A 133,941-nucleotide genomic window follows, 5' to 3' on the forward strand; every position below is an offset into this window, starting at 1 on the left:
CCATGATTTCCCCCTTACTACAGTGAAAGGCAAGTGCTTCTCTAAGGCATCCTCACGATAATGCTCGCTGTTCCGTATGATTATTTTAATAATGAAATGATATAGTTGGGGATACAGATCAATGGGTAGAGCGATTGCCCAGTGTGGAGGTTTGAATGAGAATGGCTCTCATAGGCTCATATGTTTGAATGTTTGGTCCTCAGTTGTGGAAGGATCAGAAGGTGTGGCCATGTTGGAGGAGGTGTGGCCTTCTTGGAAGAGGTGTGTCACTGGGGATACACTTTGCACTTTCAAAAGTCCATGCCAGATTCAGTCTCCCTCTCTATGCCTCAAACTTGTGGGTCAGAATGTAAGCTCTTAGCCAGTCGTCTGACATCATGCTTGTCTGCCTGCTGGCTTATTCCCTGTCATGGTGATCATATACTCACCCTCTGAAACTAAGCAAGCCCTCAATTAAAAAATGTTTCCTTTTATAAATTGTCTTGGTCATGATGTCTCTTAACAGCACTAGAAAACTTACTAAGACACCTAGCATGTGATTCCTTAGCATTGCATAAACTGGGTCAGGTGATACACTCTCAGAATTCCAGCATTCAGGAGTGAGAGGTGAGGGACTCATTCAAGACCCTCCTCAAGCTACATAGTAAGTCAGAGGCCAGCCTAGGCTACATGAAACCCTGTCTCACAAAGGGGAAGAAAGAGTGGCCTGCTTATATCACCTACAAAGTGCCCTCGTGGCCCCTAGCTTTTAATAAACCAAGATATCTGGCCGTTTCACTTTAGTTGTAGTAGGCTAAATAACTCCCTCCCAACCCTCAAAGATGTCCATGTGCTTGGCCGCAGACTGCAAACACATTACTGCGTTCATTCCAGAGGTGTCATTCCAGAACACCCCAGATCGTGTGGCTCAAGCAATAGCAACTCATTTTATCACAGAGCCCAAGACTAGGAGTCCAAGGTCAGGGTGTTGGCAAGTTGTTGTTTTTTGTTTTCTAGAGCCTCTCCTTGGTGTGCAGGGAGTTACCCTCTCCCTCGCAACTCCACAAGGTCTGTATGTGTTCATGCCTTAATATCTCTTTCTGATAAGGACACTGGTTCTTCTGCATTATGACCCTCTTGTATGATGTCATGTGTCTTCGTTGCTCCTTCAAAGACCATATCAAGTCCTGAGATTTCCATGTAGGAGTTTTGGGCAGAACACAATCCAGTTGCCTTATATGATAAACGGAGTTTATAGGTGTCATTAAAGAGCTTGCAGCAGAGTTACTCTGGGTTTTCCAGGGGGCCTGAAGGAATACTGGGGTTCTCAGAAGAGAGAAAGAGAGAGGGAGAGGATATGGTTAGTGTGAGGAAGGAGAGGTGGGGGACAATGGGAGAGGCTAGAGTTGGCATTGTGAAGGTGGAGGAAGTCCCATGAACTCCTGAATGCAGGTGCCTGAGAGACACTGAAAAGGACAAGGCTCGGAGTCTTCCCTAGAACATTCTACATAGAAACTTCTGTGCCAGCACTGAGATTTCCATTCACACAGTGAGTCCCATTTCAGACCTCTATTATCCAGAAATATAAGGGGATACATTTGTCTTATATCAATATACCATATGCATTATTTAGCAAAAACAGAAAACTGACACCATTATAAATATTCAAATCTCTGGTTGGGTCATGTCATTTACCCCCTTTTTAATTTAAATTTTTAATTAAAAATTTTTTTTAATTAAAAATAAACTGAGAGCACTTGCCACCAAGCCTGACAGCCAGAGTGTGATTCCTGGAGCCTCATGACCAAAGAGAATGAACTCTTAGAAGTCCTGGCCACCCATGAACTCACCACTGCCTTTAACTCCAGTGAGAGGTGAGTCACCGCCCTCTGCTGGTCTCCATGGGCACCTGCATACGTGTGGTATACACAGATATAAAGAAAACCAAAAGGATATCTTTTTAAAAACATACATCATTGCTAAAGCTGGTATGCTTTAAAGTAACTGAGGATGAGGGAAGAATGTAAGTTCTCCTTCATCTTCATGTGGTCCATCTCCAGTGTGCTTCGTTTCCTCATGCAGAGCTGAGGCATTTCTAGCCAGGCAGGTCTGCTGCAAAAGAAAATTCCATCAACTTTTGTTAAAGAAAGTCTTTATTTCTGTTCGAATTTTAAAGAATAATTTCATAGGATGTAGAGTTTAAATTAATGTAGATTTTTTCTTCTCTCATAATCTCATACATTTCACCCAATTCCCTGCACGTTTTCTGAGAAAAAGTCAAATATGGTTCTTACGTCTGTTCTTCTGTATGTAAAGCAACAGACACCCTTCTACCCCTCGGTTCTTCCAAGTGGAGGTTCCATCCAGGTGTGTGCTGATCCCAGTGCTCTGCGAGGCAGCACACTGTGGCTGGAGCTCATGGCAGAATTTCTCATTGGCTTCTTCTCTGGGAGGATGTGTCTGGGCTCTCACTTGCCATTGACTTCCTAGGCTCTCCCACAAGGCCTCACCCACTTCCCATAGTGACACAGACTGAGAACCAAGATGTTAATGTAGTGTTTTGGGGTGGGGGGATGGGAGCCCCAGATCTAAACTCTAGAGATATCCATTTCCTGAATTGGGCTACGAGATGCATTCCTGTATTTGGTTTTGGTATTCTACTTTTCTGGCCCTGTGTCTTGGTGTCTGCTATTATCTTGAGGTGAGTGAGTGGTCAAGTCAGTTTTGTAAATGTAATTTGGGGAAGTGCTTTATGCCTTTTATGCTCCCCCTTGTTCCCAAATAAATGACATGGAGACCTTATGTTTATTAATAAGCTCCAAGCACTAAGCTGGACAGGTTGTGTGCTATTCTAATCCCGCTATGCTGGCCTGGACTACTTCTGAGCCACATGCCCCATTATTTGCCATCTGAATCTTGCTCTAGCTAGCTCTGGTCCATGTGTATTCTCATGGCTATTCTCTTATTGTGACATCATGGTGAATCCTCCTGGTTCTTCTCCTCTATCTCTCTCTGTCTCTTTGTTTCTCTCTTTGTCTCCATCTCTTTCTGTCTCTCTCTCTCTGCTTGGGACCCCTGATTCAGATCAGAAGTCCTGCCCTATTCTCTTCTCCTGACCAGCTTTTGACTGTCTCTGTCTCTCTGTCTCTCTGTCTCTTGTCTCTCTGTCTCTTTTGTCTCTTTCTCTGTCTCTCTGTCTCTGTTTCTCTGTCTCTGTCTCTCTATCTCTTTCTCTCTCTCTCTCTCTCTCTCTCTCTCTCTCTCTCTCTCTCTCTCTCTCTCTCTCTCTCTCTCTTATTTTCCCTGTCTCTCTGCTTGGGATCCCCTGACTGGGATTGGAAGCCCCACCCTATTCTCTTCTCCTTGCCCAGCTACTGGCTGACCAGCACTTTTATTAACCAATCATAGGTGATGGAAAACATTCTTTACACATCACCTAGACAGGAGATGCTCCAATAATCATGACAATGTCAACGTCTGGACTGCAACCAGGTCTCTAGGCACAGAAATCAGCATCTGAAATACATAGTGCTCAAAACCACCTCCCAGCACAGTTTCCCTTAAGTGTTGCTTCTGTCTGTCTGTCTGTCTGTCTGTCCCTTCTAGCTGTCTCCTCATATGCAGACTGCCCCCTTTCCCTAGTTGTATTACAGTTCTCAGCTTCTCTGCTCTCTTCCGTGTTTGTTCCTTGCTTTAGGAACATCTGTTTGTTCATCTTCAGGCTCAGGGCTTTCATCAGCTGTGGTGTCAAGTCTCTTCAAACACATTCTTCATTCTGATTGCAGTGATTTTGATTTCTAATAACTTGTTTTATCTCGTTCTTTTCCTTAGAGTTTCCATCTCTTTGTATCATCCGTCTGGTCTTTCACATTGCCTATTTTTCTTATTAAAGTCTTTGATATATTAATAACATGTCTAGCTTTAAAAGTCATGGATGTTGCACTCTGAATGCCTCACTCAAATTCAGGTCAAAATGTAATTATCATGTTGATGGTGTCTGTGATCAGGTCATATGAACCCTTGGTTCTTGAGTGGAATAAGACCACAGGTGTAGGAAAAAGTCACGTAGCATAGGAGTTGGTTGTTATGAGTGCTTTCTCTCTTTCATGGGCACCCTTGCCATGAGATGGCCACAGTGGCCATCTATCATTCTAAATGCACTGAGAGGACCCTCAAGCAGAGGCAGCCTCATAACTTTGGACTTCCCAGCTTCCAGAATTACGAGCCAAAGTAGATTCTATGACTTGTGCTTTATCCAGTCTAGAATACTCTGTTAGGTGTTAGGGAAACAGAAAATTAAAACACTCAGACACGAATGTGGCAATTCATACATTCCTGCCGGATTTCATTGTGGATTGGTGTTTGGTCTCTTCAATCTCTCTCTCTCTCTCTCTCTCTCTCTCTCTCTCTCTCTCTCTCTCTCTCTCTCTTTCTATGTGTCTTTGTGTCTGGGTGTGTGCGTGCACATGCATATGCATGTGCAGGTATGTGTGTCTTTCTGTGTGTGTCTGTATTTCTGTCTGTTTGTCTCTCTGTTATCTCTTGGTATACTTTATAAATTCTGTTGTGAGTGAGGCTTGAGTGTTGGTAGAGGTGAAGTGAGCTCACTGTGTGTATCCTGTTACAGGTCTACAGGAAGGCATTTAAACTGTGCCTGTGTCTATGGTGGGTCTCCAGGGAGGTTTTGACTCTCAGACTTGACTACTTCAAACCTCTAGAAATTTGCTAATTATACTTCAGGTTTTTCTACCTAAAAATGGTTTTTTATTTCTATCTGGTTAAGCTGCAATTCTCTGTATTTGTCTGTCTCTCCAATTTGGGAGACATCTATTTGTCCTGTATCCTCTTCTGATACAAATCTAAAGGGAGTTATTGGTTTGAGGTCTGGTTAGCTTTTCATCGTTTTTAAGGACAGGGTAGAATTTTCTAAGACACTCTACAAGGTGATTCCTAATTCCTCATATGATGGTATTTGGGAGACAAGATTAAACAAGGACATGAGGCTCGGACTGGCGTCCCTATAAGAAGTGGAACCAGGGCTTGCTCTTCACTGTGCAGAGCCATCCGTATGCTCTGAACTGAACGCTCACCAGGAACCAAATTAATGGCAGCATGATTTTGGACTTCCCAGAAAAACTAAATTTCTGTGGCTTAAGCCGCTCACTCTGTGGTAACTGGTTATAGCAGCCCAGACAGAATAAGATATTTCTGGTTCTTTCCTATTCCTAAGTCATTCTGTAAGCCCCTGGGATGCACTCCAACAAGAGATCATGTGCTACTTGGACTGGTGGCTGCTGCTGTTACCATAGCAACCACAGCTGGGGGCCCTTGACCACACCGAACCTCTTACAGTCTGTGCTTAGACTTAAAAGGTCAGTGGGCTCTTCTTGGTGTCTAGAAATTCCACATTCTCAAATTCTCCTCCCCTTTCTCAAGCATTTAATGTAACAAGCATGTTGGGAAAAATGAAGGAAGAAGGGAAGGGGAGGGGAGGGAAGACAAAATTAGTCTTGAAAACTCAGAATTAATCAATCTAGTCAGATTTAACTCTAGCTTCACCTTGAAGGGCTAGAACTGGATTCCTCCACAGAAAGGAATGTACCTCAGAGGAATTCTTACCTCAAGACATGACATTTCTCTTCCACACATTCTCTCTAGCCATCAATAGCCCATAACCACTAAAGAAATGACAGCCACTATTGTCAGATGTGTGTAGAACTATAAGATGCGTGATCAGAATACTATCTTTTATTGCAAACCCAGACATGAAAACAACACAGGACAGAGTCTGAGGACTTTTCCTCCAAACTTAAGGAAGACCTTGCTTGACATCTAAGCCAAGGAAGCCCTCACATGGATGGGAACCAACCAGCCAGCTCTTTCCCACAGGAGGGACCCAGGTGACAGAGGGACAACATGGTGCATGCCATGTTGTCAACAGACCAGGCCATACTGAGACATTCCAGGGATGGAACATAAGGAAATCATTAAACATTTGACCTCTGACCTCTGAGCAACTTTTCATCCCCAGATGTGAAATGACACAAGAGTTAACACTACGGAGCTGTGTGCATATTCCCAGGACCTCTACAGAAGGCTACAGTGCCATTCTTGATGTGGCTACTGATTCTGTGGGGAAAAATAAAAGAGTCACTTCTGGCAGGTGACTCCCACACACCTGCCTCTGGAGAGAAGCCAGATTTTTTTCGGTTGGAAGCCTTATGGTGGCACAATGACATTCTTGTGACAAGGGTTGTCACTGTTTGTCTTGCTCTGTGGTTTCCACTGAGGTCAGAGCCAAGAGAGAGTCCTAGCACTGACCACATTCCTCAGCCCCACCTCTGAGAACAGCTAAGGGGCTGGCTTGTTTAGTTAAAAAAAAAATACCTCACATCATTCTGAAGGACCGTGATCACATTAGCTCTTGCAAACATCCTTGGCCGAGGGTTCCTAGTCTATGACTCTCACTAGCTCAGTCCATCTTCCTGATGTCTCCATTGATGGCAGCAGCTGGTGAACCCACTTTCTCCACCAACTGTGTTGATATTTTAGCTTGCCGATGAATGCTTGCAGAAAAGCTACCCTTTAAGAAGGCCTGGGATACACTGCCATACATTTAGGTGTGCTCAGTGCTGGTACTGGCTCTTACTCTCTCAAGGCACAGACAAACTCACAATTATAGTTCACACCCACTTCAGCTTTCTCCAGTCCCAATGACGAGTGCTGAGCAAGGACTGCCCATTTCACACCTATGTGTATTTCACACCTATGTGTATTCACTGCTGTCTTCTCTAGAGGAACACGGAAGAAATGTGCAGTGAATTCAAAATTTACTGGGAAATTACAAAAATATGTAGACTCATAACTAAATTGTATGTAGCTTTTAGCCTATTTTGGGCACAAAAGAAACCACAGGTGCCCTGCAGAGATGTTTACGGATAATGTCTCTGGTGGGTCCAGAGTGTGGGAGGTTCCTGAGGCAGAGGGAGTGACTAGATTCAACTGTAAAGGCAGAAGAGAGTGTATGATTTATGAACATTGGTTAAACATGTATCTTTAGAATATCGTCATCCCTTCCAGACCAGCACCATCCCCCAACACCTTGTTTTAATTCCTCAGTCTTCAGTACAATGTGTCTGTGTCTGAAACAAATACTGTGAGAGAATACAAGCAGGGGACAAGACCAAAGCACATTCAGTTTGTGCCAGGTAGCTGTAATAAGAGCCATCTCTTTATAATGTCTCGACTTTTAGTTGTTTTCAGAAGGCTGGCACAAGCAACTCCATCTTTGAGACTAGGTCTCACCACAAAGCCTAAGCTGGTCTCAAACTCATAATTCTCCTGTTTCAGCTTCTTACGGATCACCAGCAAGCACTACTGTGCCAGCACGCCAAACTCGTAATGGTAGAATGGATGCCATCTCATGATTTTACACACACACACACACACACAGGCACACGCACACGCACACGCAAACGTGCATGCTCTCTTTCTCTCTCTGTCTCTCTGTCTCTTTGTCTCTGTCTCTATCTCTGTCTCTCTGTCTCTCTGTCTCTCTCTCTCTCTCTCTCTCTCTCTCTCTCTCTCTCACACACACACACACACACACACACACACACACACAGATAACTCACACCAAACCACAAATGGTGTCCCAAAAAGGCAGATTTGGGGTTGAACCCTATTCCCTTGGGGGGGAGGGGTCACTTGGCAATGCCTACTTTGAAGGATTTTTCATTCTGTAGCTGACTTATTAGACTAAGAAATTCAAAGGAAAGCAGTAGTGTGGGGTACTCCTGTAGGGACAGCGGTTGTTTGCAATGCATCTTACTCTTTAGCCACTGGACCACTTTTTATTAGTTAAAAATCATGTGCATGCAGAAGGCAGAGGAAGATGCCAGGTGTCCTGTTCCCTCACTCTCTGCCTTATTTCCTTGAGACAGCATCTCTCACTGAACCCAAAGCTCTAAAAGCATGTGTGGCCATACCTAGCCTTTTTTTTTTTTTTTTTAAATAGATAGGATCTAGGGATTCAAACTCAGGTTCCTATGGGCATTGATCAATCTCATCCACTGAGCTGTCTCCCTAGTCCACTAAATTTTATCCTTGGAGCAGTTCTACGTGTACAAAAACACAGGACACAAAATACAAAGTAACCTCTTCTTCCACCAAAGGTCTTTCTCTGTTATTAGCAGTTTGCACTATTGTGTCAGCGTTTGCTCCACCTGATGACCCAGGCTTCTGTGTGGTCAGTTACATCCCACTGCATGCGTGTGTGCAGTCTCATCCATTCTCTGGGGTTTAAGGAGCAAATGGCATTATGTACCACCTTGTCTGTATCATATGGGATAGTGTTGCTGCCCTAAAAGTCACCATGATGACTTAAAAAGAAAGACAACAGGCTTCTTGAGCCTGCTTGCTTTTAACGAGATGTTAATATCTATTGTACATTGGCTGGAAACCCTTGAAACATAGTTACTCCGTGAGCCTCCATCCCTAGCATCCTCCTCATGACATCAGTTCCTCATCTGAAGTTGGATACTTAGTGATACTCTATTCCAAACCAGACAATGAGAGAGCCATACTCGAAGGGGAAGACCTTTATTGCACAGTGGAGCTTATCAAAAGGAAAAAGACATGATTCTCCATGTCCTTCTTCATTTCAGCTTCTGCTTCTTTTTCTTTCATGGAATCTAGTCAAGAGAGAAGGAGGGGCAGGTTAGATCACCACAGTATGCATCAGCATTCTGAGGAGGAAGGGCAGGCTAGACCACCACAATGTGCATTAGCAACCCTGTGCTGAAGGGCCAGCCTGGAATTTCTGGGCACTGTTCAGAAAGTGATCTAAATGCTACAGGAGATTTGAACAGCTACACATAGCAGCCTGCATGGACCAAGGACAGGATGAGAGACACCACAGGAAGATGAGGCAGCCTGATCAGGGGCCAGAGACACAGCCTCAGAAAGGGAGCTCACGTCTCAAAACAGGGAAGACCAGAGAAACTCCTTGCAGAGGCTGTAGCTAGGCATCAGTCTGTGAATGGGAGACAGAGGGGCCAATCAAAGCAGTGCCTGGCCAGAGGCTGTGACAATCTGAGGAGATAGGGCTGGAGACTAAATGTTCAAAAATCTATCCACTCATCCATCCATCAGTTAATTTGTGCAGTAAGCAAGACTGCAGGGAACATTTATCGAGAATTGTAAAGATGAAAAAAGACACAATATTGACATCCCCAAATATTTAAAGTCATAAACCAGTGGAGAAGATGGATGTCGCCCTAGTACAGCAGGTAAATGAATTTCCAGATGCCCGAGTAGAGAGACATGAGGAAATGAGCTCCTGAAGACGGCAGTGCAGTGTGTGAGGTGCACTCAGGTGAATGGACAGGACCTGGGGACGAAGGTGAGAACCAGGGTCTAGAGAGGATTGCACACTGTGTGAGACATCCACATGAGGCAGGAGGCGGAGGAAGGCAGGATGTCCATAAAGGGTGCAGGCAGGGATTACACTAGTGGGAGCACTGCCCATATGCCATAGTCCTCAGGAGCTCAGACTGCACCCTTCGGGCTAGTAAAGCTCTTCAGAACTTATGTTAAGGGGACTCCATGCCTGAGCCTTCAAGGGCAACAAGAAAAACTGTCAGGAAGATTTGGGATACATTCAGCTATAAAGGAAGAGAAGCCAAGAACATGGAGAGGGGCAAGGAAGAAGGAGGCCTGAACTGATGTCTCTGGCATGCTAGTCACAGCCATGAGGGAGACGGGTGGGTCTCCAAGGAAGAACTTTGGTTTAAGCTTGGAGTGGAATAGTCAACGGAAGTTAGTGACATGCTGTTGCTTACTAAACTGAGAGTTCAACCTGGAGGGATGGATCGGATCGACCCTGGCCAGGCAAGCACATCAAAGCATAACCACTGCAAATCATGGGAACTCACGGTACCTGGTAGAGCCATTAATGGTGAGAGATGCAGAGCAGACAGGAATGAAAGCCAGGAGAAAGTGGAGAGTGGAGAGTGGCCAGGTTTTTGCCTCTGGGGCCCCAGTGGGTTTCCCTCCCCCCCCCCCTTTGTGGAGTCTGTCTTCTTCTGTGGGTGAGCAGGTTTTGGAGATCATAACAAGAAATTCTCACTAGTGAGTCTGAAACCTGAACAATGAAATCACTTCCCAGAGGCCAAGGTGCCTCAGGTATTAGGGAACAGTGCCCCCACCTGGTTGGTGGTGGTAAGTACACAGCTCACGCTGGCAGAGTTGCAGCTACGTAGCAAGTATATAGTGCCACTCAGCACATGACAAATGTATCTCAGACATTGAAGTTTCATGTGGAGATGTATCACAAGAAGAAAACAGGTGTAGGAAGCAGGCATAAGAAAAGAAGTCCAAATCCTAACACCACCTCTAAGAGCAGGGCCTCTCTGACCTCCTTTCCTCCTTCTCTAAGAAACAGAAGATATGATATGATATATGATATGATGTAGTGTGATATGATGTGATGTGGTATGGTATGACATAGTACTATATGATATGGTATGGTATAGAATGATATAACTTGGTATGGTATGATATGGTATAATATGATATGGTATGATATGGTATAATACGGTATGGTATGATATAATATGCTATGGTATGCTATGATATAATATGGTACGGTACAATACAATGTGATGTGATAAGGCAGTGGGTGCGAAGGCAACAAGCATACTTGTGATTCATGGTCTCCCTGGGTGCAGAGAGGACATTTGATCAACAGTGGCTGAAGGAATATGTGGAAAAATCTTGGCACTGAATCTTTTTGTCATTGGCTTATGGACCAAAACCACCATCAGACCTGCCCCGGCACTGCTCTTAGGCACAAGCTGACAATCCCGATGCCAGCCACAGGGCGGTGTAAAGAAAAACCTCCCAGCTCAGATTCTTCCGTCCACTCCACAGTTGCCAAGACAGAACTGTTCTGGCTACAGAGATTAAAAAAGTGAAGGATCTTAAGCAGATACTTTCTAACATGGAAATTGGGTACTGGTTTTCCAAACTACGTATCTTCGAATCCCACTAAAACCATCTTGGCTCTTTCACTAAGTACTCCATTTTACTCTTTAGTACTGGATCATTCCTGGCAACCTTAGAGAAGACTAGAACAGTATCTATTTGATTATAGACACACTTGCTCAGTTTCTATTATACTCCAGGGAGTAAGGCAGGCTCATGATAAAATGGAGAAAATGTGATTCACATTTTTAAAGTAACAGTCTCACTAGTGGTCAACCATCTACTCATCCTATCCTAATTATTTAACGAAATTAATGGGGATACTTTTATAAGCAATTTTAAATAGACATTCGGGATTTCTTCACTAGTCATCAAACTAGAACAATAAGGATAGCCAGGTAAGGCATCTGCAAAGAGTTCGTGGTCCGTTGGGAAGAAAAATAAACAAATAAAAACCAACTAAACAAACAAAAAAGATCCCACATAGCCTCTCAGGGCTGGATGCCTGTCAGAGGCAGTGGTGCAGGTTTAGAAAGAGACCAGCTGAGCTCAGCACACACTGGGGATGCCTCCTCAATAGAATCACAGTGTGGCCATTACTGGCTTTGTTTTATGACTCTAGGCAGCATGGTGGGCTGTTTCAAAACCTGCCCTGCTAAAGGTCACACGAGGCCAGAGATATTACTGGGACACTAGCGACAATCGATGAACAGGCCGAGACTGCTGCTCTTGGCCTCTAGTCTGTGCTGCTTTTGAAGACATGTGTTTTGGGTGATTCGTTTCTCTGCAGATGTTAGATGATCCCACTCTATTGCAACACATACATGCATGCACACTTGATGGAATCATATCATTAATAATCAAAGCACGCTCATCTGCTGAAAATTCTGTTCTCAAACCCCTCCCCTAACCAGATGCTGTACAGGGCAAAGGGCGAGTTTTTGCCTGTATGTAAAGAATACAACGAGTTTCTTTCTTCAAAATGGCGAATTTCTTGATCTCAGCAAGAAGTTGGTTTTTATTTTTAGATCAAAAAGAAGATCTGCCACTTGCATCTTTTATCCACAGTGGATTTTTTTCTCTCCATTTTAGTAAAATGTCATCTGACTTCTTTCAAATTGTAAGTTGTTAAAATTAATTATACCATGCTTAGCTGCCTTTCAGGGAAACGTCTCTCAAAAACCCAAAGTGAAAGATCCCAGCTCAAAAGAAATGCACTAAGCACGGGTGTGCCCTGCGTCAGGGGCTGAATGCAGGGCCCTTGAACGAAGGTATCAGGAAGCTCCCTGGATCCCATTCTCAACAAGCCTGTGAGTGTTTGATTGCATGTGTGTATGTATAACATGTGTGTGTCTGGTATGCTTGGAGGCCAGAAGAGGGTATTGAATCCCCTGGAACTGGAGTTACAGATGGCTATAAATTACCATTCAAGTGCTGGGAACTGAACCTGGGCATCATGGGAGCTCAGGGGAGGGCTGGGTATGGGACAGACAAAGCTAGAGGTGTGCACAGAGTTGAAGCAGTACGGTCACTGTGAGCTATCCTGGGGCGTTCAGATCGTGTCTGAAAGCATGTAGTGTTGTTTACACTATAAAGTGTACAGAGAGCTGTAAACATGGCTCAGCGGTTCAGATCACTTGCTACTTTTTCAGAAAACCAAGGTTCAGTTCCTAGCATGTGAGGGCCCCAGGCATACACAGGTCACCCATATATACACATAGACAAACACTCATACACATAAAATAAATATGTGTTTTCTTTAAAAATGTAAAGTGCGTGAATGCTGAGGCTTTATTGGTAATTTGTGTGTATGCTGCAAACATCGATGCCCTGAATCCACACTTGTAATTGCATTTTAAATATAATTTTAAAATTTTTAAGATTTATTTATTCTATTTATGAGTGTCTGCATGTATGTGTACCATATGTGTGCCTGGCGCTCACAGAGGTCAGAAGAGGGTGCTAGATCTCCTGGAACTGAAGTTACCCATGGTTGTGATCTACCATGTGGGTTCTGGCAGTCAAACTCAGGTCCTCTGAAAGAGCATCAAGTCATTTTAACTGCTGAGCTCCTGCAACTGTATGTTAAGTTTCTTCTTAACTGTCTCCTTCATGGAGCCTCTTTGGAGTTTTCAGAATACTTATTCTGCTTTCTCTCTTCCCTGGTGCCCGAGAATGTGTATAGTGGTGAGACTCCGCCTTACTGGGTGACAGCTTAGTGGATCAGAGCTCAGTCTACCATCCCCCAGAAGTACTGGGGGAAGAGTGTACAATCCATTATTCTGTTTTGCTCAGGGTCTGGATTTTGCACAGCTCTGATTTAGCCCACAAGTCAAGTCAACATCAGAGGGCACCAGTGGAGGATCAAGGTCTCCTCATCTTTCCAGGATAAACAAGGACAAGCAGACAAGGCAGGCAGTGTGAGGTGAGGCCAAGAGGCCAGAACGCATCCAGTTCATTAGTAACTAGGGAAGGAAATGGCTGGCTGATATTAGATAAATCTGTCAATACAACAAACAATCCTGCACCCCACAGATGCCAGGAGACAAGGAAGAAAACAGAAGGTTCATTGACGCTCTCCAGATCTGTAAGTCGAGAAAATGAGGTTGTAGCAATGGTATCAACCAAGAAAGGAAGGTAGCAGAACTTCCAGATCTCACAGTCGAGCCACAGCCAATGACCCTAGCAGGCAGTTGGCATAAGGACCCAGATCTTGAGGCAGTGTGACCCATTTGAAGATAGGCTACACATCAATGACAGTGATGCTCAAGGAAGAGGAAGCGATGACAGAGTAATCGATAGAGGGGAGAAAGAACTGGACTGAGGGAATATAATTGGCCACCAGTATTTAAATGACAAAGAAAGAAAAGTCAAAGAAGATTCCATGAAAAATGTTATGGAACCTCCTGGGAAGAATGGAGGGAGGGCAGCATTGGGGTAGAGAGACTGGGAAAAGCAGGGTGGTTTGGAAAGTGGAGAAACTTGGTCCTATCAGTACCAGCAGATGGCATAGGGGAAAGGTGGGTGACCACAAGACGTATGCACAGTGCCTGGGGGAGACAGGAGGCTCCCCCAATAGGCTCTTCCCAATAGGGAGATGGAGTGGGTATTGAAGAGCCTGGGAAGGATGCCATGGGACTTGCTCTAAGTCCCTTTTGCTTCTAAATAGTCCCTTACCTGCAGGATGTCACTCAAAGCCAGAATTTATTCTTGCTCTGCGATGGAGATTCAGGAACCTTCTATGGGCAGGAGGATGTCCCCTCCTCATGGTCTCTAAAGATGGAAGGGAGAAGCAGACTCTGTCAGGCATAAATTGATGAGACCAAGCCAAACACAACCTGAGCCCTCACTGCCCACAGGACACCCAAGGCACCGTCTCCTGTCTTCCCCAACAAGCCTCTGGCCCTCTCGAGTCACAGCGGCACCCAGAGCTGACTTCTCACTCCACAGCCCATGTCACACTCTCAACTGCAAGCCCTAGAGGGCAGAAACTGTCACGTTTCTCTTTCAGGCATCTGTGGAAACTGCCCCATGCTTGTCACACACATTTGTGGAACTAAATTAAATCATCATGTTCAGAGGCATCTCAGAGACAGCTGTACATCTGCATTAATGATGCTCCAAGTCCCCAGTGTGGTTAAGTGGTGGCTTAGAGATGCCTTCTGACACACCCAAGAGGGCTAATCACATGAATTTACATCAAAACTGTATTCTCTCTCCCTTCCTCTCTCCTTTTAACTATGTCTCTGTCTCTTTCCGTTTCTGTGCGTGGTTTTTTCCTTGTCTGTCTCTTTCTGTCTCTCCATGTGCACCTCCCCCCCCCCCCCGTGTGCTTGTGTGTGTTTATTTCTAACTATGTCTCTGTCTTTTTTTGACTCTGAGTCCCTTTGTCTCTGTCTCTTTCTGTCTCTGAGTCGCTGTCTCTCTCTTCCTGTCCCTCATCACTGGGGAAATCTGACATGTTTTAAGGACACTCACACATCCCTGTCAAGATACCCATGTAGTAAAAAACTAATTTTCAATACAAAGCCCATGGGGATCTGAACCCTTCCAACAACCAAGCCAGGAGCTTGAATACCAGTCCTCTGGCCCCAGTCAACATCAGCTGAAAGCACCAATTGACAGCCTTTCCACCACTTCATACGGTGGTACAGAGCTACCCAGCTCACCTGCTCCTGTGTTCTTTACACCAGAAACTACTAGATAGTCACAGTTTGCTGACGAAGATGCAGATTTGGGGGAATGTGTTGAGGCGTAGCAATTGGGAGTAAAGCCCCCATGTAGGTTATCAATCCAAACTGTTGATTTAATTCCTGTTTTTGAACATTTCCAGAATCAAAACCCAAGATATAACAGTTGCTACTGTGACAGACATTCAAGAACTAGGTCGTGATTTCTGAAGACAGTTCTGAAAGAATTGTCCCAAAGAACATGCCAGCCCCAGTGATGGCTATGCTAGCTGTGTGTTCTCCCAAAGAGACAGGCCTTGTGTGTGTGTGTGTGGGGGGGCAGGGTTAAAAACTTAAGTTTCAGGTTTAATTCCTGGCACACAGGATCAACTGGAGCATGAAGTTGAGACCCAGAACTCTCTAATGTGTGAGTATCTGTGTCATTATTACGGCAGGGCTCTGGACACAGGGTGGATTTCACAATGCCGGAAAGCAAAGTAGAGAATGCACAGGTGTAAAAGATAGGTCAAAGTTTGATCTCTGTCCTAGTCACATGGCTGGGGACAACAGGGGCCACCCTGACTACATAGATGGGATCGAGTCCTGACTATTCCAGGGGCACATCGCCACACACTGGACCCTATGACTCAGACAATGCTGGGGGAGTGAATGTGTGCAAGTACAGGGCCTTCTTAAGGGGAAAACTGACTTTTCCCTTGCCTGTCTGCAGAGATGTTAGGGGCATTGCATCTTTAGAAATAAAGAGAAATACCTTACAGAAGCCCGCAAGGAGTCAGGGAGAAGACAGTGCAACCACAGCCTGGAAGTGAGGGCCAAAGAAGGAAGCTTTGGTGGGCAGTGAGTGTGTGTATATACTCTGTATTTGCCAATTTATACCAAGTGTTTTCAATACTCAACTCTTCTAGGTAAAAGTGGAGAAAACAGGGTGTGCAGAACCACTCAGGAGACAGAATAAGGAAACTGACCATACAGAGAAGGGACTAAAGTCCCAGTCTCATCCATTTACTGAGAAGTCTGGTCAATTCTGGTAAAGGAGGGAGATAGTCAGAGGGAAAGTTGCCCAAAAAATGCCCTAGGTGGGACAAGAAGAAATGCCAAGTGGTGACTTCCTAGGCTGACTTAACATTTGATTTCTGGTAACTTCCATGAACAAGGGCCTCCAAGCAAGTGTATGCATTAACATTCTTGTTTGTTGAGATGGTTTCCAATCCAGGGTCTGTCCCCTGTACAATGGCTTCAGTGTGGACCCTGCTGCTCAGCAAAGTTTCTAGTGGCATCTTACAGAAGGAAACAGACCACTTACCAAGCGACCGGTCATGGAATTGTTCACTTTTGGATTCATCAGAAAGAAAACCTGTAACACATTAATAATCATCAGGCCAGACCCCTCCACCCACTTCAGAAGGACCCACAATTGTAGAACTGATGCTCTGGATATCCTCCTTAAACAGAGGAGCAGCATAGGATAGCAGAGAGTTTTGCTGACATTAACGACAATATGAAAACTCATCAGAAATATTTTTAAAAATGGTTTCTAAATGGTAGCCCATGGATGGTGTTTACAGTTAAACATTCTACAGGGAGGGGAAATGAAGATTCTTTTATCACCCAACAGAGACACCATGAGAGACTGTGATGTGAGTGCAAGTCACATGACTGGAGACCACTGAGTCTACCCTGATTAGGCCCATAGCCACACACTAGACACTGCAACTTGGATAGTGCATTAGACAAGCATGTTTAAGTATGAGGCTCTCTTAACACGCAAGCTGATTTTTTGTTTGTTTGTTTTTGATTTTGTCAACTTGACATAAGTCATCTGAGAAGAGAGAACCTTGGCTGACTAAATATCCCTAAACAAGTCTGTGGGACATTTTCTCAATTGATGATTGATGTGAGAGGGCTCAGACAACTGTGGGTGCTGCTACCCTTGGGCAGGTGGTCCTGGGTTGCCTTAGAAAGGAGGCTGAGCAAGCACTAGAGAGCAAGCCAGTAAGCAGCACTCCTCCATGGCCACCACTTCAGTTCCTGCCTCCAGGTTCCTGCCTTGAGTTCCTTCATGACATACTGAGGATGAGATCCATAAGCCAAACAAGCCCTTTCCTCTCATGCTACGTTTAGTCATGGTGTTCTATCCCAGCAATAGAGATAGACTAGAATGGGGAAACTGACTTTGACCCTCCTGATTTGCAGACATGTGAGACCATTGAATGTGATCTTATATGTAGAACTCTGTAGAAATATGTCACCAAATGGTTGCATCACTACCCAGTGAGATAAGACAAGGGTAAAAGTAAAGCCAGGTATTTGCTTTTCTGTAATGACTTTAATTGTTCAAAGGTTATCTGTAGAAAAACTAGGCATATCTTGCTTTGAGTGATTCCCAGAGAACTGTGTTAAACAAGTTGTATGAAGGAAAACCAAATAATATTAAGGTAACAGAGATCAACTTACCAAGTAGATAATCATTTCTTCGTCTGTGGGATCTCGCCATGTCCCCAAAAATCATCTAAAGAAGTTTAAGCATCAGGATGAAAGAGAAAGCTGTAAACGCGAGGGCTCAGATATATAATGCATTCAGAGAAATAAGGATAACTCTCAATGGTATCTAATATGTATATTCAAGAAAGCACAGTGGTTAAGAGCACTGCTTCTCCTCCAGAGGACCTAAGTTCAATTCCCAGCATCTTCATGGCATCTTAAAACCATCTGGAACTACAATCTGGCTTCCTCAGGCACCAGGTACACATGTTGTGCACAGACATACGTGCAGACAAAATACCAATTTATATAAATAAACAAATTGATTAATTAAAATAATCTAAAAGAATGACAACACATGGAAAACAGGTGTAGTGGTACATGCCAGAATCGGAGCAGTCTAGTGATAGAGATAGGGCAGTGGTGAGTTCAAGACAAGCCTGGGCTGTAAAATGAAGACTTTCCTTCCCCACAGAGAAAAGAAGGGACAGAAGCAAACAAGCAAGGAAAGAAGAAGAAAGGAAGGAAGGTGAGAGAAGGGAGGGGGCAGAAAATAACATGATTCAAGGCCAACTTGGGCTATACACTAAGGTCATCCTAGACTATATTAGCAAGATCCTGTCTCAAGAAAAAATAAAAGAAGGAGGAGGAGGAGGAGGAGGAGAAGGAGGAGGAGGAGGAGGAGAAGGAGGAGGAAGAAGAAGAAGAAGGAGGAGGAGGAGGAGGAGGAGGAGGAGGAGGAGGAGGAGGAGGAGGAGGAGAGAGAGAACTAGAGAAAGAGGGAGAGCCATTGATAATAGCCAATATGTATAAGCATCTCATATGTTGACCAGCTAGTGTACAGATAAACCACATATAGTATATCCACAAAATGGAAAGTTATTTCACAATAAAAGGGAATGAAGCACCTTCACACCCTTTTCCATATTACACACAAACATTGCATGAGCCTGCAAAACATCCAGCTAAGTGACATAAGCTAGTCACAAGTGGGCATATGTTATATGGGGCTATTTATGTGACGTGACCAGGATGGAAGACACCGTGGAGCAGATCTGTATTTGTTAGGGGTGGGAGAATGTAGTCTAGGGAAGGATTCATCTTAGGAGCCTCCTTTCCGTATGATGAATGGGTTCTGAATGTGGATACTGGTAGCACCTTGACCATCATCATACAAATATAACCCAACCCTATGCACTGTACATGTGTACAAGGCAGGTTGTATGGCATGGGAATTGTAGCTTAGTGGCATTGCTTAAAAATGAAAGAAAAAAATACGTTAGGGGCTAAGGGAAAGGGGCTAAGTTCAGAGGCAGAGCACATAGTTTGTTTAGGAAGCCCTGTATCCCATCCCCAGCACCACACAAAAATAATAATCATGGTATATATAGAAAATATATGTAAAAATAAAAGTTAGATAGTATCTATAGGAGAGGCACATGACCTTAATGGCCAAAGATTTCTCTAGCTTCAGCTAGAGATCAATATTCCTGTTGCCTCCTAACTATCAAGGATGTAAGTCTATAGTTTTGCTTCACAATAGGAAGAAGCTGGGGCTGGAACATAGCTTGGTAAGTATATAGGACAAGTAGGACACTTGGCCAGGAGACACGAAACTCTGTGTCCAATCCCTAGCATCAAATAGAACTGAGTGTGGTTGGCCCCAAACTCATAGGTTCCCTAATAGCCCCTATATAAACCAGAAAATCAGCAGTAACAAAATTACCTTGCATCTCATCCCTAGCACCACACAAATAATAATAATCACAGTGTACATAGAAAATATATGTAAAAAATAAATAGTAAAATGACTCTGTAGGAGAGGCACATAACCTTAGCCTCCTCTTGTCCTCATCATTTCTGAATTAGCTGGACCATATGTCACAGGTATGTCAGAGAGTTTAACTCAGACAGTCCAGTAAAGGGACCCTTGGTATTTAGCATCATAAAAAGAAAAAAAAAATTAAACTACAGCTCCTAGGAAAGCTTAGAAATTGCCTGGGAGGTTGGCCCGCGGACATTGGCAGTGTGACTGAGATCAGTCAACAATGTTTCTCTTCTCTGCACTGGCAAGATATCCCCATGTGACCCTGAGGTCTCTGGTCATTGGTCTCATGACTTTTCTAATTCTAAAATACACTTCATGATGAAACAGCCAAGGGGTGGGTGTGCCAGCTCCATAGACAGCACTAATGCTCAGGTGCAATCCTCGATGTTTGAGTTTTACACACTTTTAGTATAATGTTCATAATAGAGTTCTCTCTTGGAAAATTGAATGAAAGAATAGAAGACATGGAAATCGTTATTCTATACAGCTGCACAACACTGGAAAAGATGTAAACACCTGTCAAAAACCTCACCCCACTATAAATGAGCAAATGACGTAACTGTGATGCTAACCCCACCATCGGAATCTAGAAGGGTCCTTTGTGCTGTGTTTTAGACCATTTCCCCCCAGTTTTCTTGTGTTCTCTTAACGAGTATTTACTGAGCACCTACCTGGTATCAACTATAAATGAGAAGAATGAAAATGAATATTCCTCAGCCGTAGGAGATGAGGGCTAGTATGGAAAGCAGTCGAGGAAGAAAGGTGACACCAAGTCACAGATGAAGAGCATTGATTTCATAGTAATATTGCAGACCACTTTGTCATGGTCAATGTTGGTTGTTAATGGAATTAGGAATTACCTAGGAGACACACTTCCTGGGGAGTCTATGAAGAGGTTTAAGTAAGAGAAGACCTGCTCTAAATGCAAGTGGTATGGTCCCATGGTCTGGGGTCCTAGGCTGAATAAAAAAAGAAAAAGGAAAAAGCCAACTAAAACACACACCCCCTCCTTCTTGATTTCACACACTGTGTGACCAGCACCACATGCTCCTGCTGCCACACTAAAGCTGTCCTTGCTGCCATGATGAACTGTGCTTTCAAATTGTGAGCCTAAATGACTCCCCCCTTAAGTTGTTTTTGTCTCAGCAATCAATAAGGTAACTAATACATAGCTCTAAAGCAATCAGGGGCAAAAAGACTTCTGCTACTGACTCAGCATCTGTTATACATCAGACCCTGGAGCTGATACTTCACATCCATCCAAGCCTCATTTGGGCCTATAAGGTAACTAAAAGCAAGATGAAAGACTGACTCTAAGGCCCCTTTTCCCATCTGTCACTTGTGGAGCTGATACTTCACATCTATTCAAGCTTCATTTGGGCCTATAAAGCAAGAAGAAAGACTGAGTCTAAGGCCTCTTCTCCCGTCTGTCACTTGCTTGCACTATAGATTAGCATGCCAATCACCCCAGTTATCTGACCTTGCTCATTCTCCTTTAAGGCTGAAAACTCAAAGATGTATCAATATCCTAAACCTGAGGTCACTTTTGATTCCAAGAGGATCAAAACGTTGCAGGATCCCCAGCCCACCCAGACTCCTTAGGGCAATTATTCTGGAACAGAAGTCATCCTGTGTAGGAACTAGGTTGGTTCCTTTGGGCAAAGACAGTGATTAATAGATTATCAATTTATTAACTAGAATGTAGGACAGATTGGGGCTGAAATAATGATGGGGGACTCAAGGATAAGAATTATAAGAATTGTTTAGTAGTGCATACCTCTAACCTCCTGCCCCAATTTTTTCTTTAAATCTAAGACCCGTGTCTAGACTCAAAAGATGGACTTGGGGTGGAGGCGTGGTCTCTAGACCCTTTTGTCTATTGCTCTTCCCAGTGTGGCCCCATTAAATAAATCTCCTTCTGCTTTTCACTATTTCTTTAGCTGGCTTATTAGAGTGGGTTGCTTACATAGTCTGGTGGAACTGGAGCCCAGGCCTTTGCCCTAAAAATTCTGTTAATAGTGAGTATCTTCATTGTTCAGCATTTAACAGATGAAGAAGTTACAGATCAGGGAGGATAAATGAAGGTCAAGGATCCTGACCTAGAGTGCAGATCTAACAAATCGTTTTGAACAGTGGTCTAACAAAGACTTCCCCATACTCTCCACTGAGCTACTGACTTTGAAATTTGGTAACCGATGCTCTGAAATCAAGTCCCAAATCTCAGAGAAGGAAAGACACACACACACACAAAGAGAGGGGGGGAGGATGAGAGGATTAAGGGAAGGGAGGGAGAGAAAAAAGATAGAAAAACAGGGCAGACAGACAGACAGACAGACAGACAGACAGAGATTCTTTTAGTCCTGTTCTCCTAGAGCAGTGGTTCTCAACCTCCCTAATGCTACAACCCTTTAATACAGTTCTCCATGGTGTAGTGACCCCCAACCATAAAATTATTTTTGTTGCCACTTCATAACTATAATTTTGTTATTGTTATGAATCATAACATAAATATTTATGTTTTCTGATGGTCTTATGTGGCCCTTGTGACAGGGGTCATGCCCCAAAGGTTGAGAACCGCAGCACTAGTTAATCCTGACCAGAACTCTGACACACTGGTTAAAGTATGGTGACTGTGGAAAGCTACAAAGCCTCAGTCTTGGACCAACTTACCAGGCGTATCTTAGCCCCTGATAGTCCTTTACTGCCCACCCCTATGTATAACTGAACATCCCGTGGCTACCAAGTCAGATGCATTGGGAATGTACAAATCCCTAGCTCCCAACAACCCCAAAGCTAAGAACAACCTCAGACGTCTCTATGGCCTATAGCAGATTCCTCCTTTGTTGTTTCCCACCTACATGAAATTTCTGCAAACATATTTGAAAATGCCTTGATTTTTTTTTTACACTTTAATTGTTTTGTTCCCATGAAAACATGAAATTAATAGCAAACTATCACTTCTGGGGCACAGCATGTGGTATAATCAGAATCTATGCTCTCGGGCCACGGTCACTCAGAGTTAGCTCCAAAATGAACTATTTCTTATTCCGATTGATGTGAGAGCTCTGTTGCTGTGTTGTGTGTTTGCAGGGGTTGAGGAGGGGACGGGGAGAGGCAGGGGAAAGATGTAAAGATGCTAGAAAATGAGCCAGTAGCTGTTGGGGGGGAGTCCAGCTGTGTGAGCAGAATTCTGTCTATTGGTGTCTGAAAGGTGTTCAACTGTTATCAAACAGCTCAGCTTTCACAGACCACCCCCAGATGCAGCTGAAAGGAGACAGTTCCCCGTCATACCTCCTCACTGCTGTTGGACTCGGATGTGGACGCCCAGCGGCAGTGAGCCCACACATCCTTCACCTGTCCCTTGGACATCTGCACAGTGCTCCTGCAAGCAGCTGTTGGCTAGAAAAGACAGAGTCATGAGTTGCTTCTTCAGCCCCCTGTGGGAGAAGTTCACCTCTGGACAATAAACTGCAGGGCTTGCAAAACAAGGTGGAAGGAAGAGATTCACAAAGGTGGTTCAGCTTTTCAAAGTGAACACTCTTTAGAACTAAACAACAACAACAAAAGGGTATGTGTGAGTATCTCCATGAGCTTAATTCCAGTCCCCAAGAAAAGTCTGCCTTTCCTTGTGAGTTCAAAGGGCTGTCTGGAATCCATTTTTGCTTTAACAGAAACAAGTGGTAAAGATGCCATATATTTGACTATATAGCATATACATACATATACCTATATATACATACATATGTATGTGTATGTGTGTGTGTGTGTACATACACATATGCACACACATGCACATACACATATGTATGGATAAATTATTTGGCCCTAAGATTTGGTTAGAAGTATGTGCATGTGACATTCTCTGCAAAACAGAATCTTGTTGAAATTTCATGAGAGAAATAACAAAATTATTCCCTCTGTAATGGGACCTCAGAAAACCATTCATTTGCTGAAAACATACTGAGGGTTTCATTCTAATCAGAGAGAGTTCCGTCACACAACAGCTGACATATCATGTGACCTGAATGGAGAAGGGAGATACTGTGGGCAACACTTAATCCTGGATTGCATGCCAAGATTAACACTAGACTCACAGTTCACACTCATGTCCAAGAGAGTTTTATATGTGTTTGGGTTTTTCTTTGCTCTCAATCTCTTTGCACTTACTGTGCCTCATACAAACAAACCATCCAACCTCACAAGACTGATATACTACCCACTGGAACTTTTGTCTGGAATTTAAAGAATGGAACACTGGTGCTGTAAGGGTTAAAGAGCTGACCAATATCACTGAAGACTGCAGATTCCACAGCTCAAGATCTCACTCCCTCAGTCCCAGAGCTAAGCAATGTTGTGGTGATCCAGTGTGTGCCCAAGTGGCAGACAGGCAATGGCCAAGTTCCTTTGGTGACTCCTGATCTGCTCATGGTCATGAAAGTAGGGACATTCTCCTTTGCATTTCTTTCTGGGTCACTTACCACAGAGTAGCCCCTTTGGAAGGCACAGGTGGAGGAATCACCAGAATCTCTCAGGCATGTCGTTTCCTGAACACTGAACTCTAAGTTCATGACCAGTGTGTCTTCATCCAAGACGTTGACCTTCACAAAAGCAAAGCATGGATTTTCATTAGACACGTTTCTGAGCTTCATGGTAGTAGATATGATTTTTTTTCCCTGCCCAAAGAGAAACCATAGACAGGGTCACCTACTCACTGGCAAAGCTATGTGTCGTGTTGGCATCTGTGCAGTGGCATGCACTCAGACTGCAGCCCATAGAGAAAAGCCGTGCAACTCTGGACACTGTGGAACCAAAGAAGCTGAGTGTCGTGGGCACACCTCCAATCCCAGTACTCAGAAGGCTGAGCCGGGAGGTTCCTAGCTTGAGGCCAACCTGGCCTATAGAGAGAGATCTTGTCACAAACTAACAGTCAATAGAAGGGAGAGAGGAAGGAAGCAGGAAGGCCGAACAGAACATTTGCTTTCACACCAATGCCAATGTTGCTTTTAAAGATTTACGCTGACAATTCCTTCTTGGTACTGAGTTTGTACTTGTGAGCTCACCTAGGCACAGAATATTACTTGTAACTCCTAAACTAGTGATGACATTTTCTAAATGAAGGCACCATACATGTCTACCAGTTCCTAAAATAAGAAAATGAGACACAGGCCATCTCCTAGGAAACCTTTCAAACATCCTGAAAAAAAAAAAAAAAAAAAACCCGGGTGGTCTGAGGACAGGGGATGTTGTGCTATACCAAGCCCTTCCCTGTGCGCTGGGCACCTGAGACAGCAGAAAAGATATCAGGAAGCTGTGATTCCAAAGTGGGTACTTCCCTATGAATGCTTGTAAGAAAATTAAAGTTCACTCGGGTAGTTCATGCTGAAGACTGACAGTGAGCATGAGGTAATGGGAGAGAAGGGAGGAAGTAGCCTAAAAGACTCAGTGGGAAAAATGTAAACAGAGACCCAGAGGATGAGGGCTTATTGTATGAGGAAAAAGCAGAGCCCAGCGTCTCAGGACAACATCCGGCCCGTGTTGTTAGAGCAGTGTGAGGAGGGAGAGCCATTTACTGCAATGTTGGAGAGATGGGAAATCTCCGACAAATCATGGTCTTGTCTGTTGTGGTGTAATTCACCATTACAGAATGAAGTGCCAACCCACACTTCGTTCCACCCACAGTAATTTCTGTCACCTACAGCCACTGACCAAACCCTTAGCATTCACTCTCAGACTCACTTTTTAATTCTTCCCGCAATCAGGCTAGAGGGCTAGAGACCCAGAATCTTCTATTCTGCTTCCCTTCAGATTACAAACACTGTCTTTATGTTAATCATCTCTTCTCTCATTTGACTGCAAGTGGCCAAAAGAAGCCCTCCGCACTTTACTGCCATGCTGTTCCTTCTGTCAGATATCTTCGTTCCCTGGTGGGGTTGTAAGGGGTTGCAGAGACAAAAGACCGTCCCAAGTAGTGAGGGAGTCTGTCTCACACAGGGGAGGAACAGAATACTGGGACGCAGCGTAAAGGTCATCTCTGTCCCATGGGCTTGCAGTTGTGTGTCTCCTGTGACATTGTGGAATACAGAGCTCAAGGAAAGACCCTGGATGGAGACTGCAGCTTGAACAATAGACTCAAATGATGGGGAAGAGTGATGGCAGATCAGGAATAGCCAGGCATAGGTGCATGGGGGAAGGGAGGCAACACAGAGACAGTAAGCATCTGCTAGGATCATGTGGGTCATCTGTAAGTGGCTTATCTTCAGTTACATGTGCCTGAGGTCAGGCCCCCATGACTATACCAAGATGGCCACATGTCAGATTATGCTGTGTCGGCCATGTCTCACTGGTTACCTGTCCACAGTGTCCCAGGTTCCTGCTCTCTGGATCTGTCCCTGTGCCCTCTATTTAATAAGCTGTTTTGCTCTGCAGTGAGCAATAGCTAAATTGCAAATGGATTTAAACTGTTGGTCTGCAAGTTTGGCAAGAAGCTGTAGGTTCAACATTCTATGAAGACTGCATTCGGTACCAATGGAATGTGGCCTGGGTGCTAGCAAAACAGGGTGGGAGGAAAAGGCAGCTTCACTCTGATATGGCTTTCTTCCAGAAGCAGCTTGGCTGTTAGCTAGCAGCTGCCTACACCCACCTCCAAGGCCTCCCCACCAGTGTTCAGCATGAACCTTGACAGTCAAGTTGACAGTCAGCATGAACCAGACAGACTGGGTGTGGCTGGTGCCTCGCTATAGTTCAGCCTACACCTTCACAACCAGTTACCCAGCTAGCAAAAGCAACCGAAGCGATGGATTTGCTTTGCATTTGGGAAAAGGAAAACCCAGTTTTTTGTCACTGCCACTCCTTACAACCCCACCAGGGAACAAAGATATCTGACAGAAGGAACATCATGGCAGTAAAGTGCAGAGGGCTTCTTTTGGCCACTTGCAGTCAAATGAGAGGAGAGACGATTAGCATAAAGACAGTGTTTGTAATCTGAAGGGAAGCAGAATAGAAGATTCTGGGACTCTAGCCCTCTAGCCTGATTGCGGGAAGAATTAAAAGGGGACCAAAGGGACATGTTCCACGTGCAGGCAAGCTGGGAAAGTGAGGTCTGTATGCTCCCGAGGAGCAGAGGAGCAGCGGAGTGTAAGAGATGGTGGCCTAGAATAGGGTGGAGAAGGGAGTGGCCAGTAGGGGTGGCCATGTAGCCTCTGTGTGGAGGTAGTGGCTGCTGGCCACCTGACCACATGGCTCCACTCTTGCCCCCATGAGCTTATCTGTTCTATTTCTTTCTCATTTCTGTCCCTACCTTCCTGTGAGCCCCGTGAAGCCAATAAGAAGACAGCGAGACTTCTCAGGGAGCAGGAAGGAGAAAGGCTTCTCTGTGACCCTGCTCCATCCCCCTCACGATTGCCACAGTGAGTCTCGGCAAGCCCAAGATAATGTCGCTTTCCCGAGTTCTTTAGGTGAACAGCACCATAAAGTCCAGGAAAGCAGGAGGGTTTCTTTGACTCAGAAGCCAGCGTTTGTTTCCTATAAACACCGAGAGCCCGATGCTGCGTGGGAAGAGAGGTTCTTTCTCACTAGGCAGCACCTCCCAATCAAACAGCATCACGAGGACTTCTGGGATCTTTACCCCAAACCAGGACACACACAGAGAGAAGCCAAGGTCAGAGGGAAAACACAGGGGGAAGAATCAGATGTCCCAAGAAGCTTTGAGAGCCTCGGGACAGAAAAAAAAATGTAATGAAATCTCTTCTCAGTCCAAAAAGTCAGCATGGGAGAGGACGGGCTGTGACCTTTGTAAACAGAAAAATAAAATTAATCTACTCAACAAAGTAAGTGAAGACCAGACAGGGGTGGTTAAGGGAAGATAAAACAGGGGTGGTAAAAAAAAAAAAAAAAAAAAGAAAGAAAGAAAAAAAATTAAAAAGGCTCAGGAGGTGTCTCTATTCACTTACTCTCTTCAAGGAGCTCCGGGTCGCCCGAAACAGGTAAGGACTCAAGGACTGCGAGTTCACCTTTGCTACAGAGGCACTGAGAGCTTCCTGCAGAGAGGAAGGGTCGTAGTCGTACACCGGGAAACCTGGACAGCAAGCACACAGGCCACAGTGAGAGGAGATGAGGCACCGGGAAGGCTGTGATTCCCTAGAGCATGTGGCCAGCGCAGTGGCATGTGTCCTTTACCTGAGGCACACCAGTACTGCATGCCCAGCACCAACATAACCAGTGTCTTCAACATTGCCTGCTCCATCCTGAGGACTGCGACCCAGAGCCAGGGAGATGGCCTCTCTACCGGCTTCAGGATAAGAACTCTTTCCGAGGGCCGCTGTCTTATCCTTGTCACTTGCGACCTAGCTGCCTGGCTGGCTGGAGCAATCTGGAACCTCAGTAGAGATGATTGATTCTGGTGTCAATATTTACTGCTGACTTTTCCTGTGGAAAAATTCCAGGCCGAGGCCACTTTTGAAGTTTGGACCTCGCCAAGGGACTTTAGCCCACAGCAGGAGACATTCAGGGAGGCTTGGGTCTCCCTGTATGATCTTTATCTTCTCTCTTTGCATTTCGCTCTTTGGGGGAGGGGACATAATTGTGGACTCAACAACACCGTGTCTATTCCTTGCCCAGGTCCTCAAAATCCCACACCATCCATCTCTCAATGCCAGCTTCCTCCCTTCCTAGAGACGGCACACACATAGGGAGGTTTTGCCTGTCTGCTTAGCTCTGCCTGCCACCTCTACACTCTCCGTACCTCGCTGTACACTACAGAGGCCATGGTTCAGAAACCACAATGGCCGTGTTTGTGATACGGAGTGTATTGATGCATGCACTGAATGAGTGAGTGTATGAGCCCACTAGGTCTCACTCAACTGTATTTCAGGTCTTTCGTTCGAAGCTGGTGCTCTCTTCTGGTGTATAACAAGTACCCAGAGCGTAATACCATGAGACAATGACCACTGGAATTTTTTAATTCCATTATTTTTAACCTGGTTTGAACTCAATTCCATTAGAGTCTTCCAGATTGAACTAGCGTCACCATCTGGCTCCAAACACTCTGGTCTCATTAAATGAACTGCAGTAATAAAAGCAATTGCAGATGAGCGGAGGAGATGAAGGGAACAACAGCATCCTGTTGCCAGCACAGGGCTATTGATTTTGCTTGATGTTTGCTGGGGTGAGGGTGGGGGGAACCACTGCATTTCTCAGATTCTCTCGGCTATAATTAAGTGTTAGTACCAGGCATGCAGGGTGAACTCTGATGGAAGCTAGAAAGCAATGACTTTTAAAACGCCCCTGTAGAATCCCATCATGTCTTGTAAACCCAGAAGATTGAATAGAAACCATCCAGTCACGCTCATGCTATGGTGATTTCTTGTTCTTCCTCCAATCTGCCGAAGTGTGTGCCACAATCATCCCAGCAATTTTCTGCTATTCCAGCCCGGATACTCAAAGTATTAAGAATTAGGTGGCAGCAAGTGAAGCATTGTATAGTCTTTTGCACACAGTCCCTGGAAATTTATATAAAGTGTATCACGGACCATTTAGCAGGAGTACCTGGGAACACACTGAGTGAGAACCAGTGGGCGGTGGCTGCCTTGTAATGAAGATGCATTACTCTCCTTTTTCCCAAGGTCATTTCCTCTTTCTCATGCCCCCATCCTATTATTTGCACTGGGGTGGCATCACTAAATTTAGAACAAATGTAAAAATGGAATCTTCAGCTGATCCCAAACCACAAACTTTGCAGCTGCCTTCTGATTTCTTATAGCATCTTGATTTCTAAACTGAATTCTGTAACCAAGAGTCTGCTTGCTGTACTCATCTCAGTATTTCTGGCTTCTGGAAACGTCAGTGGTGCCATTGGAATGGTCATCATGCAGCGGCAAAGACCCCAGACAGCTTCAGCACCACCTAAGACTTGGCTGAAAATGTGTATCTTCCAGATCCAACCAGAAGGACCCAACAGAGACTCCAGAGAGAGGACCAGCCGCCTTTATTTGAAAGACCCCTCTCTGACCTCTCTCTCTCTCTCTCTCTCTCTCTCTCTCTCTCTCTCTCTCTCTCTCTCTCCATGTGATTCAGATCCACACTCATGCCTGAGATACAGAGATTCTTAGCCAGGGAACTTTGCCTGTGTGAGCATTCTGGCTTGAATATGAAATGTCACTCACCACCCCCCTACCCCGCTCCACTGCCACAGACCCTTGGTGATACTATTTGCTTTGGGAGGTAGGGCCTGTACAAAGGAAGTGTCTCAAAGATGGTGGACCCCCAAGAACACTTCCTTCTTCTTTAGATCCATCTGCTTCTGGCCCCCTTGACAGAGACAGCTTCATGCTTCCACAATGACCCTGCCTCTGTCCATATTCTGATGGACCATAGGCAATTTGGTTCTTAAGAAAATGAAGAATTTGAGAAAACTCCCTGCTGTTTGCTTACACAGAAACCACATCATTTTCCCTCCTTGTGAACACTGTTCAGAGGTTCTGGTGTCCACAAACCCTAGCCAGCACTTGCTATTTTCCCTGGATAATGGCCATCCTAACAAATGTCAAGGGAAACCACCTTGCCTTCAGTTTGCATTTTCCTCATGATAGGTGGTTGGGTATTGTACTTGCTGGTTTTATGTGTCAACCTGACACAAGAGTCATCAGAGAGGAAGGAAGGAGCCTCAGTTGAGGAAATGCCTCCATGAGATCCAGCTGTAAGGCATTTTCTCAATTAGTGATCAAGGGGGAGGGCCCATTGTAGGTGGTGCCATCCCTGGGCTGGTGGTCCTGGGTTCTATAAGAAAGCAAGCTGAGCAAGCCAGGGCAAGCAAGCCAGTAAGCAGAAGCACACACACACCCCATGGCCTCTGTATCAGCTCTTGCCTTCCGGTTCTTGCTTGCCTTGCTTGAGTTCCTGTCCTGAATTCCTCCAATGATGGACTGGAAGTATAAGTGGAATAAACTCTTTCTTCCCCAACTTGCTTTTTGGTCATGGTGTTTCATCTCGGTAATAGAAACCCCAACTAAGATAAGTTGGTACCAGTGTAGTGGGGTATTGCTGTGACAGACCTGGCCATGTTCTGGGGGAGGCTTATGGAAGGACTTTGGAATTCTGGGCTAGAAAAGCCTTTGGTTGTTGAGACATCAGTGGGATGCTCTGTAGGAGCTCAGAAGAAAAGAATGTTGGGAGCAGTGCAGAAGATGGAGGCCTGGCTTGTGACGTTTCAATGGGAAGATTAAAGACTCTATTAGGGCAATTGCTGTTTTGATTTAAGATTCTGTGGTTCTGGTTAGCTGGGGCCCCAAAATCAGATGTGATTAACAAGATACCATAACTACTGAAGTGAAACTTTTATGTTACTGGGACAATTAAGGCTCATTAGAGTGATTAAGGAAAGATCAGTATCACTGAGGTGAAATCTTCTACGAAGTGTTTTCTGAGAAAGCATAGAAGCTATGTTCCAGAAGTAATCAAGGTTGTACCTTGTGCTGGCAGCTGGACTTGGCCATGTGTAAGAGTCATCCAGGCGGTACTGGTTTTGAAGGCATGAAAGGGTCATGGTGAGCAGCTGAGGCTTGGCACTGTGAGAGTATAGGAGAGGCTATGGGGAAGATGTAGCCTCAGTGGCAGTTGAAGTCTCAGAATTTAAGGGTCCATGCAAAGAAGCTGAGGCTTGGTACCACGAAGACACCCTGTGAGAGACTATTGGTTAAAGTGCTGCCCAGTTACCACAGATGACTCCATTATTTTGGAGATGCCAGCACATAGGATGATTACCAAGAACAGCAGAAGCAGTGGAGTGGAGCCAGCCAGAGCCCAGAGGACAAGCTGTGTGTGCTGCAGAGGGCAGAGCTGGAGACATGACCCAGGCCTTTGGAGTGCTCAGAAGATCATGTGTGGATTCTAGACTTTGGACATTGAACTATTTATACTGTTGGGATTTAGTTTTGCTTAGTTCAGCTTGTGACTGTGCCCTGGTTCTTCCTACTTGAAGAAGGTATTTAATTTTATTTTGATTTTTTTTTACAAGCCTCCACAGCTAAAAGACCTTAAACTTTAAAAAAGAGTTTTTGGATTTTTTGAGAGATTGAATATTTTAAGGAGATTAAAACTTTAATGTGTTTGAATGTGTAAAGACTGTGGAACTTTTAAAATTATTTGTGTTTTTAATGTGAGTTCTTGGGGATGAATAAGAAAGGAAGGGTTGCGGCTTAATAGTGATGTGTCTGTGTGTCAAGATGGCAAGGGGTCAGTTTTACAGGCTTATTTTGTGTGTCAACTTGACACAAGTTAGAGTCATCAGAGAGAAAGGAGGCTCAGTTGAAGAAATGTCTCCACGAGATCCAGCTGTAAGGCATTTTCTCAATGATCATTGGGGGAGGGCCCAGCCCATTGTGGGTGGTGCCATCTTGGGCTGGTGGTTCTGGGTTCTTTAAGAAATCAGGCTGAGCAAGCCATGGGGAGCAAGCCAGTAAGCAGCACCCCTCCATGGTCTCTGCATCAGCTCTTGCCTTCAGGGTCCAGCGCTGCTTGAGTTCCTATTCTGACTTCCTCCAATGATGGACCAGGATTTGGAAATGTAAGCCAAATAACCACCCCCCCACCCCCAACTTGCTTTTTGGTCATGGTGTTTTGTCTCAGTAATAGAAACCCTGATGAAGGCACGTTTCATATCTCATATGTCATCTACATAGCTCCTGACTTGATTCATCTGAATCTTTTAGTTAGGCTAGCTAAAGGCTTGTCAATTGGATGTTTTCCAGTGTTAGCACACAGTGTGGCTACTTCTCTTCTAATGTTTTCCTATTTCCTATTTTTGTTTTGGTCTGCCCTGGCCTTTATCACTTCATTCCTTCAGCTGATTTGGGACATGCTTTTTTTTTCTTTCTGGTTTTTGAACTCTAAATTTAAGATTTTAGAGAAGGGCTGGTTACATCAGCACCCTAAAATAAGCAAACCCCCAAATATTCCCCCAGTCAATCACTCGAACACCACAGCTATGAACTTCCAGGTGGAAACTAGAAGCTGGGTTCTTCCATCTATTTGTTTGGTGCTGTGTAGAGGACTGGAGTCAGCAAGATGGTTTCCTACAGCTTCCCTGTTGACTTCTATGCAGCTGGCTTCATCCTCATGGAGGGGCCCTGTCACCAGCTCTTGCCATTCTTGTGAAAGGAACTCACTATGAATGAAAAATTGAAAAGCTGTGTCTGCAGAGACAATTGACTAATTAAAAGTTCAGTACTGCAGAGAAATTGGAATATCACGGGTCTAGAAGCTAATTAGCTTTTCCTGGGCTAGCTCTAGCTCCTGGGATGGCCATTCCTTGCCCACCTCTGTCTAATAAGTAGAAACCTTTTGAAATCTCTTGACTTAGCTTGAAGCTAAGAACAACAGCAGATAGCATCTCATGTCTAAACAAATGCTTTCCCCATCTTTCTGTAACCACTTCTCTGATGTATCCCCCTATGCATTTTAAACTTGCCTTGATTTGTGACTGTTTTGTTCTATAAAACCATAAAAACTTCATTAAACTGCTTCCACGTTGGAACGTGGAGTAACCCAAATCTGTGTTCCCTGGCCATGGTTACTCAAAATGGCTTCAGAATAAACTGTCTTCTGTTTGCTTCAAGAATGAAAGCCATGTGTTCTGTGATGATACTGCCCTGTGGTGTTAAGTTAGTGCCTACTTTGTGGGATGAAGACGCTGAGGCTTACTGTACTACTGTGTGGTATCACCCTCAATCACCTTGTGCTCAAAGGTAAGCAAGGATACACATAAAGAAACTCTCCTGCCTGCAGCTCATTGGCTCAGGCAGGCTACATGGCTCTGACTGACTCCAACTTTGAAGTCATCAGGAAAGCGTGTCCTGTCTTGTACTCTGAAGGTAGATGTGGTGGTTTGAATGAGAATGGCCTCCACAGGCTCACATATTTAAATGCTTGGTCATTAGGGAGTGGCACTGCTTAAGTGGGTTTAGGGGTTGTGGTCTCTTTGGAGTAGGTGTATCCTTGTTGGAGGAGTATGTCACTGAAGGTGGGCTTTGGGGCTTCAAAAGCCCAAGCATGTCCCAGTGTCTCTCTCTTCCTTCTGCCTGCACTTTTGGATGTAGAACTCGCAGCTGTTTCTCCAGTACCATGTCTGCCTGGGTACCACCATGCTCCCCGCCATGATAAAAATGGACTAAACCTCTAGAACTGTAAACAAGCCTTAATTAAATGCTTTCTGTTATAATATTTGCTATGGTCATCATGTCTCTTCCCAGCAATAGAACCCTAAATGTGAGTCACAGAGTCCTAGTGACAGCCACGAAAGAACATGTGCCATTCTGTGGACAGTGTAGTCAGGTTCACACACCACACGTCATGGCCATGGAACACTTGGGGAAGATGTCCTGGGAGGATGAAGAGGTGAAGAAATTTAGCTGTATGGAGGGAAGGTTGGGGATGGGACAGAAAAGAGCCAAGTTCTCCCTCTCTGCAACCAGGCAACAAAGACCTGAAGGGTCAAGAAATAGCAGGAGAAGCCCACCATTTTGAAATATAAAAATAGAGAGCAGAAGGAAAAACAAACAAAAAAAGTTAACTTTTTTTTTTTTCAAAAGTTGTGAGTGGTGACTTCAGCTCTCAGTTATCATGTGGTAGGCAAGAATTACTGTTTTTTAATATGCCCCATATTCTTGGTTTTCTAGAATAGGTTAGACATTATTTCTTTTATGAAACAAAGCTGAGGTGGGCTTAAATATAGAATTTATGCGTAAGTATTAAAGAGGAGAGACGTGTAAAAGAAAGGCAGTCATGCACATGTTATGAGAAGCGCCAGCTTCTCATGGGACTGCCTCAACTACAACTGCAAGAAAGAAAAATAAACTAAGCTTGATGTCTCAAGACTAGGAGAACTACTCCAGGTGTTTAACACAGATAATCTATTTCTCTTTAAAATGCCCAGAAGTACCACGTGTCATCCTGTAACTGCCACACTGAATCTGGTAGCTCTGCCTGTCATCACAAATGCTAACGAGCAGAAAAAGGAATTCAGTCTTTAAGCTGCGTTTTACATAGAGACCTGGCAATCTGAGACGTCAGTGGATTAACACCCTAAAAAAACCTCCTGCCTTCCCATTCACCAGCCAGCAGATTATACAGGGAGAATCAGGAGGCGGCAGGAACGGAGGTGGTTAAGCATCCTGGAGCTCAGTCTTGGCCCTCTGATCAAGAAATGTCTCTGGGACTTGTGATGTCTGTGTCTTGTGATCACCTCTTTGTGCTCTTCCCTCATTCTCTGGATGTGTGGGTGCAGACACTTCTCACATTGCCGAGTATAGTTAATATGTGCTAGCATCAACGTGTACTCCTCCAGGGGCATCTGGGATGGAGGAGGGTTAACTCTAAACAAGCCATTAATGGTGTCTGTGCTGAGCTAGTCACATGTGTGTGCTAACTCCAGCCTCCAATATGGAACTTAAAAGGGCCTCTGTTCATCCCTCCATCTGCTACCGCTACTTTTGGGAAGACAAGGAAAGGGTGTAGTGAGATAGTTTACCAACCCTTCCACCCCATGTCCTTTCATGATGGTGCAGGACAGAGGGCCTAAAGTAAGTCCTGTGTCTGGTGCTGTCTTCACAGTCAGCAAGCACATATGCACACTTGCAGGGTAAAGGAAGTTGAAGAACTGAATGACCCTCAGTGAAGAACCGAATGACCTCCACTGAAGAATTGAATAATCTCCACTGAAAAAATGAATGACCTCCATTGAAGAAATGAATGACCTCCACTGAAGAAACGAATGACCTCCATTGAAGAAATGAATGAGAATGACTTCCATTTGAAGATACTCTGCAGCCTTAACACTTTTGGTAACCACATCAATAACATGTCAACTCCTTGGTGCACCATAAGGCCACATGTCTTGATGGAGATCACAGCTCTTGGCTCAGAGGGAATAAGAGACAGTTTATTCTGGAGACAAATGCAAATGGCTATTTTCCAGGCACGCTGATTAGAGTTACCCAGGTACCACATTCTGATGTGGAAACCTTTTATAAAGTTTTTAATGCTTGCAGAACAAAAAGAAAGGCATAAGTTAAAGAATTTAAAATAATACCTTAGTGGCGATGTCAGGTTGACAAGGTTATAGTGAAAAAGAAGGATCTACTCTGAGCCTTGGATACTATCTGAAGAGATACTTAGCTCTGGGGTTGGTCTTCAGTTAACATTTTTAAATGGCATACCTGCTAGTCACAAAGACATTAGGTGGGACACAGAGGTAGGCAACCGATGATGATTAAGAGGCTAAAAATAGCCAAAGATACTATGGTTTTGATCTGCAACAATCCAACTCTCTGCAGTTATGGTATTCAGTCTCCAATAGCTGGAGTCTTGTAAGTTACTATTTTATTTTATTTTTATTTTTATTTTTTTTCAAATTCACATTGTTGAACCACTCCATCAGAGACCAAATGTAGAAGATGAGAGTCCAGAAAACTACATTTACAAAGTAAATTTTCTTAGCTTAAGTTGTTCTTTGCACATTTTTAATTACAATAGAATTACATCACTTTCCCCTTTCTCTTTCTACCTCCAGATCCTCTCATAGCCCCTCTACTCTCAAACTGATAGCCTATTTTCACTATTATTATTGATATACATTACACACACACACACACACACACACACACACACACACATACATATACATATACATATACATATACATATACATATACATATACATATACATATACATATGCACACAAAGATGTAAGTGCAACCTCCCGAGTCCAGTTTTCTTGTCTGGTTTCAGAGCTGGCCATTTTGTATCAAGGGACTCTTCCAGGAACTTCTTGTATATCCAACACTGGCCTCAGACTCACAATCCTCCTACCTCAGTTTCCCAAATACGGGGAATCTCTTAGTTACTGATAATCTCTTAGTAAATTCTCTTAGTCTAAATGCAGCCACATGGCCCCTATGGAAGAACAGTACTAAACACTCCCACCATAAGGCAGTCCTATTTGGTTTCCTGAGGCCAACAAAGAGGCTTCTCAGAGAGGGAGGTGCCTGGCCCTTCTTGTCAACTGTTACATTGTCTGACCCTAATGTGATTATTAGAGGTAGAGCCTCTCCCGTTCCAGATATGGGAGCCCTGAGCCCAGAAGCAGAGCCCATTGTATGTCCATTGTGTGGACAAAAGTGAGGGAAACCTCAGCTGGAGGCACAAAGAGCTTTCTCCTGTGTTCACAAAACCTCCCACCATGTAGTATTTGTGACAGGTCGCTGCCTCACAGCCTGCCATCTCACACTCCTCTCCCAAGCAGAGCTGGTCCAATCCTCTGCCTCCCCACAGGCCTGACATGGTCACAGGTAGGATCTGAATTTTGTCACCTTCCTCAGACAAAGTCCTTTGGAGGCAGCAAGGACATGATTTGTTACCAGTAATTAAGTAAATAAATTTTGAATGAACAACTAATTGAATTCAGATAATAAAACTGGAGTCTCCTGACCTGCTCAGTATCAGCCAAGATGCACTGACTGGGACACATCTAAACATTATGTCTCTTTTTCTACTATACTTTTTCTAAGCCTTGGAAGTATTTCCCCTTTAAAACTTGTCCCCTATAAAAGTCAGCTAACACCATGGGAGAAATTAGTACACTTAAGGCATCTTAAAGGGAGTAGAATATAAAGATGAAGAAAAGCGATAAAACTAGAAATGGAGAAAAAAGAAAACATACACAAATATATGGAGGGGAAAGAAAAAGAGAGGGAGGAAAGGAAGAGAAGGAAGAAGGAGGAGGAGGAGGAAGAGAAAAAGGAGAAGAAAGAGAGAGAGAGAGAGAGAGAGAGAGAGAGAGAGAGAGAGAGAGAGAGAGAGCTGATCACATTGGGGAAGTAGCTCTTTTGGTAAAGGGTTTGCTTGGCATGGGTTCAATCCTCAGAACCACATTAACCATCTATGATGGCATACTCCTGTGATCCCAAGATTCAGGAGATGGAGACAGAGCAGGATTCAAAGTCATATATAGCTACATAGTATATGTGAGGTGAACCTGACCTACACAAGATAAGGAGAGGAGGGGAAGAAAAAGGGGGACAAAGAGGGAGAAAGACCATTGCTTGCTTCAGATCATCACAAATAGGTGTTCCAGGAATGAGGCTTTTGTCTGGCATGAAGTACATCAGGGGCCTTCACTCAATGTACCCACATGGTGGTTAGCTTCTGTGTGCCTTGTACTGAACTCCAAACAATGCAGAAATGCCAAGAACTGAGAAAGGTTTGAGGCTTCCCACACCTTAAAAAAGTGTGCCTGTGGCAAGGATGCTGGCAGATACATACTCCAAGATGAAGGACAGACGATCCCTCATGGCTGGAGTTCCTGCAGGTTCTGCATTGAACACGAGTAACATGCAATGCTCCTGATTGTGTTACATGTCTGCAGCTCACTGCGTTACAGAACACTGACCTCACAGAGCCTAAAGCATTTAAATATTCAGCATGCTGGCTTTCTGTCTCCAAAAGGTGTTATCATTATTGAATGGGAAAACTAGTATACCATTCCTTTGATATTATTTCTGTCTTCTAAAGTTATATTCATTACACACACACACACACACACACACACACACACACACACACACACACCCTTGATTAGTTATAAACATTGCAGTCAGGGAGTCTCTTACATTAGGAACCAATGAATAACCGTCTCCCAGTGATTATCTGACTTCCTCATTGACTCAGGCACCAACGTCGTGCTGGAGTCATATGTGAGCAAGCCCCAACATGGTTCCTGACTCCTGACTTTAACAGGGAGAGTAAATATTAACCAGCAGATTTCATATGCAGGAAAAATAAGAGCAGTAATGAAGACCCTCCAAGGAATGATCAGTCACACTAGAGAGATGTTTCATAGAAGGTTCTAGAAAAGTATACCATAGGCAGATTTGAGATCATTAGGAAAGGCTCTTCTGAAAAAGCAAGTCTTAACAAATGGGATAAAGGATTATTCTAAATGGATGAAAGAAAAAAGTAGGGTAATAGTCTTAGACAAACAGACAGACTGAAGGAAGTTGGATCTCTGGGGCAGGAGCAAGGATGTCACCCCAGAGACAGTCACGAAGTTTGCCTCTATATTTCTCTAGAGCAATCGTTAATAGCATCCCGAGCCCTAGATAGAGTCACCCATTTTCCCTAAGGTAATTTCAGTGTATGTATGTTGCTCTAGAGCAGTGGTTTTCATCCTGTGGGTTGTGATCCCTTGGGGGTTGAACCATCCTTTCACAGGGATCACCTAAGACCATGAGAAAACACAGATGCTTACATTATGATACATAACAGTAGCAAAATTGCAGTTATAAAGTAGCAACAAACTAATTCATGGTTAACGGTTACCATAACATTGTATTAAAGGGTAGCAACATTAGGAAGGTTGAGGACCACTTCAGTTGAGAGTAATCATTAATAGCATTCTGAGCCCTAGATAGAGTCACACAGTTTGTCTAAGGCAATTGCCTAAGACATCCACCTTATGTCTGTTGCTCTGGAGTAATCATTAATAGCAGCCTGAGCCCTCTCAGCAGTGTCTCGTGATAAACTGAGAGACTCGGAGTTCAGGGTGAGGCACATAGCTGTGTATCAGATAAGGAAAGGGAGTGGGAACATGCCAAGCCAAGGTGGGGATTAGGCACCAGAGACATTTCAGAGTCTCCTACTTGAGACTCTGAGTTATTTTTGTTAACAAGGCAAACGTTAAGTGAGAGAGACTGGGAATCCTCCTCCTCCTACCTTTCCAGCTGCAGTCTGAGAGCAGAGATCCTGGTTCTGTTATTCAGCCATCTTTGGAGGTGGGGGATGAAGTCTATACTGCTCAGCTCAAGCCAAGATAACAATCCAAGACAGACAAGATTAGTGGCAGCGGACAAAAAAGAGAGGTGCTTTAGATTTTAAAAAAGCATGATCAGGTACAGCCTGGAGGGCATGGGGAGAGGAGAGGAGAGGAGAGAATAGAGAGGGAGAGAGAGAGAGAGAGAGAGAGAGAGAGAGAGAGAGAGAGAGAGAGAAGTGAAGATGTCTTCATGTAGCCAGTCAGTTGGTCAGGCTGGAGTTAAAGATCTGAGAATACACAAGCACACACTGAGTGGGGCTGAGTCTTTCCACGCCTCCTCCTCTCAACCCCCATATAGTCAACTCCAGATCCAGCCAGCTAGGCCTCTTTCCAGCTCTGTTCACATGGCCTCTAATGTCTATACATCCTCTCACCTTCCTGCCAGCAGCAACTTCATCCCCACCCTCAAAACTAGTCGAATAACACATGAAGGATCCCTGCTCTCAGACTACAGGGAAAAGGCGGATGAAGGGTTCCCAATCTCTCTCATCTGACTGCCTCATTTACAAAAATAACTCAGAAAAATTCAATGACCAAGAACAAAGAGCGTGTGGATGTTCTCACCAAAGGTTTCCTCCCTTCCCTCTGTCCAGAGATGAAACACCAATGTCCCAGAGAGGGGACAGCCTGGGTGATTATTTCATTCAAGGGCTCGTTTTTTCTAATGAGGCAGCTCAAACCCCAGGAGGTGCCCCCAGAAGGGACCTTGCATCTTAGAGACCGTGAAATATGGGGGAATTAATTTGGACCCATCTAAGCTCTGGGAACACAGTGGGTGCTGGATCAAACTGATGGTAATGAACTCACCTCCCTCTCCAAGTTCATGCCATGTGTGCTTCAGCTCTGGTAATGAAAGCAGCCTGGCTTCTAATAGGCTGAGGAACTGTGCCATTTAATTACAGAAGGATCAGAAGAGCAAGCGAGAAAGAGAGAGAGAGAGGGAGGGAGGGAGGGAGAGAGAGAGAGAGAGAGAGAGAGAGAGAGAGAGAGAGAGAGCGAGAGAGATAGAGAGAGAGAGAGAGAGAGAGAGAATATTCAGGATTTCAGAGCTGGAAGGCAGAATGCTCTCAGGAGCAAGAGAGAAATTGTTTCCTGACCTGGAAATGGCCCACACTTGGAGAGAGAGCTTTGAAATCCCCTGAGATACTAAAAAAAGCAAAGACCCTGAGCAGGAGTTGCGATGGGTTTTTAAGGACCTGGGAAGTGAAGAGCAGGGGGTTCTGCAGAGAAACAGGGGCTGTTGAGGTATACTGTTGCCCTGGGGTTCTCCCTGAGGGTAGGCTGCTGAGAGCACTGAAGTTCCCTTCCCCTCCTGCTCCTATACCACAAACTCCAGAGTCTCATCATTTCTGGGTAAGCAGAGGTGCTCAGCTCAGAACAGAGCATGTAGACGCTGCCTGATGCACCTGCAAACTGACAGCTGCCTGCTTAGGTTGTCTGTTTCCCATCTCCAGAAGGGTGCTAGAGAGCTCCAGTCTCAGAATGCAATAATTAATTAATGTTGTCCAGAGTAACAGAACATAGAGAGTGAATATATATATATATATATGTGAGTATATATGTATATATACATATATACATATATGTATATATATATATATGTATATATATATATAGAGAGAGAGAGAGAGAGGAGGGAAAGGGAGAGAGATGCATATATGCATATATGTATATTTATGTATAGTGTGTTATTATGCACACACATATATACATATAAAGGGGATTTACAAGAATGACTTAGTTGTTCAGGTCAAGAGGCTGAATGTCTCAGCTGGTCTTCAAAATACACCAGTGTCCTGAAGAAGGAAGCTCCAGCGTCAGTGCAGGGATGGATTTGCCAGCAAGACTGAGAGCAAGCAGGCAAAGAGAACAGGCTTCCTTCTTCCATGTCCAACAGTAGGAGTGGCCCAGATTAGAGGTAGGTTTTCCCACCTCAAAAAGACTTGGATTAAATAATATACTTTGGTATTAGATGATGTGAATCTTCTCACTTTAAATGATTAAACAAAAATCCCTCACAGGTGTGCTGCCCGCCATTACTGGGTTTTAGTTCACTCCAGATGTAGCGAAGCTGACAACCAGGAACAGCAGCATCACCCACAAGAAAGCTCCAGGAGGACTGCATTTGGCCGTGGTTTTGCCTCTATAAGGAGACATATCAGGGGCAAGAGCAGTGAGGCTCCCTCTGTGTCCATCTAGATGGATGCTGGCTCCTTTATTCTTCACTAATCTTGGAGAAAGAAATGAGGCAAACACAGGCATTCACCCGCCCACACTGAAGTAAAAGCAGGAGAGGAGGAAGATAGGGTGGATGCTGAGAAAGGGCCACAGCCAGTGGGGACAGAAGCATCTTGCTGTTGAGGGATGACAGATTGGGAAACATTGATGAATATTGGTGGTGGTGGTGGTGGTGGTGTTAGTAGCTGTAGTATAGTGATGGTGGTGGTGGTGGTGGTGGTGGTGGTGATGGTGATAGTAGTTTTTACTTGAAAGCAATAGGCCAAATGAGCATGTGAAATTTTACTTTTATTTACATAAATAGAATGTAGTACAACTCCTTGACCTCATTTGCTTTCATTTCCCCTGGAAAAAAACCACCCATGATGTGTGCAGGCTTGTTCCACAGGCTTACAACATGAAACACACGCCCAGAACACACAAAATGTAAAGTCTGTAAGCTCCAATAACCAACATAGGATAAGAGTGGACCACATAGCATTCCAAAGGTGGCACTGGGCCCAGGAGAGACAATGGGAGGTTGACTTCTCAACCACTGGCCACCCTGTGTTCTCTCTGCCTCAACCCTTCAGTGTCAGCAAATTCTATTCTGCCCACTGTGGGTTCCAGATGTCTCCCTGCCTTCTTCCTCAGAGCTAGTTGGGAGCCTCCTCTCTGCCCCCATGTCCCTCTTCCTAAAGCCTCATCATAGCACGAATCAATTAGAGCTATGGTAGACAGCTATTCACTATGGATTCAGGGCTGTAATCACTACAATAATGGGTGTACAACCTGTGTCAAGAGAAGTCAGTGGAAAGAGAGACCTGAGATGGTGATTTTTCTATTTCCAGTTGACTGGGTGTTATTTCTGGGTGTCTGGGAGTGTATTTCACGGTAGGATTTGTGTATGCATTGCTGTAACTAATAGAGACATTTCCTTCCCCAGAATGGATGAACATCATCTATCCCCAGAAGATCTGAGAAGGAAGAGAGGTGGTTCTCCCCCCCCTCTCTCTCTATCCTTCTCTCTCCCCTCTCTCTGACTAGTGAGCTTCAAATTGACCTTTTCTGGCCCCTAGGCTGGGACTTGAGCCTTCTCACCCCTGGTTCCTAAGATAGGACTCAGAGTAAAACTGCAAACCACCACAGCAGGTGGATTGTGGGACTTTTAGCCTAATAAATCCCATTCTAAACACACTTTCCATTGGTTCTAGAGAACCTTACCACATGACCATCCACAGTGATCACAATATCTCACAGACAGGCTGCCAGGGTTGTCATCAAATCCATAGACTGGCTTCCAACCTCATATGAGGAAGAACTGGTGGACTAGAAACTCGAGGAGATAGCTAGAGCTAAGAAATATTTCAACTAAGCAAGAAAAAGAGAAGGAACAAGGGCCTAGAGGGTATCTCAGGGTGTGCTGAAGAACGGTGCTGTTCAGTCACATAGTCCTCACTGGGTGCCTGCAGCATCCATACAGAATGGAACAAACCAACTGGACAATGTCTCTCCCTCAAGAACTCCACAGTCCAGCTACAGGGCAGTCTAAACAGACCATGTTGAGGACCAATAACCACAGCCTCCCAGTCAGGACAGCAGATGGGGAGCAGGTTATAGGTCTGTCAAGGTGCTGAAATTTTCATTTAGCATGAGGTGACCTGTGGGTACCATGAGTAAAGGAGTTAGAAAGGTTCCACAGGACAGAGGTGCCAGAGGCTGCTCTGCGAGCAGAGGTTCTCAAGTCGTGATGTCTGGATGGAGTGACTCTGAAGTTGGGCTCTGACAGAAGCATACCGGTTTGTGGGGGAGGTGGTGATCAGAGACCTTAGGTAGGAGGGATAGTAAATGCTGATGGAAGCTAGGAATGAGGACATGAGCTATGCACAAAGTGCCACACTGACCTTTCAGAACCCCCCAGGCTATCTCGTCTAATCTCACCCCCTCCAAGAAAACAAGGCCATTCTACAGACAAGAAAAACAATATAAACTACTTGCATGATCTCCTCAGTCACAGAAGCTCCCAGTGAGGCAACTTGCCCCATCACTGAAAGAGATTCTACAGTTTCTTCTGGAAGATCTTCCAAGATATGAAAAAAAGAGAGGGAAATCCACAAGGAGGGAGATCAACACTAGCAGTTCGGTCTTCTTCTCAGGGTATGAAGCACTTGGGTGTCTAGTGGTCAGCTCCTCCTGGGAGGATATGCTACTGAGCATGGGGCAAGAGGGCTCTAGGCCAACTGCCATGACACTTATGCCCAGGCAGCTGCCCTGAAGTGAGATAGGCAGGGGATGTCACACGGTGAGCATGCAGAGGTAAGGTAGGGCCACTGAACCCCCCCAATACACTGGATCAGGACACTGGGCAGGACTATCAGTGGTGATCCACCCTGAATCCTAGGGATATGTCTCTCAGCATGATGGAGACGTCGCTGACGCTCGCTGCCTGGCACAATGTGGCCCATGTTCTAGAAAATTCTGTGTGATCTCCTGATCTGAGTACTTTACATTGTGTGTGTGTACATGTGTGAATGCAGTGCTAGGGGTCAAACCCAGGATCCCATACACACTGGACAAGTGCTCCACCCTGAGCTTTAGTTCAGCCCAGATCTGTATCTTTGTGTGTGTGTCTTACTTTTTATTGGTTCTTTGTGAATTCCACACCATTTACCCAATCTCACTCATCTCCTCCTCCCCTCATACCTGCTCTCCACCCTTGAAACCTCTCCACAACAGAGAAAAAAATTCTCTTTGTGGAAGCTGTAGTGTGTCACAGCGTGTCCCACAGTATACCCTTTTGACCACACTTCTTTGCTTGCAAATGTTCATCGCAATGACTCGTTGGTCTGGTACTAGGCCTCTGGGTTCTGTTACTCTATCAATACTGGAGCCTCACTAGGACTCCTCTCAGATATCCTGCTGTTGCCCTGTGTCATGGAGGTCCTGCAGTTTTGAATCTGTAGGAGTGACCCCTTCAAGCACTCTAGTGGTTCATTGTTGGGGTAGATGCTGGGAAGGGCTCATTCAAAGCCCTGGGTCCGAACTGGTCAGCTCAAAGACTTTCTAACTCTCATGTCCTCTGGGCAGCTTACCACCAACCCCTGCAACCAGGGCCAGCTCTGCTCTGCTGCCCAGGTGAGATGCAGGGTTCACTCTCCCAAGTGTCACAGTCGGTGAAGGACATGGCTAGTTCTCCCACCTCGGGGCCAGCTCTCCTGCCCGCCATAGATGGTGAGAGATGAGGGAGAGGAGGAGGGCATCTCTCCCACATCCCTCATCATCTGCACCACTACCCAGTAGACAAGAGGCAGGACCGGCTCTCCCACCTTCACACCCTTGGGGCTGGCTCACCTGCAACCCCCACACCCCCACTCCCCATACAGGGCCAGCTCTACTGTGCTGTCCAAGTGAGGTGCAGGGTCTGTTCTCCAGAACACTGCAGCAACTGAGAGGCATGGACGGCTCTCCTGCTCTGATGATCTCTGGCCAGTTCTGACTGCCATAGGTGGCAAGGGCTGGGGTGGGGGTGGGGGTAAGCAGGCAGGGGGGCATCTCTCTCTCGACCATGTCACTGAAAGTCAGACAAGTGACAGACTAGTGGTGGAGCCTGCTCCCCCAGGCTCACACATTCAGGGTGCACTCACCTGCACACGCGCACGCGCATGTGCACGCACACCTGCTAACAGAGTCAGCTCCACTCTTCTACCCTAGCAAGGTGGGGCCTGTTTTCCCGAGTGCTGAAGCTGGTGAGGGACAGGGATAACTCTCCTGCTCTAATGATCTCAAGGCCAGCTCTTCTGCCCACTGCAGGTGGTGAGAAGCAAGGTTGCGGAAAGCAATATCTCTTTCTCATCCATGCCCCCACACAGGAGACAAATGGTAAGGCCTACACTGGTATCCTGGGGGCTAGCTCACCCACAACTCCCACAACATATGGGCCATTCTCCTGAATACTAGGGGCATGGCCAGTTCACCCACTCTCATGCTTCCAAGGGCAAGCTTTTCCAGGATGCCCAGATGAGGAGTTGAGCCAGTTCTGCAAATCCCTCGGATTTCAACATGTCTCTGGGGAGCAGCCCAGACCAGGAACATCTATCTGCCTGGCCTTTGGTGGTATGGCCTTCACAGGGCCATAGACTCAGATATGCCAGATATGCACCACCCTCCCCCCCCCCCCCCCGTGGCAGCACAGGCCAGGACTCCACCATGCTCCTGAGTGGCAGGCATCACTGGCTACTCACATCAGGTTGTTCCTCCCTACCCTTGAGACTCCAGTTCTGCCTCTTTTTATTGTGCCCACATCCTTCTGTTTCTCTTTCTCTTCCATTTCTCTACTTGCTCCTTTTTAGTGGTGCAGAGGTCTCTGAGTGTCAGGGGTCATCTTAGGAGTGGTCTCAGGGGCGCTATGCCCCAGTCTCCCATTATGGCACTGGGAAGATGTCATCTCTGGCATGGTCTGCGCCACCAGGCCTGTGTGGTGCTGGACTTCTGATCATTGCAGGCTAGTTCCTTATCCAGACCCCATGACAGTGGTCTGGTGGTCACTGGAGCTTGATTCTTGACAGGTGTACTTGAGTGGCCTCACGGGAGGATCATGTATCGTCTCCCACCTGGGGTCCTCAGTACCAGGTGGTTCTAATCTCCAGCTGGCTCTCTGTCCTAGGAGTTCATCAGGCCTACATGGTGCTTTGTTAGACTGGTGGCCGTCTCAGGCTAGCTTTTTTTTCATGGACTATTAGGCTACTAATTCAAATGTTCAAAGGTCAGAACACTGATCATAGACATAGCCTCTCTCCTCTCTGCCACCTACTGACACATATGTGACACAGCAGCCACGCCTGCAGCACTTCTAAAGGCAGATGTATATATCTTTAAAAAGCACTTGTCTGTCTGACAAGTTTGAAGGGTCTTCAACCTACATCCCTCAACCCATTCCTCCAACTCATCCTGTTTCAGCTGCTTTCTCTTCTGCATTTACCAGCATTCCCAATAACTTCAAATGCCCTGCCCTACCCCCCGCCCCATCCCCACTGCCTGATGCCTACCAGGCACTCTTTTTCTGTTCCCCTGGTTCTGTTCCTTGAGACATTTCTACACTGCAGACAGCAGATGGTCTCTTTGAGGGGAGTTCAGAGGAAGCCAATCTTCTCATTGCCACAGCAAGGCAATGAGAAGACCTTTCCCTGTCTCCTACCCTGGGTAGGAGTCCCGGGTGAGAACCCAGCATTTAGTTAATATCCTTTTGGTGTTGGCCCTCTGTCTTAGATCCCCTTCTTCTACCTGAGATTATAAAATGGTAAAAATCACAGCCTGCTGATTCCTCCCAATGATTTTAAGTCATCCTCTTCCCAATAAGGTGTTCATAGAACACGACACATTTAAGAACATGTCCGTGTATGAGGAGTGAGGGAAACTTGACAAACAAGACTTCTGTAGGGAAAAATGCAAACTGACAAAACACCCTGGTCCTGTTGGTGTGGATGTTTTGCCCATATCCCAACTGGATCCTAACTAGCTGAGCTGCAAAGGCATCTGCTCAGGTCTGACAGATAAATGGGGCAGCCCACCAAACACTGAAAATTTGTTCTCAGGAGAATAAAGGCCAGTGTCCTCATGCCTGGATCAGAGGGCAGAAAAATATAACAAGAGTTGGAGAAAGTACAGGCCCACCTGACTTCTGAGCAGTTTGTTTTTGAGACAGAGACTGTAAGCATCAACTGTCTCCTCCATGACAAACACATGACCAGTCTCCCGTGGACCACAAAGAAGCAGGTGGATGAAGATACATTTCCCTGATTCCTCCTGGTATGGGGTTGGAGTGTCCCTTTGGAGCAGAAGGACTCAGGAAAGCTAGCAGAGACATATCTCTATCCCAGAAGTTTTAGTCCCAAGCTGGGAAGGTGGCTCTATGGTGGATGAAAGACATCCATGTTAGCCCAGGGTGATCTGCTAGGCTGCTGAGAAGCCTACATCTGAACCACTGTAACCTCTCAAAACACTGGCCACACAGTGGGCTGTGTGGTTTTCAGTCAGTGAAACTAAACACCCTTAGGTTAACAGATGGGTGCCTAAACAAACAACACATACTGTGGTGGCTCTGAACTCTTGACCTCTAGCTGGTGATGTTTGGGGGAGGTGTGAGGTCTGGATGGAGAATGTACAGGCCCACGTTGAGATTAAAATCCCCTTGCCACTCCAAGTTTTCTCTCACTGAATTGAGTGTATGGTTCAAAATGTGAACTTCCAAGCTCCTGTCACCACGCCTGCTGCCATGCCTCTTCACCATCACAGACTCTTACCATGTAGAACCGTAAGCCCAAAGAAACTCTTCTAGAGCTTACTTTTTGATCAGGGTGTTTTGTCACAGTAACAGAAAAGTAGTTAATACATCTACCAAAAAGTGGACCACAGCATCTAAATCTCTCGATGCCAACTGTGACTGCAGTTCACCCGTTTCTGCGTGCACTCAGTGTGGCCTGGTTATCATCCCTGTAACTCAAACCTCTTTTGGAACGACCATAACTCAGCAAAGAATGACTTTTATTTTCTACTCTCTAGAATGCCACACATAAACATGACAATTCCCCCCATGGTTTAATGCGCTCACTCTGAAGCCATGATGCAGGAGTCTCTGGGGGTTGTGCACAAGTCTACAGATGGTTAGGACAGACCAACAGATGTAGCCCCTTTGATCTGACAGATGAGCTATTTTCAGGAGCTACAGTTAGAAATGGTGACGTCACATGAGTAACCATGAGAGCCAATTCTAAGCATTGTCTAACTCTTCTTCAGGGTCAACAGGAGCATTCTGTGGACAGAAACTGTTTTCTTAAGCTAGTGGAGACTTGATGTGGAAATATGGAAACGTGAGCACACTCATTAAGTGGGGGGTTGACAGATAGACTAGGCTAAGCCTCGTTTTCTTCTTTTAGTCTAGTGCTTTACTTGAGTTGAAGGTAAGGCTCTGACTGTTTTTTGGTCTGAACAGGTTGTATGCTGTCTTACATTTTATTTTTTACAAGTCCCCATGTAGAGGACAGACCCTTCCTCCTGGTGGTTTTAGACATGGCAAGCACCTTGGTCATCAGGGTAAAATGGAAGTGGACCGCTTTCACTAACAGAGCAATGTTCAACTTGCTACCCATTGACCATTTTTATTATGCACATGCGTCCCATCCACTCCCTGCTTCTGAAACCCCTGTGAGGCCAGGGTGGGTTTAAAAGGCAGGCAGCCGTTATTGTTTCTGCCCCTCTCTTGCTGACATTTGCAAGGTGTGAACAGCCAGACCAAATAAAAATAATCACATCTGGGTTAATGCTTCCGTCATTCTTCTCCCTAAATATTCCGTCAACAGCTTCCTGCGGAGGGTCGCTCCTTCAGTCTGGGTTATGAGAAAGTTGAAAAACTTTTCACTTTTAACACTCATAATTATGAGTGTTAAAGCGGCCTTATGCCTCCTCGGCTAGGCTCTTTTGAGCAGACACCACAACTCCAGAGAAGGGTAGGGGGTGGAACATTCAAACCGATCATCACTCAATGTCTGTGCCAACACCCGCATGCTCTACAACACCTAAACAAGAGTGTTGGCTTCTTCCTAAAGTGAGAGTTAAGTAGAATCAGCTTACTAGAGAGAGCTCCATTTATCTTATGTCTTATGCATAAGTTACTAAATCCTATCTTGCTATACATTGATGAAAAAAGCCTTGCAAGTGGCTTGATAATCAACAGATACTCCAAAGAATATAATATCCTATATAGGAGATTCCCTGATGCAGTTAATGTAGAGAGAAGGCATGCACAAAGGACATTCATTTCGACGGCCAGGTGGACTCAGCTGTCAATGACCTACATTGCGGAAATGGCTAGAGGTTTGAATATTACTGAATTACTGATAATGCTTGTAAAGACTGTGAGAAAAACACCTCTGATAAAATAGTTGATGAAAAGGCCTATAGAAAACTGCAGGTGCAGAAGATGTCGTGTAAGATTTTTTTTTTTTTTTTAAAGTGAAGTGTAGCATGCGTAGAAAAGGCTGGAGTTGAGCAAACACACGGAAGTGTGAGCAGCGACTATAGGAGTGGGAGGCTGTTTACATATATTTATGTCCTCTATGCCCTCTAACCTCCTGTGAGCTCCATTTGCCATTTTCAATGGGGAAATAATGAGAGAGTGGAGGAGGGGCACACTCCCAAAACCAAAAGGAGCAAGGTAAGCCCCTCAAGGGTTCCTTCTGGGTGGTCCCTTCTGCAGGAGTCCTGGTGAGCCCCAGAGAAAGAAGTCACTGCCTCTATGTTCCCCAGCACCCCCTCCCGCCCACCCATGTTTGACATGTGAGAAAGGAGAGGTTGTCCTATAGTATTTTAGAATTTGACGTGATTTTTCTTTGGGGTAGGGTAGGACTCTGACAATATGTCGATCAATTCATCATACAATGAAGAAAAAGGGGACAGTAGGGAATAAACATAATAGTGATATAGGTATGAAATCAGGGCCAAAGTCATAGTCATTAGAGGTGCATGAGGCGAAGGTGGGAAAGGTGTGTCAGCACTCAAACCCTCAGCATCAGTACAAGGCTCTGAGATGCAAGAAGACAAAGGCACCTTCACAGAGGAACACAGTCCTTTGCACCTCTCTTCACGTGCAGTGTTTTCTGTACACTTTGCTCCCTGACCTATGCTCTCGAGGGTGACTAGGAGTCATCCACCCTGTGCTCAGAGACCTGAAAATGTCTCCTTTAGAAGTTAATAACAGTACTGTCCATCAGTGACCCATGAGCCTCCAAATCCAGCTGTTTGGTTTGACCTGTGAAAACAAAGAAGATGCTGAATTATTAATAACCATAAAGTCATAGATTAATTAATAAAAAATATTAATAAATTTAATAAATTTACCACCTCCTCTCTTGTTTCAAAATATACTGGGAAGAGGTCTGGGCATGCTTCCAAAATGTTAGCCCATTGTATTAGCTGTGCTTGTCAGGGAGTTCACCCCTGTGAGCTGTGTGAGGTTCTCTGAGCAAGGCCCAACCCATCCCATCTAAGTTAAGTCTCAAAGAGCCAAGAAGGACTTTATTTGTTCAGAGGTTGCTACACAAAATCAAAAATGAATAGATAACCAAGTAGAAAACCCAAACATTTATCAAAATGTAGTTTTCAAATGACTCAAAACAGCAATCAAAAGCTTTCTTTTTCAGAAACTAAAACAATGTGGTCAGATGATTCTCTGGAAAACAGGCCATCTCCAGGGACCTTCTTTCCCCTCATGGTACTTGGAGAGGCTGCCCCACTCCTGATACAAAGGAGAGAAAGAAAATGCTTGCTCTGGAGCCTTACTTCCAGGCATAGAATAAGGAAAAAAAAAAAAAAAAAAAAAAAAAACACATCAAAGTGATTGGACCAAAGGCTGACATTTGGATAAAGATGCGAGCAGTGTTAAATGCCTCTGCCCGCCCCACCTCTACCTGTGCCGGCTCTCACTCCCCTAAGGTGGACTTTCTCTGCCCTGTCATAGCATCCCAGGGAAAGGTGACAACCCTGACCCTAGAGAAAGAAGCACTGAGAGATACGGAAAAACTAGAGTCAGAGACACGTAGGGTAGGTTGCCAGTAAAACTGAACTTTTTAAGAAAGAACTTGCCTAGAGGTAAAAAGCATGCAAAAATGACATTTGATAAACTCAGTGTTTCTAAAGATGTCACTGGGTGAAATTCATGAGGCATATATTTAATGTGTGTGTGTGTGTGTTAGTGTATATAGTAGTATATGGTAGTGTATGCACCAATGTACATGCTAATGTTTGTTATTTGGTGTGTGTGCATGTTAATGTGTGTTAGTATGTTTTCAGTGTATGTTAGTGTGTTATGTGTATGTGGTAGTAAATGTCAGTGTATTAGTGTATGTGTTAATCTGTGTGTTTGTGTAATGTTGGTGTGTCTCAGTAAGTATATTGGTGTATATGTTAGTGTATGGGTTAGTATATGTGTTAGTGTATTAGTGTGTTAATATATGTTAGTGTGTTATCAGTGTATATATTAGTGTGCATCAGTGTGTGTTAGTATGTGTCTGTGTGTGTTACTGTGTATGTCTGTGTGTTAGTGTGTGTCAGTATGTATTAGTGTCTGTGTGTGTTACTGTGTATGTCTGTGTGTGTTAGTGTGTGTCAGCATGTATTAGTGTGTGTCTGTGTGTGTTATTGTGTGTGTAGCTGTGTATGTGGAAGTTAGAGGACAGCCTCAGGTGTTGTTCCTCAGATGCTGTTACTTTTTTTTTTTTGGCACAGTGTCTCTCACAGACTACAGCTCTCTGATTTGGCCAGCCAGCAACCTCAGAGAATCACCTGTCTCCGCCTACCCATAGACATCATCATAGGGCATCTGCCATACCTGGCTTTGACACTTGTTTTCTTACATTCTTTTTCCACTTTGTCTTTCTCACACAGCAGCACATGGTGCACATACTGTGCACATCCTCACACATGCTACCCATACCATGCACACACACATGTGTGCACACACACATACATGCAGATGGTGCATATACTATGCACACACCAGCATATGATAGACACATTGCGCACATATCAGCACATGATACACACACTATGTACATATCAGCACATGATATTCACACTGTGCACACACCAGCACATGATACTCACACTGTGCACACACCAGCACATGGTGCACACATGCAAGAGTAATGTCACATCCTTGCAACTCACTTTTATTCACCCTTTCATTAACTCTAAGCATATTAACAAAGGCCAAAGCTAAGTGCAGGGTAGATGGGTAGGAGGCCAGTCCCTTTGCCCATTTTATAGTCAAATAGCTGAAAGGAAGAGGAGATCAGAACATCCTGGGTAAGTGTACCAATATGGATTTGAGAATTTTCTGATCACTTTCACTCTTTAATCACATTTATATTTATTTTTATCATTTGAATTGTTTTGTCTGTTCCCTTTATTTTTTAGCTCATAGATGAAGAAAAACTGATTAAAAAGCCAAAGCTCTGTTCATTTTAAACTTTTAAAAAATTTAAAAATTAAATATCATTGTGAAGGTATTGAAATGGACTCCTCCTGAGTACTCAAGACCAGACGTCTTCAGCATATTCAGAAAGTGCCACTCAGCTTTCAGACTCTGTCAGGCATAAGTGTTCCACAATGAAGCCTGTAGCTGTGAGCTGTGCCTGCCAGGACTTAAGGGATACAGACGGATGGTCACAGACACCAGGATTTCCCTGCAGCATGATCACTACGCAGAGGGAAATCCTACAGTTCAAGTACTCACTGCAGGCAAAGGTCAGGGCGAAGGGCCACACAGGAGGTCAGTGCCAGAGAGCAGCACAGGGGACAAGCTTAAAGACCAGCGTAAGAGGCAGGTCAAGAGGCCAGTGTGAGGGACCAGAGAGAGGGGTCAGTGTGAGAGACCAGAGAGAGGAGGGGTCAGTGTGAGAGACCAGAGAGAGGGATTAGTGTGAGAGACCAGAGAGAGGGGTCAGTGTGAGAGATCAGAGTGAAGGGTCAGTGTGAGAGACCAGAGAGAGGGGTCAGTGTGAGAGGCCAGAGTGAGGGGTCAGTGTGAGAGACCAGACTGACAGGTCAGTGTGAGAGACCAGAGTGAAGGGTCAGTATGAGAGGCTAAAGAGAGGGGTCAGTGTGAGAGACCAGAGAGAGGGGTCTGTGTGAGAGACCAGAGTGAGGGGTCAGTATGAGAGGCCAGAGAGAGGGGTCAGTGTGAGAGACCAGAGAGAGGGGTCAGTGTGAGAGACCAGAGAGAGGGGTCAGTGTGAGAGACCAGAGAGAGGGGTCAGTGTGAGAGACCAGAGAGAGGGGTCAGTGTGAGAGACCAGAGAGAGGGGTCAGTGTGAGAGACCAGAGAGAGGGGTCAGTGTGAGAGACCAGAGAGAGGGGTCAGTGTGAGAGACCAGAGAGAGGGGTCAGTGTGAGAGACCAGAGAGAGGGGTCAGTGTGAGAGACCAGAGTGAGGGGTCAGTGTGAGAGACCAGAGTGAGGGGTCAGTGTGAGAGACCAGAGAGAGGGGTCAGTGTGAGAGACCAGAGTGAGGGGTCAGTGTGAGAGACCAGAGAGAGGGGTCAGTGTGAGAGGCCAGAGAGAGGGGTCAGTGTGAGAGGCCAGAGAGAGGGGTCAGTGTGAGAGACCAGAGAGAGGGGTCAGTGTGAGAGGCCAGAGAGAGGGGTCAGTGCTAGACATTAACATGAGGAGTCAGCATTAGGGGGCAGTGGGAAAGGTCAGGGCAAGTGGCCAGCACATTGTAGTCCTAACCATACTGATCACCTTCTGCTGTGTTCAAACCAGATGGAGAAGGGAACTCTCGTCTATTTCTATTTCTTACAGTGTACTAGTTTCCTTGTAGACCAATAGAACACTCATGGCTGCACCTCCCTTCCCATCCCCACCTCCCCATGCTCCTAAAATTTTCAGCATTTGGTCTCAAGATTTGGACAGATTCTGGGAAAACATGTTCAAAGCAAATGGTGAGACGCTGGAGCAAAGCCTTGAGTTCAACTTTGCCAATTAATGGAATCACGTGTTATTGTGCTAACGAGCTGTTGTTAAAAGTCTCTGCTCCACCCTCTTCCCTGGAACATTTTCAGAAAGTAGAAAGATGCTTAGTACACATCTGCCTACCCCACAGCAATAGACACAAGAACCCACGAGAATAAGGAATGTCTTAGGTGTTTCCACAGAAATATCTATGATAAAGTATTAAGAAGGAAAAAAATAGCAAAAATTTATGTAAAAACTTATGTAAAACTGGCAAGTGTTACACAGACCCTGTGGGCTAACGGTGCCCTGGAGCCCCCATCATGGATGGACATGAGGAGAAACCTCCGCTCCTTGTCTCTAGACCATGACTTATTTGATTTGTTTTATACACTGCCTTACTGTCAAAGCTGATGACATATGAAGATAGAATAAGTTAGAAAACCACCGCAAATTAAAAATATTTCTAAAACACTAAAAATTTCGGAGCAAAGAAAAGAGACATCAGCCAACTCACCTCATCGTAATTTGGTTTCTCCACGAGTGTTCGCCCACCTTATTTGATTTTATTAGCAATCTCTTTCAGAAGACCTTTGAGATCGTTAAGCTTGGAAGGGGGAAGAAGCAAAACCCAGTCTTCAGACAAATTTTCAACATTCTATTTTAAATGACAAGTACTTTAAACAGTAAATGTGACACAGGGAGGGTGGGGCAGGCCCTGCTTATTGCTTCCTTACGGTCAGCAGTTGGCAAAGAAGCCATTAGCTTCATGAAATGCAAGTCAATAAGGGTTTCTTCCTAGACCTAGCAGATAATGTTGGCAGTAGAGTAATGTATGCAGATCTATGCAGATGTATCCAAATGTATGCGATGTTTTACTAAGATACTAATAAAGTTTTGCTATATAAAAATATAATACTAATAAAAATTATGAAGATACTAGTAAGATATGATTGTATGCTTCCTAACATATACACACAAACAAATGGAAAACGCCCAAGTATAATTTACATAAATGATACATAAGATTATTCTAGATATTACAGGAGGTTCGTGGCCTAAGTTTAAATCACATGCTACCTTGATGTAGTTTATTAATAATGTGCATGGATAGGTTCCAATTTCTGTGTAGTTAGCTCTCAGCTTGCTGTGTGACTTACTCTCTGGAAGTTTGGGGGTGGTGGGGGGAAATCTATGTTGAAGTTGAGCTTGTTTCCAGTGATAACCTCTTCCTTTAACTTTAATAAAAAAAAAAAAAAAAAAGAACAAAGAGACATTTGAGGTCTAACGGCTGCCTCAGTGAACACTGCACGGTGGGTGAGAACCCCACTTCCAGGCTTCCAGTCATCTGTGAATAACTTGGTTTTCTGTTATAATGAGATGAAAAGTGGTTTTGCTCCCCCCAGGGGATTTTGTTAATAGTAAAATGGTATTAATCTGCAGCTTCAGGGAGAGCACAAGGCGCTCAGAATAAAATAAGCGAAGCAGAAAACAAAAAGGAAATAAGCAAAGTTAAGCATTGGTTTGGGGAAAGGCTAAATAAACTGACAAACCTTTAGCTAGACTGTTATAAGATCTGTCTCTATTGTAGTGTGTGCAGACGTGAAGAACCAGGGGCTGCTTAAGCCTGGATTTCCTGCCCCCTCATAAGGGGAGAAGACGGTCTAAGTTTCTGCCACCAGTGATGGCCAGGCAAGCATAAACTGCACCCAGTTAGACAAGAGACACAAAGGCACCTACCAGTACTCACAACAATCCTGCTCTGGGGACAGGCTGCTCAGACAATTATACATCAGGCTACACACCAGATAAAACAGAGGTCTCATGAAAGACACACTTTAATCACCTACATCCAGTCCCCTTCATTTTCCACTGGGGCAGGTGGCTAGCCACTCTGGTACTGAAATCTTACTTAGGTAGAGGCTTCTCTAAATACACACAACCTAACAAGACTAGGTCAAGTAAAGAGTCCAGGGCCAACAAAATGGTTCAGCTGATAAAGGCATCTGCTGCTATGCCTGGTGACCTGAGTTCAATTCCCCAAGGCTACACAGTTGAAGGAGAGAACAAAATCGTAAGAGTTGTTCTCTGACCTCCACATGCATAGTGTGGCATGTGCACACACACACAAAATTAAAATGTAATACATTTAAAAAAAAGAATACAAAAATCAAACAAACTAGTAGCAAACAAGGAGAAAGGGTCAGTATCAAACATTGCTAACAAAGAAAAGCTCAGGAACAGAGAGATGGCTTCATTAGTGAATACCATCCAACATTTAAAGGTAAACAAATGCCTAACTACAGCTTAGGCTCTTCCACAAAATAGAAGAGAGATTGCTTCCAGATTCCATGTATGAGGCCAAAATTACCCTCATCTGAAAGTCTGACAAAGATAGCAAAGAGAACTCGTGACCAACATCCTAGTGAATAAAGATGTAAAATATGAACAAGATAGTAAGGCGCTCAGTTCAAGAGCACATTAAAATCACCACACACCACAACTGAGTGCAGCTCACCCCTGAGACAGAAGGATGGTTCAGTATATGAAAAACCAATGGTTGTGACAAACAGCATAAACAGAAGAGAGAACAAGCATGGTCCATGTACTCGATGCAGAAAGTCAGCAGAAAATTCCAAATTCTTTCATAGTAGAAACTCAACAAAGTAAGTACTTATTTAGACATGATAAAGACTATGAAGAAAGAATCCTATCATCATATTCAGTATCCCATCATCTCTAAGATCTCAAGACAAGAATTCTGGTCCTGACCACTGTTATTCTAAATGGTGTTAGGAGTCCTGGCCAGTGCAATCAGATGAGAAAAGGAAATAAAACCTATCTAGATCTGCTTGCATGAGTTGTTAAATAATATCTTGTAATAAAGACTCCACCAAAAATCTTCCTGGAAAAAAATTGAGGTAAAATTGGTGATTCTGTTATGGAAAACAATACAGAAATTCCTCAAAACATTAAAAACAACCCAGCTACCCCACTCCTGGTACACAGCTAAAGAGCTCTTGTGTTGTCCCATTCACTGCAGCACTAGTTACAGACATGAAAATAACCCAAGTGTCAACGAATAGATTGATAGGTGAGGAAAATGTGGCCCATGTATGCAGTGGAGGACAATTTCATCTTGAAGGAAGGAAGAAAATTCTGCCATCTGCAGGAATACAGATGGTCAGACAGGCAACCCCTCCCATGTGATCTCACCCACAGACACAGCCCAAAATAGACAAAGGGGTTAGGGAGAGAGGGGTGGCAATGGTTCTGCTGTACTCTGAGGTGAGAATGAATACTAATATACTATATGCATGTGTTAATATCCATTTATATCCATTAATATTGTCTATTGTATACATAAGATGTGCCAAGACCAGAGGCCTTGACTTGAATCCTAGGACACACAGAGGTAGTAGCTAAGTAGGTATGTAAATTAGCTGTCCTCGAATGTGGTGGAATGGGTATTTGCAATGTATATTTAAATCAAAATATCCAACTCTATACCTTAAATATATTGAATTTGTGTCAACAATATTTCAAGAGAAGTGTTTAAAATCACTTTAAAAGGAAAATAAAAAGACGCTAAATGCTTGCTCTAGAAACAAAATTTCAGAATGTGATCCCCAGAATTCTCTGAATGGAAAGCAAGCACAGTTGCTCAGCATGGGAAGAAAGAGGACAGAGGAGGCAACAGAAAGGGAAGTAGAGGCAGTGAGACAGCTTGTGGGATACAGGAGACTCTGTGCTGTGTGGCTAGGGCTTCCAACACTGTTTGGACTGTGGTAGTCATTTTGCAATGTACACATGCATCAAAATGTCCAACTGTATGCATTAAATATATTCATAGTGGCAGAAGCTTGAGGGAGCTAGTCATATCACATCCACAGTAAGAACAGGGAGAATGAATGCATGCATGCATGACTAAACTCAGTTCATTTTCTCCATAGTCCAGGACCTAAACCTAGGAAATGGCACCACCCACAGTGGGCTGAATCTTTCTACATCAATTAATGTAATCAAGATTATCCTTTATAGACATTGTTATGGGACACATTGATGATCTAGACAGTTGCTCACTGAGACCCTCTTTTCAGGTGGTTTTAGATTGTGTCAAGTTGACAGTTAAATCTAATAGAAATGGCACTTCTGGGCTATTCCACACAAGGGATGGCAGCTGAAGAAGTAATTCTGTTACAGGCTCCATCTCTTAGGTGAATCAAGCAGACAGCTGAAAAAACATGTCTAATTTTTTAACAATGAATGCCTTCTTTTGTTTCCTGACCATATATTCCAACCTATAGCCAAAAACTCAAAAACATTAAAGATACAACAAATTATTTCAGAGCTTTGAGTCATACCTTTGTATCTAGTTGTCTAAACCGATGTCTTATCCTGCAAGGGAATTAAAAATAAAGTAAGAGACAGGGGAGGCTCTTTGGCTGTGTTTTCATGTTTCAAAGGACATAAGATGTGTGTGTGTGTGTGTGTGTGTGTGTGTGTGTGTGTGTGTGTGTGTGTGTGTGTATTTCAGCTTTGCATTGGTTTCTCTGCAGTTCTTCCTTATGCCCAAACAAAGCAGAATTCCTTTCTCACCCCCAAAGACAGAAAATTAGTGCTGTGTTTGCTGATAGGGGTGGTGAGAGTTGACTCATAAGATGTACCTTCCTCCATAGCCAAGATCTTGGACTCTAGAACACAGGGCTTCCATGCTGTCTCAAGAGAAAGAGTATCCTATACCCCTTAGTAGCTGTGTTAATTCTAACGAAGAGATTAGTTGCACTCATAGTTACTCATACAGGTTAGAGCACATTTTGAAGTATGTTTAAGCTCTTAGAAAAAGTGATAACTGACACTGAAGAAGGTCAGCCTAAACAATTGGATGAGCCGGCTTTCAAAGACTCCTTGATAAACTACTTATACACCTTTTGCAGATTTGACTGAGTTCCCTACTTCTTCAAGAAGTTTAACGACTGGGTGGGGGGAGGTCACATAGGAATTTAATTTAAAAATCCACACAATTTAAGAATGATAGTCATCATTTTCCAGAAATAGCTTGTAACAAGCCACCTTCTATCTCTGTATTTCAACATTGCAAAGAAACATGCCAGTGGTCTCTGCAAGATGATGCAGTTGCCTGTAGCCTTTGAGTCTTCCTGGAACTTATTTCTTAGTTGTGACTCTGTGGATGCTAATATCTACCCTTCTACACTCAAGATCTCAATGCCTAGAATACAGGACATCTAGCTATTCTAAGAGGAAGATGTAGCCTCTATGGATACTTTCTATTCTATGCCCTTTAGGGGAACAATCATATTAGCCAAGGTGTGATCTCTCCCTGTTCTGAGAGAGTGACATTCATCTAAGTATTTATCTGCAATTGCCTTGGTAATATTTTTGAGTTACTATCACTCTCTAATGAAAGCATGCCTTACTGAGCATGCTCAGAAACACTGCCTTTTGCATATACCAGCTTACGTATACAAAGGGCGCCTTGCCACAGAAGTGAGTGACTGACGTACTCCTCTGAGTTGTCATTGGCTTTTGTGTTGATCTTGACAAGGTAGTTCTCCTTCATGACGCCCTCCCATGCCAAAGTCTCATTGTCCTCATTTCTGAAACCTGAAATAATGAGAATAGAAAAAACATTCAGGTTGTCTGTCTGCCTCTATTTCCCAAATCAATGGCTACCAGGCATCCATCCAAGAGACTCTGTAACTAGGACAATTACATTTGTCTGCACCAGCTGATCTGACACCATTACTTACTAGTGACAGGAACAGAGCAATAGAATATTAATGAACTTCTCAGTAAGAATAAGGGTGGGGATCACCCATGTGCGTTAAGAATGTAATCTTTACTCTAAATAATGATCCTGTTGAACCTTGGCTGTATCTTTTGAGACTTAAGCAGATCATTCCACTAATAATTTGGGTGCTCATGTTTGGTGTGTCCGACTCCTCTGTTTTGATGACACGAAAACACAAACCCATTTAGTTGGATAATGACTACAGGTTTTCAACTCTCCGTCTAAAGTCAGGAGATCTTCAGAGGAAAGTAATCTGATAACATTGATTCTACTCTGAAACAGGTGGTCTGGGTCTTGAAGAAAAGCCGTACCTCCACTCTCTACCCTTCCCCTTTCCCCTAAACCAGGGCAAACTGTACAGCTAGCCTGGGACGTGTTCTAGGAAGATCTTATCTCAATTTCTTATGGTGTCTGAGACTTTCAGATGAAGACCAAACAAAGAACACATCATCAAGATCACTAACATTTGCAGTGGACATGAAAATCCAAGAATTCATGGGGACTAGAAAGAGATGTTTGTGAAGGTGGCCACTTAGAATAGATTTGTGTGGCTTTACCCTTTACTTACCATTTAAATGCATATATTCTCACATTAGAGTTTATAAACTCTAATACTTTCCTTAATTGAAATAATTAATCAGGGATCAAAGCAATATTTGAATAACTAGATTGCAGAAAATCCCATACAGCAGACATGCCTTCATCTTTAAATGACTGTTATTACTCTTTAAGACAATTCCTAACCAATTTCCTTTCAACTGCATTTCGGAGTAGATTCCGATGGCTTTCCTTCAAACCAAATGCTTGGAACTCAATACAGAAAAGACTGAAACTTCTGGACACAGGCAGCCAGAACAAAAATGAGAAGGAGCCAAGAAAAATGGGCAGCTTCCATAACAGTCAATGAAAGGCTAGCTGAATGGTGAAAGGTTAGCATTTCTACTAACTATACTGAAAAAGTATCAGGCCCTAAAGTAATGGGAATATCTGTCCCAGCAAAAAATATGGAAAGCACACAGCCATGTTCTGGGAGAAGTTGATCCACTGTAACAACTTAATGGTGCTAGAGGATGAGAAGGTCGTGAGAAACATTACACAAAGCATTAGTGCTACACATATTCTCTATCTAGACATTGCTCTTCTAGAATTAACATTAAAATGATTCATGTGGTGAAATGTACATATATCACTTTTTAATCATGGCATCATATAGTAATAAGAATCAAGCCAGGGGCTGGCTCAGTGGTTGTGAAGGCTTGCTGCTCTTCCATGGAATCTGAGTTCAGTTCCAAGTGACCATATCAGGCAGCTGACAACCATCTACCCCTCCAGCTTCAGGGAAGCCAATGCTTTGTTCTCTGCAGGCATCTCCACTCATTATACACATACTCACATAGAGACACACACCATACAATTAAAAACTAAAAATAATCTTTTTTATAAAGACCCTAATCAAGCTATACATTTAACAATAAGGACTTGGTTATCCATACACTAGGATATTTCATAGTTAAAATTCTTAGCATAGACATTATATGTTCATGGATATTAAACATGTTTTAAGGTGTATTAACAGCTATATAAAAGAATCAATTATCCTATAAATGCATAGACATACTATACCCCAGGTCAATGCCAGTATTGACATTTATCTCTGTGTAAGAGTCATATCTGTCCTGGATGCTTATTGTGCTTTTCTGTAGACAAATGCTCCATACAGACTATATATGGCTTCCAAATAGGAAGAGAACACACACACATACACACACACACATATGTATATAGAAAATGTATATATACATACATATATACATATATACATACATGCATATATACATATATACATATACACATATATACATGTATACATATATACATACATACACATATACACATATGCATACATGCATACATGCATGCATACATACATACATATATACATATATACGTATATACGTATATACGTATACACGTATGCACGTATATACATACATATATATGTATATATATATGTGTGTGTGTATATGTGTGTGTATATACACACACACTTTTTCTGACTTGACGGTATTGCTAAACAAGTAAAAAAAAGGTGGGGGAGGTTGTGAGCCTTTCTGAACGTTATTTGTAATTTTCTTCCAAAGAAGGGCAATTTCAGAATTAAACCCATGATGTGCCTCATCATTTGGAAGCAAACACAAAGTGCACTTAAGAATGTCCTGCCAGATGGAACCCCTGGGAAAGGCAAAGTGCTGTGGGCTCGGGAATTAGTCTCTCCAAAAGGCAGCAAGTGGGCCCATGGTGACTCAGCCGGCTGGAGAGTCTCCAATGAGGGAACTGGGCTCTGGCTCTGTTGGGGAGAGGAGACCTGTTTTTCTGTTTCTTTATCTTCTCCTGAGAGCAAGATCTATTGGAAGAGGGCAAGTAGCTTGCTTCTTCCAATTGTCCAGAGCAGTTCTCTCCCAGTGTCTCTAACAGGCATCCCTAACACACCTGCCTGATTTCTTAAGCTGAAACTCCTTCCTGGCTAGCTAGACACGAGGGTTTTGTTTCTGGTTGACATTCCTGTCTTTCTTCGATGGGATGCATTTTGTCCTCTTTTAAGCCAAGCCTGAAGCCAGGAGCTGATCTACCTTCCTAACACTGAGCTCCCTGGTTCTGCTGATCCCAGGCTGGGTGTATTAGATCCTTTAAAAATGGACTTTTACCACATGGAGCTCCAACTTGAGTCAGTGTGGGGCAGTTCTCTAGAACATTCTTTCCATTTCCAGACAACACTGAATGTTACTTAGATCCTGCTTTTTTCTTTAAACTGAGTCAAATCCATCTTTGTTGCAACAGGTGTGTGTGTGTGTGTGTGTGTGTGTGTGTGTGTGTGTGTGTGTGTATGTGTGTACATGGTCATGTGCATGTGTTCATGTGTAGGCTATATGTACATAGCTTGTCTACATGTGTAGATGCCTAAGTGTACACATGTGTGTAGAGACCAGAGGGTAAACAGTAGGTGTTCTCCTTAACCTCTGTCCACCTTTTTCTTGAGACAATGATTCTCAGTGAACCTGGAGCCCATGGGTGGGTTAGAGTACCTGGTGGACAAGCTGGGGAACCTCCTGGATCTGCCTCCCCAGCAATGGAATTACAGGCGCATACCACTATGCCTGACCTTTCACATGTGTGCCAGAGATCTGACTGAACTCGAGTCCTTATGCTTGTGGGGCAAGGCTTTTGTCAGTGGAGCCATCTCTCAGCTCCTTTTTCTCACTGTGACTTTTATGCATTGTTTGGAAATGTGTAAGCCTTCCCAAGGCATTGATTGCTCCCTTCGGTCTTCTCCCAGATTCTGGAGACACCCTCATTTATAACATGATCTCAAGACGGAACCAAATCACTAAATGCTTCTGATATCCGGTTGTGGGTTGTGTGTACTTTCAGATTCTAGATCTGCACATTCCGTTCCCAGACTGAACATAAAGATTTCCACTCATTTAGTTAGTAATGGCTCAATTTGTTTTCCTCGGCAAAATAATGGGAAGAGAGACAGCCACTTATCCGACTTGTCAAAATACTTTCATCGAGGAAGGCAATTACACGTGTAATGGTTCATGCACCTCCAAAGTGGCATTTAATGTCTTGGAATGACACAGTTAAAATTGAGGATAAAGGTCCTTCCTGCTGCAGGCTGATGGAAAGCTGGAGGTATGTTTTTATTCCGAAAGCCAGGCTATATGTCAGGTTTCAGGGAGTGGTATTGAAGGTCAACCATGAGCATCTTGCCTCCAGTTTAATGCATAGAATCCCCCACCCTCCAAAAATAGAGATGGCTCTCAACACTTAAAATCTGTCAAAGTTGTCACCAATTATCACATTTAGGAAAGTAATATTTTCACTTTCTGAAGCATAATATTTGGAGTTCCTTCAAAGAGGCGTGGTCATGTCGGGCAGTGGTGGTGCACGCCTTTAATCCCAGCACTTGAGAGGCAGAGGCAGGCAGATTTCTGAGTTCGAGGCCAGCCTGGTCTACAGAGTGAGTTCCAGGACAGCCAGGGCTACACAGAGAAACCCTGTCTCGAAAAACAAAACAAACAAACAAAAAAAGAGGCGTGGTCAGCCTAACATGATATGCAAATCTGGTAGTGGAAGTGCACTTCATCACATACCATGAGGCAAACAACCAGAGCATCACACACAGCTGACTGTTGTCAAGGGACAGGCACCTTGCGAGAACCTGTGATGGAGCAGAATGGAGTGGGGCCATGAGAGAGGTGCTCACACTAGAGTTTGTGTAGAATCTTAGATGAGCCACTGAGTTTAGATGTTTGAACAATACTAGAATAATAGTTAAGATCTCAGGAACACTAAGAATTGAATAACTGTGTCTTGCATTATGATATGGGCATGACAATTTGGGGACCAGAAATGGAATGACACTGATTACATGATTTTTTTTTTCCAAATTTCCATGTGTTAAATTATTGGCTTCCAAGATGGCACTGTGGTGGCACCTTCAGGAGGTGGAGCCCAGAATTCTCTTTAAAAAGATCATGAGACCCATTCTGAGTCACCCCTGCTCCCTGGCTAGTGATCTATGTGCTTAACTCAGACCAAAAACAATGGAGCCACTCCATCTTTTTTCTTGAACTGCGATCTCAAGCACTTAGTGAAGTGAACCTTTGTTCTTCATAAGTTAGTTACCTGAGATATTTCATTACACTGATAGAAAGCTGACTAATAAAAGCAACCCCCCCAAAACCTTCCTATGGTTAGTGAACTAACCCCACCTCCCAAACCAAGAAAAACAATGAAACAAAACTAAATTAAATTAAACCCATAGTTTCACACTATCCATGAATCCTATTGGGGGAAATTAACTTATTTATGTTGTTATTATTATATTTGTCCCAAAGTCATCTCCCTAATCGAGACTACCCAGCCGCCCCTCAGTGGTTCCCAAACTACCCTACCTCTTGAGGCACGCATTGGCTGGCCTGACCGCTGATCTTTAGATACATACAGTGAACAGATTGTAGCGATTGAGACCATACATCCCTTGAAATGACCCCCTGCTCTGGAACCCAACCCCCAACAGGTGGCCCACTCACAGCAAGCAGAAGACTCCATATTCTTCTCTTTACAGCAGCATTTGAAACATTTCTTCACTACCATGTAGAAGTAGGCGAAGACGACGAAGGGGAAGGGGATGTTTAGACGGTTGCAGTACTCTTGCACCAGGAAGTACCGCTGGAATTTCCAGACCTGATCATTGTTCTCCTGGACAATGCCCACTGTGTAGCTGGCAGGGGAGAGAGAAGACACAGCTTAGAGATGTGCACCATCCATCACCCCATTTGCCTACAGTGGCAACACAGCTAGACAGCCATCCATGTGGTAGCCTAGCCCAGGCTGGTCAGAAGAAGGTATCATGGGTTGATACCATAGCCAAGACAACTTGGTGCAGGCTGCCTGACGGCTTCAATGTGGATCTAGCTTTGGTTCTTTCTTTTTGGTGCTTATTTGCTTGTTTCTGATCACACAAGAAAAATGTTCAGTGAACTTGGAAATGACCTAAATTTCCAAAGCTTTCAATAATACCCTTTGCTCATCTATATGTTATTGTGCTAGTTACAAAGGAGCTCAGGATGTCTATTCTCTTGAGAATATTTTATCCCTTCTTCCATCTAATTGAAACAGTCTGGAGAAACTTTGTTAGCATTTCTCAAGAGCCTCAAACATAAAGCCAAAATGGCTCTCCTGAGGATGCCTTCCTCTCATGGCTAGGGAAGGCTGGGAACCAAACCTCTGCAGAAGAAGGGAAGAGGGGCTCTAGGAAGAGTTGTCATCAAGGACTGTTGTCTGTGAGCTATACTGGTTCCAGTTACAGATATACACAACTATATCTGGAAAGACCTTGGGCAGAGAAAGATACATTGAGAATTGTCCTATGGTTTATCAGCAAGGGCAGATCTGATTTTTCTGTGAGCTGTAAACACATGGAGATTAGCATCTGCACAACATCTGGAAACCAAAGTGAGAAAGATTCATCTCTCCCCACCCAATGCTGTCTCTTTAACTGTGAAGATTACAAGCCACTTGACAGTCCTCAGCTCTCTCCACTATAGCTGGAGGTAATGGAGCTGAGAATGAGACACCTGCTGGTGAGTCCGTCCACAGTTTAGAAATTTCATACAAGTGCTTCATCCGAGCTAGTGAGCTAGAGACCATGTTTAATTCGAGTAAAGTACATATTGCTTTGGGAGAGATGGTGCTAAAACAGTAGCATTGTGGAAACGAACCAGGCAAGAATTCACACCTCTTCCAGCTCTTGATGAGATGTCAGGAAGCTGAATGGAAGTCTCTGCCAGACACAGGTTTATAGGAACCGTGAGCACCGTGAAATATACAACACTCCAGCTCAGAAGAAGCTGAAAGGCACAGTTTCTAAACTGAAAAAGAAAACACCTCCACAGGGAAAAAAAAAGTGTCTCTTAATGGAGACACAGGCTTTCAATTTTCTATCCAAAAGTACGTCTTCCCATCTCTTTGAATTTTGCTGAGGACCAAGAAACCCAGACTGATCTCTGCTTCTTTTTCCCATATTAAATCAGAAATAGCAGGTTAGTGATGGGCAGGGTATGTGGCACCAGTCTGATTACCAGTCTGTAACATGTTTAGCAAAGTGTTGTTTGTTTGTTTGTTTGTTTGTTTATTGTTTTTTTTATTGAGCTTTAAAAGGTTCCTTGTTTTGACGCAGTGACTTCACTTCTGGGATTTCAATCTAAGGATAAAAAGATAGCTGATAAAACTATACAGAAACGGATGCAGACACGTGACTCCTCCCCCACGCTGCAGGTGAGAGATATCCCTGCCCTTTACCTAAGAGAAGAGTAATCTAAGCACTCAACACTGAGAGCACGACTCCTGGTTATGGATGTTGAGTGTGATTTTATTATACAGCCACTGAAATTGGGTTTATAAATGATTTTTTACTTTGGAAAACTTTTATATGTCAAGTGGAAATAACTAGGCTCAAACCCCTACTTGCAGCACAGTATCACCACGTAAATCACAACTCCAGGGAAAAGTGGATGTGTCACTGGCGATGGCATCACCAGTATCATAGCTGGATGCCGGTGGTTCTCCTGCCCTTTCCCTTTCCAAGCATCATACAAGAAGTGTGACAACTGCACACAATTATTAAAATGTCAATGTTATGTCCTACCCCTAACTCTTCATAGTAATGACTTAGAAGCTACCAAAACACCAAGGTCATACGATAGAAAACACTTTCAATATACAAGGGACTGATTTCTTTACTTATTCAGGTGATCCTGTAGTTTAGGCACCTCCAGATCACTATGTATCTGTGGATGATCCTGAACTATTCATTCTCCTGCCTCCCTCTCTCAGAGCTGGTATAAGCTACCCACATAGCAGAACTTATGTGGTGCTTCAGATCAATACAGGGCTTCATGCATGCTAGGCAAGCACTCTCTACCATCTGGGCTACATCCCCTCTCCCTATAAACTGCTATTCTAGGCAGCCATTTATGTTGATTAATTTAACATGCAAATAACTCTGTAAGTCCTCTTATCATCTATGATAAACAGCTTGGGACACTAACGGCAGTAAATTGAAATGGTGAAGCTGGGATTTGATCTAGCAATCTAGAGGAGACGTGTGAGATTGTGAGAGTTCTACTCTGTGTCCTAGGGGTTTCATAGCATGACTTGACAGTTTGGATAACTACAAAGCATTTGACAATTTAGGCAGTGTGCATTTTGAACACAATGAGGTCTCCAAAGGTAAGAAGCCTATGCTTTTTGAATGCCCACATGCATAAGCTCCTATGAGGTAGACCAGTGGCTGCCTGACTGATTCTTTCATCTACTTTTCTCAGTAGAAATTTCAGGTACAAAGCAGACAGCTCTGTGGATCCAGAAATGGCTGTTCAGCATCTCACCCCAGTGTAGGTCAGATTACTGAAAGGCTAATCTCAGCCCGCTGTTACCACCACCTTCCCTGGTCCTCAGCTGGTTTTGCTATCTACAAAAATTACCATCCTCATCTGCTACAGCAGTGGCTCAGATCTACAGAAGCACCTAAGATTAGTGACACTCAGACTATGAACCTACCAGAGGTCACAGCTCACTACTTCCCGCCAGAACAGCCATTTTGATTCTAATAAAATGCTAAGAGCATCTTACCATTTCATGCACCTATTCCAAAATGGATACTGACTGCTTAAATCTCAAAAATCCAAACAAAAGCCACGACACCCACTTTGAAGCATCAAATGTAGTTTTCGGGTGTTTCATACAAAAGACATTGCTATGTCTGGATGGAGGGAGGCACATTCACCACTACACTTGCAGCAAGTTAAGAAGCATGTGGACCTCACTCTGGGAGCTCAGAGAGAAACTCTGATGGAAGGCCCCTGAGGATGAGATCTGTGACTTGCCTGAACTGGCCATTTGGACTCAATGAAACACACTGCAGGAATTGACAGACCGAAGCCATTTGCAGGTCTTCATTTATTTCTGCATAGCCCTGAGAATGATGAGGACAAGCAGAGGAGTCTAGACCAGGAAAGGCCAGGGGGCATAGCAGTTTTGAGTCCATTTAGCTGAAGGCCCTTCGAGGGAAGGGCTGCAATCCCTGCCTCAGGAGTACATAGTTAGGGCCTGTCAATCACAGTCTTGTTTCTTCTTCAGTGGAACCAGACTTCAAGCCCCCTTCTGTCAGAACAGACATTCCTTCTGTCCCTTATGGGCAAGATGAACCCTGGGAGCAACAATCCTGATAACTGGTGAAAACCTGCACCCAGGTCCCGAGGCTTGAGGAGCTAGTCACCACTGGGCACCAATACCTAAACACCCAAGGCCCAGCTTCGCTGCATGACAGCAACTTCCAGATTGTCCATTTTCTTTTAAATCAGCTCCAGATTCAGTCAGATAGATATGCAAGTTCTCCATGGGAGGCTGATAATTGAGAATTGCATCAACTTGCTCTATCAAGATGAATTACGTGTGTGTGTGTGTGTGTGTGTATGTGAATGTGTGCCGTGTGTGTGTGTGTGTGTGTGTGTGTGAGACATAAGTCAGGCTCAGGTGTTGTTCCTTGGGCAGTGTCCAGTGTCTGCCGTTTTCTTTTGACTGGCCTGCAACTCATTAGGTTGACTGAGTATGAGGATTTGCATGTCCCTATCTCCCCGGGACTGGGATTAACAAGTGTGTCATCATGCCTGGATGTTTAAGGTACATTATAGGTCTTGAACGTAAGTCTTCCTGCTTGCATAGCAAGCACTTTACCATCTGAGCTACCTCCATAGCTCTCTAAGTTTTATAGTCTTTAGAGGTTAGTCTTAACTTCTATAGAGAAGAGACTAGACGCTGCAGAGAAAGGCCTTCTGCAACTGTTTCATGAAAATGCCTCTCAGTGACACAGGCACAGTGACAAGGATTAGCCTTGCCCGAATCAACTCAGTCTTCCAGATGATCTCTGCCCATCTCCTCTAAGCAACCATAAAGCCCGCCCCTTCACACTGCATCTCTAATACCCTGTTAGGAGGTTATTGTCCCTGCCAGTATCTCAGTGGGCTGGAGGTGCACAGGAACACTGACAGTCATCTTGTGGGACCAACTGAGTATCCTCTGCAAAGCCAAGAAGGAGAGGGGAGGAAACAGAAGTCCCTTGGAGGGAGAAACTTGCTGAGACTGGAGATGTTGCTAGCCTGCAACAGATGTTTGGAATTCAAATAGCCTTGGTCACAGACAAAATCCAGAAGTTAAAGTATTAAAGGGATAATATGCCATGACCACTGAGAGGGTGGTGGTGGGATCTTAACAACAGAGCTGCAATCCATTGCTGGTGTGATGCATCATAACTTCAGGTCAAAAGGGAGATATTTCAATAGTTACAGGACAGTCTTCTGGAACACTGAACATCCTTTACTGGTTAGAAAGCAAGGCAGAGGGGAAAAAAGTTATGTGACAAATAAAGAGTTGGGGGACCATCCTCAAGGTAATAAAGAGAAGGGAGACCACTCATGATGGAGACTAGTTACACGATAAGTAAATCTTTAAAAGCCTTCCTACAGAGCAAAAAGTACTCACTGTAAAACAAACAACAACAATTTTTTAAAAACCCCAAAACATAGGGAAAAAACTTGCTCACAGCCATAAATGGCTGGAAATAATAAAAACCCTGCAAGCCCCATGCAGAAAGAAGCACAGAAGTCTACTGGTAACTGCAGATACTTGAATGCTGCAAATGTGCCACTGTTCTGGAGATGATGACTCTGATTCCTCTTAAATAATTCCATAAAGAGTCGTGAGATTTTTTTTTTTTTTAAAGAAGAAAGAAGAAAAAAAAAATCACAAGATGAGCCCTGGGTTCCTTCATACAATTCAATATACACAACAAAATGCCAGGAAAGTTTTGAGTAAAAACAAGGGGGGGGGGCACTTGTACAACAAATGTTTTAATGACTTTAAAAACAAAACCCTTCAGTAATGAAAACCATTTGGTAGTAAAACCCAAAATAAAAAGAGTGATCAAATCAGAATACACAGTCTGAAAAAAACTTATTAAAATGGATGTGTAAACAACAGCAGGTTTTAGAATGAATTAAAATCCAAGTAGGCTTCTCAGCTAGATTCTCTTTTCAAAGATTTGCTTATTTTTATTTCAAGTGTATGCATGAGAACCTGCCTGAGTGTATGTGTAACATAAGTTTGTGTGCAGGAGCTCACAGTGGTCAGAGGAGGGTGTTGGATTTCCCAGAACTGGAGCTACAGAGAAGTGGGAACCACCATGTGGGTGATGAGAACTGAACCCTGACTCTCTGTGAGAGCATCTTTCAGACTCTGAGCCATCTCTCAAGTAGCTCCTTCAGTGTGTCTTAGAGGACCAATGGCCCGTCATTCCCATGCACAGCAGTATAATGTCTCCTCAGAACTGCATCTGTGTCCTGGCTCTTGAGCTCTGGGTTTCCCAGCATGTATATTGAAATGTTTGTTGTTTCCTAGTCCCCTTTTGAAGAGTTGGCTCAGTATTTAAAAGCATGTACTGCTTTAGAGAGGACCCAAGATCACTCCCCATCATCCACTTTGGGCAGCACACAATTGCCTGTAACTGCAGCTATAAGGAATTAGTGTCCTTCTTCTGGCCTTGGTGGGTACCTGCACTCATGCGCAAATACCACGCACACACCAGATATATACACATATGATTGTTTAGTGTAAAGTAAATCTTTCTAGTAAAATAACTAGAGGAGCCCAAGACCTTCAACACAAAGAGATGATGGCAGTCTGAGAAGATGGAGATGCCATTTGCTGGACACACATTGTATATGTAAGGTGTAAACCTTAAGCATAAACAGGCATAGTGTGATGTGTCAGTTCAGACCAGAATAAAACCCACTAAGTGACTGAATGGCAAGCTGAATAGAAGTATTGATATCCATGTACATTGTTTTCAACATGAGGGACAGGAAGGAGTAAAGGAGGCTTTGAAATAGATCAGAGAAGATCTGCAAGGTTTCCACTGACAAAATAAAAGAAAATAATTATAATGATCATGACATGTGAGATATGGGGAGGAGCAAGCCCAAAACCAACAACAACCAATGGAAAAGACACAGTGATTTCATTCACCTGCCTTGGGATAACAACTCGGTTTAGCGCATGATGATGCTATAGAGTTATGCAGCCTAGACTGAACCACACACAGGACTTGAACTTGAAATCCTCCTGCCTCAGCCTTCCAAGTAGATGGGCTTACAGGAGTGTTCCATCTGCCCTGATGTGATGGTTACTTTCATTTTATTGCAATATGTGGCACTGTGTTAAATATTGGAATGCCATTTTTTTCCATTCACAGCAGGATCTGCCCATCTCTCTCCTTTGTAAAGTCACAAGAAGGCTGGGCCCCCACATGGTAATTAGGTGACAGGGCACATGCAATTCACTTGGGTGAGAAAGCCCCACAAATATTTGTTATTATCATTACAGTTAACTGTTGTCTTTAAAATTTAAACTCCATTTTGATAGCTTGCTTTGGACCAGTGGCGTCACACCAAACTTTTAGTTTGTAGCTGAGGAATACTGTGTTCTCTCTCCTTTTCTGCATATTGGTAAGAAATTTGCATTATTCCTCGGGTACAAGAAGGTGACTCTTAGAAGCCACACAAATTTGCATGGTCGGTCAGCGAGTCCTTGTCAGAGCTGCTTGCCATCCTCAGGGACTTACACCTGTCAAAGGGAACCAGAGTCACTGACTGAGTCTAGGTTTCTCCCCTGCTACTAGGGTGGATGATGTCATGGATTTGTGAGTGCCTCTTGCTTTTCTGTGAAATATCATCTAGTCAGCTCCCAGTGCTTAAGAACCATCCTCACCGACACATTTGCAATGAAACTAATGAGGTCACCCTTGTGGGTATATAAGCTTTGCACTAAGTACTATGATGTGGCATCAGACAGGGGCGACACCCTGGGGCTATTTTTCTCAGGGAGCAATCAATCTTTGGATAGCTTAGCACTCATCAGAAATGGCATGTAGAAGACTGGCTCACTGATCATAGTAGGGCCTCAGCTACCCTTAAACTCCTAGCCAGGGATCATTGAAAGGAGGGTAAGATGGGGATGCTGGAAGAAGCGCCCCAGGGGAAGGCAACAAGAACAGTCACACTGAAGCCCTGAGTGGAGAGATAGCTGAGTGGGATACAAAGAGTCCTCCAGGAAGACACTGAGGTAAGCTGAACACACACATCATGAACACAGACCTATATCATTGCCTATATCTCTTTAGCAGAAAAGTTTGAGCACAGCTTGGGTTCCCTCATTTTCTGATCACAGCACAGATGTCAGATGGTAATGTTGATAGGGTCCTTCCATGACAGGCAGCTGCCGTGACAGCTCAAAGCACAAAGATTCTGAGACCTCCGACAACTCAGTGCTGGGCACAGGCTGCTGCTGGCCCTTGTTCTAATCCCTGTGATGTGACAAGAAGCAAGCTCAGGGAGGGAAGATTCATGGTCTGAATCATGACTCATGGTCTGAAGGGATGCAGTCCAGCTTCATCATGGTAGGAAAGGCATGGCAGTGTGAGCAGCTAGCAGCTGGAATAGCTGGTGCATTGGTGGCTTGCTCACATCAATCAGATCAAGAAAGAGGGGATGTAAGAAAGAGGGTACAAGGGAGGGATGGAGAGAAACTGGCACCAGAAGAAGAGCTGAGACCTGAGACCCCAGGAAATCACTATCAGCTGGGTCCTTCCTTACTAAATATTCCACAGCATCCCAAAATAGCGCCACCAACTGGTGGTTGAGTGTTCAAACACATGAGTTTCTAGAGGACAGTTCATATTCAGACCACAACTTCTGCAGACTTACTTTGTGGTGGGGTGAGCTATTCAATGCTCTGCTGGCATCTTGCCATGCCCACAACAGTGGACAAGCTGTGTGTAATCTTGGAAACACTATAGGTGACAGGTTAGTTTTTGAGACTCTGTTATTGAGTGTGCCATTAAATCAGAGTTGGCTTTTTGTGTGGCTCCGGATGTCATTTGCAATGTGTGGTTGCTTAGATAGCATTGCCTTGATGTCTTCTGAACTTTTATTTCCTTTTCACAAGAATTCTTCAACTGTGTTAGATTGTTAGATGCCATACAGTTAAGTCTTCCTAATTTATCAATCTCCTATATCACAATGATCTGGAAGCATTAGCAGATGGTCATTCAGATAGCTCCCCACCTTGTAGATGATCCAAAAGCATGCACTGAAAAGCCTGTTATGAAAACAGCTATGCATCTTCTTGCGAAGATTCTAGAAGCTACTGAACTACACTAAGAGCCACAGGTAACATTGTTCTTCAAACAGAGAATCAACTCAGGCTGTGACAAACAGAGGAACACTTACTGTCCTTCTCAGACTAACCTCAGAACTGGCAGTCAGAAAGAAACCACACCATACCTGGCCATCAGGACCGGATGAACAGTCTGCAGATTGTGGATTGGCCCCATCCTTCATTGCCATTTAAAGGCAAACTTTAAATTGCAACAGCTATATGTGTTGTGACCAAATAGGTAAGTTGTGGAACCGTTAAGTAGATTATTAAATCGTCCCTTCACAGCTAAAGACACGGAGGTTATTCTGTTTGTTCTAGATCATTTCGGCTCTCATTCATGCTTCCCAGAAACTATGTAAAAATGAGAATCCTTCTGCAGCTGAACAATGTGCAGCTTGGACAAAATGAAGCTCTGCAAACCATAGAAGCAAGCCTGGGAGAGGCTTCGTGAGCAGCTTGCCAAGTGTCTCCCAGTAGAGTCTGGGACCAAATGGTGCCAGAAATAACCTCTGATATCTATTTCTTCTTAGTTCAGGATGGATGGAAGCTCCTTGGACCTTTGACTTTTGGATTCTATATCTGAGGTGTTATTGGTTATTGCATATTATTTTGCATTAAGTTTGTCTTACTTAAAAAAATAAACAAGGAACCTCAGGGATGATTGGCACTGTAGTCATCGGACTAACACAGTCAACCTTGATAGGTTTGGGAATCACCTAGGAGACATAGGTCTAAGCAGGTCCATGACAGTGCTTACTGAGAGATTTAACAGAGGGTCGGGAAGAAGACCTGAACATGAGTAGGACTAATTCACAGGTTGGGGTACTTGATTGAATAAAAAAGAAGAAGAAAGTAAGATGAGCGGCAACATTCACACTCTCTGCTCCCTGGCCGCAGACACAATGTGACTACCCCAACCCCCATGACTTCCCACCACAATAGAATGTACCTCACAAGCTACAATCAAAATAAATTCATCCTTCCTCCCATTGCTTTTGTTAGGTGTTTGGCAACAGCAACAAGAAGAGTAATTAGTTCTGTTGCTTTCGGAGAATTATGACATGGTGTCAAACACTAGGACATGGATTTAATGGAGCTGGTCACACCACTTGTCTGTGTCAAATCAGTCAAAGGATGGCCTATAGAGTACCCTGTTGTTGTTTTTAACATGGTCCCTTTAAGGCCCCCAAGCACTGCAGACCACAAGGCTCCCAATCGCCTCCTCTCTCAGCTCCTCAAGGTAGATATTACCTCTGCCCACATGCTTTTTGCTTGCCTGACATAGGCACAACCCAGACTGAAAGCCCATGCGTGTGTGACGCAGACATACCCAAACATGGCGACCAGGAGGTTGACCAGAAGGATGTTGGTGGAGAGCATGTAGATGCACACCAGTGGGATGGTGATCCACTCAGGGAATCGGGGCATGTTGTGCTCATCCAGCTCCACACACAGTGGCTTGGACTCATTTCCCGAGAAGGTGCAGTGGGAGAAGTCATATGTGGTACCTGTGGGCACAGAACCAAGAGGCCCCCTTAGGAAGAGCAAGGACCATGGCAGGCCAGGGGATCAGAGTTATTTGATGCCTTGGGTACAATATTCAGAGTCCCCTGCCCATTAGACAGTTTACTGAGTAGTTCATTTCCACTGATATAGGGACCTCATTAAGATCCAGATTAAAGGAGGAGGGTATTCTAGTTAGCTTTGGTTTTCAACTTGACAAGTGCTAAGTGCCTACTACCTAGTTCTTCCGAGTTCTCTAGTCCAAGTGTCTTCTACCTAATGCCTAATAATTAACTCCAAGTTGTACTGAACTCTTCTGTCTGTCTCTTGCCTTTTATATGTCTCACTTCTAAGCCACAACCTTAAGTCATGCCCTTAAGTCACACCCTTAGGTCTTATCTCTAAATCTAATCTCTAAATCATGCCCTTAAGTCACACACCTTTAATCTCACACACCCAAGGGAAAATTCTGGATATCTAAAACAAGATGTTATCAGAGTGTGATCAGCTGTTGTAGGCTATTGTAATCAAGTGTCTTGTCAGGGTAATGGCTCAAGATGGCTGCAAGGATGATAGCCGCCTTCTGTCAGCTCCCCACACTATGGGCCCCACCTCCAGATCCCTGCCTCAAGCTCCTGCCCTGCCATCTCTCAGTGGTGAATTATAAGCTAGAAGTGTTTCCATTGGTCGGTGTATCTCATCACAGCAACAGAAACTGGAACAGGGAGTATAGATGTGTTCTCTGTTTCAAGAAGTATCCACCCTCCTCAGTCAGCTTAAAGATTCAACCCACACAAAGTCCCAAAAGGAAGTGGACAAGATGTAGTGGGTCCGTGATCTTCATTGAATACACCCAGAGGCAGCTTCCCACAGAGAAACTATCTCTGAGATAAACAGAAGGATGAGAGAGAGACAGCCATGTGAGCACATGGAGGGGACAGGTGCTCAAAGCAGTGGCAACAGCACATGCCAGAGCCCTGGTAGGAAGACAGAGGGCTTCGAGGGTAAACTGGGTGGTGCTGCGTGGCTGGATCACTATGCTCATAATGAGAGCCATGGGCACTGTTAGAGGAGTGCATCGGAAAGCAACTCTTCACTGAAGGAGTATTGTGGCTGCGGCATGCATCTAAAGGATGCAGGGGACACGAGGAGAGTGTGCTTAGAGGCCAGAGTACTGGTGAAAAGAATGCTCCACACAGGGATGTCATGGGGTTGGGAAATCAACCAAACCAGGTGAGCACTGGCATCTAGGGGCAGTGTCAGAGCAGATATTGTGCATTAATCTTGATTGCCAGCTTGGTGGGATTTGGAGTCACCTAGGAGACAGGATTCTGGGCATGTCAGTAGGATTTGGAGTCACCTAGGAGACAGGATTCTGGACATGTCAGTAGGATCTGGAGTCACCTAGGAGACATAATTCTGGGCGTGTCCGTGAAGGTGTTCCTAGAGATTTCTCAACCTTTAGTATAGGCAGCTCCTTCCCACAGGCTGGGGGCCTGAGCTGAATAAAAAAAAAAAGGAAGTGAGCTGAGCATCAGCATATCTCTCTCTCTCTCTCTCTCTCTCTCTCTCTCTCTCTCTCCTCTCTCCTCTCTCTCTCTCTCTCTCTCTCTCTCTCTCTCTCTCTCTCTCTCTGCTTCTTGACTGTGGATATACTGAATCAAGCTGCCTTGCTCCCCTGTGCCACCATGCCTTCCCCATCACGATGAACTGTACCCCGGAACTGTGGAAGTGTGAGCCAAAACAAACCCTTTTCTCTTTAATTCGTCTCTGTAGAGGTTTTGTGTCTTAGGGACGGGTGAAATGATACATGTCTGTCAAGGACGTCAATGCTCTGACATGACGTCGGTAGGGGGTATAGCTCGGTAGTGGAACACTTCCCTAGCAAGTCCAAGGCTTTGCTTGGTCCCCAGCACTAGGGTGGAGGGTCACAAAAAGGTTCTGATGTACATCCCTGTGGCCTTGGTGGGAAGAGCCCAGCACAGCCCTTGGAGGAAGCCCAGGTCTACCAGTAACAAGTGGGGACCTACTACTTGAACTAGCTAATATGGATCTCTATGAGTTCAGAGAAGGCCACAGACAGGGTCTCTGGTTCTGAGGAGAGGCACCCAGCCAGAGCCCCTGCTCTCAGTGCCGACCTCAGGAACACACTCTACAGGAAGAATGTGCTGTACCGGGTAGCATGTGAAAGAACTCAGATGGCATGTGTACCACACCTGCCTGCCCCGGCTCCTCCCTCTCCTGCCCCCAACCACTTCTAAGTGCTGCTCCTTCATGAGACTCAACCCATCAGCATAAAGAGCTATCCTCAAATAAAATGCATCACAGTGCCAACTAGAGAGGCCCAAGGACCTTTCCACCCTGCGTGGACAAGACCTGTTTATAAGAAGAGTTGGAAGAACATCTGAGGAGCAGACACGGATGGAGGGAAAACCATAGGGAGTGAGTGCCACCTGTCATGCCCAGCCCTGGCTCAAGGAAACTGTCAGTCAGTATAGTTTATGCTGGCAGAATGGGCGATGAGAAGTCAGGACTACTGTCAGCATCCTGAAGTCCCTCTGCACAGTCCACCCCAAACAAGAATTGGCTTGTGCCCCATACCTGACCTTTACAGCCTGAGTGTGGGTACAACATAGCCACCATGCCACCATTGGTCTCACAGCCTGCTGGGCAGTGGGCCAATGATGGAAGCTTCAACCAAGGTTCTATGTCACTCTCCCACATGTTCTTTAGCAATAAATGGGAGCCTGGACATGGTGGCCTATAGGGAAGTGCAGCTCACAGCACTCCTGTGTGAACCAGCAGGGATCGTCCCATTCTACTCAGGTAGCATAGCTGTAACTTAGAATTGCCACCTTTTACAAAACTTGGGATGTGGCTCAGTTGGTAGACTGCTTGACTAATGTGCAGGAGGTCATGGGTCCAACCCTCAGCACCACACTAACCAGGCATGGTGGTGGCACATGCCTGTAATCTCAGCAGGGGGACGGGGACTAGGGATTGATGGTGATCCTTGGCTACATAGGGAAATTGGGGCCAGCCTGGACTAGGGGGTCTTGTCTCCAAAAATACTGATAAATAAAATTGAAAGACTCAAAGATCAAAATGGGAACAAAGGAAGATATTATTTAGAAGGACCGAGAAAGAGGGGGGAGGGAGGATCAGGGATGGAGTCAGAATGTCAACCCAACCACCACCAGGTCCCCCTCTACCCAAGCAGAGCCCGGCTTACTATCCACGTCACTGGGCACCTGGCCAAACATGGCCAGGTAGGGCTCATAGATGACAGAGCGGAAGATCCACCTCCAGCGCTGTTCATTTTGCCTCAGGATCCCCTGTCTGGCCACTCCGAAGGCCACCATCCACACAGCAAAGAGAAACAGGAAGAAGAAAACGTCGATCAGCTGCCAAGGGAGGAGATCAGAACAGTTAGAACCGTACCACCCACAGTGGCTGGCTACACAGCCTGACCCTTCCCAACCCGCCACAGAGACAGGCAGAGAGAGGTTCTAGGAGCCAGAAGATTTAAGCCTGGCCATTTACTTATTTATCTTACATTGATTGATTGCACTGCTGGGGTTAAGTGCTTTACCACTGAGCTACCGCCCCAGACCCTAGCCACTAATGTAGCAATAGATTACCATAAGCTTTAGGTTTGGAGATGTCTGTCCCCCACAATAAAACTCAATTTCTTGCACCTTAGCTTGCAGATCTCCAAGCAGCTGAGACACAGCAGCTCTCGAAAGAGGTCCCAGCTCAAAACACAGAGGGCCTCTGTGTGGGAGGAACTCTCTCCAGCCACACCTGATGATACTTGCTGTCTTTCAACCCACAAATTATTTCTGCAGAATTACTTCTTAGGAAAACAAAAGCATCCCTTGGAAGACTCAAAAAATCTACTTTTCTTTTTCTTTTTTTGTCTGTTGAGTTTTGCACACACAGCTTGACATCATAGTGACTGGATGCCTCAGATATGCTTTGAACTAAAACCACACATTCAACCTCAAGGTCGGAAAGAGATGTCCACATGAGCTCATCCAGTGGTGGTCCATCTGATTTCCAGACAGAACCAGCTCCGGGAAGCAACATCCCCAGCCTGAGATTTCCTCCTGGCCTGTATGTAAAACAAGTCTGTGGTCTTTCTCTCACATACAGGGTGTGACATTCAGAGCCCCATCCTCTCTAGGCATCTGGCTCACCATTTATTGCTAGAGAAGCACGCTCACCTCTTTGAACTAGAACAACCCCATCCATAAAAAATGGCATGAAAGCCCCTCCCTACATACATTCTGAGCAAGCTGTTCAGGCTCAAATGGAAGCATGCTGCAAAGGGTGAAGTCTCAGGAAGCCCCAGCGACTGAATACAAGCTATGCTGTGGACAAAGGACTCTGAGCATGGTGAGCATGGCCGCCCGCCAGGGGTGCTGGCTCTCACCATCCGCTGCAGCATTATAATCTTGGGTCCCAAGTTCCTGCTAACGGTGAAGATATGGATGAGCCGCAGGGTGAATATGATGTAATCCAGACAGAAAATGACTCGCCCGGAGTACAGTGAGCTTTTATTAGAAGAGTGGAGCCTGCAGAAAGAAAAGGAGAGTTTGTGGGACAGGGCACAACATTTCCAAGTTTAATGTGGTGTGACTGTGTGTGTTCATTCTTGTGCACACACACACACACACACACACACACACACACACACACACACGTTTGTGGAGGCCAGAGGCAGACATTGGGTGTCTAACTCCATTGCTTTCTGTCTTCACTTTTGAGTCATGGTTCTGTACTGAACCCAGAGCTCACTGATTCAACTAGTGAGCTCCCTGACCTACCTGTCTTACCCCAGCCCTGGGTTGGGGAAATGGTGGGTGCTGTTACCCTCTGCCTTTCCCCAGGGTTCTGTGGGTATAAACTCAACCCTCATGCTGGCGTGCTGGGCATTTTGCTTCCTAAGTTTCCTCCCTAGATCACTTTTGGCCTTTGGTGATCATTTTAGACTTAGTTGTCTTCCCACACACTGTAGCTCTGAGGTTGGAGGGATACACTGGTACCTGGCTGCAGGTTGAGCATACTGGACAAGGTCACCTGCACCTTCAATTAAGTGTGCCAAAATGAACTAACATTGAAAGACACTAAACATCTCAGTGACCACTCCTTGGATTGTAATTATGCCCCTCCTCCCAAAAAAACCTGTCTGAAAAAACAAAAAAAGAAAATTGTAAAGAACCCAGAATGGGGAGAAGTTTATGGTGGCCAAGCAGAGCAGAGGCAATGGCCTCTTATGATCACCTCTGATGGGGAATGAAGTGATGGGACAGGCCTATTCATGCACTTGAGGTGTCCTAAAATTTTTCTCCATCTTTTGTGCCAAAATGCCTGACGTTGGGAAAGTGGGAAGAGCCACTTACCGGAATACAATACCCGCTATGAAGTAGAAGAGTCCTAGTGTGTCCATAACATTCCATAGGTCGGTGAAATAATTCACTCCATTCATGTACCACTGCAGCATGAAACAGACAGACAGAACAATGGGCATCATGGACACCAGTCTCTTTCAGACTTGTAAATGTCCACTCAGTTTATCCCAGGGCACTTCTGAGACTGTTTGTGTCAAGCGAGCCCTACCAGAAACCCACTGATCCAAGAGGACCAGAAAGATAGCTACTCTCTTAGACATGTGCAGCTATCAGAGTCAAGCAAAAGGGCTGTGTTCTCCCATCCTTTAAAAATGAAGCCACAGGGAATGAATGTAACCTGTGTGGGAAACCAGGGAACATCCAGGTGACCATGGAGAATGGTATAGACTGTGCCTTGCACAATTACAAAGTGTCACCCCGATGTCATCACCATAGAGTTGTGTATTATTGTAAATATATTATTTCTGGCACACACAGCAGAACAACTTGATTATTGAAATCTTTTTTAAAAGACATATACAGGAAAGAAAGATTATTAATTGGGCTCTGTGGTGGTTTGAATACACTTGGCCCAGGGACTGGCACTCTTAGGAGGTGTGGCTTTGTTATAGAAAGTGTGTCACTGTAGGGGTTGACAATGAAACCCTCCTCCTAACCATGTGGAAGCCAGTCTTCTCCTATCAGCCTTCAGATGAAGATGTAGAACTCTCAGCTCCTCCTGCACCATGAATGCCTGGATACTGCCATGCTCCCACCTTGATGATAATGGACTGAACTTCTGAACCTGTAAGCCAGCCCCAATTAAATGTTACCCTCATAAGAGTTGCCTTGGTATCTATTCTCAGCAATGAAACCCTAAGCAAGACAGGCTCCACACTCTGGTTTTTAAGAATGCCAACCTAGCTGTCTAACCTTTTCATTTGCCTACTTGCTCAGAATCTGGATACTAGGAGCCTGAGGGCCAGACTCCAGGGTCAGCTCAAAACAGGGGACAGTAGATTCAGTGAGGCATGATTCTGATTCCCATGAACTCACCCACCAAATCTTTTCATAACTCATATATCCTATGGCCTTCTCTGTCTCTGACCCCAAAGCCTAAACAGGATGGCTTAGGTGCCCATCCTGGAAATTGTGGGTTTCTCAGGTCCACTGAAATCTTGCAAGCTGGGATCCAGGATGCACAGCTTGAGTAGCCAAAGGAAGAGAACACTGCCAGATGACAGTGGAACAGTGAAGTCCCCCCGGGTCTGGGTGGCCTGGGTCAGACCATGCTCTACTGTGACGAGACAGGCTCACAGTTAGGACACTGGGGAGGACATAGGAGCATCCATTTATCCGGGCAGTGCTGATCCCCAGGGCAGCAAAACCCATTCGCTATGCCATGCTTCTGAAGGTGAGAGTGGCTGGCACAGGCCCTGCCCACCTGTTCTCTTTTTCGTTCCCGCTGGGAGGCTGGTACATACCCATCTGTACAACTCCAGCCCATCCTCGCCTGAGTGACTTCAGAAGCCTGACCATATTACAGGAATAACAGACAAATGAGCCCTGGGCCACAAGAATGCCACTGCAGAGCAAAAGGATTTCGGGTTTTTGTTTTGAGTTGTTTTGTTCTTAATAAAGAGAAGCCTCTTGTCTAAGGGGGAAAAGGGCAAACCTAAGCTGTGTTCATGAAATACCAGGATGTATTCACCATCCCCTCCCCGCTGTGCCCGCTTCAGAACTGAAGGAGCTTTCAGAGAAGGCAGGGTGGAACTTACCACACTATAAACAAACATCCACAGTGCCTGCTTTAGCTCCACTAGGAGTCAGTAACAACTGTATCAGCACTGGGGACTAGAGAGGTCAGAAGTCCCAAATTAGCTGTGAGCATCCTCCCTCTGGGCAAGGGATGTCACTCCTCACTGAGAGCAAGGGTTTCTGAGTCCCGGGCACAATCTAAAATAGACAATGTCCTGTCTAGGGGTTTCCCCTAACAACTGTGATTCTGCACAGGCCTGCAGAGCCTTCCCTTGAAGGAAACAACCCAGTTGAGGAATACAAAGACTGATTCTGCAGAAACAAAGGGAAACAGCGCCCTCTAGTGACAGATTTCTCAAGGCCAGATCCTCACAGTTGTGGTCTGCTGCCTGCTCAGAAAAAGAGAAGGCAGGGTCCCTCTGTAGGTCTCCTCATCTGGCCTCAGTAGTCCCATAATTGTGGTGGCCCTCAGGAGTGACTTACAAGCACCATGCTTGTCCCTTCCTGTATTAAGAACATGTGTCAGGACCTAGAGAGCTCAGAGGACTCCCTGATGGGGTCAGTACAAGAGGAGACAACATGATCCAGGTTTCTGCTTCTCTTAAGGATTTCTTCTGTAGAAAACACACCCAGAAAGGGGAAGAGCAAAGAAACAGAATTATTGCACACCATGTATTTGCAATGCCTACTGGATTATTCCTCCTTCTCCCTGCCTCTTTCCTTCTCTGTCCCTTTCACCCTTCTCCATCCAATCCTCATGACTTAATCTCCTATTAGCCGTGAGTCAATTGACCCTCTGGTCCAGTAGTCCTTCCCTGAACACTAAGAGCCCCCCTGGCTCTGCTGACCACACACAGAATACCTCAGCTCCACTCTGCTAGAGACACATCACAAGTCAGAAGGAAAACGTGGAAGTAAAGGCTGGCCACAGGGAGAGGGGCCACATGGAAGTGCTGGGGATGAACTGTACCTCTAGACTTAGGTCCTCAGCCCTCTACCTGGGAATGTGACCTTGATCAGAAATCAGGCCACTGCAGATGGAGCCGACAGGTCGAGATGGAGTCCTGATCCAACATGACTGTTGTCCCCAGGAAACAGAGAAATGAGGACACACCTGCACATTGAGAGGACACCATATGGACAGGAGACCAGGGGTCAGAGTGTCACATCCATCAGGCACGGAGTGACAAGGATGGACAGAAAGCTTTCAGAGGTCAGGAAACAACACAGCAAAAACAGTTTCCTTCACAGTGCTGTATGGGACCAACCCAACCCACACCTTCACGTCGAACTTCTGCCTTCCAGAACTACAGTCAGTACACTGGTGCTAGAGCCATCCTGTGTGTTTGGGGGCTTTCTTCCTCAACCTCCACTGACATTCCATCATCTTCCATATCACTTACCTACTAGTCACAAAGACAGGCATGTAGGGCATCGGTACCAAAACCCCTCCCAGCCCTCACATTGACAGTAGATATAATTAATTGATTAAGACATGCCCATGCTAAGAATAGACAGACAGGACCCCAGAATCCCTAACAACCCAAGAGTCCCAGAGACTGCACATAAAGGTCTATCAGAGAGAGTTGGCATGACAGCATAAGGTGTCGGTGTTCTTAGACTAGTCGGGGCCCTACAAGGACCAAGGCAGCATGTTCCCCCTTCAGATCTCTTCCACCACTGGACCTTGTAATTTTAAAACTGCGATTACCCCAGGAGTTGTGTACCTAGCAAATGCTTGCTAAATGGGTATATTTTAAGGTTCAGGTCCTGAAGAGACAAGAGAGTGACAGACAAATCTGAAAGGACTTGCTGAGACATTTTCCACCATGGGTCAGGACAATACCTTCTTCACCAACAACATGAATTTCTTCAACATCTGCTACCTCAGTAAGCACCTGCTCTATGGGGCCTGGGGTAGAGTTTGGACTCAACAGTGAAGCAAATATCCCAAAATATACACATCCCAGGAAACTGTATGATCAACCATTGCTGGAGACAGGGGGACTCTTTGGTGAAAAAATTTGTTCACAAATTGGGCTTTGAGTTCCTGTGATTTGGCTGTCATGAGTCATTTTGGGTGGGCTTTTGATGATGTAAAATGCCTTTGGGTCACCCTCACTCTTGTCAATTACCCCAGTAAACTCACCGGCTCCATAAACTAGCCTTGTGTGGAATCAGTGTCCTGTCTGAGATGAGCAGACTTTTATCCACATCTCTATGGAAAGAGCTGCACTTGCCTACCTGTCTCACTTCATCACAGAAAAGGACGAAGACCAGGGCGTAGAGGACCAGCTCGGGGGTGTGCGGCACTGAGTGGAAGTCCATGAGCAGCACGTAAGCAAACAGCAGGAGGAAGGCGATGTAGAAGACCACGTTCCAGGAGAAAACCACGAAGGGTGAAGTGAAGAAGGCCACGTAGTACCAGAGCAGCTTCTTGTGCTTGTCAATGGGCTTCTTCCTAGACAGAGGCAGAGGCAGAGGCAGGGGAGTGTCACATACACTCACACACACTGGTACACACCAGCACACATACACTCTCTCACACACTTAGATACATTTATACACACTGACAGAGTCACAAACACACATCACAAACACACATACTTGCGTACTCACACATAACACACATGCACACTCACACAGACATACGCACTCACATAAACACATACTAATGTACATATTTACACACACATTCACTCACACATTCACACACTCACACATGTACTTGTATAAGCACACACACACACACACAGAGAGAGAGAGAGAGAGAGAGAGAGAGAGAGAGAGGAGAGTGGGAGGGACCATGGCTTGCTTTCTAACATAGACAGCAGCCAAAACTCAGCACCCTCCCCCTTTTGTGATTAGAGAATCCAAATTCAGCCTCAGATACTGAAGACAACCTCAGGACCACCTGCTAGAAACCCAAGCCAGGAAAAGCCAGGGAAGATGCTGGACTAAGCACACAGATGCCACAGTGAACATTCCATTGACACAAATGCCTAAACACACACAGATGCTCACACACAAGATTAGATGCCCCAGTCCACACCTAAATGATACGAGGCCACAGCCCACCAGGGGGATGATGAATAGACATAGGATAATCTTCCAGTTCTTCGTGTCTCGGGAAATCTCTCCATACCACTGCTTAGAAAGAAAATTCTAGAAGGAAAGAAACAGAGACAGAGAGCACAAGTCTTTATTGACGTAAGTATATGGGATACAGGACAAGGTCTTTCTTCTTAGCCCTGCACACTCCGGAAATATCTAACCCCCACATCCATGTCTTTAATCTTGCAGATATTGTCTGGATTTTAATGCATGAAGAAACAGCTTAAAATTCTGTTTGATGTTTTAAGTCTTTTTTTCTAAGTTCAGTTCCATGAGCTTTAAAAGAGATGGTTATGTGAGTGAAAATTCACCAAACCTATGAATTTTTAACTATTATAGTTTTTTATCTGTGTAAGCTTATAGCTTAAACAAGCATGCTTCAAGGCCCCTCCTCTTCGGGGATGCTAAGCTCAAAGGCAATCTGCTGAGCCCCTCAGGGCTCTGGGCTGGAGGTAGGCGGGGCACTTTTAATTGGAAACTAAAAGAATGTCAGGAGAGGAAGGGCTGAAGTAAAACCAAGATGGAATGCACAAAGACAACCCCCAACTTTTCGCACCAGCCCCCAAAAGGTGGGGCAGAAAGGGTTTCCATGATGGCAGAGATAGGAAACTTCACATTGCTACCAAAAGATAGACAAGTGCCTGACGACACCAAAACAGACAAATAAACAAACAAAACAATAAACCTCACAGCTGGGGGAAAAAGCCAACCAAGGGGGGTTTGGAATGAAGAGGGCAGAGTAAGGGAAAGCTGAGGTCCACTAAGACACTGAGACTGGTGTGCTATGCCCACAGTCCTACACCTCCTCCTCTAGTAGAAGGATGACAAGTGCCAGCTGCTTCTTCTGTGTGCCCTGCTATGTCCTCTTGGAGCTGCTCCACAGATGTGGGCTTGGCCAAGGCGGGGCAAGCTGGACCCCAGAAAGAGCACCCAGCAAGTAGCAATGTTGCAGGACTTGCAGCACGCTCCACAAGGGACCCATAGGCTCCCAAGAACTCCCAGGGACACCACCCCTCTTATCATAACATGTCTTCTCCTTCCTCCCACAGCTCCCTGCCCGCTAATCACCTCCAGCTCACCTCCAGAGCAAACTGCTTACACTAACGCCACCTCCTCATCTGAGGTCTTGCTTACTGGCCGCTTGGTATAACACAGAGTGTGAAGTAGGAGGCAATCCACAGAGGATTAAATCCCAGTGCTACAACTTCCCAGCAAGCAAGCGTGGAAAATATTCTAGAACCTCTCTGAATACTGAGTCCTCAAAATAAAATGAATGGAGCCCACTTCCACATGCACGGTGCAGATAAAGCACATAACCAACCGGCATGGCTCACCTGCATCTCTCTACCCGATTAGACTTAAACATCCCAGTGCAACTGAGAACACATCATCCCAAGCTGTGGTGCTGTTTGGGAGGTGGGGGGGATTCTCGAGTCTTGCTAGTAGAGGTGAGCCCACTGAGGATGGGCCCCTTAGAGTAATAGCCTAACCCCATTTCTAGCCCCATTTTCTGCTTTCTAATCCACCAGGAGTCAGTAATGTAACCACCATGAACTCTACTGTGTTGGGCTAAAACTGTGAGCCCCAACTACGTCTGCTTTCCCTTAAGTTGCCTCTGTCAGGTAACTTAAGATAACTAATATCAACAGAAAGATAGCTAATATAGACAACTATGCCCTCTTCACAGATGAGAAACTGAGGTTCATCATCTCACACATACCTAAGTAGACCAAGACCCAGGCAGACGACCCAGAGACAGCATTATAATGTACTATTTGCTTTGTGGAAGCCCAAACAATTCTTTCTCCTTGCCATATGCCTTGGTTTCATTTCTGTCACTGTGATAAAATATCCTAACAAAAAGCATCTTTGGGGAGATGGGCTTATTTCATCTCTCAACTCCGTGTTATGGTTCGTCGCAGCAGGGATGTCAAAGCAGGAACTTGAAGCAGTCATGTCATACCCTCAATCAAAAGCAGAGAAGTGAATTCATGCTTTGTGTTCAACTAGCTTTCTCTACTCTTATACAGTCCAGGGTCCAAAACCAGGGAATAGCGCCACCCATAGTGGGATGAGTCTTCCCACACCAACTAAGGCGATCCAGGCAACTACAGGCAGTCAAACCACCCAGACACACTGAACCGGCCAACTGATCTAGGCAATCCTGCCCTAAGACTCTTCCTAGGTGATTCCATAGTATCAAATTGGCAAAGATAGGCATCACACTGTGGTTTGGGTCTTAAATATTTTCCAAAGGTCCATATCCTAAAGACATAGTTTCCAGTATGACACTATGGAAGGTAGTGCACTCTTTAAGAGGTGGAAGCCTCGGGGAAGGTTTTAGACCATTGTGGGTTACACTGTTGAAGGGACTTTGGTTTCTCCTCTTTCTCACTGTTCGCTGTCATGAGGTAAGTGTCTGCCTCTACCACATGCTCTGGCTGTAATGTCCTGCCTCATCATGAACCCAGAAGCAATGGACAACCATAAACTAAAACCTCCAAACACTGTGAGTCAAAATAAACCTTTCCTCTTTTTATGTTGATCGCCTCAGGCATTTTACTACGGTCATGGAAAGTTGACTGATGCACTCCTGTATCATCTCTTGAGGTAAGACTTTCCAGAAAAGCTTATATCTTTCACATTGTCACCCAGGTACTCCCTCGATGTATTTTTATACAGGATAAGAAAAATAGACTTTTAATGTCATTTTCTTAATGCCCATTTTCTGATAGCCCATTCCCAGGTCCATTTTTTCATGGACTGGCTTTTCCTTACCTGGACCCCAGGCTGAGCAATGAAATGCTGGTCTGTGGCCTCCACTGCCAGCTCCAGGCAGTTGCTCCCACCCCAGGCTTCACAGGAGTAGACCAGTAGCTGTTCTGCCAAATCTTCATCGCTGCTGTAGCACTCAGTGAACAACTCTGTATCATCAGGGAGGGGAGAGCTGGGCTCAGCTGGCAGACAGGAAACGTGGCCTGCCTATTCTCAGTCAAAACCTGAACAGATTGGGCATGAGGATCCAGACAGACAGAAGCATAGAGAAAGCTGTCCAAATGCGAGCCTTGCTATATGGATGTTTCTTTAGACACACATAGTCAGTGGGGCCCTTTAATGCAGAGGGTGTTGATAAATGCTTACGGAATTCAGCTGCCTTCAACACCTGGCATGACTCCCTCCCTTCTCTGATCCTCTCTCTACCTCTCCTTGTTGAGAGCTTTTTGGTGTCACTTCTAGGAATTTGGCATTTGTCACTGGGCTTGGACAAGGAAGCAGGCTCAGATAAGAATATTAAAATAGTGACCGTGGGGCTTTGCTTACTGCTTTGCTGAATTACTACCTTGTGTGATCTCTTTGCTTACTGCTCTGCTTGATTCCTTTCTTGCGTCATCTCCTTGTTTACTTCTACACTTGATTACTTTGTCTTTAATCTAAGAACTGACCATGGGCTTTTTGGGTTTTTTTTTTTTTTTTGTTTTCGGTTTTTTGTTTGCTTGTTTGTTTTTTGTATATATTTGGAATGATATAAAAGCAGGCTGGAGAAAAATAAAACTGCTTCAGCCTCAGTATGGGCTGGAGTCATGTTATAATTTTGTCTAATTGTTTTTCTTCTTTTTCAATCCTCACTCCCTCGCTTGAGACCCTGTTGATTGACTGAACTGGCTTGATCTCCTTACCTAAAACAGCCCCTCCTACCCTGCCCCCACTCCAAGCCTTCTGGGTGAGTTATCTTGGAATACACTACGGTGCACTCACCCACTGCTCGGGTCTCATACTCATTGGCCAGTTCCTCCGATTCTCCAGCAGCGTTGATATCATTCTTAACTTTGGCCAAGGTCTTCAGAAGCTTGCTGGCCCCCAAGGCTGCCAGAGTACAGCCTTTGGTCTTTTAGGGGGCAGGGTGGGAAGATACTGGTTAATTTGTAATCCCTTGAAGTGCTAACATCAACGTTAACTTTTGAAAAGTGTAGACAAGCAGGAAACAGCAAAGTCTACTATTATTCATGGTGATTCAGTCAAGTCTGTGATGAGCTTGGAGCAGACTCAGACCTCAGTAAACTAACTCTTCATGGTCTTGTATGTGGAATCAGCATATAAAAAGAAAATACCTGGATAAATATTGCAAAGCATTAAGCCTCTAAAAGCAGGATGCCTGGCTGACCCACCATCTCAACATTATCATACTGTAACAGCCAGGACACAGGGAGAAAGAGAATGAGAACACCGGAAGGCCTGAGCTGTCTAAGTAAGGCTGTGTGAATCCAGCAGCCAAGGACTGAAGTGAAGACAGAAGCATAGGTGTCCATAGATTCATTTAAAGAAATAGCGATATAGTAAACCACCAAGAAAATTCACAATAAATATTTCCAAGCAGAATTCTTACAGGCCCCTCCACTCCTGGTCCATAATGAAATAAAGCTAGAAATTATTATTATTTTTATTTTAATCTTATAATTCAGTGCTGGGGACCAAACCTAAGACCTCCTGCAAGTGAGATAATGCCTTAGAAATTTTCTTAAGTTAAATTTCAATATACTTCTTATGCTTGGGGGGAAAATTGTTAACAGGCACCTGGGGGACAGGAGGACTCCTACATGACTCCTTTACTGGGGTTCACAGATCCTAGAGACACCCCCAAAGAAATGTAAACAGGAGCACGGCCTTGGTCCCAGGCCCCAGATGCCCCAAATTCTAAATTAGGCATATGAGTATATGTTAGACCAGACTCCTAAGCACAGCATGTATTTGGCCCCAATTCAGTATGGGTCTGGACATTTACCTGCTCCCAAATGACCTTGGAAAGTTCCTTCTTGTTCTGAAGAATGGCCCAGATGAAGAGAGCTTGCAGCGGGTGCCGAGTGGTGAGAGATGCATCCTGCCAGGGGTCAGAACACTGGGTCACCACATGCAAATGTAACCCATTTTAGGTACATCATTCTAACAGTGAAATGGGGTGGCCAGGAAGCCACTGGCTTTGGAGACCTCTGGGGATTGGGGCTGAGTCTGTTTTAGCAGCTCGGTGGTCTGATTCTCATTGCTCCGTGCAGCTCTCAGTAGGTGGTGTGATTTGACAGGAAATCTTTCATCTATCATAGAAGGCAAAGTACAACTGTAGGGGAAGGGGTAAAGAGGTAGATACTGAGAGCAATTTAAAGACTGAAAGACTCCGGCTATGCCATGAAGAATGCCCTTCCTCTCCATCTTGTAGATCAGTCTCCCAGCTAGGAAAAGAAAAGCATTCAGATTAAACTTAACCTTCCTGTGGCTTCTGCCCAAAGGTCACCATGCGAAAATGTCCTTATGTCTTTAGACTGTTATTCAAAGATTGGAGTTCTAGTTCATATTTAAGATTTTGTATCTTCCAAGGAACCTTTTCAGATGGAAAGTGACCATGTGCGTCCTTCAGCTCCCTTGTTGACTTTACCAAACTCTAAACTGCACATATGACACCTAGTTATGTGCTGTGTTTCAAAATTTTTAACATAAACAAATATCAAATAGAAGATCTACACTTTCAGTTCAACCACACACTGAGCTCATTTGTACAACACATGCATGCACGCATGCACGCGCGCGCGCGCACACACACACACACACTTAAAAACCTCAGAGTTACAAATCATAATGATCCAGTTTGGGTTCCTCCAGAAGAACTCTTGAGATAAGAATTTGAGAAAGTATTTTATTTAAGAGGGTGAAGAAATGAAGAAAAAAAAAAAAAAAAAAGAGGCCACTAGGAGGCACACCATCAAGCAGGTGGCCGTGGTGTGTGAGCAGAGACTCACTTCACTATGCCTCTGAGCTGTCTCCTCTAAATGAGGAGAAACTGGGGCACTCGCACAGCGCTGGACTCCAACCAGAGCGAATGTTGATAATAATTGCTGATGCTGTTGGTGGAACCAGACCCGCCTGGACTAAAAAATGAATCTCGGGGGATTCACATCTATTCTAATGGAAATATCCATTACTCCATTTCTTCACAGAAGAATTACTGGCAGTCCTTTACTCTTTCACCTGCACAACAGGGAGCTATTTTCATAAACAGGCTGGCATATGAGCAGGAAGCCATCTGTTAGTCCTTGTCCCCATCAAACAGCCTTAGAAAGTGTGTCACATATGCCTTGTGATCTAGAAATGATGTAACCAAACCACAACCAGGGGTTAGAGCAAGACATCAGGAAACTTTCCCAGTGTCTTTAATTTTTTAGGAAAGATGGTAAAGAAAATGCATATCACCCTTCTAGCTGCTTTATAGCAACGGGGAAGGAAACAGGAAAGATGGAGGCAGAGAACTGAATTCTGGGAATAGGAAAGATGGAGGCACAGAACTGAATTCTGGGAATAGAAAATATGAAGGCATAGAACTAAATTTTGGTAGTAGGAAATATGAAGCAGAGAACTGATTTCTGGGAACAGGAAATATGAAGCAGAGAACTGAATTCTGGGAGTAGGAAATATGAAGCAGAGAACTGAATTCTGGGAATAGAAAATATGAAGCAAAGAACTGAATTCAAATAACCTCACTGTTACATACATGGAGTTCCACATCCAAGTCCTCCCTGCTGCTTCTGTCCTCTTTCCAGAAGCTTCTACGAAAGTTTGCCACCAACTTCCAAACAAAGGTGAGGAGTGCATCATTGTAGGAGTTCTTGGCAATCTGCAGGTTCCGGTACACTAAGGTGCTGAAGTGGGTGGAGAAGAGTTCTGTGAGGACTTCATTGGTGAGAAACTTCTGTAGGTTCAGGCCATTCTCCAGAAAGAGGCGGACAAACTTGGGCCTGTCCTTGATGAGGGCTGTGAACATGACTTCCTGAAGGTCGGCAGACTACAGAGAAAGAGCAGGAGAGGGCTCACACCACAAGGCCAATAAAGAGAACACCAAGTGTCTCTGCATTCCAGCCACAAAATCCTAACATCTTCAGCTTCTCCCTCCATCCAACTTTGACAATAAAATTCATCTTTCAGCATCTAGATGGGAAAGCAGCAGAGTGGAGCCTTTGAATTCAAGAATGTACTTTGAATGTGAATATACTTATGTAGAGATAGCATGCCCACTTAAGCATGACATGGGTCAGGAACTGACTCTGGCAAAAAGAGCCTCGGGGAGGAGAAGCCACCAGTGAGAGTCTACAGTAGATACTGTGAGCCAGCTGTCAGTGCTGCCTGTCCACGCCATGGGCTCAGCCGCCCTTCCTAGGTAAACTCTAGCTTTCCCTACAGTGGCAGAGTTCTCAGACAATTGTCAAAATGGAACCCATCAAGTCACATACTGTCTAGCAAAGATCTGGGGTGTGACACAGCAGCAAGTCACTGGAGCACTAGGTGCTGTCTACCTGTGTCAATGCATCCTGAGTGTCTGGTAAAAATGGTCCTGCTGATCTTTCCCAAGAATCCTTTGATTCTTATTTATTTTTAGACATGGTCTTAACTTGGTATCCCAGTCTGACCTGAAACTCACCGCATAATCCACACTCACTTTGGATTCATGGCAATCTTCCTGTATCAGCCTCCCAAAGGCTGAGCTTACAGGCAGAAAGCCATGATGTCTAGTTTTCCTACGAGTCTAAAGAAAAAAAATCAATGCTCGCTTTAGCCACAAACCAGTAGGTTTGCTCTGTATCAACTCTTAGGTGTATTATATGGCTGCCATGATATTTATTACAAGTTAGTTTCATTGCCAACAACTCACTGATCCAAAGGATCACAGCGATTTTATTTTAAACATTACAAGTGGAAACTACAAGGTCTGACAACAGGGAAATCTCCTGCAGAAGCCTATGGCATCCATTCCCAGGGACCCAGGCTCTCTGGCGCCCATTGAGTCCATAACTCCTCCCCAACAGCAGCCTCCTTCACTCCCTCTGTTCCTTGTCTGGCCCCCACTGTAATGGCAGCACCAGTGCTTTTGTGTCTGCCTAATGCTGATTACTTAGATTCACATATTGCCTAGAGGAAATTGTTAAGGGGTCTTTGGGTCCTCCACTCTTTTATTGTTTTTTTATTTACTTTTTTTTTTTTTTTACTTATTTCACTTTATATCCTGCTCACTGGCTCCTCCCAGTTACCCCCTCTCACAATCCTTGCCCTCATCTCCTTCCCCTTCTCCTCTGAGTGGGTGGGCCACCCCCTGGGTATCCCCCCACCCTGGCATTTCAAGTCTCTGCAAGGCTAGGCACTTCCTCTCCCACTGAGGTCAAACAAGGGAGCCCAGCTAGTAGAACATATCCCAAGTACAGACATCAGCTTTTGGCGTAGCCCCCACCCATTCCAGTTATCCAGGACCCACAGTTATTCAGGTCAAGCTGCACATCTCCCACATATGAGCAGGGAGGCTGAGGTCCAGCCTGTGTATGTTTTTTGGTTGGTGGTTCAGACTCTGAGAACCCCCCAAGGGTCCAGGTTAGTTGACTCCGTTGCATTTCTGTGGCGTTCTTATCCTCTCTGGGGATCTCTGACTCTTTAAATCTCTCTGGGATCAGCAGGTAAGAGGTTCATCTGGTGAGAGTAGTAGCCAGATTTTTTTCCACTGTCCTCAAAGCACGTGTTCATTACAGCTACTATCTTGCATTTTGTTCTAAGTGTGTGTGTGTGTGTGCCTTCCCATTGGCGCCACACTAGACAGCACAGGACAGTGGTTCTCAAACATGGGGACTTGTCACAGCAGACTGTTAACAATAAACCTTGCTTTCTAACTCAGCAAGCTTGGGATGGACCATAGAAGTTTACACTACTAATGAGTTTCTGGGTTATACTGTCACTGGTCCTAGGAACCCTGAGAACCACTTACATGCAGGAAAAGAAAGGCTTTGAGCATGCACATGTGTGTATGCACGCAAACACATACACACACACACACACACACACACATTTTTTTCCAAACCTCAGTTCTACCAGTCTTTAGTTCAATGAGTCAGAACAAGATTTCTGTCTCTGAGCCTCAGTTTGTTTTGTTCTGCTTGGTGAAAACAAATGAGACAGCCCAGGTCATGCTTTTTCAGAGATTCAAGCTCAGAGCAGCACCCCCAGATGCCACTAGGAGCCCCCATTCAGTAACATCTACGGTGTTCTGACTCACTTGTCAACAAAAGGAGATCATGTCTGCTGTAGGTTGATGTGAGTGGTTAGGAAACCGCTATGTGCCTTGTGAAGCACCGCATGATGTCATTTTTAAATTTCCTTTTAAGTGGATAATAGATCTTAGTAAGAGCCAGTGTTCTAAGTCCCTTAGAAACACCATCTAATTTAATCAGTGTAGCAACACAATGTGAAAGGTGTCACAGCCAGTCTCTGTGTTCTCAGGCAAGCCTGACACATCTTTAGCAATAGCTCTTTGAGAGAAACAGACACTCTGATGCAGTGTCTGCTGAGTCCTGTGCTGCACACACTCCTGCTGTGGTGAGTTTTCAGCTACGACTGTGACACCTCTAAATGTAGGGCCGGAAACAGATCTGGAGGGTCCCACTAGTAGACAGGGTCCACATTAGTGAAGTTCCTAACCGTAGACAATAGCAGCAGAAGAATCTTCCCCCACAAACACAATTTCTAAAATAAGTAGAAAGTCATGACTTGGTGGGGAAGCATTGGATATGTGTGATGCAGTTGTGCATGTGTGCTTGTATGTGAAGGTGTGTGTGTACGTGTGCAGGTGTGTATGTGCAGGTGTGTGTGCACAGGTGTGTGTGCAGGTGTGTGTGCATATATGTGTGTTCAGGTGTGTGTGCAGGCATGTGTGCATGTGCGTGCATGTGCAGATATGTGCCCCCGATTGTGCTTATGAAAGGGCCAGAGCAAGACATCACATCTCTTCCTCTCTCACTTGCCTTCTTATTGTCCTGAGGCTGGACCTCTAACTAAACATAGAGTTGGCCTCTTTAGCTAGCTTCTGTAGCCAGTGAGCTCTTAGGATCCACCAGTCTCCAACCCTCAATGCTGGCATTACAGACACACGCACAGCCATACACAGATTTTCATGTGATGGCCAGCAATTCAAACTCAGGGCTTCATGCTTGCAGAATAAATGCCCTAGCCCACTAAGCTTTCTCCACCATCCTCAAAAGCCTTGATTATATCTTACTTTTGATTTTCACACAATTTCTTCAGATTATAACGTTTTATGATTCAATGTTTAATAATGACTGTTTTCAACAACCAACCCCATACGTTTCTGAAAACTTAGCAGCCAGCTTTTGCAAGCCAGGATGAGTTGGTTCCAGCATGGTACTGTACGAGGGAAGTGACGGAGCATAGCTGAGGACCTTGCCCAAGGACACACAGATAACTAACTACTCCAGCACTCAAACTCTTAACCTCCATGTCTGTCCCCCAACCACCTTCATAGTCAATAAAATTAAATGTATAATGTTCACAAGTGTCTGTTTGTTTATTTACCACCTGACCTTATTTAAACAGAATAGTCCTCTCAGAGGGATTCATTTATGAATCAATGAATGCAGTTATACACCTACTTTGCCTCCATTAACTAAAGCCTTGTGGTGTGTAATAGGGTTCATTATAGTGCGAAGACCAAACACCACACAATGTTTGCTAAAGGGATGAATAACTCAAAAATTCATGAGCCATTACTATTTCTGCTGCTGTCGTTAAAACTGATCATATGTTAATGTAAATCACGTCTCGATACAGTGATGTGTCTGAGAGTGTTTTCTTAACCTGGCTGCTGAAGATGGAAACTGAGTTATGTACGTCTTCAAATCCACACATGCATGTGTAAAATCAAATCTATCCTCGCTGCCCTTGATAATGTCTACTAATTCAGAAGAGCTGAACACAGACATGCTCCCTTGTAAATCTCCGTTTGGTGGTTCAGTTGTTCCTCCTGAACAGAGTTTCCAAGGCTGATTGAACTTTAGATGCATGTAAGCCCATAAATGGGCTCCTAAAACGTTTATCAAATGGAAAATATGGTGGCACACGCCTTTAATCCCAGCACTTGAGAGGCAGAGGCAGGTGGATTTCTGAGTTTGAGGCCAGCCTGGTCTACAGAGTGAGTTCCAGGGCAGCCAAGGCTATACAGAGAAACCATGTCTCGAAAAAACAAAAAAAAAGAGGAAAAAAAGGAACCCCAAGAACCTCACTCTAAGACACTGGTGAGTGTCTTCAGTAAAGTCGTTCCACTCTCTCCTCATACATCTCATCCCTGACAAATTCTGTTTCCAGAATTTTGCTAGGTAAGGAGGTGGCAAAAGAATGTAGCTGTCTTGATCTTTTTAGTCAAGCCAGATTAATAATCCCACAATAAGTCCCCATCCTTTCACGCAACCCCTCCTGAGAGCCAACCCATGGCTCCACATCAGACAGGGCCACATATTAAGGATAGCCTACACTAGAGCTGTTGGCTATGTTATCTATTTGCAAGAAGCCTACTAAGTCAGCATCTTTAACCCATTCTACAATCAAGGAAAGCGAGGCTGGACAACACTGATATACCAGGACAGAGTCATTAACAAGATTCTAGATTGATGACCCTGTTGGATATAGACCATCTCCTGTTGAGACCATTCCCCCGACCCCCAAGGCTTCTGCTACCTCCCAGCGGCGGTCATTGGTGAAGATCTCATCACTGGCAAGGTCCAGTTGGTTCCACTCCAGCAGAAGCTTCAGCTGTCCGTTCCAGTTGTCCTTGTCTTGCTCATTAGTGCTGAAAGCTGGAAGTGGGGAGGAAGAAAAGGGACAGACCAGCAGGCCACACATAAGGAAGCCAGGCTATTATGTCCAACTATCAGAGCCACTTGTCAAAGCCCTGGACTCAGACAAAACTGTCCTGTCTCTACTGTCACCATTCTAATCTGCATTGTGTATGCCCTGGAGTCTCTAATGATCAACCTATATCAAAATACCTTTTTTGTTACATGTGAATACAGTATAACTAGGATATATTGACATGTCTCTATAGATTGAGGCTCCATAAGTATTATATTCCAAAAGTCATATTTTACTTATCCTATATCTAAATCTACAAAACAATTAGCCATGTCACAACAATGTATTTGTTATTATTTGAGTGTGAAATATTTCTCACAGGCTTCTGTGTTTGAATTCTTGGGCTCTAGTTACTGGCACAGTTCTGAGAGGCTGTGGAACATCTAAGAGGCAGGGCTTAGCTATCGTAAATGGGTCACAGGAAGCAGGTCTTAGAGACCAAACTTCATACCCAATCTCTTCTTTTCTTTTTCTGTCCCTACTCTCTCTTTCTTCTCATCTATCTTTCTATTAATCTATCAATCGATCTATCGATTGATCTATTGATCAATCATATATCTATCGATACTATCTATCTATCTATCTATCTATCTATCTATCTATCTATGTCTACCATCTCTAGCTCTCCTTCCTAGTCCATCCAGATCTGAGGAGGTGAGGAGTCTTAGCCATCTGCTCCAACCTCCACAGGGCTGCCTGTCACCTCCATGGTAGATTACATCCCTTAAAACCATGATTCAAAACGAGTCCTCCTCCATTATGTTACTTTTGTCAGATATTTGGCATCAGAAATAAAAGAAGTAGCTAATATAGCACACATGACTATTTCCAGAGTTGATATTGTCCAGATCTATATATCTAGCTAGATATTGGAATAAGTATCAATATTGACAAGCTTCTGACCAGCACAAGAATCTTCTAATAAATACCTAATGATGAAATTACACCCATGTGGTCCCAGATTTTCTCTGCACACTTTGCATTTATTGGTCAGGTATTTCTATCTAAAAGGCAAGGCTTTACTAGTATCTATTTACTACAGATAATTCCACTTTGATGGAATACCTTTTTTGAGACAGGGCCTCATTATATAGCTCTGGCTTTCCTAGAACTTACTATCAGGCTGACCTTGAACTCATGGAGATATACCCACCTCTGCCTCGTAGGTGCTAGAATTAAAGGTATGTGCCACCACATCTGGTTCAGTTTGATGGAATTCTAAGGCAGATAAGCCTTGCTCTTCCTAGAAGTCAATCATAACCTTCAGGAGATATGTGAACCCCTGAAGTTGAATTCAAAGTTGTGTGTGTGTGTGTGTGTGTGTGTGTGTGTGTGTGTGTGTGTAGCACATGAACATGTGTGTATGTGAAGCATGTGTGCACACACTCCTGGAAGTACAAAGTCATTACAACATTTTTAAATTGAGTCTGAGACCCCAAAGGTGCTTGAAACCACCATCAGAAACAGCTGCTTGCAGAGCACCTTGGTTGTGCTTGATCAGCCTTTTAGTGACATAGAATGTATTATTCTGTGAAATACATCCATCCAAGGAAGTTCCCCTTATACAACAGTCACGTTATCTCCCAAGGATGTACTCTAAGGGGGCTGACTCCACTCACCTTTGTACAGCGCATAGGAAATGGCGTTGCTCACAATCTCGTCTCCAGCCTCTTCCATCTTAATGACTGTGAGGAGGTGGGAACTCTCAAGAATTTCTTTGAGCTGGTAATTCATCATGAAGAATGTTGTCAATCAACAGATCTTAGGCATGACGAATATAAACTTTTTTGATGAATCTATTCTTTCACATTTTCATACACACACACACACACACACACACACACACACACACACACTTTGATTCTACCCCCATTATCCTCTTGTATTCCCTCCCTACTCCCTCTAAACCCTTTCTTCTCAACAGATCTCCCTTCTACTGCTGTGATCTCTCCCCCGTGTGTGTGTGCATGTGTGTATTTGTGTGAGTGTGTGCGCATATGTGTGTTTGTGTGTGTGCATTTGTGTGTGTGTGTATGTGTGTGTGTCTGTTTGTCTTTCCATGAGTCCCTGCATTTAGTTAGGGTTGCCTGTGTGAACATCAGTGAAGGATCACTCACTTGAGCCCAGGCAACTTTGCACCAGCGGAGAATATGACTCTTCCTCCCCCCAACAACCGTTAACTACCTATAGCTCCCCAGGGAGGAAGCTGGCTTTTATATGAGTCTTCCCACCTATGATTATTCCATCTTTGTTTTTAATGACCACATATCAAAGATTCTAGATCTTCCTCCTCACCTACATCACAGCCTCTAACTTCTGAATTGTATAAATGACCCCTTTGACCACAACAACTACTGTGGTCAGAGTAGTTATATAGGGACACACACATCAAAAGGTTCCTATAATAGTGCTGTGAAAGACCCATTTTAACTAGGGTGTGTGTGTGTGTGTGTGTGTCTGTCTGTCTGTCTGTCTGTCTGTCTGTCTGTCAGTGTGTGCCTATGTGTATGTCTGTATGTCTCTGTGTGCATGCATGTTTGTCTATCTCTGTATGTGAGTGTGTAAGTCATGTCTATATGTCTACATGTGTATGTGTGCGCATACATGTCTGTTTGTCTCTGTGTATGTATGTGAGGGTGTATGTCTCTGTATGTACATGTGTGCATGTCTGTCTGTTTCTCTCTGTCTCTCTGTCTCTCTCTGTCTCTCTCTCTCTCTCTCTCTCTCTCTCTCTCTCTCTCTCTCTCTCTGTGTGTGTGTGTGTGTGTGTGTGTGTGTCTGTGTCTGTATGAATGTATGAATGTGAGAGAGATGAAACCTGACACACTAAAGATACCAATTGTTTGGTAAGTAAATGGATGAAGAACAGGCAACAGAAGACCATGGAAGCCTTCTAAGTGTGGTTGGTCATGAAGTCTGAGACAGGAGGAAGGAATAATTCAAAGGAAAACAAGAAGCAAGAGGACTTGATGCTAGAGAGATCAATAACTTGCATTATTATTTTTGAGAGACAAATAGCCTTTGTGATTTTTCTGTAGTGTTTAATTTTAAAACAGTCTTTGAAAAAGCACCTAATTTCAAGTTAATTCTGATTGATGAATAAAGATGCCAATAGCCAATAGCTGGGCAGAGGAAACACAGGTGGAATTTAGGTTTCATGGGCTTGAGAGACTAGGAGGATCATGAGAAAAAAGAATGTACAGGAAAGAGAAGGAAGGAGAAGCCACCATGGGTTAAGAGTCACAAAGCAGCTCGATTGGGGTAAGACATCTTTGATTTTGTAATAAAAGGGGGAGAAAAGAAAACAAACACAGATACAGAGCACAGTGACAGCCCTAGAGAGGATTCTGTGGACCTTCTAACTGTGTTTGACTGAATGGTATTTAGTGTGGCTAATATTCAGATACTATAAAGACTTGAGGTCTTGATGGGCCCATAGTAGTTATATGGAATCACTGTGAGGGAGCTGTTGGGGACAAGGTGTGCTGCCAGGGACACTGGGATAGGGATTTCTTGGAGAGATGGAGTAAGCATGAGTTCAATTTTGGAAGTCAGCCATCCATGTGACCAGCGAGGTCACTCAAGACTATACTGGAAGGTTGTTCATATATTCCACTAATTTACATATTTATTAGTTAATAATCCCACTCCCAAGTTAGGTCTTTTGGGAAATCTGTACCAATTGCACAACTCCATATGAATGCATAGTTAAAATGCCAGAGTAATTTTCATTTTATGTATGCCTTCTGGTTGACATGATTAGAAATAAATATATTTAATTAGATGTGAATATAAATTAGATATGAATCACAGAAATGATAATATAATCAAAGGCAGCAAAGTTAGCCTGACATTTAGCTTAGGATGAATTGGCTATGATAGTTTTCTTGAAGTAGAATTTAAAATCCCTCATAAAGAATGGAGGGACAATTAGGACTATTTCATTCTTTGGATATGATATGAACCAGACTCCATGTGTCAACTTGTAGAAGGCTTAAAACAGAAAGCCACTGGAATGGACTCAGGTCCATGTTAAAGAGGCAAACTAAAGTTCTCCATTCCTTCCTCTCTGGGTATTCTTGCACTGGCTACTGAATTATTTTCACCTATCACAGGAAATGGAAAGAGGTGACTGGTATGCAACACTGGGGATGAACATTTGTCTGTTCACCTGTTAGGACTAGCTAAAACTGTACAGCTGTGCAATGTGTAGAGAGTCAGAAATGTATCCCCATTTCAGACAGCAGGCACACTTCCCCTTATCTATCTATTTCTTCGTGGAAATAATATCAAGGAATGAGCTTCCTGGTCATTCTCTACCACTTCATCATTTCTGGATAGACAGTGAGTTTGACCTTTCCCAGCCAAATCAATGATAGTTATCTTCCCTAGTATCTGTTGCTTGCAGAATGGGATGTTCTGATCTAAGGAGACCAATGTTTGTCATGTACTGACTGTGATGTGTGGGCCCAACCAGTACACTGGGACTCAGCACAAGGAAGGATGCCTATGGCTGGATGCCTCTCTTTGGTCAATTTTGCCTTCAACCTTCCATACATTTCAGTCTTCATCTCCATTTGCCTGATTCTTGTGCTGAACTTGGACATGACAAACTATAATCCTTGCAAGAACGGTCCCACAAAACCACCAGTGTTACCTTTTGGTGTGAAAATCTAAAACAAACAAACAAACAAACAAATAAAAACCACAATATCTCAGTAGAAAGATCACACAAGCCATCAATAGTCAAGACTTAGCCCAATACAAGTGCTGTCTCTCGGCTGTAGGGATGAAATTCAACCATATTTCTAGGCTCCAAATTTCTAAATTTTAGACAATGGGCTTAATCTAGAAAGGACCTGTTTTCTGACCACTTCAGATCCCCCCATTCTTTCAAGCTTATGAGCAAGCCACCCTCTTGTAGATGTCAACTCTGGGTAGAGTCTGCATTTCTAGGGACTTCGTTTCTCCCTGTCTGTGATGCATACCAAACACAGAAGCATATGCGTTGGGATTGTGGCACAAGAAAAAAACAAGCTTTGCAAAGGGCTTGAGTCTATCTCTTAAGAACAAATAATTGGAGAGTATACAACTTATCCAAATTTCAACTTCCAGCAAGACACCTAGTATAGACCAGAGAACAGCCTCAAAGTCATGAAGAAAACTCAAATACTCACCATTGCTGGTGGAATCAAAAACATAAGACATTGTCCTATCTCAGAAACCTGCCTTGTCCATACCCAGCATCTTCCCCCAAACTCACCCATCTGATCCAGCTCTCAATCTCCTCTTCAGGCAGTCGGGACACAGTGCGTGGTAAAAACCGTACCAGCTTCTCTTTGACCATGGAAGAGGTTAAAACATCCTGCACCTCCACCAGGCTGGCGATCACGTCGGCAATCTGCCCTGAGCCTTCCACCACCACACAGGGAATCTTACTTTTGACGGATGTGTTGATGGCCTAGGAGAGGGAATTGGACAGATAGAAGAGTCTGTAGTGACCAGCATGGTCCAGCTCAGGCCCAAGGTTCTAAATCAAGCCAGTGAAGAAAATGCATTGATGCTTCTTTCTGCCTTTCCAGATGTGACATTTATTTCAAACCAAAATCAAACCAACCTCATTGGCTTTATGGATGGGAAAAGTAAAGCCAATCACTTGACAACCTGAGAAAATGACAAATTCCATAAAAATGTAATAGTTTGTCTTCCATAAAGAGGTAGTTTGAAAATACCCTTATTATTATATTGAATATAACTTATTATTGACAACTTATGTAAAGGAAATAATCAATGCCCTGAAAATACTTTAAAAGCAGTTAGCCATGTGATTTATTCATTGACTCCTTTCTTCCTTTCTTCACTCATTGCAAGAAGTTTCTTGAAATATTGCTTTCTGGATAAACACCTCTCCCACCAATGTTTTCTTTGCAAGAACTTTGGAAGTTGGAAGAGGGGACTCAGACCCTTCATCATGTAACTTCAAGATCAAGGGATTAGTACACATAGGCACAGAAAAACCTGTAAGCCCTTCTTTACAGGCTGAACGCTTCCCATAGAGAAAACAAGCCCATCAGGCCAAGAGCGTGGAGCTATGTTGAGTTTGAGGGAACAGGCCAGAAGTCCATTCACATGCTTCAGAGTCCACACTCAAGATGGACCTACCATCTCTCTGCTCCACCATCTCTCTGATCTACCATCTCTCCCCACCTCTGCTGTTTGCCATCACTGACTGTCCGTTCTTTATTCTCTCTCATTTATTCTAGTTCTTGGAGAATTTCACACAATGCATTTTGATTCTGGTTACTCCTTCCACCAGCTCCTCCCACATCATTCCAACCAATAAATAGTCAGCAAAGGCTCTAGGGGACATCACAGACTAATTTTTTTTTTAAAAAGGCATGGGTTAGTTTTTGAAGAGTTGTTGGCCAGTAAGGTTTCAAAGACACCCTCCCCAAACACTACAGGGTATTATCCTTGACAATAAGAGCCTATTGCTAAAGACACCACCCACACTAGTCAGAACACGGAGAAATCAAGCTAATACTGACCTGGAAACCTCATCTCTACTGACTAGCATTCACAGTGCGGGAAAGTGCTATGCACTTCCAGAGTAGAAAAGTAATCCTCAGTCTTACCCAGCTGTGGATCCTGTGAGCTACAATAGCAAGTGGCCAGGCAAGACATGCGCACTGGTACAGTAGGAGACCTGAATGTCATGGGAGTAACCTATCACTTTCTGATTGGATTTAAGGCACACTCCCCAAGATAAGACCCTTAGCCAGAACTGTTCAGAAACAGGACCAGGAACCTGTGGCGAGACACTTAGGCCCTAGGGGAGAACCCATGATTGTCACTCTGCTAAGTGGGCGTAGAATTAAACTGACTCTCAGTGACTTAATGCTATACCCACAGATTAGTGACCCAGTCAGCCAGTATCAGAGAAGCTTCTTTTTGCAGTAGATGGAGATTAACACAGAGAACTACAGCTGTGCAAAGTGCAGAGACTGAGAAACTGCAGAGCGCTCAGCCCTAAATGGGCCATCTATTTCACACCCTCTCCACAACTCCTCTTTATATGGCTCCCTTTTCAGCATTTGTCTGATGGCCATTTCACACTGAAAAAAAAAAGGTTCATTTTAATTGTTCCCTGAAAATTCTTTTAAAGCGTTTTTCTTTGAAAAGCTCCTGAATGGAAAACAAACAAAAGCATCTAAGTATCTGTTGAATGAAAGGCCATTGTTCCATGAAAGGACAGACAGTGAGCGTTCATCTATGATTCCAGGTAATTTTTCCAGTAAGGGCTGGGAACTCTGGTGATACACTTGAGTTCCTGGGGGCAGAGAAGGTGACTGTGTGCAGGTCTGCTTACCCTAACTCCAGTTTTAAACTAAAATCAGGAAAGGGGAGGTGGGCATAGAAATAATTAAGAAGAGTTGATTGTTATTTTCTTATATTTTATTCCTATAGCAAAAAAAAAGTTCTGAAGACAATGTATCCATTAACTACAATGCAGTCTTGCTGATGTTCATTTCTACAGAGCCAGAGGCCTGAATTCAGTGCAACAGTAACACCAAGACCCAGGGTATGGGTGGGAAAGTGGAGTCTTTGCCCAGATACTCAGTGTCACAGGTGCAGAATCATCCAGGCACTCCATGTTGGCAGCATCACCTGGCCGTGAGATTCCTGCACATGGAGTCCAGGATCCCCAGGAGCTGCTCACGCCATTCTGAATACATTTCCTCACACTTCTCAGCTGAAGAGCAACCTGTGTCTAGTAAAGGAACAGTGCATGGTGGGAAAATGTTTCCTACTTTAATAAAGAGCTTGTTACATATAGATGACAAAGTCAAGAAAGTCCATGAACATAGCTTTCAAGAATTTAGGACATCATATAGAAACCAAATTTGTAACACTGTCAGGGAGAAGAAGAAACTGCAATTAAAACTTAAAACACAGAAAAGCTATCCAATGCAATTTATAGCAAACGATCCAGTTGGGAATGGAAGGACCATCCAAATACAAGCATTGTTTTGGAACTTAAATAAATACAGCCAGGAAAAAAAAAATCTCTCCACAATGTAATACAGCTAAAATGGTAAGACCATAGAAGCACTATCTAAAGTTGCAGAAAAAGATGCCAATTCACAACAGTAATCCCACTGGAGATATCAGTGGACTCAGGGGAAACCCTGAATCAGGGAAACAAACAAACAAAAACTGCCAAAGAGATCAGCATACTCAGGAAAGTTATCTTTTAAAATTGAAGAAGGGGGCTAGATAGATGGTTATCTCTCATCCTATACCAAAGTAAAAAAAAAAAAAAAAAAAAAAAAAAAAAAAAAGTGGATCCGAGACCTTAATATGTAACCTGAAACTTTGAACAGAGGTAGAAGAATGTAGCCAGTACATTTCAAAATACAGAAGCAAGTCCCTTCCAGAAAGGATCCCAATGGGTCAGGAAATAGCAGCATGAATTGAGAACTGGAGTTAGATAAAATATGAAAGCTCTTCCATAGCAAAGAAGACAGTCCACAGAGTGAGGAGACGGCTACCAGAATGAGAGAGAACGCTTTGCCTGCTATACAGCTAACAGGATATTAATATCTAGAATCTATAAACTCCAAGAGTTAAGTACCAAAGTCCCAAATTAAATAGTCATCAAATGAGCAACTAAAGGCAACAGATGGGTCCTCAAAAGAAGAAGCACCAAGGGCCAAAGAATTATAAAAATATGTTTAACATCCTCGGACATCTCACCACTGACAGACTGACTAGCATCAAGAAATAAAGCGAGAACATGCTGGCGAGGGTGCCAAGGAAAAGTGACCCTTATGTGCTTCTGATTGGAGTTTAAATTAGTGCAGTCATTATGGGAATAAACAGAGGTATCTCAAAATAAAAATTAAAAAAAAAAAAAAAACCACAGGACCCAGCATACTACTCAGGAGTATACACCTGGGAGGAATCTAAGTCAGCTGGCACGAGAGACACCAGCGCTCCCATGTTCACTATGGAACTATTCATGATAGCTAAGATATACAATCAGACCAGCCACCCGATAGGTGGAAAGATATAGTGTTGGTTAAAACAATGGAGTTTTAGTCAGATATAAAGAAAGCTTTGTCATCTGTAGGGAAACGGTTGGCACTGTAGATAATAATGTTGAATAAGAAAAGACAATCATATTTTCTCTTGTATGGAGAATCTAGAGTATACACACACACACACACACACACACACACACACACACACACACTCCATGAAGGGAGAAGGAACTGTGTGGCAGAAGGAAAGAGATGAAAGAAATGGGGAGAGAGAGTTGCTGAACGTGAGGAAAACGCAGGATGTTCATGTATGAAAAGCTCACAGTATATTTGATTTTATACAGTATCTAGAAACTTAGTTTTAAAAGATCAGATAAACCCAAAAGACTGAGGGTGGGGGGTATCTACTGAGTAAGCTGTAGACCAGCCTAAGCTGTAGACCAGCCTTTCAAAAAACCAAGCCAGAACTCACTTTCAAAGTCTCTCTTCCACCTCCTTGGGCAAAACACACGATGGGGATTTTACCACCATAGTTGGAATCTGTAAAACAAAGAATAAACTGTGTTTGGATTCCATCTTAAGGACTGGAGGTGGGAGGAGTGTCCACTCTGAGAGTTCATGGCTTGGGTCATAGCTGCTTGGATTTGACCTTGATCTTGAATGGAGAGATCACACAGAATGAATCACCGTGCACCAGACCATCAACTGTGTGACATGCACAGTGTTGCCATTTGTCTCTGCTTTTTGAAATGCTGAAGCTGGTGCTTCATCAACAGTTGTGGATTTGATTAGAGTGGGCTGAAGTTTGCTCATATTCTCTCCCTCATTTGTGTAATCCTATGCTTTCATAAGTGGGGGACAAATTTGTATAATGAGGCATTCTCTCAATGGAGTTTACTGCATCTATAAATAGCTTTCTTAGGGAAAACAATTGAGGATGTCCTGTGAGTCACTGTCACTCATTCACAGAGCAACTCCTCTCCAAAGCAAGACGCCCTTCAGCACCCTGTCCACAGGAAGGGAAGACACCTGTGGCTTATCAAACAAAATATTGGACTCAGTTTCCGCAAAATCAATGTTTTAGGTGATCCTATCCTGGTAGTCCATAGAAACTAAAGCATTAAATAACCTTCCAGGGTGGCTGGAAAGGTGGCTCATTGGTTAAGAGGCTGCTCTTCCAGAGGTCCTGAGTTCAACTCCCAGAAACCATATGGTGGCTCACAACCATCTGTAATAGAATCTGATGCCCTCTTCTGGTGTGTCTGAAGACAGCTACAGTGTACTCACATACATAAAATAAATAAATAACTTTTTGGTTGTGACATTAGTAGGCTGGTTTCTTACCTAACCCTACCTAAGTGCATTGCTTCTTAAATACATACTTTTCCCTTAGGGGCTTCACTTGTTCTAAATGCTAATAGAAGAAAAGCCAGCAGGCTTTTAAACTGATACAAAAGTGTAAGAAGCTATCTGTCACTGCCTTCAGCATGCTGAAGGATGTGTGTCAGTGACTCTGAAGCAGAGACACTCCTGGGATGCTGAAGAAAGAAGAAATATTAGTTCCTCTTTAGCAGTGAAGACATGGAATCAAGAGGGCTAGCAATGTGGCACAAGCTGTTGCCACAACAGCTCGTGGCTGGCCTCTGGATCCCTAACGGCTGACCTTGACTGGTGCGCTCAGAGATGTACTTTTCCAGCTGATTCCGGAGCTTGGCTTCCACCGTGGGGTGTCCATGACAACCGTTGTCCACAAGCAGCAGGTGGGTATGGTTGTTGTCCAGGATGTATAAAGGATCTCTAGTGAAGTCATCCATGATGTATTGAGCTGAAAAATGTCCCTGCAAGGCACAGGGACACTTGTCTTTGAGATACAGGCTGACATTATTATGACCCTACTGAAATTAGAGAATGAGTGTTTGTTATATACTTCCTCTTCTGACTGTACCTGACAAAGAACATCAAAGTTCAAGCAGAAAAAGTATAACAGACAGCCTAGGACAGACTGCAGAAGTGCTGCCTTTTTTTTTTTCATGTGCGTATAATACTCACATGACTCAAAGATATAATATTGATTAAAGAATTAAAAGGAAACAGATGATGGAAGACAAAATACTCAGAAATGAATCTAAAGTGCACACAAGCGTTTCGAACTGTGGCCTCAGCTCACTTTGGCTGAGTTTCTATTCTACTCAGGTCATAGCTACGTGAGCCCATGTCGGAAGACGAGGCCAACAACATTAATGACAACAACAACAACAACAACCACCACCTAAGAGTTTGCTGCAAAACCACATCATCTGCTAAAGACTGGCATCGGAGACATGAAAGAAATAAAAACTAATGGTATAATTTAACCATCTGAAAACTATGTTTCCTATAGAAACAAAGTCTGCAGAATGTAAGAGGAGAATGTAAATTATACTTAATTCTGAGAGCCAGGAGTTGTTGTTATCAAGAGTTGATGTGCATTTAGTTATTTTTTCTGCATGCCTGTGTTTTATAATTTCTTATTTATAATTATAAGCATCCCCATGGTGTTAAAACATCCTCAGAAGTAGTATTTTCCTACCTCCATGGTTTGACTTCATTTTTGTGTGAGACTTCCCTCTGTAGTAATATTACTAAATTATAATATCTAATAATAAATACCTAGTCACAAGTATTGTTGGATATTTAGATTCATGTCAATTCTTGGTTATTACAGAAATATTTTAATGAACATACTGCCCTAATATTAAATTCTCCATGAATGAATTTATGACTTTAATTGTTGAGACTTTTCTATAAACAAATTTTACCCTCTTGATACATTTCTAAATGGTTTTTCTGGGAAGAACACAGAGTTGACTCCTAGGTTCTTTGTGCCCCTTTTAAATCTTAAAAATGGTGAGAGACAGGAAAGTGAACCATGGTTTTTAAAACCACAGATCTCTTAACATTAACCATCTAAATGTCTCCTGAGCCACAGCTGGATGAATATGTGTATTAAATTTACATTTCTGAACATCTACCCCAAATCTTCTGAGTTAGAATTGGAAGTTTCTCGCTGTTCCTAAAACGTCATGTTCAACACATATGACAAAAGACATCACATGCCTCTAGTACATTCTGTACGAGATTTGAGGGAGTCCTGCTACTCTCTAAATCAGTTCTCAAGAAACACTTGGTGGTGTAGATTTGAACAATAATAGATTTAAATTCCCAAGACTCTGGTACAGCAATGCGAGATCATACCTGCAGGTGAACTCTTTTGAGACAGATTTGGATCGTGGTTATAAAAACAATGGGTCCAAATCTAACCTGAGTTTGCTGGGGACAGACTTTAATTGAAAACTACCTCAGGATTAGCCTATGCTTTGGAGTCCCTTAAGTATCCCCAGACAATCCTTGTTTTTTAATTGCCAAGGTAAAAAAAATGCTATTCTTATAAGGCAGGCTTTCCATGATCTAGCTCCATCAGAGCCCTAGCCTTCAGGCCAAGACCTGTGGTTCTCAACCCCTGGCTTGCAACCCATTTGGAGGTCAAACAGCCCTTTCACAGGGGTCACAAATTAGATATCCCATATATCAGATGTTTACATTACAATTCATAACGGTAGCAAAATTACAGCTATAAAAGTAGCAACAAAAACGATTTTATGGTTGGAGGTCACCACCACATGAGGAACGGTTTTAAAGGATGCAGCATCTGGAAGGTTGAGGACCACTGCCATAACCACTGCCCTGGTCTTTCTCCCACGTGATCTTGCAAAGCTCCATCCATACCTCATCATCACAATTCCTGATGAGGGTGTCCCTGTTGGAGACCATGCCCCACGCCGCTATGCCGATGGCCACAATGTTCTCTTCTGAATTCCTGCTGATGGTGTTATCTCTCACCACCTCGCCTATGTATTTCATCAGACCGTAATGAGTGCCTCCGGTGAGGATCCATGCACCTGTGGAGGAGAGAGGAGGACCAGAACTTCAGCTCATACTGCGGAAGGTTTTTGTCCTGTGTTTCCAGACTCCTAAAAAAAACCTTCCTGCCATGAGCCCCAGGGCGCTACAGCCCAAGTGTCAGAGTTCTCTCCTTCCATCATGTGGGTTCCCGGTATCAAACCCAAATTTTCAGACTTGACAGCAAGCACCTTTATGTGCTGAGCTGAGCCATCTTGCTAGCCCCAATGCCAGGGACTTTGTGGATTTTCTTCTATCATGTTCCCAGGGCCCACAACAACCCTGGACATACACTGGGAAATTCATATCTCAGATAAAGTGTGTCTTCTCAGTTCTGTTAGTCAATGAATCTCTGCAAAAGAAGCTCCAAGAATATTGAGTTCAGATAAACTGGGCTCACTTACGAGAAAGACACCAATCAAATCTAAGCTGAGATGCAATCTACAAAGCTATTGGTGTGTGTTCATTGAAGTGTGAAGCCAGACAAAGGCTGAGACTTAGTGCTGTTGTAAGAAAACTGAGGTATTTGGAATCCAGATGGAGACTAAGTTTCTTACTTAGAAAGCTCATTATTAAAGGGGCACAATAAACTATTATATGATAGTCCCAGTGTAAACTGCCCTGGGTTGGATAATTGCACTAAGATATATGTACAGGTACACCCCTCCTCTTAGGAGATGCATGCCAGTGAACTTGGCTAAGAGTCATGATGTCTGTACCCTGCTTTAAAATCATTTGGCCCCAAACTCTAGTACACAAATATTCATAAAACAATAGAAGACAAATGTACGAAGTGATGGCCATCAGTAAATCTAGATGTGTGCATTTATATTCATCTTGAAACATTTCTGTAAGACTTGAAAGGGTTTAAACCGAAAAGGCAAAAGGAGAGAAGCCCCTAAGGTGAGTGTATGAAGTCAGAGCCATCGTTATCTGGTCATGCACCCACGCAATGCTCCCAACCCATCCTGCAGCCTCTGCTTCCGAAAGTACATCAATGATCTCTGAGATTAAAGATAAACCTAATTAAAACACCCTTTTTGATTTAATAGACTCTTCTGGGTAAAATTTTATACGTGTAAATAATTAAAATACTGGGAGGTTTGTTTTTTTTTTTTAATCAAGGCAACACCTGAGTGAGAGTTACTCTGTGAATCTGTCAACCAGAGTATCTTGTCTTTCCCATCCACCTGAGAATTATATTTGTAATAAAATAACAACTATGTTTCTCTGAGGCTGGAAAGGTAGCCATTATGAGTGTAGATTGCTCTTGCAGAAGACCTGGATCCAAACCCAATACTCAAATGGCAGCTCACAACTGCCTCTATCTCTATCTCCAGGAAGAACCAATGCCCTCTTCTGGCTTCTGAAGGTACCTGAACTCATCTGAGCATACCCACATATAATTATGTGCACATACACACACAGCTCTAAGAGCATCTGGATTCTGCAGGAAAGTGGCATGTGGAAACTTTGTCCCCAGCACCCAAAGATGCAGTGCAGAATGACCCCTGGGTATTCTCTCAATTCCTGCGTACCTTTAGACTGCGCGATGTAAATCAGCCTGCTGAAGATCTTGCGCATGCGTGGCTTCAAAGCAAAGTTTTTGGCTCCACCCGTCACGGAAATGACCAGGTTGGGTGTTTTGAGGTGCCAGTGCTGGGTCAGAAGTTCGTAGAGGGTTTCAGAGTCCGTGTCACAGGACAAGCGTAAATACTGTGGGGGCAGGATAAAAGCACCAGGTTTGTGTGCTCTGCCCCTGGGATGTTGAGTGGCTGCCTGCTCCTGGGGCACAGGAGTGTCCTAGGCAGGGCTGCTACCAGAACCTCATAGGAAAGTGGAAGGAAGATGTGAAGGAAGGGTGACCCTGAATGGTTCCACAAACCAGACGGTGAACCCCCAATTCTACCTGGCCTTTGAGGTATTGGAAACAGGGTAGGAGAGATGATTACAGGGTTCTCAAATAGTCATCCTGGCACACCTGGATGAGTCAAGGAAGGAGTGGGCAGGGCTATAGAGAGACTCACTGACCCATCCTGGGGCAGATCCCCAGTGAATGAAGCTGGGTGTGCTCAGGGACTGCCAAGTCAGGGCTTGGGGATACATGAGGTCAAGGTCTAGGTATCCAGCCTGTGAACTGTGCTGTCATTGAAACAGTGGGGTAAGACCAGTTTCTAATGGAAGGAGCCCGGTAAAATGCATGGATATGGAGAAATGTTGCCCTGATCGGAGCTACAGTATTATCCTCAGAATATCTGTCTCAAACTAAAGAGACCACTCACAAAAAGCACTCTGCTATCCTCTAAAAGTTAGGCTCAGATGTTACAGGGACCCATGACATGTCTAGGGTACAGCTCCAGTCACAATCCCATCCTTCACTGCTGAGTTTTCTCACTGAACATAATCTAGTCTTTTGGCTTTCACAACTTGTCTTTTTCTTTCTATGATTCTTGGTGGTTATTACCCAATCCCCTCCCCCCTCTACGCGACTGGACAGCTCAAGGTAACTCAGGCAGCCCAAGCTCTTAGCGCATATATGAAAGGAGAACACTGTTGCTTACCTTGCCTTTCTTCCCCAGAGTCTCAAACTGAATGTCCCCGAAGGCATCTGTTGGAAACTCCTTGGTATGTTTTTTGTAGTTCCACTTCTCATTTTGGTTGATCTGGGTGCCTTCGATGTGCTGGCTCTGAGCATAACCACACTTGCATATGCTCTCCCTGAGCAAGCCATGTTCATGGGAAGCAACAGATTTCCATCTACTTAAACGGTTTATCACATCGTAGGGTAAACAATGCACTATTAACTTCAGTCAACACAAAACAAGATCCTATCATGGCCTCGCATTCCCAGACTATTCCCTCATCTTGGTTGGTTGTCTAGAAACTAGTTTGGCCTTTTGTTCCCATTGCTAATTATCTGTTTGCCAACAAGCTTATCCTGTGCTGGAATCAGAAAGAGGCGGAGAACAGAGCCACATGGAGCCCACTGGCTGTGTAAGAAGCCATGAAGCTGGTAAGGATGGAGCTCAGGGATCTGGGAACCCTTGACTCAGCTTCTCACGTGGATCCTCACTACATCACAGGAGCCCAGGAACATGCAGGCATTGTGCTTCAGTGCCAGCCTCACCAGACGCCCAACAAAGGATGCTATTCTGGGTGCAGATAAACTCTTCTTCCCGTGAGCTGGACTCACTGGGGGAGACATTGTCCCTTCTCAGGGCCCACAGTTCTCCCTTAGAAATTACCCTTCTCTACTGAATAATAGCTGCTTCAGAGACTTTGGACCAATAATAGTTAGAGCTAGACAAGGACAATTGCAGTAGCGGGTACCAGCTCCTCCCATTGAAAGCACAGCAGAAGTCGATGTTAACTGTCCATGATGTGACATACATCATGCAGGAAGCAGAAAGGGGATGAAAAGATACACATTAAGTGGTAAAGCCTTTCCTCCCCTCCTTCCATCGTACTCTACAATTGTTCAACAAGGGTCTGAGAACACTGCTTATGATAAAATAATATCTGCAACATCCCAAGTTGAGACTTTGTGATTTCCTGTCCTCGCATTGCTCAGGATCTCCTGGGAGTGTCTAAGTACAAACCTGGCGAAGAACATGAAAGGACCAACCAAATGATTCGTTTGGCCCTGGTAAAGTCCCTTCTTCCCTGCCAGGCTTGCTGTGAGGTCTGGAAATGGAGCAAAGCATCAAGTCCATCTGGTGCACAGTGCATGCTTTGAAAAGGAGATCTTCAGCTCAGGGTTGTGCATGAAGGCAAGGAATACTGAAGGGCTAACAGCCAAAAAGAAATAAAATATCTGCAGATGCAGCCCATGTTTGACCAGTATGACAGAAGTTTGTTCAGAAGGACAGAACAAGGGAACCATGGAGCCAGACAATGTCATCCACCATCATTGTGGCTGACCAAAAGCCCGGTGCTCTCTTTTATACCCTTTGACCATGGCTAGGAGAATTAACGTCTTCATTCTCACAATAAAGACTGTGTCCCAAGATGTGGACCTTCTCCAAGATATGGAAGCAGTGTAAAAGATTTCCTCACTTTAGCCTTGTGCCCTACACACTCGCTTAACTAAACAAGGTGATTCTGGAGCAAAGATTCCCACAACAGGCTGAGCCACATAACGATATAGCAATTGAGAAAATCTTGTTACAGTTGTTTCTGGCTGGATTCTTTACTTTATATTCTCTGTACAAAAATAGAATGCCATCTAACAAGCACTGTGTGAGTGGACGAGCGCATAGGAGTGTCATTGATCAGTCTTCTGGTAAATAATTTGCATCTGCAAGCATCCTCAATGATTTGTGTGTGTGTCAAGTAGACATTTTAGTTTCCCTTCCAAGACCCAAGGATGCATACACGCAGCTGCCATGGAGCAGAGGAAGCTCTATGCTTCAAGGTCCTCCTCACCATTGAGTTTGTCTGGCATGTAGCAAAACGTAGGGCGAGTCCTAAGACTGCTGTCTGGCAGTAGGTGGTGTTTTCATTTATAGGTGATGAGAGTGGAGTGTGTTCATGTGAATCCTTCTAAATACTCAACAGAAGGAGCTCACAGCTCAGTAGACAAGTATCATGATCACTGCAGAAGAAGATGATGAATGGCCAAACCAAACCTGCCTGTTTCCACTGCCAGGAAGCTATGACCTCAGCTACATTCCAGGGGCTCAGGGATTCTAAGCTAATGTGAAGTACAGAGGTCAGGCTAGCCACCAAAGCCAAGGGAGAGACTAGCAAGAGGAATAAAGGCATCTCTTCAGGAGTCTTCATCAGCAGCTGCTCTCAATCCAGGAAACTGTTGCTATTGCTACCTCTTACAGGACCCTGCTGGGGAGTACACACTTGACCTGGGTACTGACAAGACTGACCTTACTCCCCAGCACCGAGATTGCATCAAGGTGACCTTGTCTATGCACCATAACCCTGAACATCTGCCCACAGTCAACAGGGACAGTATTGACATCAGTGTCCCTTTCTTGGAAATTTGGGAACAAAATCAGAATTAGGACCAAAAGACCTGTTCTCCTCTCCCTCCAGGTCATACAACAAGAGTCCTGTCAGTACCAAGGAAGGAGGAAATAGGCACAGAGAGTAGAGATGAGGTGAGAATAGAGAGGACTTCCCGAGACCCCACATATCTAGTCACAGAACTTCTAACTACACAAGAGACCCAACCACTGCGGGCTGTTAGGTGGCACTCCTGTCTCCCCATAGCAAGTCTCCCCTTTTCAAATCAACTCATGGAACTCTATGTAACGGAAACCTCTAGTTACCTCAGGGAGCAACTCAAAATACCTGTGGAAATAATAAAATATTTTTTTTCTAAAATTGTAAAAACTCAAGCTCCAGACTAGATCCTGTGCCCTCCCCAGCAGGGTCCTTGCCTTCATTTGCATAGCCCCACCCCCCAGGGAGCTTCACTCAACTTATCCAAGAGGACAGAGTCTGCTGGGCCTGAGCCATTTCTGCGAGCCCTCTCACTCACTAAGTCCCAGGGTACATCCGGAGACAAGGCTGCTCCACTCTGTCACTGCTGCCTGACAATCCCACTCTCATTTGGCCATGCCCACAGCCACCCAAGCTCATTGGCAGGGTGACAGAAACCCATTTGTCCTTGCTATAACTGAGGACATGTTCTTGAGCCCCTTTCCCTGCTAAGGATAGGGGTAATGTCTTAAATGACCGTTTGACCAAGCAAGTTGTCTATCTCCTTTATGGGCTAATAGCCCTCCAAGAACCAATAAGCATGAATTGTTTAGAAACAAGAAAAGGAGCTTACCAAGAAAGAACTGGGAGGATAGACACATGGAAGCGGGGCAGAGTTAGCAGAGAGGGAAGCTGGGAAGGATGGGAGGCATTGGTACCCTAGTTCACATCCTCAGAACAAAAGTTCTGAATCACTCAGAGCTATTATGAATCACACATCTCTATTATGGCCATGAACCATGAGTGGCTATTTGCAGCTTAATGAAGAGTAATTGTAGTCAGTAATTCAGTTCACTGGTGACACTAGCTACATTCCAAAAGATCAGTAGTCACATGTCACTGCCATATTGGTAGCATGTATGTGCAGGGAGTTTTATTGTGAAGAGCTATGATTGTGGATGGTGGACTTCCTGATTCTACTTAGAACCCGAGAAGTGAGAGGAGAACAGTGTGGACTGGTTCCATGGGACTCCCACTTTGGGAGTGTTAGCAGGTATCTGCTGGGCTACACAGTACCTCAAAGGTGCCCAGCAGGGAAGAAGTTCCAGCATCTTCCTCCAGGGACCCCTCAAGAAACAGACATCTGCTAGGCATGGAACTAAAGGTTCTCTGGGCTTAGCCCATGTGTGGCAACCCCAGGGTCTCAGCAGAGATCTTTGGCCTGTGTCATCTAGTTTGTCAAATAACGATGAAATAGGGGTGTCAATATTTCTCGCCACTTCATTTGAGTCCCTTGTCTTGTATCACACAGGATCAAATCTGTTCATTTTCTCACCAGCTCATTAACATTATAAAAGCCCCCTTGTGTGTGAGGCTTGTGGGGTCTCCCCCAAACACAGGAGACTTGGGGTAGAGAAACACCCAGCTAGAGGGGAAGTTCTAAGGACCACAGTTGGGAAGAAGTGACAGTAGTGTAGTTTTGCTTGCAGTGTTTGCAGCAGGGTGGACTCCTGGGCTCATGGCAGTTGCAGGGAGTGACATTCTCTCTCAGTGACTTTCCCAACTGCTAAATTACCAAAGCTAAAAGCCAAGAGGGAAGAACAGGACCAGGGAACAACTACAGGTGTGTCAAATCCATGTTAATCACACACCATCAGGGACTTAGAAGATGCAACCACCTCCAGGAAAGAACTCGTGGGCATCTGTTCATGTAGTAACAGTTGGTGAGACTGTTCTCTGAACCACAGAGGCAAACGTGAAGGAAAGTTGTAGCTTACATGGCCTTGGAGTCTCTGGTAAAGAAGACGCATTCTCGTTTTTTAAAATTTGCCTGAATAAAATTCACCAAATCCTGTGAAGAGAAAAACATGGAGTAGTACATTACTTGTTTGTTCTCAGATCTGCTAGTATTAATGAATGCTCTGTTCTACCACGCCTTCAAAGATTGCCATGGCAACCTCTTTGCTTCTTTTACTGTAATCTGAGTTTATTTTTATTGACACATACATTTAAACTGTTTGACTAAATGAAAATGCTTCTAAAAGTTGCATAGAGTTGTCTTATGTAAAAATGGCATCACACACACACATGAGCACATGTGCACACGCACGCACACACATACACACAATGTTTTTCAGTCTTCACAGTTATCAGGAAACAGAAGTGTAGGATGATAGTTTAGGATGAGAAAAACTATCTATGCATATTTCCTATGCATATATATCTATGCATATGATAGAAGTGTAGGATGATAGTTTAGGATGAGAAAAACTATCTATGCATATTTCCATGCCTCTTCCACCTGCTTTTTAAAAAGGAGATGTTTCCCAAAATGCCATACATTTGAATTCATTCTAATATGGGCAAGGTGGTTAGGCACAACTGGAAACTAGTTGCAGCAACCAGCCAAAACCTTTAGTTGGCAGAGTAAGACACTTCAAAATAGTATTTTAAAAATACTCACATTCCTCACAATGAGAGATCTGCAAGAGCTGTGTGTCATAACTAGTGTGGCAAGAATACAAAAGGACTGTCAATCGGTAAAAACAAAGCAAATGGCCCAATGGGAAAACATCAAGAGACAGAGCAGATAAGAAAAAAGGATCCCACAGGAAAGTAATGAACCCAAAGTTCACCCAGAGGAGGCCATTTTACACACACCAGGTGAACAAAGCCTTACACAACAGTTGGTTGCCATGGGAGATGAGGAGGAAGGTGAAGGACCTCACACCTCACATCATCAATGGATGAGAGAGTAAACTGGCACCCCTCACGACTATTGCACACGAAGCCATTTCTCTGAGGACCCACGAAGAGGAGAGCAGTTTCTCATGAGCCACTTGCACTCCCTCAGCTCATGGAGGTGGAGCTCCATCCTCAGAGATGTCTGGTCCTGATGAAGTGGGGCTGCTAGGAGCTTCCCTTTCCTGGAAGCCCCAGTCAATTGCAGGTCATTGGGTGCTGGCAGCTGAAGTACTCAGACCACTTCCCGTCCAAGTGGCCTCACAAGATAGACTGGCTTGAAGCCAGCCCTAAGTTCTTGTCCTCGATAGCATGGCCAGTGCTAGATGTGCACTCCAAAAGGTGGGGTTCCTCTCCTGGATGGAGTTCACCATGCATCCCCAACCCCTATACTAACAAGTCCACTGGGGACCTTTGCCTCCTTCCTTACCCTTTGAACATAAGTGAGCCTGTCCTTGGTTATCAGGCACTGGAGACCCTGGCAGTTCACTACCTTTCTCACCCTCTGAACATGAGTGAACCCCATAAATCTCATTGCTTAAACTCAGACTCATAGAAGGAGACATTCCATCTTCAGCTATCAGTCCTCAACTCAAAGGACATTCTCGCCACCACCACCCCCCACCCCCCACCCAGATAGATCCAGTGTACACACCCAAGAATACCAGGTAGTCTTGCTCCCAACATCAAAAGCCAGAAACCTGAGTATCTGCCTCTTTGAGATTGGGTAAGCAGAAGCCCATAGTGGAGTTCTACATAGCAGAAAAAAAAAAAAAAAAAAAAAAAAAAAAAACCTTTACAGGTGCTATGTGAATTCACATGGACCAATCCCTCCAAATAGTAGTGTTAAGCAAAAAATAAAGAACTCACCAAAGAATCCTTGCAGACACAGCTGCACTTGTAGCAAACAGAGACAAAGCCAAGCAACATAAGCAGCTGCACAAAGACCTGGTGACACACGGCTCAGGAGAAGGGTGCCTGTAACCTGAGGCAGAAGAGACCACACCCTTCTAGGGAGTGAAGGGTCACATGGGGACTTTGAAGCACTCTGCTTCTTAGGCTGGAGGTGGTTCCCAGGTAGTCACGGGGACTCTTAGTCTTGGGGGTGTACAAGGTCAGAAGCGGCTCCCAAGGCTGGGTGCCTCTTTATGTTTTGGGTCCTGAGTATTTCTTTCCTTACTTCCATCCGTGGAATGTAGGTCTCAGCTGGAGGAAGGCACAGGCCTTTGCTGTTCCTTTTTGTGAGTTTGCTGTCAGCTCAGAGACCCACACAATCCATCAAAATGATGACATCGCTGGCACCCTGACCCCCTGACACACACTCCTGTTCCTTTTCCATCTTTATAAAGCTAGTTTCTACCCCAACATCAAATGGTGCAGTCAGTGGAAGCCAGACATCAGACTACAGTGTTCTGATGAATAAAAGTGTGTGTCTAGCTGGATAGAGAGCTGGTGGGAGAGGGCCACGTGTGGCATGAGTAAAACTCAACAGAGATAGCCTCCTGGTGTCCAACTAAGCTGGCCCAGTTAGAAGCCATGGCCTGTCCGCAGTGCCAGCACTGGCTCAGGATGGGGAGAGATGGGCCAGAGAAAACAACCAGAGGCAAGAGCACTGCCAAAGAGAACAACTTGAGACAAGCACATAGGCATCGCAGCTCAGCCTCAATCCCACAGGGTGGAAGGGAGAGAATCAACCATAGTATTGAAATCAACACTGAAAACGTGACCAAAATGCAGAGAATAAATGGCTCTAGGCTGCCCAGCCCCAGATGGACCATCTACAATGTCCCTGCACCTAGTGCTTGAGGAACGGCATAGGTGAGGGACTAGAAAGATTGTAGGAACCAAGATGTCTGCTGCATGATGTCTTCTGTACAGGAGAACAGAGATGTTGCTCCCCTAAACTCTCAACAACATGGTTACTTGCCCAAAACTTGCAAAGTCCGTGTTAATTGGCGTGCCAATGGATGGAGGAAAATTTCATGAAGCCCCACCCCTACACGGAAGGGCTACAGGGAGTCAGCTGCTGCTAGGAGAGAGGTGATCCATACGAATACTAATTAGATAGCTCCAATAGGCTTCACACACACACACACACAGAGAGAGAGAGAGAGAGAGAGAGAGAGAGAGAGAGAGAGAGAGAGAGAGAGAGGAGGAGGAGTTAGACAGGAAAGAGAGGGACTGGAGATGCTACAAATACAGTGCACTCATATGAAATCTTCAAATTTCACCAGAAAATAAAAATGATTAAAGAAACATGGTGTTTACATTTTCCTCATGATATATTAAGATGACAGCTATCTTAAATGAGAAATGCTTGAAATACAATACAGCAATAAACATGCTTCTACATTCTACAGAAACAACTCACAAAACAAAACTACCCAGGACACAAGAGCTTATCTTTTTAAAGATGACAGATTGGTCACCCAGTAACCCTAGCTGTGTCCCGTGGCCTTAGTGTGGACTTACACTGTCACTGTAAGACACGTCTGTGCTCCGAGACACACTGGAGTACAGGGTCCGGGTGCTGCCCAAAGTACCATTTCTGCGGCTCCTCATGCTGAGCCTGGCTCCCTCGAAGGACATCTTGCCTGCGGAGATTTGAGGACAAGTGGGTTACAGACAGTAAAAAGGCTTCCCTGGAAGCATGTGCCCTGGTGTCCCTTCCTGCCACCCTCCTGTCTTTTGGTATGTGCTGTGTACCATGGTCTGCCTCACTTACCTGCATCCCCATACCCTATACCCATAACCTCTCACCTTCTGGGACATTTCTGCCTTTCAGCGCTATGCCCCGTCCATCTCCCTCATGCCTCAGTGCTGCCACCCTATGGCAGCAATGTGCATGACAGCACATCATGACCACCACATTCCTAGGATTAACTGTGTCTGACCTGCCCCCAGAGCACCATTGTGCTTGCACGGTGTCTATTTGGTTGGTAAACATGGAATGGCTAGCAATTAAAAAATAAAGAAAAAACTTTGTGTGTGTGTCTGGTGTGTGTGTGTGTGTGTGTGTGTGTGTGTGTGTGTCTGTGTGTGTGTGAGCACACACATTCTGTGGCACATCTGGGGATCAGAGACCAGCTTCTGGGTCTGTAGGTTCCTTCCTTCCACAATGCATTCCAAGAACTGAACTTAGATCTTCAGGTTTGCATGACAAGGACTTTCTTTTGCTGAGCCAGCTTGCTGGACTCTGGCTGCCATCGTGTATCAGCCAGATCACAGCCACCAAGTGGAGGCAGGATCCTGGCTCTGACTCAGTTAAGCAAGGCCTTAAAGTTGCATGCCCCAGGTCTCCCTGAGACTCTGAAGCTGTGTGTGAGTCCCAGGGACACCTAGTGCCTCCCACTTGTGTGAACATCAGGAAGCTCGTCTGTCCTGGGGGTGGGGTCACCATCCTCACTGTTCTCACTTGGGGACACTCATCTCTGCGGACAGAGATCCATTCCCTCATGTCTTCTAAACTCTCACCTGCATCCCAAGCTCCAGACTAAGCCTACTAACCAGACCACCTGACATCTAAGTGCAGCAACCAGGAAATTTCCAGAACAAAATCACCATCCTTCTTATTGCCCACACTCCCCAGTGTCTTCTCCTCTATGGACCACTGAATCCTAGACTGCCCTCTACTTTCTCCTGAGTTTCTGCAGTTGCAACAGTGGCCACCCAGGAGCCCTGCTGCCTCCCTGGCCTGACATCCACCTTCCTTTCCCTCTGCACCCTGCTCCTCCTCTGGACTCCTCCTTTCCCATCTGCATCCCTACCCTCTGTCTGGAGCCCTCTTCCCCAGATTCCCTCTATCTGGTTATCCTTGCTCACCTTCTAGGGCTCAGTTCACAAGCCTTTTGTGGGGGAGATGTTCCATGAACCCAGGCTAAGTTAATGTGCTCACATGTTCTGGGAGCACCTTCAACCCTGAACCAAGCCATCACAAGACACATTTATTGATCTCCCCGGCTCCTATTGGCTCACTTAGGCCATCTGTTTCCTACTAGACATCTAGAACCTGTCAATGTGTCAGAAGTATGCTCATATACACATTCATCAGATGAGTCAATTGAGTGAATCAGGACTCACTCACAAATCCTGTAGGACAACCCCCATGCCACCTCCTGTAACCTCTGGGTGTAGAAACAGCTAGCACACAGAGTTGACACACCACCCACCTATACAGTGCCTCTATATAGGTGACCCCACAGCTCCGTGCCCTCGACTCCTCCATCCAAGATCAGTGTTTGCAGGCGAGCCACAAACTCTCCTGAGCCACAGATCTTGGGAGCCAAAGCTCTCCTAGAAGCCAGGCAGAGTGTGCAGCCCAAACTGGTTAAAGCACTAAGTACTTCTTTTACTTCTCCCCCCAGGCATTTCAAAGAGCCGCACAGAGTATTAATTGGTACTTCACATACATTACTGTAAAACCACAAATCAATCCTGCAATGTATCTGAGATGCCTCACATACAGAAATCACTCCTGAGCAGGGAGCAGATGGCCAGGGAGCAATCCATTTGCTCTGCAATGAGCAACTTGATTGCTCTACAAAGGGAAAGGTGTGTCTGTCGCTTTGGAGACCACTCTCCACCACACCAGAACTGGGAACGCCGTGGAAGCCGTGGAAGCCGTGCATCTGGCAGACCTGCCTCACTTTTTTTTTTCAGGCATTTGTCTCTAAACCATGTCTGAGGTCAGCTGATGGTCCAGGTCGTGTGAATCCAGGCACTTTTTATGATGTCTTGTGTAACACATGTTTACTGATCCTCTAGACATATTCTGGTATGAAAAAAATAAAACAAATGTTTGCAAGAAGAGATAGACATCTCAAGAGAAAAGACTGGAAGGGAGCTCCCAGGGGACCAGAGAGGAGCTAAGAAGAGAGGGCTTGAGGGGAAGCATGGGAAAGAGAAAGAGGTTTAAACGCACCCAAAGGAGGGAGAACTGGGGTGACTGACCAAAACCAGAAATGCCAAAAAGGAGAGAAAGCTGCACCATTCAATGTCCACACCCAAATGCCCAACTACATCCGATAATTCTGAACCTGCTAGAAACATGGATCAAGGACTGAAATCTAAATCCACCACAGAGAATACAGTCTCTAATTAACACAAATATTGTTCAGCCGTTTTGTAAACACACAGGAAGGGTTCATCAACAGCGAGGCACCAACAGGGATTTGTGAACAGCAGTGTTATGTGTAGAGAAGAGGGAGAGTGGCAGACACACTCGGATGATGGGGGTGGAGGGTCAGGGGTAGAAGGTGGGGTAAACGCAGCTTCAGTTCCTGCCAAGTCACTGCTGAAAACATAGCAAGTTTACATCTTACAATCTGCACAGCAAATTTTGAAAATGATGACTGTTGGCTTGAGGGAAGTCTAGATAAAAGAATTAGAAATAAATTTAACATTTAGACTCATGAGATTTCTTCAGCAACACATCCCCTGGTAGCTTGGGTATGTTCCAAGGATGGCCCTACACCCATGAACATATTGGCAAGTGTTATATAGTGGGAGTTTCTAAAAATACATAAAGTCAAGAGAGAACAGAGATGGGGGGCATGTTGGAACAGTAGGAGAAAGGGGAATGAGGTGGATTCAATGAAAACATATCATATGCATGAAAATCTCAAACAATAAAGGATGTTCTCCCAGGGGCTGAAGAGAGGGCACAGTTAATAAGATACTTACATCCCAATCGTGAAGACCTAAGTTTAGATCCTGAGAAGCCACATTAAAAAGCTGGCTGTGGTGGTGTGTACCGGTAGTCCCACCAAGAGCAAGATACCCATGGCGGAGACAAGCAGATCTTTGTTGAAGTTCCAGGACAATGAGACTTTGTCTCAAACAGAAATGTGGCTGAGGACTGACAGATTGTTCTCTGACAGGCACATGTGGACACATGTGCACTTGAATGCACATGAATATGCTTGCACACACACACACACACATACACACAGTTACACTTGGAAGATGTTCAATACTGAGAACTGGAAACAACATAGGTTTCCATCGCCAGGAGAATGTTTCTCCCAGAATAGACAAGCTGCTGATACCATGACAGGAGTGTCTTCATGTTCGCTAGGGCTTCTTGGAAGTAGGAAAAGAACAAGCTGACAATAGCGAAAACTCACTCTGGTTGTGGGCTTGTGCTCAAGCACTACTCATGAGTACTTGAACGAGAGCTCCCAGACACAGCTTCCAGTTGCAGGGACGTCAGGTAACATGCTTGCCGTCAAGGCTTCTTTAAAAGCAACACACATAACATTCAAAAACATATGGATGCAGATCCACCAAAGTGCTTGGCCACTGCTGTGTGGGCAGAGGAGGGCTAGGCATGATTTTAATTCTATCCTTTAACTTTTCATGTTTTCCCAAATTATAGACATCGTGTATTTCACGTGGAAGACGTCTTTAATGAAAAGAAAATTATCTTGGAGTTGGGTAAGATGAAGATAACCCTCTGGCCTTAGCTGCATCCCTCTCTAGGAAACAGGGGATGATAGAGTGAAGGCCACCACAGGTCTCTGTCCCCAGAGCACAGGGATAGGAAGGCAGAGCTGGGGGGAGAAGGTCTTGATGGCTCTGTTTGCTCTAAAGACGTGGTATTGAGTTTGAGTCTTGGGAAAAACAACTTACAGACAGTGGGAGACCAAAGACCAGAGTAAATATCAGAATATACTACTGTTAACAATAACAGCACAGGAACCAGAAGGCATTTCAAGGGTAGATGGGAGAGATGAGAAATTAAAGATTTCTCATTCAAGGAGAACCATGAGTCTGTCCAAGAGCACGGGCACCCAGAGTCTCACTCAAGCAGCCTGAGATGTGACTTGAAGAGTTACCTCAGAGATCCCTCGCCGCATTAACAGGTGCAGAGCAGTCTTCATTGGGTTTTGTATTTGTGGTTCAGTTTCTTTACAAGCATCTGCCCTGGAGCCCTAGGTCCATTTTACCTATTTGCTCTGATCATGTAACTGCACAGGTGAGCAGAGGAACCTCTGTGGCTCTTGTCTTGTAATGGAAAGGGAGCTGCTGCTTCAGTCAAGAAGAGAGTTTATAGATGGTTTATGTCAGCCTGTCCTACACCTGGGACTTAAACCTTCGCATAGAACTTGAAAGACAGGTGCCATAATCCCAAGGTTCTAATACAGCACAACACAGCGTGGCGTAACATACCCATGCTATCTGACTTGTAGGCTCTTGAGTGCTCACCAGAAATGCTTCTTGGATGCTGTTTCCTTCTATAAGTGGTACTGACATTCTACCATTCAGCAGTCTTCTTGAAATATAAATTTCAAGTCCAGGGCTTCTTGACTAATGTAGTGTTCCACGTGAGTGTAGTTCTCTGAATCTTGGGATTCTGGACAGCAGCAGGACAATAAAGTCAAGAAAAATGGCAGACGCTGCCTGATGTGGGCCCACCCACCAAGATGACCACCATGAATAAGACTCCACTAGACAACTGGCATGGGATTATGTCCTGCAAGGCTTAGTGGTGATTTTTGATAAGGATGATTTCATGCAACTCATGAAGGTTGCTTATTATGCTATTTTACTTCTAAAACATCATAGAGGAAGGAACAGGAGAGATGGCTCAGAGTGCTTGCTGTCCTCTGCAGAGGACCAGGGTCACAACCATTTATAACTTCACTTCCAGAGGAATCTGATAGCTTCTTCCAGTCTCTAGGGGCAATTCACACATTCATTCATTCACAGAGAGAGAGAGAGAGAGAGAGAGAGAGAGAGAGAGAGAGAGAGAGAGAGAGAAGTAATGTTTTAAAAAGTCATGAAGATAGGAATGAAACATGAACACTCTGGTGTCCTTCACCCCCAAGATTCAGAAGTTCATAGAGAAATAGAAGACATACTTCCCCATGACAATGAAAACCATGTGTAAAGAGAACATCAGATAAACACATCAAAGAAACATCTGATAATCAAACATAACACTGGAGGGAGAAAGAGCTACCATGGTACAGAAAAAAGCCAAAGCAAGGGCTTGTGGGTCTGAATAGAAACAAGGCTGAAGCTGGCCTCCCTGATGACCAGCAACTAACACACCCCCTCAAGTCTCTGTCTCTTCATTGCTGAGACTGTGCCCAGCCCATGGGTTTACTTCGAGAATCAAAGACAATGTCTTCTCATCAGACTAGCACAGTGTTTGAACAGCATCAGGGTCAGAGCTCTATCATTTCTGCTAAACTAGTGTTGGGACCTTCTAAGAACAGCTAAAGTGATATCTGAAGGGAAGTAAGGTGTCAGGACAGTTGTCATTACATTAGTTGTTGAGAAAACCTAATTAGATTTGCATCCTAAAGGCCTAGAAGCACAGGGGAGCACGTGCAAAAGAGCTGGTAAAAGAGGGGAGGGCTCCATGAGCAGGGGTGATGGGAATAGGGGTGTCACTCATTAGACTTAATGAAGAAAGTGGTTGTTAGCAGGAGTAGGCTCCTTGAGAGCTGTTAGGCTGATAACTACAGCAAACAGGAAGAGAAAGCAACCTACATGTTCACCATGTACCACCAGCTGGCTTCTCTAAAAGGAAGGTTGGTGCATCTGTCTGCCAGTTACCATGACACTCATTACCCTACTTTACTACAATGCTCAACTTCATCTGACTTTGGCCCAGCTTATGATTAAGCTCTTCTTTTGTTACAGGTTTTCACCTATGAGAGGAAATATAATCTTCCTATTAATGGTCATTTCTGTGTCTTCTACTCTTACAGGTGGGTCTCTTGGTTTTATGGCAGGCGTGGCCCTTCCCCCCGACTTGTCTATCCTGGACTCGTTCATCAGCACCAGAAAAACACCATAGGGAAGATTTCAGTGGAGCACAGTAGAAAGTGTGTATGTTGGGAGACGGGTATCGGTTGAGGTTCTTGGCAGAGAGTTCACATCTGGACAATTTGACTGAAACTTACCCCCGGTGCTGCAAGCTTGAGTCTCTTTTCATTAGATTTTTGGACCCTGTAATAAACTCTATAGACAGCCTCATTGATGTTCTCCCTGCCACAATTATGCTTTTGTCTTGAATTTATCATGGTTAATATTTTATTGACTCTGGCTAGAAATGGCCTTGAAATTTTCATAATGATCATAAATTCTTCTATGTGCAAATTCAAGTTTGTTTTTGTTTCCTGGAAATTATATTGTTGTTTTCTGACAACAGCCTCCCCTGGGCATGGGTGACATTGCACAAGACTGTTTCTCCAGATCCATAACATGTCACAAAGCAACTGTGAGGGGAAGAGAGGGTATATGGCAGCTCAGAGTGAAACACAAGCTCTGTGGGCAGAGTGGCTCTCAAAGCAACTGTTGGTCCTCATTTCTACATGAAATTGATACCCTCAGAGATATACCAAAGACTGGCAGCATCATAGGGGTCAATGTCAAGCCATAGAAAGCACTTGAGATGGCAACAGATGGCACCCACAGTGTCCTGAATGATCAGCCCTGAGTCCAGAAGGGAACCAGGAAGGGCAGAACACGGGTCGAATTGGATTTAAGATTGTAGATTCTGATCCACTCAACAGGGAAGGGAGCTCCTGGGTTCATGTTCTTGGCAGCCCATCGGTGTCAATCACTGGTTAAGCATTGGGGAACATAGCGATTTATGTAAGGAACCATCATTTCTGAAGCAGATGTCCTATGGACGGGAAATGTGAACAGGATAAATCCCTACTGAGCTAAGCAAAGATCAGAACGTTTACAACAAAAACCCCGCTGGTTCTGATGCAACAAAACAAACAGGGCCAGAATTGTCCAGAAGTTACTTAAGGATGAGAATAAATATCAAACCATCCAGTCAGAGTGGCAGAGAAACAGTGCAAAGGAGGAAGGCCAGGCTGGTGTCCAACTTCTCACCTCCTAAACTCTCATCTAGATGCAGCTAGTGCACCCTCTGCTTTGTGAGACGGAAAATATCGGGACCTAAGGCTTCTGTCTTCAGCCAACACAGCTGTGAGGACCATGGAAAGAACAAGGTAAGAAAGAAAGGACGCCAGCCTAAACTTCAAAGCCCAGCTCTGGATGGGGAATGAGGGTCAAGGGACATAGGGATTGACAAAACTAGCGAGTAAATGGAGAAAACATGGCAGGGATATGTTTTCAGTTTAGGATTTTTATATTTTACCTCAATGAATAGAGATTTGAAAAGACCTAAAAGAGTCTGTAATGCAAAGAAAGGAAGAAAGAATGAAGTGAATGGGGGTAAAGTAAGAGAAAGAGACAGGCTATGAAGGCTATGGTAGCTTTGTCCAACCACACAAGGAAGCCTGCTTTAGTGGTACCCTGAGCTCACTGATGGCCAAAGCAAAGGGAAGAACATGGCCAACTGCAAGCTCTGCCAGAGCTGGAGAAGTGCACCAAGCTCGCACACAGAGCAGAGGCCAGTGTAATATCTGCAGCTGGGACAAATGGATGGGGACCGTGAGCGTGACTACGAAGAGCAGCCCCAGGGCTTCTATGGATGGGACAATTCCATAGCCATGTGATAGAACTGCACATACTAATGAGTGAATGAGAAAACAAGGGGGACTTGAGTGACATCTGCAGCCCTGGCCTGGGCCTAGTAAAAATCCAGTAGTTATATGTGATGTTACCCATTGCAGAGGATGGGAAGATGAATGAAAGACACATGTCACTTCCCTACAGTATACTTTTTCCAACACAGTGGTAAACTAAAAGAAAATGGTCTCAACATCCTGAGTCTCATGGTCAGAAGAATCCTTGATATAAGTTTGTAATTCCCACAGTATTGATTGTATAATTCCTACAGCATCAATCATGTGATATATGCAGCACCAACGATGTAGCACCTACAGCTCCTACCACGTAATTTCTGCAGCTTCGGTCAGGTAGTACCCTGGGTACCAGACAAAACGTGCCTGCTTCCTATACCATCCTAAATGAAGCAGAAGGTGATCACTACAGTAAGTTTCAAAGAATGTACCTTGAAGTCAGACTCATGGGGGTGGGGGTATAGAATTTAACCATCTGATTTCTTGAACAGATTGATTTAACAGTGAAACTTTTAGCTCTATATTTTCTTCCATATCTCAGTTATTTTGATCTACAGTCCTTTCAGAGATTTCTAAGGGCTCTAGTGCATTTAGTGGGCTCCCTGTGCCTACCAGGAGGTGATCTCAGTGAAAATTTACAATCAAGGTGGGCTCTTAGAATGTATCTGTATTTTAGGGTGGCTCTAAGCCTAAGACAGCAACTTCCCACTCAGGCAACAGAGGTTTACATCACAGGCTCACTCAACAGACTACTCCGAGCCTCCAAACAAGTGGTTCTCAACCAGGGTTCTGTGACTATTTAATACAGTTCCTCATTTTGTGGCAACCCCAGCCATGAAATTATTTCACTGGTACTTCATAACTATCTACTGTTATGAGTCATAATGTAAGTACCTGATAAACAAGATATCTGATATGTGACCCCAAAGGGAACATGACCCACAGGTTGAGAACACTGCTCTAGACTCACTTCCTGTGCTCTTGGAGTGAGTTTGCAGGTATGAACCACACTTGTAGAACTTCTGGTCTGCACTGCAATGCTATAGATTAAACAGTGAACACCCATTCTTAGACTTCACTGAAAAGTCCACAGAACATCTAATCAAATCTTTCAAGAATACAGTCTGTAATTTTCAAGACCTGAAGAGGCAGACTCATGTAAGCTTCAGATCAGTGTTCTTCCAAAGTCAACTTGAACTCATGAACAGTGCAATCTACTCATTCTAGAGCATAAAACTCTAGCATACTCCACCAGCACAGAAATACTTCCACACACCAGAAATAAAGAACAGGTATGCCGCATGCCTATTGTGTGCCAGGTTTTGTGCCAAGCTCCTGACTCCCTTCCAATGAGAACCCTTATGTGGATGAGAAAGACAAAACACAGAGAAGCCAACTTTTCCAGAGTCCCACGGTTGATAAGTAAAACATAAAGGTTCCAATCCAACCAGGCTATCCCAAATCCCAACCTTGAAAACTTTAAGTAGCTTTGTGCCACTTCCATATCTCTTTAACAAGATAGAGATTGTTTTTTACTGCTATGTTAATGCACTACCAAATATAAACCATTAAAAAGCTATTTTGTGACAGAGAGGTCAAGGCCACCATAAAAACATGGCCCACAGACTCAACTAACCAGGGCTCATAGGGGCTCACAGAGACTGATGACAATCAGGGAGGAAGGTGGTATGGGTCTGACGTAGGTCCTCTGCATACATGCTATAATTATATAGTTTGGTGTTCTTGTAGAATTCCTAATAGTGGAAGCAGGGGCTGTCTTTGACTCTTTTGCCTACTTCTGGGACCCTTTTCCTCCTACTGGCTTGCCTCACCCAGCTTGATATGAGGGTATGTGTCTAGTCTTACTGTGACTTGTTATGCAACATTTGGTCTATATTCTTGGGAAGCCAGCTCTTTTCTGATGGGAAGCAGAGGAGGAGTGGATTTGGAAGAGGTGGGAGGTGGGGAAGAGGAACTAGGAGGAGTGGAGGGAGAAGAAAATGTGGTTGGATGTACTATATGAGAGAAGAATAAGAAAGAAAAAAAAAGCGGGCCTGGCACCAAACCCCATCCTGTTTCTGCTCCTCTCTTCCTTCCCATCAATTATTTATTGTAATGGGGAGAGTGACACTTCAGAGACTTCAGATACATGTGACACCACTCAGAGACATCCATCTATCCATCCTTGTTCTGGCAATAGCACAGTAGAGGTGTGTGCAGAGGTACACAGGCCTGTAGGGGACCACCTTGACCCTCATCTGTAACTCACCATGGAGAAGACCTAAAACTTTGTTGTTGTTGTTGTTGTTGTTGTTGTTGTTGTTGTTGTTGTTGTTGAAGACATTCTCCTGTTTTTCTAGTTGCAACAGGATAGAAGTCTGAACAGATGGGTTAAAAACTGGCAAAATGGCAAATTTTGTGAAAGTTTAAGATTATTGGGCCCAGGTGGGCATAGTGCCCATACCTGTGATCCCAGCACTTGGGAGGCAGAAGCAGAAGGATCTCTGTGAGTCTGAAGTCAGTCTTTTCTATATATCAAACTCCAGGATGGCCAAGACTACATAGAGAAACCCTGTGTCAACAAAACAAATATCAACAAAATAATAATATTGGTTATTATTAGGACCAATAGTAGGAGCCTCCCTGCTCTAAGGACCATAGGCAAAAACAGGCCACAGACAGAGCTGAAAGGTGCTACTTGCCAAAAAGCATTCTAGAACTAGATGAACAACGAGGGGGCCACAGAGGAACCTAGACCCTGCTGCTTTCATAGATGCCAAAAGAAGCACCAATTCATATACAAAGAATATAGATGAGGACAACTTCATCCCAAACTTTAGAGAATTATAACTACAAAGTCACAGCCTTGAAGTGGCCCTCCCTTCACTCCTGGGATTCTGAGAAGGCGAAACTCCTTCTCCAGACGCTCATATTGGCTACAGCACATTCAAAGGGCGCCAACACTCTACAGTCCCAACACCACAAATGTCCGCATGAGCCTTAAAGTGAACTAGAAGTGAAACCTTTAATCATTCACCCAGCCCCTCTGCTTTCTCACTGACTTCTAAATAATACAAGAGATGCCTATTCCAATCAGCCGAGAGGTCCAGACAAGCCACAGTGAGTAAAGACAAGACAAGCCCATTTTCCTTCTTTAGCTAGCAAAGAAAATTTGCTATCTGAATTCATCTTCTTTAATTAATTCCATCTCACCAGAGCGTTGATTTACAAAAACTTACTTGATTCAGAGTCCCAGTAGATAGGGAAGTCGTTAGAAACGCTATTTTGAGGACTATCCATCAATCCATCTATCCACCAGTCAGGAAAGGGAACATGCAATCATATTTTTAAAACATGCCCCAGAAATTCTAGAAGAAATTCCCACATTTATAAACCAACTCAAATGGAGAGGAGATAATCTGAGAAGCAGCATCTTGCCCCCATCCCTTGAAGGTACCAAACTCATCACATCGACTGCCCGAGCTACAGCAAGGGCGGCACTCGCAGAAGGGAGAAAGCAAAAGCTGAGAACATACCGTGGAGCTGCTCAATCAGCCAAGAGCTTCTCTCTCCCCAAAGAGCCTGCTTGCCTCTTAGCCCACTGGAGGAGGGAGGACTTTATAGTCACACACATCCCAGCCCAGCCCCGCCTCCCGCACTAAGCTTCTTTGAAGAGAAGGAACACAGAAAGAAAAAAAGAAAAAGTCACACCATGCAAGAGCAATTTTAGCAGCTGAATAGAGAGACAAGCCGTGCCTAAGAATGCAGAAATGCTAAGATGGTAATTATTAAATTCAAGTAAGGTAAGCATTCCTGATTTCCACTCTTGGCTTGCCAACAGAATTAATTCATACTAAAACCTAATTTCTACAGTTAGTGGCACATTTTAAAAACCACAAATGAGATGGGAAATCCTCATCATGAAAAATGATGAAATTAACTGAAGAATTAAAATCCTTAATTAAAATTAGAAAAACACTCTTAAATGGAAGTGATTTAACTGACACTGCTCTTTTGCATATCTGTACGTTTTCCAACTCTGTCTTTCATTCAGCCTTGGGCTGCCTACACAGGGCTGAGGAGTATGTCACTTAAGCTGGGCTGGGCCAGCTTTGCTGATTTACAGATATTTCCACCTAAGTCCTCTTTACTGTCTTTGTGTCTAGACAAGAAAAGAAGAGAAGATTTAAGAAGAGATACATGAATGGCCAGTGGATAGATTTGAATCACACCACCAACATGATGCCTTTGTTCTAACTGGGGGTCTTCAAGTATTGGCTATTGCCTCCAGTATAAGATTATATATGGAGTGTAAGCTATCAACATGTAGAAAGAGGGGAGTTTAGTTTCAAATTTGATAACATTTGCTGAAAAGATAGTTCAGTCAATCCACTGATTGCCTGGAAAGCAGAAGGGTTTGGCTTAGATCCCCAGCATTCACATAAAACCCTGATGTAGCAAGGTGGGGTGTGCATGGCAATCTCAGCATTAGGAAGATAGAAACAGGAAAATTCTTGGGTCTTATTGACCATCTAGTCAAATTGAATCAGTAAAGGTCCGGGTTCATTGAGAGACCCTATCTCAAAAAATAAGGTGGGTAGGGCTAGAGAGATGGCTCGGATGGTTCAGTAGTTAACAGTGCTGGCTGCTCTTCCATAAGATGAGAATTCAGTTCCCAAGACCCATATCAGGCAGCTCACAACCACCAGGGGCTCTCTCTTCCTTTTCTGGCCTTGGCAGATACCTAGATGGACATGATAAACATACATATATATAATCATAAAATAAGCTAGAGAGAAACTGAGAAGTGTCAACCTCTGGCCTCCACATGCATACCTACGCACACATAAATCTGACGGGATGAGACAAAGGAGTTCGAGATTAGGCAGAATGCACACCAAGAAATATTTCTGTAGAGACAGATGTCTGTGCAAGCTCTGGAAGCATGGCTGAATTCATGTGGCAGTTCCCATAGATGGTATTTCAGTGCGAAGAGAAAAACCTTTTAAGCTAACAGGGGCAAAACAGATACAAGACTGAGGCCTTTAGTGCGAACACCCTAATCATGAGTCAGGTAACAAATGCTGTAACAATGGCCAAGTGCAAGGCTGTGGAGACAGGAGGGTGCATGGAAAGTGCATGGAAACAAAGGCCTCTTCCCGTAAGTGAGGAAGCCTGTGAGAGGAGATCCTACCAAAAAGACAGACAGGGAATTGGAAGACTCTCAAGATCAACCTTAAGAATAGATCTAGGACTGGAGCATCCCCAGCACCTACTCCACACTCTTGCACCTGTACCTCTAGATAGAGCCAGCAAACCCAGGCTTCTCTTCCATTGATCTGCACTGGAGGCAGCAAG

The 133,941-nt window shown here is 44.4% G+C and overlaps 2 protein-coding genes and 1 non-coding gene across 4 annotated transcripts; all 3 read right to left on the reverse strand.

The window, feature by feature from the left end:
- Positions 1–8,564: 8,564 nt before the first annotated feature.
- Spp2 (secreted phosphoprotein 2) lies at positions 8,565–27,848 on the reverse strand. Of its 2 annotated transcripts, XM_076914832.1 has the most exons (9): positions 27,640–27,848; positions 27,414–27,538; positions 23,943–24,062; positions 22,756–22,863; positions 17,610–17,664; positions 16,459–16,509; positions 15,135–15,278; positions 14,143–14,238; positions 8,565–8,672 (listed from the first exon to the last, which is right to left on the reverse strand). In XM_076914832.1, exons 1-8 carry the CDS (start codon positions 27,704–27,706, stop codon positions 14,153–14,155), a joined length of 756 nt encoding a protein of 251 aa, XP_076770947.1. In that variant the 5' UTR covers positions 27,707–27,848; the 3' UTR covers positions 8,565–8,672; positions 14,143–14,152. The 2 variants fall into 2 exon arrangements, with proteins under 2 accessions (XP_076770947.1, XP_034377559.1); XM_034521668.2 differs by lacking the exon at positions 15,135–15,278 and having other exon boundaries at positions 27,640–27,847.
- An 18,426-nt stretch (positions 27,849–46,274) lies between these two features.
- Positions 46,275–46,403, reverse strand: LOC117722835 (small nucleolar RNA SNORA17). The gene has a single exon (XR_004608600.1). It is a non-coding gene; the product is annotated as a small nucleolar RNA SNORA17 (small nucleolar RNA).
- A 3,474-nt stretch (positions 46,404–49,877) lies between these two features.
- Trpm8 (transient receptor potential cation channel subfamily M member 8) lies at positions 49,878–120,660 on the reverse strand. The gene is made up of 25 exons (XM_034521507.2): positions 120,542–120,660; positions 117,106–117,179; positions 112,732–112,888; positions 111,709–111,886; positions 109,997–110,169; positions 107,895–108,069; positions 106,704–106,771; positions 102,451–102,648; positions 98,807–98,909; positions 97,014–97,132; positions 92,002–92,292; positions 90,247–90,342; positions 89,223–89,352; positions 88,245–88,390; positions 85,405–85,517; positions 84,597–84,813; positions 80,607–80,698; positions 79,637–79,778; positions 78,434–78,605; positions 75,029–75,206; positions 64,956–65,146; positions 59,573–59,672; positions 58,412–58,445; positions 54,565–54,654; positions 49,878–50,346 (listed from the first exon to the last, which is right to left on the reverse strand). The coding sequence occupies exons 1-24, from the start codon at positions 120,656–120,658 to the stop codon at positions 54,604–54,606; spliced, it is 3,315 nt and encodes a 1,104-aa protein (XP_034377398.1). The 5' UTR covers positions 120,659–120,660; the 3' UTR covers positions 49,878–50,346; positions 54,565–54,603.
- Between the last annotated feature and the right edge of the window lie 13,281 nt (positions 120,661–133,941).

This window comes from Arvicanthis niloticus, chromosome 17 (assembly GCF_011762505.2).
Source record: "Arvicanthis niloticus isolate mArvNil1 chromosome 17, mArvNil1.pat.X, whole genome shotgun sequence".
NCBI lineage: Eukaryota > Metazoa > Chordata > Mammalia > Rodentia > Muridae > Arvicanthis > Arvicanthis niloticus.

What these genes read in the sequence shown, in the direction of transcription:
- Trpm8 (XM_034521507.2), bottom strand. Translation starts at nt 120,658, where the DNA reads ATGTCCTTCGAGGGAGCCAGGCTCAGCATGAGGAGCCGCAGAAATGGT. An exon ending in CCAATGACCGCCGCTGGGAG is followed by an intron (nt 92,293 to 97,013) that starts GTAGCAGAAGCC and finishes CTTTCTCTGTAG; the next exon opens with TCTGCCGACCTTCAGGAAGT. An exon ending in ATAGCGGGTATTGTATTCCG is followed by an intron (nt 79,779 to 80,606) that starts GTAAGTGGCTCT and finishes TTCTTTCTGCAG; the next exon opens with GCTCCACTCTTCTAATAAAA.
- Spp2 (XM_076914832.1), bottom strand. Translation starts at nt 27,706, where the DNA reads ATGGAGCAGGCAATGTTGAAGACACTGGTTATGTTGGTGCTGGGCATG. An exon ending in GCAGTACTGGTGTGCCTCAG is followed by an intron (nt 27,539 to 27,639) that starts GTAAAGGACACA and finishes CTTGCTGTCCAG; the next exon opens with GTTTCCCGGTGTACGACTAC. An exon ending in TCCAAAGGGGCTACTCTGTG is followed by an intron (nt 22,864 to 23,942) that starts GTAAGTGACCCA and finishes TGTCTTTTCTAG; the next exon opens with CCAACAGCTGCTTGCAGGAG.